The sequence below is a fragment of the Cynocephalus volans genome, chromosome 10 (assembly GCF_027409185.1).
Source record: "Cynocephalus volans isolate mCynVol1 chromosome 10, mCynVol1.pri, whole genome shotgun sequence".
Classification (NCBI taxonomy): Eukaryota; Metazoa; Chordata; class Mammalia; order Dermoptera; family Cynocephalidae; genus Cynocephalus; species Cynocephalus volans.
In genome coordinates this window covers 37366999-37511177 of record NC_084469.1, presented here as the reverse complement: position 1 = coordinate 37511177, position 144179 = coordinate 37366999, and the positions used below count along the sequence as shown (strand labels likewise).

General features: G+C 38.6%; 3 protein-coding genes and 1 pseudogene across 4 annotated transcripts; all 4 read left to right on the top strand.

Annotated features, from left to right (window-relative positions):
• The first annotated feature begins 27874 nt into the window (after positions 1-27874).
• Positions 27875-31292, top strand: LOC134387345 (keratin, type I cytoskeletal 18-like; annotated as a pseudogene).
• An 11635-nt stretch (positions 31293-42927) lies between these two features.
• On the top strand, positions 42928-68885 carry LOC134387275 (myosin-2). Its single transcript, XM_063109760.1, has 40 exons — positions 42928-43001; positions 43130-43172; positions 44594-44817; positions 44912-45055; positions 47083-47239; positions 48457-48484; positions 48568-48676; positions 48770-48862; positions 49383-49446; positions 49570-49668; positions 50458-50561; positions 51122-51260; positions 51617-51735; positions 51825-51974; positions 53167-53337; positions 53475-53784; positions 54415-54488; positions 55326-55413; positions 55499-55616; positions 56747-56870; positions 56958-57094; positions 58443-58698; positions 60288-60530; positions 60623-60799; positions 60882-61027; positions 61111-61201; positions 61288-61677; positions 62169-62295; positions 62987-63105; positions 63248-63444; positions 64181-64364; positions 64442-64607; positions 64710-64834; positions 64991-65299; positions 65388-65591; positions 66132-66257; positions 66350-66520; positions 66603-66707; positions 66827-66922; positions 68602-68885. The coding sequence occupies exons 3-40, from the start codon at positions 44614-44616 to the stop codon at positions 68752-68754; spliced, it is 5817 nt and encodes a 1938-aa protein (XP_062965830.1). The 5' UTR covers positions 42928-43001; positions 43130-43172; positions 44594-44613; the 3' UTR covers positions 68755-68885.
• Positions 68886-71860: 2975 nt separating this feature from the next.
• On the top strand, positions 71861-97841 carry LOC134387274 (myosin-1). The gene is made up of 39 exons (XM_063109759.1): positions 71861-71891; positions 73406-73649; positions 73744-73887; positions 74003-74159; positions 75251-75278; positions 76090-76198; positions 76287-76379; positions 76510-76573; positions 77220-77318; positions 77413-77516; positions 77663-77801; positions 78013-78131; positions 78222-78371; positions 80347-80517; positions 81302-81614; positions 81713-81786; positions 82918-83005; positions 83088-83205; positions 83501-83624; positions 83712-83848; positions 83947-84202; positions 85805-86047; positions 86140-86316; positions 87154-87299; positions 87377-87467; positions 87555-87944; positions 88544-88670; positions 90286-90404; positions 90569-90765; positions 92467-92650; positions 92939-93104; positions 93194-93318; positions 93708-94016; positions 94105-94308; positions 94641-94766; positions 94854-95024; positions 95294-95398; positions 95518-95613; positions 97582-97841. Exons 2-39 carry the CDS (start codon positions 73446-73448, stop codon positions 97732-97734), a joined length of 5820 nt encoding a protein of 1939 aa, XP_062965829.1. The 5' UTR covers positions 71861-71891; positions 73406-73445; the 3' UTR covers positions 97735-97841.
• A 22963-nt stretch (positions 97842-120804) lies between these two features.
• Positions 120805-142917, top strand: LOC134386840 (myosin-4). 2 transcript variants are annotated; one of them, XM_063108965.1, is made up of 38 exons: positions 120805-121008; positions 121116-121259; positions 121629-121785; positions 122507-122534; positions 122633-122747; positions 123173-123265; positions 123415-123478; positions 123623-123721; positions 123849-123952; positions 125712-125850; positions 126746-126864; positions 126955-127104; positions 127656-127826; positions 129379-129684; positions 130552-130620; positions 131190-131277; positions 131359-131476; positions 131803-131926; positions 132021-132157; positions 132281-132536; positions 133249-133491; positions 133789-133965; positions 134185-134330; positions 134608-134698; positions 134783-135172; positions 135654-135780; positions 136206-136324; positions 136452-136648; positions 137901-138084; positions 138164-138329; positions 138417-138541; positions 138805-139113; positions 139704-139907; positions 141189-141314; positions 141402-141572; positions 141659-141763; positions 141864-141959; positions 142765-142917. In XM_063108965.1, exons 1-38 carry the CDS (start codon positions 120805-120807, stop codon positions 142915-142917), a joined length of 5814 nt encoding a protein of 1937 aa, XP_062965035.1. The 2 variants fall into 2 exon arrangements, with proteins under 2 accessions (XP_062965035.1, XP_062965034.1); XM_063108964.1 differs by having other exon boundaries at positions 129379-129688; positions 130550-130620.
• Positions 142918-144179: the final 1262 nt, after the last annotated feature.

Below are 144179 nucleotides of genomic sequence, written 5' to 3'. Positions count from 1 at the left end.
GACTTTAAAACCATTGAACCAGAGAAACCACCTCATCTGTATACCTCTGTATTGTCCTACCTCAGTGGTTCTCAATGCTGGTTGAACATGAGAATCATCTGAAGAGCTTTATAATAGTCCTGGTACCTGAGTCTCACCCCAGACTGATTATGTCAGATGCTCTCCCCAGTCATATATTTTTTAAGCTCCCCAAATGAGTCTGATCTTCAGCCAACATTGAGAACCATTGCTGGCTGATACTAGCTGCTTTGCAGGAAGGCGAAGTCCTTCACTGTATTTCCTCTTACCCTATGGCATATCATAATCATAAAATGCTTCGCTTACAGCCATCTCAAAATATTCTTGCCCTGTGTTTTACCCACAGACATAATCCTGTGAATTTATAGCCAAAAAAAAAAAAAAGTGTATTTGTTCAAAATGTTTATTGTGTGTTCTGTTTACAAGCAACCCTTAATGCTTAGGCTAGTGACTAAATTTCTGATTGTTCACCTATGAAATGGATTTTATTATAGCTACCTGACAGGCTTATGTTAAAAACAAAAACAAAAAAAACCCCAAAACCCCAATATAGATTAGGTGTCACAGACACTTCCCAACCCAGTAGGAACTCAACAAATCTATACTCAGGTCTCTCCCAACTTTGTGACTTGTTTGAGATAAAACTCTGGTTTCTGGATCCCTTCCTCACAGAGGGAACAATTCTCTTTTCACCCATCTTGTAGGGCAATTGCAAGTCTTTCCAAGGTCTCTAACCAAAATCTTCATACTACTCGAAAAATTTAATCACCCAGCCTGCTTCATTTTTACATAACTGGACAGGAATTTACAAGCTGCAATAAAAATATTTTTGGTACCGAATGACAAAGGATAATCAATCAATATTATTGAGTGCCTACTACATGCAATGAACTGAAGGAGTTCAAAGAAAGACCCCAATCCCATCTTTAAGAACTTGCAATGGATCAGAAGAGACTTAAAACTTAAAGACAACCAACAAAATCAAGTGGTTAAACCAGTAAGTGATAAGTGAACTCTAAGGAGCTCCAACAAGCAAAAGAGAAAGTTCTCTTTCAGTGGGGTGCCCAGGAAAGTCTTCAAAGACTTTGAAGGATCAGCAGAATGTTGCTAGGTAGAGGGGAGAGAAATGTTTCTGGTGAGAAATGTGGAGTAAGCAATAGCAAAGTAACTAAAGTGCTGAGTACTTTGTAGGAGCAATGAGTAGACCACATGGATAACCTGAGAGGTTCATAAAGAGGGTGGCGAGAGATAGAGCTGAGCAGGCAGAGCATGAGGAGAGCTTGTACAGGGCCTCGAAGACCAGAGGGAGTTTGGGTGTCATTTGGTAGATTGGATTTTTGATTGGAGTTGGTTTGTTTCCCTGAGATTGAAGAGAAATATGACTAAAATGTATTTTTTCATTTTATTATTTGCATTTGTTTTTAAATTTAAATTTAATTTTTTGATGGTTACAATTGTATGGCACAAAACACAAAAGGCATTGTAGTTAAAAAGTCTCCTCCCACCCCTGTCCTGCAGCCACCCTAGTTTTGCTCTTTGGAGCCATCAGTGTTGCCAGTCTTTTGGTATGTCCTTCATGTGGGCTCTCCCATAAATACACTTAATTCTCATTATTTGCAGTAGTTGTATTCTATAAAGTTGCTGTGGACACTGAATTAGTGTATACTGAACCACTGCTCCTAAGGGAAATATACATTTTCATCAACTGATCAATACATAACCTTGTTTAATGTGTTTCTATTTAGACACCTTATTTAAAGGTACCTATACATTGCTAGTTCATTAACACTGAACTCATGGCCAACAGCACTATAACACATGCCTGAATGAAACTTGTCTAATATATATATTTTCTCCGTAAGACACATCATAGCCTTTTTGTGCTTAGGAACACCAGACAGCACAATTCGGTACCATACTTTGGAGACATTTATAAGTCAACAACAAAAAGCACAAAAATTCAACAAAAGTAGCACTAAATTGACTGCAAAAAGGACACTTGGTTACACTATAGGAGCAGAAATGGGAAGGCTGAGTGTTACCTTCTTTGACCTCAGCTGAGAACATGCAAGTTTGGTGACTCAAATTTTTCTCCACACTGCAATTTTCTTGAATGACCACAAAGTGCATGAGAGTTGTTTTAGGAGATGGAAATAAATTTTGGCAGACAGACAAATTTGCAAATATGGGACCCACAAATAATGAAGATAGGCTATAGATACCAGTCATTAGAAAGATACAATTGTTCTCCACTTGCATGCACATGATGGAGGCCATGATTAAGAAAGGTGGATGATAAGTGCAATGAGGTGAGGAGATGCAGTTAGGAGCAGACCCCACCTGCAAGGCACAGAGTTCTGGAAAGGAGGGCAGTGGTGTCAGTGTTCACAGTTGGGTCACCAGGAGACTTGGCCTTACTTCCAGGATGGGAGGGCAGGGGCAGTGTTGGGGATGGTGTCTCCCTCCGCACAAGCAGCTTGGGAAGGAATGGGATGCAAAGGAAGAGCAGTCAAACAAATTAAAACCAAGATGGGTCTTGCGTGGATGGCAGACAAAGAGCAGAATCAGCAGGCAGGAGAATAAAGTAGCTGTGAAGTATAAATAAAGTAGTTCACATAGCTGTGAACTCAGAAGAATTGGAGGGAGTCCGTGGTGGAGCAAAGGGGTAAGAAGGATGGTACCAGTAATCCACCTAACACCTAGGAAGAAAACTTGAAATTTAGACACTACCTCTCTCTCACAAAGGTCAGAGCCTGGGCCAATGAGAAGGTGATAGAAGAACTCTCTGAACTGGTGCTTACATGAATTCCAGGGGCTACAGCAGCCCTCTTCTAAGGAGGACAAAGTAGCAAAGGCCGTTTTAGGGGCTGTTGCTGTTACCGGTTATTCTCTGTGGAAGAGAGGATATTTGGATTGGAAGTAGAACCACATTAAGATATCATCTCACCCCAGTAAGACTGGCTATTATCAAAAAGACAGAGAATAACAAATGCCGATGAGGATGCAGAGAAAGAGGAAATTAGTACAGCCATTATAGAAAATGGTATGGAGGTTTTTTTCAAACAACTACGGATATAACTGTCATACTACCCAGCAATCCCTCTACTGAGTATATACCCAAAAGGATGGAAATCATCATGTTGAAGGGACACCAGCACTCCCATGTTTATCACAGCTTTATTTACAATAGCCAAGTCATGGAACCAACCTAAAGGTCCATCAATGGATGACAGGATAAGGAAAATATGGCATATATACCCAATGGAATACTACTTAGCCATAAAAAAGAATGAAACTCTGCCATTCACAGCAACATGGATGAACTTGGAGGAAATTATATTAAGTAAAATAAGCCAGGCGCAAAGGGAAAAATACCGCATGTACTCATTCATAAGTGGGAGCTGAGAGAGAGAGAGAGAGAGAGAGAGGAGAGGAAAAGGAAGAACAATTATAAGAATATGTGGAACTTCCAGAAGGAAAGAACAGAACTGTGATTACTAGAGGTGGGAAAGGGGCAGGAAGAGGGGGGTTAGTGAGAAATTGGTTAAAGGACACAAAGAATGATTATGTTTTGTAATGATGAATATGCTAATTATTCTGATTTGATCATCACATACTGAATCCAAGTATTGATAGTCAACTCTGTACCCCACAAATATGTATATTCAGTTATGTTTCAATAAATAAATAAATGGAATCTCAGGGTCAGGAAGGACTTTAGAATAATGACTGGACTCAATTCTAATCTATTACTGTCCTCTTCCTGCAGCACCCCTGACTGGGGTCTTTGCTTAAACTCAGCTGGGAAGGATTCTGCTGTCTGACTCTATCTCCCTATAAGGGTCACCGGGAGTCTGGAGCTGTGGTCAAAGAGGACAAGACCAAGGGTGGCTGTGCTAGAAAACTCACAAGGAGTCACCATTTTGCTCTTGGCTCATGACTGTCTCCTAGGATCTCCCAATTCTAAAGGCAGTAGCAGATCCCACAGCTCTTCTGCAAGTAACTGCTATATGAACTGTAAGTGCATGTTATCAGACATCAAGCCCATTAGCTAAGTGACCTTACTTCAAAATTCAAACTTCTGGATTATTTCCAGCTTCTGTGTAGAAGCCCCATTACCCAATACATTGTGGCCATGATCTCAGCAGAGCTGCTAAGGAACAGATATTGTCTTTTTTGTGATTATTTACTCTGTCATATGGCAGTGGTTCTCAACTTGGGGGCAATTTGCACTCCCCCCACCACCCTCGCCCCAGGGGACATTTGGCAATATCTGGAGATGCTTTTGGTTGTCACAACTCAGGGAAGGAGGGGGTCCCACAGAGGGGAAAGACCAAGGATGCTACTAAACTTCCTACAAAACACAGGTCTGCCCCCACAACAAAGAATTACCATTTAAATAATGCCCAGGTTGAGAAATCCTGGAATAGGAAGATCAAAGTTACTTTGCTTACTCCGCTGTGGTATATTGTCAAAATGTATTTAAAGTATATTGAAATGTCTAGTAAATCTGCTGACAGGTCATTATCTATGAAACTCATGATCTATAGTTCAGGGTTTGACATATGAATGGCAATCAAAAATCTATACGTAGGAATTAGTTTTAGAGATTCATACTTTCTGTTACCCTGTATAGCATTTCATTGTTCAGACTTGTACTGCTCCCAATAGATTTTCATATTTTATCACTGTGTCCTCAAAACTGTCATGAACAATGACACTGAATGAAGTTGACATGAACTCATTTGATGTAATCTGCAACTTCTTAGTTATTGATGCCCCCCCTCTATCCTTGCAGAAGGTAAGAGACAAGACTGGTTTGTACACCCTTAGATTTCCTTCAGGACAACTCCAAGTGTCTAAGCAGAAAGGTGATAAAGATGCAGAGACTGACTACTCACTTTAAGAGATACATTAGTTGTGTGTGTATAAGGAACAGTATGGTAGAAGATAAAACCATTCTAGAAAAAGACATTCTTTTTTTTTTTTTTTCTCTCTCTCTCTCTTAGAAAGTCTGTTTTTACTTTTCACATGAGACTTAAGGGGACCAGTGTCTTTAGGGGATAGAATATAGGAAAATGACATTCTTATTTCCTTATGAGGCTCTAGAATTTTGAAAATTATTTTCTCTGCCCTCAACGTGAGTTAAGTGAACATCTAAGTATGCGTCCTGGACATGAAACTAGGAAGCATGTTTCACTGTACATGTAAGTCACCTGGGGATCTTATTAAATGCAGGTTCTGATTCAGTGGCCTGAAACAGGGCCAAAGATTCTGCATTTCTAACAAGCTCCCGGGTGCTTCTGCTGCTGCTGGTCCATGGACCACCTGTCAGTAGCACCAGGTAGTAGAGGATTCTAAGTAGCACTTTGTTAGAATCTGTCACTATTTAAAAACCACAGGATCATAATATCTAGTACTTAGAAATCATTTCTATTCCCTCACTTCCTTCACTATGCCATGAGATAGAAATCTTTGGGTCTTTGTTCCTTTGAGGATCTAGAAAAAGGAAATGTTTGTATCATTTAAAAAGGTATAGAGAATGGTTGTAGATAGTAATCATTAGGTGTCTATTTTGACTTGAAAGACAGTTCCCATTAAAAATCAATGTCAAAGATTTGCTTCTTAAGACATAATAGCATTTTATAGCTGAACAGTGAAAGCCCACTGGATCAGGAACCAGTAGAACTGGGTACCAATCCTGCCGCTGGGTCACCTCAGAGAGTCAGGTAGCCTCTGTAGGCCCCGGTGTGAAGTGTATGACGTCCTTCTACATTCAGAAAGACCTCATCTCTAAGGTGAGGGAACTTGGAAGGGCTGTCATGGAGGGTCACACAAAGGACTTTGAAGGTAAATACCTTTGCTGACTATTTCTTAAGCTAGTTGGAGGGTGCCAGGTGTTTATTTTATTATTATTATTTAAACATTTCATATATCCTATATATGCTCTTTGTATGTGTACTTCATAATACTGACAATTATTTCAAAAGTCAAATGGTGACATTGTCAGAAAGTTAGAGATTGATATTCTGTTTTTAGGTTAATATCTTGTTTTGTCTGTAAATAGGTACAGTCACAATTTCCTATAGAATGGATGTTGATATCTGCCAACGTGTACCTCATGGCATGATCCTCCAAAGGGGCTTTTAAATACCTTTATATGTATGTATGTAGGTAGGTATGTGTGTGTGTGTGTGTGTGTGTGTTTAAAAATATAGCAGTTTAGTAAGTTATGTGCCTATAAATGTAGAATACAAATCACAATCTGATAGAGATTTGGAGTGAAGGGTTTCATAGTAGAACTACAAGAAACTCCAGCCCTTCCTTGGTACTTGTGGCTTCTGTGAGGTCCCAGAGTAGCCAGAGACTACATAGATGAGTCTGACGTGCAGAATTTTGGAGAACTTTTCTTACAATACAATATCTGCTGACATCCCAGGAACAAGCAATGGATGTTTCAAGTATACATTGAAGGAGTAAACATTGACAGAGGTTCACATAGGTTTTGACTTAGTGCATTTTTACCTAAGCCTCTCTACATTACATCATCTCCCATAACTATAACAAATCACCAGCTATAAAAAATACTAGGAATATTAGAAAATAAAGGGGCAGTGAGTTTGTAAATCTAACCTATACTCTCTGGTTTAGAAGTTTTTGTCTTTGATTGCTATATGGTGACTCTCTCTTTTTAAATTCTTGGCATCTTGTTACATATGGATCCTGCCTTTGGGCATGGGAAAAGTCTCCAGATGGACCTGGTGGCCCTAGGTCTTACCTCTCCAGTACCCAGCATTAAGCAAACACCACAATTCAACAAATATTAAGAATTTCAACTATCTCTCCCCAGACACAACAGAGCCTATTACAATCTGATTGGAGGGAGTCCCGCATGTTGGCATAATGATAGCACTATAGGGAACCAGAGGGAAAAGGAACATTGACACCAGTAAGCTTAAATTTTGGCAGAACTCAGACCTCCACCCCTTGAACTGGGAATCCAGAATAGGTCATTGAATTCTACTAGAGAATTCCTCATTTGATGCTCCTTGCAAGAGGCAGGTTTAAGTCAGGAGTTAGCTAGGAAAGGACCACTTTGTGCATCATTATGTCAATAATGCTCGAGGGATTCATACACAAACAGACATCATTGAAAACTACCCAGTCCTAACCATAGGCTGAATGCCTTAGTACAGCTGCTTACAGTTAAAGTTAAGAGTGGTGGTGGTAGAAGAATAGAATAAATGTTGATGACATGACAATTTTAAGAAGTTGAGTAGAAACTAAAAGAATTGTAAACTATTAGAAAGTGATTTTTCCTCTCCTAGCACCACTAGATTAAACACATTCACATTTCTCTCTGAGTTTCATGTGTTAAAAAATTGATTTAGGGCCAAGCCCGTGGCGCACTTGGGAGAGTGCAGCGCTGGGAGCACGGCAACGCTCCTGCCGCGGGTTCGGATCCTATATAGGAATGACCGGTGCACTCACTGGCTGAGTGCCGGTCACAAAAAAAGACAAAAAAAAAAAAAAAATTGATTTGCCCAATTGATTTGAAAATGTATGTCCAACACAAAAACCTACACATGAATGTTTATAACAGCTTTATGAAATCACCAAAAACTGGAAGCAGCCAAGATGTCCCTCAGTAATTGAATGATAAACAAACTGTGGTGCATCCATATGATGGAATATTATTAAGTGATAAATAAACGAGTTATCATCTCATGAAAAGACATGGAGGAACATTCAATGAATATTGTAAGTGAAAGAAACCAGTCTCAAAAGGCTACATATGTATGATTCCAAGTATACGACATTCTGTAAAAGGCAACACTACAGAGACAGTAAAAAGATCAGTGGTTGCCAAGGGCTCAGGAAAAGGGGGTAGTATGAATAGGTGAAGCACAGGGTATTTTTAGGACAGTGAAACTATTTTGTATAATACTCCAGTGGTAAGTAAATGACATTATGCATTTGTCAAAACCCATAGAACTTATTAGCAGAAAGAATGAACCTTGATGTATGCAAATTAAAAAAATCATTTAGGAGGCCAGGGGATACCAGTAAGGAATGCAGACTATGACAAGAGAATCTAACTACATTACAAATTTATGAAACAACTTTACTGTAGAAGATGTGCAGAAAAGCTTCTAACCTAAGTAACTTTGAAATTAGTGGTGTCTGTAAGACTAAAAAAGCAAAAGGACTTGCTCATAAGCACCATACTCTAGTTGGTTAAGCTGATTTCCATGGGGGCACAGAGTAAATAATTCTGATACAGCTATACATATTTACTGTAATTGAACAATTAAGTAAATGGATGACCAATCATGGGAGCCAAGTTTCTCACTCTTGGAGTGAGAGATTACAGATAAGCAAGGGGAAAAGGCTGGTAACGGATGAAAGTTCATCAGTATGAACTCATGCATAGCTTAATATATGGATTGAAACATATAGATAAGTGTATATACATGTTAGTATACACACATGTACTCCTTTGCTCTGTCAGCTGAAAAAGCCTAAAAGAAATGACACTGTGGTAGCAATGAGCACATCTAGATCCCAGACATTATCAAATAAAGGGAACTAGGGCTCCTTAAAGAAATAGCTGAATCAAGGACTAGGGAAAGAAATATACAAGATGAGCCTGGAGCATCTTGTAGTGCCAGAAAGTAAGGAAGTACTAAAAGAAACAAACAAACAAATAACCCCCATATGCAATAATGGGGGTGTGTCAAAGGAGCACAGGAACCAATTAAAAGAGCTCCCAGTGGCCAAAGTTGGAAGCATTTGATCATCAAAATAAAGTAGTATTGGATTATAACCTAAAGTATAAAATGTGTCCATGAATCTATACTGGATATAAATAAATGCTTGAATAAATTAATAAACAGTGGAGAAGAGGCCAGTTTTCTATGCAAAGGAATTCCAAATAATTTATGTAGATATTCTGCCTAAGGAGGGGGAGCATGAACCCCCATGACTTTCTTCTAAAGAGTACAGTATGGAAAGGGTAAGAGAAGAGTAACTTTAGAGTGGAGAACCTGACAAATACTACCTCAGCCAGGTGTTCAAAGTTAATATTAACCATCATGAATCATGTGGATGGAATGTGATGCGACTGAAAATGGCACTTCACCTCTGTAGCATTTTCGTCTGTCAAACCCATAACAGCAGACCTGAGAAAAACACCAGACAAGAGAGGGCATCCTCTCTTAAGCAGTATTCTCACAGCAGTACTCCTTAAAACTGAGGAATTTAATAATAAGAAAAACACCAGACAAGAGAGGGGCATCCTGTAAAGTACCAGAGCAGAATTCCTCGAAACTGTCAAGGTCATTAAGAGCAAGGAAGTCTGAGAAAGTGCTTCAGCTGAGAGGAGCCTCAGGAGACCCCACAACTACATGCAGTGCAGTATACTGGATGGGATCCTGGAAGAGAAAGTGAATATTAGGCAAAAACTAAGAAAATCTGAATGAACTATGACTTCAGGTAATCATAATGTATCGACATCGACTTAGGAATTGTAATAAATGTGCCATGCTAATAAGAGAGAGAGAGGTTAATAATAGGGGAAGCTGTGTGCAGAAATAAACTGACAAATGCGGCTTTGGGTTCCAATTGTATGAGAAAGTTCAATTTTCTAATACATTTCTTTGCATTCTTCCTTTAGTCTATTATGAGGACATAGAGATGGAGGCAGGATGTAGCTAATGGTAAGCAATGACGTGGCTAATCTCCTTCAATCCTGTTCCCCAAAATAAGAAGGCCGTAGAGCATCCATACCATGGTCCTGACAGCCGAATATCTGTCAATCAGAAGCTATACTCACTCTTCTAAATTTCTACATCGTACTATATCAGAGTCACACAAATTTCAGAGGCTGTGACAGGCTGCCAATACTTGGCTTATCCACTGCAACAAGGGTGCTGAGGGAGTGTTCTTGTAAATCCAGCACCCACCATCTCAGCAAGTTTTATGATGATGTCAACTTTGAAACAAATCCTTAAGTACTTTTACAAACATGCAGAGGAGAATAAGCAGTAGTTTTATTTTCTGTAATGTAGATCTTTCACCAACAGGTGTGGTTATATTTATTAGGCCTTACAATTTATTCTATTAAGGACTTGGGAGTGTGAAGCTATAAATTTCAAAATCCTGTAAGAGTATATCCACACACACACCCCCGGTGCTTCATTTAAATATACAGAATGGAAAATTTAAAAAAATAAATAAACAAGACAGCAAAGAAATAAAACAGCAAAGGGGAATGAAATTGTGCTTTTCGATCTATGGCAATACAGGTAAATTAGGTTAATGTTAGGATTTTTAAATCTTTTATATTATTAATTCAGGAAAGAATATTTTTAAATTACTCTCTTTTCACTAAGCATGTATCTTCACACTCCCTGATATGAGAAAGTATAACTCCATCATGTTCATTGAAAACCTACATTATTTGGAAATCTTTCATCTCATTTAAGGAGTCAACTTTGCTGAGCTAAAGAGTTTGTGCTAAAACTAATGAGGAATCAAGTAAAATGTTTTCAAATGGAACAGCTGGCAATTTCTCTCATATTCACTTTCGAGCATAGTCAAACTGTCTGCAGCCATGAGCATCGTTTGCAGAATGCTCTGAACAGCAAATAGTGTTTGCAGGTGGCCATTTAGTGGCTCTTTCTCAGCCTCCACCTCTACAACCCCAGGGAATGTAATCAAAATTTGGGATTAAGCTTTACCACTACTAACCAAAGCCACCTACTCTTCAACGGCAGGGTGGTATGAAATATTCATATCTCCTGCAATTGCAGCTGGGAAAGACCAAGGATCTCATTATGAAATGCCTTGGGGAATACAGAGTGCTAGTAGGGCATTTATAACAGGCATCTTTAAACTCATTTTTAAAAAATTATTTGTTTTTCCTTTATTCACTTAAAAAAGTTATTAGCATCCATAAGGTACTGTTTTAAATGCTGGAAGGAAAAAAGACAAAAATATATGTTCTCATGAAGGTAAGAATACAATAAATGAACATGTATAGATCTATCTCAAACTTTTTAATATTGATTATTATTTTACTGAATTGGTATTCATAATGTATTCCATCAGTCTCCCGTTGATGGGTATATGGGGGTTTTCCCACCTTTTTTTTTTAAATTACAAACATTGTTACAGTGAATCTTGTGTGTATACTTTGGTTCTGCACTGTGCAACTAAGTGTAGAAGTTAAATTTCTCTTCAGTTAAGTTAAGTAGAACTGCTCGCCCAGAGGATTTATGCATTTTAAGCATTGACAGATACTCCCAAGTTGCCCATTTTAAGATGCTGCCTCAGTTTATACCTCCACCAAGACGATTTGAGAATCCTTTGCCACAGGCATTTTTAAAAGGCAGAGGAATGAGCCATAGAGGACTTGAGCTATACCAGAAAAGAAAGATTATTTAATCCAGCCCCCTCAGCAAATGAAAATCCTATTTCTGGGGGAGCAGCCACTCTGTTTACTTCAAGGTCGCTATGTGACAAATGTGTTCCCAGCTCAAATTTACAAGTTCCAGATGAAGGCGGTTTGTCTTTCAACACAAGTCATGTTTCACGAAGCTGATCTTGATCTTCCCAAGGGCAACTCTACTTAGCACTGTGCTCAGGACATGCCTGTGTAAGAAGAAGGGACACTGCAAAGCCCCAGAAGAAATAAGGATATTTTTCTTTTGTTATTAGCAGATATCTTTCATTTCTTAAACTGACGTATTTGTCATTCAGATGAACTTATTTCATTGTTTCAGGAAGGTAACACTGTGAACATTTCAGCTGGGATATTTTACATCCTTAGCTAAGATTCCTATATTTGGATGAATTTATAAATTTTTAAAAATCTCTGCACCAGACATGTTTATTTATTAAGGTGGTTGTCTAATATAACTATGATCAGTTAATAGCAAAATATACAATACCAATGTCTTATGTACTATTTCTGGGACACTTGACAAATGAAATATCCTTTTAAGCTGATCAAACAAATACATGAACTGTTTTGACACAGGACAATGCCTTCAGTCCTCTGACTTAGACTTAAGTGGATGAGACAGAGTTTTTGAATTTTTCTTAGCAGAGCAAAATGTTTATTCACAAGTCAGAAAACCTAGTTCTTGCCTTTCCTGAGGCTCAGTAAACTGAGAGATGATGTTCTGTATCCAGTATCTAGGCACACTAGTTTTTCATGCCATTTGGCAGCTAAAATTCTATAGGCAGGTAGAATGCTGGTGGGTTTACTGGAAAGTAACTTCCCCCTTTTCTATCTACCCTGCAGCCATTGGCCTCAGCTCTCCTTCCATCCCTGCAAACCACAGTATCACAAGGTCCTCTTCTCTTATATTCCAGGACCCAACTCTCATATTATTTCAGCCTCTCTAATTTCTTCCAGCCTGCCCCTCTTCCTTCCCTTTCTACTCTCCAGGCCTTACAGGCCCACTACCATTATCCTCACTTCCAAACTCTGCACTGGTCCTCTCTTCCCAGTGGCTTCCTCTCTCTAAATTTCTCCAGCCTGCTGCCTTAACTCCTCCCTCTATCATTTACTTGATCTCCAATCACCAGTCGCCCTCACACTTTTCCATTAACAGAGGCACATTTGTAACTTCTCTTGACCTCAACATGTCAGTAGCCTACAATTCTGAGCTTCCAAATCACTGTGTTTTTATTTCACAGACTGCTGATACAATCCCACTTTTACTGTGGCCACAAACTCTCCCCCTTGAAATGCTGCATTTCCAATGGTCCTTTTGTGGCAAAGTGTCAAGGGCCATCCATTACATTTCAATTACCCTGAATGGAAATTTAAATAAATGAAGGCAAAAAGTAATAAATCTGAAGTGTTGGATGTAAGCCATATTTGGAAGGGAAAAATACTAGATTTAAACTATCTTCGATTGAAAAAAAATCAATTTTTTTTTGAGAATCAAAGAGCAAGATCTTCCCAATATTTCTTTATTATCAAAAAGTTTCTTATTATCAAAGGTTAAAAGCTTAGAATGTCACAACCACTGGCATAGGTATTTCTTGGGAAGTAGAAATTGTACTCATGATGACCAAATTGCAATGGAATAGTTACCTAAAAGTTGACATTCACAAATGGTGCAGACACTGTAGAAAACAGTATGGAGGTTCCTCAAAAAGTTAAAAGTAGAACTATCATTGATCTAGCAAACCCACTTCCGAGTATTTTTCTAAAATAATGGAAATCAGGATCTCAATGAGGTATTTGTACTCCCATGTTCATTGTATCATTATTCAAAATAGCCAAGATGTGGAAACAGCACATGATCATTGGTGAATGAGTGGATAAAGAAAACGTAGTATATGCACACAATACAGTATTATTCATCCTGGAAAAAGAAGGGAATTCTGTCATAAGTGACAATTTTGATATGCCTGGAGGACATTATGCTAAGTGAAATAAGCCAGTCGCAAAAGGACTAATATTGCACACTCTGATTTATATGTAGAATCTAAACTAGTTGAACTCATAGAAGCAGAGTAGAATGGTAGTTGCCAGGGACTGGGGGGAGGAGGAAATGGGGAATTACTATTCAACAGGTATAACGTTTCAGTTATGCAAAATGAGTAAGTCCTAGAGAACTGCTGTACAGCACTGTGCCTATAGTTAACAATACTGTATTGCACACTTAAAAATTTATTAAGAGGCTACATATCACATTAAATGTTTTTTTCACAATTAAAAAAAAGTTGACATTCACCAGACTTCTTTGGCTACTGGTGATATTCAGCCAAACATATGTCAGTGTTTGCTATATTTCTGATAAATGTGTGCTGGGTTGAGGGTGTGTACTTACAAATAAATGGATATATGTAAACGCATGGCCTGGCCAACATATGGTTGGAGGAAAGGGAACAGAAAAGCATTGAATCACCTGGGAGCAGGAGAGCCAATGGCAACCATTCTCCCTGTGCTCAGTCCCAGCAGAGGCCAGGCACAGGCAAGGAAACCAGCAGCACTGGAGCTCCACCTCAGCCTGGCCTCTTGGTTTGACAGACAACTTCAGCAGAAGCAATTCCAATGACCTTTCAGCCTCCCATCTTTTCTCTACAACATCCCCCCTCCATCCTATTCCTTCCCATTCCAGTCTTCAACTGCTTCTTCTACCCTACTGCAGGAAAAAAAATAACATAAAACTATAATTAACCACTGATGTTTGAAAGCACGCATACCATCTCCGTATTCATATGTCCCACCCTCAATTCAACATACATTTATATAAGCATACATATGTTTATTGGATTGAATGTATATGTGTGTGTGTCTACATATACAGATTGATAGATAGATAGACAGACAGATGTGCGATCTGTACAGATACATAAATAAAAAGGAAAAAAATTAGAATAATGAAAACATATTAATGTTCTGTAAAAATATAGAAGCACTGTCTAGATACTACTGACATTCTACTAGCATAAAACGAGGTAAAAGACCATTTTCTTCCATAATAATCATCTTTACAAAGTAAAAGACTATTAAAAGATAAACGTTACTCACAGAGTATGTATTTAGTATTCTGAATCAAATTACTAAGAGACCATCCCCACTTTTTTGCTATGTTTTGCTTCTCTGCTCACTCATTGCTGCATAATAAAGATCCGTATCTTCTACGTCTCATGAATTTACAAGTTCATTTGACAGATTCTGCTGATGTACCAAAAATAAAAATCATTGCTGTAGGCAATTCAGATTTTTGCTTAAAGTTTTTTTTTTTTTTTTTTTAGGAGTAAAGTGTTTCTGAGACCAGAGTCTGCCAGGAGTGAAATACTCACATAACCAAGTTAACACTTCACTCTAAAATTGCCATCACCCTATTTCAAAATCAGACCACAGTTTTTGGTAGTCTCGTCCCTCAACTGAATTAAGTTTAAAAATGATTGACATATAGAAGGGGACTGCTGGGTGCTGGTGGTGCTCTGGTTTTTGACCTGAATGCTGATTACCTGGGTGTATTCAATTGGTAAAAATTCATCAAGTTGTCATCGTAAGTGTTTACTTTTTTGTATTTATATCATACTTCAATAAAGAGCTTACAAGATAAATGTATTATCTTCATATAAAGGTACAGGAGACCTGGAAACCTTCATGGATATATTTTACTAACATTCTATCTGGTTAAACCACTGTGATGGTTACTGCTTGAAACCAAGAAAGGGAAGCTCAGGGACCCCATCGTATACCCTGAAAGTGCATTTTTATTTGTGAAGTCATGTCTGAGCACAGTCAACAGCAAAATCCTTTCAGCAATGATTAAACAGATGCATTTAGCTCTCAGGTAGCTTGGGGGGTAGGGCTGTGGCCAGGCCTGGCAGAAAAAACTGCTCTGTGACCACAGCAATCCCAAGAGACTCTGCTCCACAGTAACCAGCTGTGGCTGTCCATCTCTCAAGCAGTTCAGGTTTAGCATGTCAGAGCCAGTTGCCACAACCTAGCTACAAAGCCAAACACCCACTGTCTCTCTCTGTCTCAAGCCCTTCTCTTCCCATCCTCCTCCAGGACAGCTCAACTGGACCTCTAGACTTCAATTCACCCCCAGCCCCTCTCTTCTGCTCTCAAACACATATACTCTCTATTTAAAACAAAACAAAAGCTTACCTCTTTTCAATAGTTTCTCCCCTTATATTTGTTGATTGCTTGCCTCTGCAAAAAGAGAAGTAAATAACCTACGGGTCAGAGCAGACAGACCAAAAGGATCTGAGTCTTTGATAGTATCACTGAACTTCTGGAACGAGCCCTGCCTTACACTAGACCTCTCTCTGATCTTTTCAGGTATATTAGCTGACATATTTATTGTTTCAGCTTCTTTGAGTTGAAATTCCATTGCTTTTAACAAAAACACACTAACTGATACACTTTAAAAAATTGCCCCTTTGTGTGTCCATAGTCCCTTTTACATCACATGTATTCCACTTTGTTGTGTAGCATCTAGGTCCACCATCCCTTATCTGCAATTCTAAAATCCAAAATGCTTTGAAAAGACAAAAGCTTTTACTTTTTTTAAGTGTGCACTTTGGGTAAAAAAAACTTAAAGTGATATTTATCCCCCTGACTGTGAACATTTATGTGCGGACATTATTTCACTGCAGAAATATTAAGACGTTTGATTCTGAGGTGCTGTCGCAGACCCTGCTGGGGGTGTTAAGTAGTACAGGTCCACAACTCCAAACCATAACCTTTGGGGCCAGGTGTGCTTGGAATTCAGTATTTTTATGATTCTAGGGAACTTCTACAGTGAACATAACATATATTACCCTGCTGAGTGCACATAACATATATTACCCTGCTGGGAGTACTATATAATATTCAGTAGTTCTTTAGGGAGAAACAACCTCAAGCAGGAAGAACATTCAAAGCTCCTCAGCAGAACAGTGGGGATCCATTGGTTTCTTACAGGGACAGATGCCTTGGTAGTCAAGGAAAATTCTTTCATCGATGTGCTATTCACCTACACTGTCTCTGAAAAAGAAATTAATGTCTGTGTGATACTGTAATGGTGGATGCATGATATTATTTGTTTGTTGAAACCCATAGAACTGTACAACATGAAGAGTGAACCCTAATGTAAACTATGAAATTCTATTAGTAATAATGTATCAATAGTGGTTCATCAAATGTACCGCACTAATGCAAGATGTTAACAAAAGGGGAGACTGGGGTGGGGCAGGGAAGGGCCATGAGGGGATTTGAAACTTTCTGCTCAATTTTTCTGTAAACATAAAACTGCCCTTAAAAAGTCTATTACTGTGTATCTTTTTAATTTTAAAAAGAAATTAATGTACATTTGGGGGAGATATGCCTACTTTTAATAAGTCATTTATTAAAGGAACTGGCAAGCCACAGTGAAAGGGAACTGTTTTGGGGGGGTGGAGATCTGTTTCTACCTCTATCCACAAAGCTAGATTCCCCCTCCCCAAGCCTGAGCATTGGTGAACATCACTTCTTATTTGCCTGGTGCTCCGAGTGTTATTCAAGCTCATGGGACTCACAATTGGGACAGTGTATGGGGAACAGAAAAGCTACATGGAGCGGGCGCTTTTCTGGAGAGACACGTTGGAGTTTCCTGAGGAAACAGAGTGAAAGTCTTACATGGAGAGAGAAGAAAGTGAAGGAGCTTGGGAACAAAAGCCCAAGCCTCAGGACACGAAAGCCACCTTGTGGGGCGGGGTTGATGGGAGGCCCCCTCGGGAAGGGCTGAATCTCGGGTGCTCTCTTCAGAGAATCTTTAGACAGCACAGTAGTTGGGGATGCAGGTTTTGAAGACACGTTTGCTAGGCTTAAATTTCAGTGCCACCACTGAATGGATGTGTGACATTAGGGATGTTGCTAGATCTCTCTGGGTCTCAGTCTCCTCTTTTGTAAAACTGAGGTTACGATATATACCTACCCTACCAGGTTGTAGTAAAGATTAAACAAATTCATGTGCATAAAGCTCTCAGTACTGTGGTGAGCATGTAGGAAGTACTCAATGAAAGTTAGCTATCAGCTTTTTACCTGCTACCATTATAATTCTCTTTTTTAGAACTTCAATAAAGAAATTTGCATAGATCACGGTCAGTGTGTTGGTTTTGAAAAGACTGGGGAAACAGGACGGCAAAGGGGTAAGTGAAGGAGGAGCTGTTTCCATCCCATCTCCTCCAGGGCTCCAGCAGAGAGGAGCTGTTAGCCTTTTAAGGGGTTTATAGCTCTAAATTTTAGGTGGAGATGGCAGCCCATGGTAAAGCTGGCAGAAAGACTCACAGTGCTATAGGAACATTCCGGAGAGGATAGATGCAAAAAGGGGCAATAAAATAAATCCTATGGTTTAGAGAATGCTGCACTCCTCAAAGGTGACCTAGAGAACACAGTGAACACCTGGATATTCCAGTATAAGAACCTATTTCAAAATGTGCTTGTTACACTTAGACAAGTTATATTAGTAGCGGGTTGGACCAGATAACCTCAAAGATACCATCTGGCCTGTCTATGACTCTTTCCTGGGAGTCTCTCACTCTTTCAGACTATTTCAGATTCATCTCATATCTTAAGCCCCATCCACACAATCAGAAATCTCACTTGCCTCTGATCTCCAGCTTTTACCCTTCCATCCCAGACTACACTGTACTTCCAAATTCACTTCTCCAATATTCTGCCTTCCTTCCTTCCTTCCTTTCTTTCTTACTTTTTTTTTAGCATTGTCTTCTATTTCTTTATTTTCACTATTAGATTTTCCCTAGGTGCTGGATAAATGTTTATGGAGCTAGATTTAATTATCAATAACATAGTCATAGGAAAATATTATTTTGAAAGGTATAGTTCCAGAACTGACGGAAATACAAGTGATTTTTTTTGGGGGGGGGGAGATAATTTATTACTTTATTTTGACCACTTTAAAATACAGAATTGAAAAGCATGAGCTCATCAAACCAGTAAGTTTTAGACTCTGAGATTTAACTGAGAGTGAATTAAAATTTATTTCATTTTGATGAAAACTGTATTACCAAAAAAACCCCACAAGTTTCAAAATAGCCCACACTTATGTTTCAATAAATAAATAAGCAAAATTGGTCAGTTTATTGATTTTAGTGGCAAGGGATTTGAATGTATTTTCTTTCTTTGCTGTTAATTCCTTGCTTTCTGAAACCAATATGTTACTGCCAATATTCTGCCTTTCTTTCCCTCTGTATTCCTTCAAAACCTCCAGCGACTTCTATTATTTACTGAGCCAAGGCCAAAAAGTTCCCTTGGGCACTTAAGGTCTTACCAAATTCAACAGTTTCCCCTTCCCCATGCAAGCTTTTACATCACTCTTCCTCCACAAGGCCCTCTATTAAAAGAAAATATCTAAGTGAATATTTGTCAAAGAGGTCCCAACCTCTTTTCCTCCCATACCCTCCCCAACATTTACCACTGACTTATTTGGGGGGGGGGTTGTTTTGTTTTGTATTTATTTTTTATTAGCATATTCATTGTTACAAATCATACTTACTCTTTATGCCCCTTATCCAATCTCTCCCTTCCCTCTTCCTTCCCCCATCCCCCTCCCCTTCTAATAACCACAGATTCGTTCTCTCCATCTCATAGATTAACTGTTCCTCTGTTGCCTTTTGACCTAAATGATCTGTCCAGTACTGAGACAGGTGTGATCAAGTCCTCTCCTGTTATTGTAAATTAGATGCTTCTTCTATTATTCTGGAGTGGGCTTTGTAGAAAGAGAGGACCGCTTCTTTTTCTTTCCTTTCTTTCTTTCTTTCTTTCTTTTTTTTTTTTTTTTTTTTTTTTTTTGGTCTCTGCTGGTGCCTCTCTTTGTGTCAGTGAGGTTGAGAGTCTGGTGTACCAGCTGCATGGTGGCTGTGACTGCTGCTATAGAGACTGTGACTGCTGCCACTTTTGTGGCAGCCATGGCAATTGCAGTGGCTATGGAGGGCTACCCGTGTGAAAATGGTGTTTTGGGTGTGCTCTTTACCTGGTTGCAGCTGGGTTTGGCTTCACCCAGCTCCATGCCTCATTCTGAGATATTGTTGCAGAGCAGTTGCGGGGGGTTGGGGAGGGGAAATAGGGTGGCAGGAAGGAGAAGAAAGTGGAGCATGATCGCAGCCCATGGCCCCCGCCTCATTTCGGCAGGGAGACCAGGGGGCTTCCAGTGGCAGCTGGGTTGTCACTGGGCTGGATGCAGATGTCGGGGGGTTGTGGCTGAGGCCCTTCGTCTTCCCCACTCCCTGGCTTCTGGTGCTTCTAGGTTTTATAGGTGTTCTTTGGTGGTGTTAAACCTTCACTAGTTAATATCAAACTCTGTTTCTGATCTGTGGGTATTTTGTTTTTTCTTTCAGTTCTGTGTTGGGTTATTCACTGTTCCCACCATTTAAACTCTGCACTGGAACTAATTTGTCCTTTGCTTACTTCTAAGATGGGAGAACTTCCTGTGGGGACCAGCACTTGAGCCCTGTGGTTGAGCTAAATTGCTGCTTTGTTGCTGATTCCCTGGGGAAGGCTTTTTGTGCAGCTCAGAGTTTAATTGTTGCCTTGTATATACTCTCAGGTCCCATGAGGTCCAGTGCACCTGGGTAGTGTAGAAACTCTGGTCTTGGGCCTGAGTCTTTTCAGCAAACTGCACCCCCTGCAGCTCTGTATTCCTGACCAATCTCCACTGAGTGGTCCTGGGCTGATTGGGGGGCAGACCAGCTGTCCTTGCTGTGCCCCAGTGTTCCCCTGGTGAGCCCATCTCCCCAATGCCTATACTCCAAGCATTTACAGTGGAACGGGCCATGTGCCGGTCCCTTGCAAAGACTCACCAGCCTCTGAGTGGCTCCTTTTTGCAGTTGTCCGTGGCCCCTCACTCCTATGTGGGACCATGGGAACCCTGTTAGTGGCCTTGCTGGCCTGGGGGCCAAGGTCCTCTTGTCCCCTGCTGCCTCTAAGCAACTTCATCCGAAGGGCACAGCTGCGGCTTTTGCCAGCTCTTGCTCCATGCACTCACCAGTTCCAGGCTTAAAGGAACCAGGATTTGAGATGGTGGGAACAGGCCTTTCTTTCTCTCATTGCAGCTTCTCCTGCCTTCATGAACTCCATAGGTCTCTTCTCTTCTTCCCCTGAGCTCTAGTGGCCCCAGTTTGGCTGTCATTGCTTTTTAATAGTTGTAAATTTGTTGATTTGTGGGAGACAGTGACGCTGGGGACCGTCTCTTCTGCCATCTTGACCAGAAGCTCCTACCACTGACTGATCTGAAATGCATCCTTTTAAGTTCTGTTTGCCTCTAGCACAGTCATCCAGCTTTCATGCATCCATCTGTCCTTAGCTCCTCTCAACTGTTCTACCCTTTTTAAAACTTTTATCTTCTAATCTAACATTTCTCCCATGATCATTGTACTTACCTAATTAGAGCTGTTTGAGCTTTTAAACATCATCTTCCAAAGGGGAATCCTTGATGAATTATACTTCCTTTGAATATGTGATCTTTATAAGATGTTGTAAATTTGGGTTTCACACATTTCAGACTACCTATTATCAGATTAGGCAGTAGAAAGAATTAACTGTCCCACTGTTTTAATATAACATCAGGGAGAGAAGAGATCATTTTCTTCACATGTAAAAGAATCATTCAGTCATGAACAATTTTGCTGAAAGTAAAGAATTAAAGTGTATTTGAAATATGTCATTTTCTCTCATACCTGGAACACACAGAAGGGAGTCATTCCCTGAGATCAAAACTCAGAATGCCATTTTTGTTGATGTGGGTATATTTTATCTTCCATCTGTGTCATTATGTGTTTTGTTTGTTGTTTTATTTTTTTGAAGCACAGTCTCATGAACTAATACGAAGCTTCGGATTCCTATATTGTATCTAATCTAAACATAAACCTAAGATTTCAAAGAGTGAGTCAATATCTCCCTAGTCATTGCTTTCATTTGTTTGATTGCCAAAGATAAGCCAAAAAAATTATTGTGAAATTTCCTTTAAAGGTGAACCCATTTCTTGAGTGACTTGTGCAAAAGACAAAAACAAAAACAAACAAACAAACAAAAAACCATAGGGATCATTCAAATTCAATAGCCTCAAGAGGAAAATAACTTTTTTAAAAAAATAAAATAGCCTGTAAACTAGTACAGCCATTATGGGAAAACAGTATGGAGGTTTCTCAAACAACTACAGCTAGAGCTACCATACAATCCAGCAATCGCTCTTCTGGGTATATACCCAAAGGAATGGAAATCATCATGTCAAAGGGATGCCTGCATTCCACATTCATCACAGCTCTATTTATAATAGCCAAGATACGGAATCAACCTAAATGTCCATGGACAGACACCTGGATAAGGAAAATGTGGTATATATACATCATGGAATACTACTCAGCCATAAAAAAGAATGAAATTCTTTCATGGATGAGTGTGGAGAAAATTATGTTAAGCGAAATAAGCCTAGAACAGAAAGAGAAATACCAAATGTCCTCACTCATAAGTGGGAGCCAAGAAAGAAAGAAAGGCCACAATAATACATTGAACCTTCAGAAAAAGAGAATAGACTTTTGGTTACTAGAGGTGGGAAGGTGGAGTTAGGGGGAAATTGGGTAAGGGACACAAAGAATAGTTACGATTTGTAATGATGAACATTTTAACAATATAGATTCAATCACCACATATTGCACACAAATACTGATAGTCTGTACCCCATAAATATATATAATAAATTATGTTTCAATTAAAAAATAAATTTAATTAATTAATTAATTAAATTAATAAATAAAATAGCCTGGCTCTTCAGAAACTACCACACAAACTTTTCCAAGTAAGTAAACCCAATTTACCAAGAATTTTGACAATATTGAAGGAAGAGATGCCAATGGTATAAACTGACATAATTAGTCATAAAATAATGTCTTTTGAAAGTTCCTGAAAGGTATGGTTAATTTTATATGTCCATTTGGCTAGGTTATTGTACCAATTTTTGGTCAAACACCAGTCGAGACATTGCCGTGAATTTCTTTTCAAAGAATTCATTAGCATTTAAATCATTATTGAGTAAAGTAGTTTACCCTCCATAATGTCCATGGGCCTCATCTTATCAGCTAAAGGTCTTAAGAGAAAAAACAGAGGTCCCCAAAGAAGAACCTTTGGACTCAAGACTGCAACGTCTTCCCTGGGTCGCCAGACTGCGGCCCAGCTCTGCCAACTTCAGGGTTCCCAGCCTCCACAATAGTGTGAACCAAGTCCTTAAAACAAGTCTCTCTCTCCCTCTACTCTTTATACATATGTATATACATCCTGTTGGTTCTGTTTCTCTGAAGAATTCTGACTAATACGGCAGATAGTCATACTTATGCTTGAGGTACACGAGTAAGAATACAACAGTATGACATAGAGCTGCTACAAATAGTAGTTTTGACAAATAGGAACACTTTTTTTTTTTTTTTGGTGGCTAGCCAGTACAGGGATCAAATCCTGGACGTTGGGGTTATCAGTGCCACGCTCTAACCAGCTCAAGCAATTGGCCTGCCCCTTGAAATGACATTCTTTAACAACTACATCTTTGAGTCATTGAAGGCAAATCAAAATGGCTGTCTGACCCCAGCCCCACATCGCTCCAGCCCCCACGGCTGGGGCTTCAGCCTCCACTAATAGGTTCGGCTGGGTCCCAGCCTTAAGGCCTCACCAAGCCAAAGGCAAGAGGAACATAAGCACTGCCATGGCTCAGCAGCTCAGCTATTCTTGCTGCAAATGCCACTCTGTCCCTGTCCAGTCCTCATGACTAGTTTCACAGAATAGAGAGAAATTCCAAGTGAAGTCGTTCTCTTCCCCAAATTAGTGTGAAAGATACTCCCTGTTGGCTCAGTTAGCCTCTATTCCCAAACTTATCCCTCAGTGACAGAGGTTGCAAAGCCAAGTGCTAGTTTTTCCAACTTCCCTTGTTCCTTGTTGTAACCGTGTGACATAGTCCTGGACAATGAAACATAATTTGGAAGTCTGCTGTTGCCAGTGGGGGGAGGAGAGATCTGGGAAAGCTTTTGATTTCTTGCTGCTCTGCCTCCCAGTGTCTTGCCTTGAATTTAGATGTTATGTCTGAAGCCAGAGATGCTCTCTTAAAAACGTCAAACAAGGAGGAAGAACCACATGCCAAGGAGGGCAGAGTGGAAAAATAAAAACAGCCTTGAAATTATAGTCACATTTTTTATGTGCTAGTAACATTGTGGCTATTTTTCTAGGAGTACTTATTTTTTAGTAATCCACATTGAAATACTTATAAATTAAATGTGATGTCCAGAACTTGCTTCAAAATAGCCCAGTGGGGGCTGGTGGGAAAGTAGGTGGAAGTATAGATCAAACAAGATCAATAATTGTGGAAGCTGCATATAAGTATATAAGGTTAACCGCACTATTCTCTCTACTTTTGGTATATTTCAAATTCTCTGTAGGGCCGGCCCGTGGCTCACTCAGGAGAGTGTGGTGCTGATAACACCAAGACCACGGGTTAGGATCCCATATAGGGATGGCCGGTTGGCTCACCAGCTGAGCGTGGTGCTGACAACACCAAGCTGAGGGTTGAGATCCCCTTACAGGTCATCTTTAAAAAAAAAAAAAAAAAAAAAATTCTCTGTAATAAAAAGACCAGAGGATCTGACAGATACTACCTCAGTGACCAAGTTTAACATTATCAGTCAACTGTCACAAGGTTAACATCACCTGTGATACATCCTGTTGATGTCAGGCACCCCTCAATAAGACGTGGCAAGTGATGAGAAGCAAACTCCACCTCTGTGGTTTCCCCCCAAAGCCACAACCCAGTTTAATTATAAGAAATCATCAGACAAATCCAAACTGAGGGATGTTCTACAAAATACCTGACCAGTATTCCCCCAAAAGTGTCAAGGCCATGAAAAACAAGAGAAGACTGGGAATGTCACAGCCAAGAGAGACCTAAGGAGACCTGAGAACTAAAGGCAATATAGTACCCTGGATTGGATTCTGCAACAAGACAAGCACATTACTGAAAAAACTGATGAAATTCCAATAACGTCTGTAGCTTAGTTCACAGTAATGTACCAACATTCATTTCTTACTTTTGGCAAATGTACCAAAGTTATGTAAGATGTTAACATGAGGGGAAGCTAGGCAAAGTGTGTGTGAGAACTCTCTGTCCTGTCTTTGTGACTGCCCCATTAGTCTAAAATTATCCCCAAATAAAAAGCTTATTTTGAAAAAAGTCTGAAAGGAAAGAAGAGTTTGGATTCCCAGTGGTACTACTGAACCATTGAACCAGCACCAGCCATGGCCAGATTTCTTGCAATGTGAGAAAAATAAAACATTTTTTAAAAGTAAATATCAGTTAACTTGTCTGTTACTTGCAGCTGAATAAATGTGAACTAGTAAAATGTGTTCATTGTTTGTCTGATTCAATTTGCTCTTAAAACCCACAGCTGGGAACCATGGCACTAAGAACCTCATCAGAATTGGGGCCAGTCCCCTAGCCCCAGCGCTGGCCAGTGGTGTCATTTCAGCAGAAATGTGTGACCAGACCCTAACCATATTCCCATCCCCTAGTTTACATAAGTGGAAGACAGGGAGGAAGAAGGAAGAAGTTGTCTCTCTGGGAACCTGCCTAAAGCAAACAAACAGGAGATCCTTTAGTAAGTGGTTGTGACACAAGGTCAACACAAAAACAATAGCTTTCTTTTCAACTTCAATTTGTAAACTGTAATGAATTAGTAAATATAATGAAAAAAGAACCTCATTTAATAGCAACAAATATTACAAAATGCCTAGACTAATAAAAATGTGCAAGATAAATATGAATAAAACTCTAAAACTTTACAGGACATAAAAGAAGACTTGAATAAATGAAAAAAAGCATTATCATGTTCCTGGATATAAAGACGCTATATTGTAAAGATGCTACATTGTAAAGATGTCAGTTCTTCCTAAATCAATCTATATGTCAAATATATTCCCAATCAAAGTTCCAATGTAAAACCTAAATCTCATAAATGATACAAAAATTAGCTCAAAATGGACCATCTATCTTAATGTGAAATAAAACTGTAACACATTTACAAGATAACCGAAGAGAAAATCTTCAGGATCAAAGAGTTCCTGGATATGACACCAAAAATCACAGTCCACCAAAGAAAATTTCATAAATTGGACTTTATCAAAATTTAAAACTTTGCTCTGAGAAAGACACTGTTAAGAGAATAAAACAACAAGCTAGAACTGGGAAAACGTATTTGCAAATCACATATCCAACAAACAGGACCAGCTACGTAACTTAGGGGACCCAGTACAAAATAAAAATATGGGACCCTTGTTGAAACTATTAAGGATTTCAAGATGTGACAGCAGAACATCAAACAAAGCATGAGGTCCTGAGCTTGGGGCCCTATGAGACTGCACAAGTCACACTCCCATGAAGATGTCACTGTCAACAAAGGATTTGTATCCAGAATATATAAAGAGCTCTCAAAACTCAATACTAATAAAACAAATGACCCTTTTAAAAAGGGCAAAGGATTTGAACAAGCACTTTACCAAGAAGGATATAAGGATGGCAAATAAGCACATGAAAAGATGTTCAACATCATTAGCCATTAGAAAAACGCATATTAAAACTACAATAACATACTACTACTTTCTGATCAGAATGACTAAAGTGAAAAAATACTCACAATATCAAGTGCTGATGAGGATACGGAGGAGCTGGAACTCTCATACACTTCTGGCGGGACAGAAAAATGGTATAAGCACTCTGGAAAATACTTTGGCAGTTTCCTACAAAGTTAAACTTACACTTACTATCTTACCATACAACCCAGCAATTCCACTCCTTGGTATTTGCCGAAAATAAATGAAAACTTATGTTCACACAAAAACCTGTACATGAATGTTTAGGACAGCTCTATTCATAATGGCCCAAGATGAAAACAACCTAAATGTCCTTCAGCAGGGCAGAATGGATAAAGTGTGGTACATTCATACAATGGAATACTACTCAACAATAAACAAGGAACAAACTGCTGATACAGTCAAGAACTTGGATGAATCTCAAGAGCATGACACTGACTGAAACAGCAGTCTCAAAAGGTTACATACTGCATGATTCCATTTATATGACATTCTCAAGAAGACAAAACTGCAGTGACATAGAATAGACAGTGTTTCCCAGGGATCAGGATTGGGAGGAAGATATAACAGTATAAGGGTTGTGGCACATGGGAGTTTTTTGAGATGATGAAACTGTCCTGTATCCTGATTGTGCTGATGTTTACACACATCTATACATATGCCAAAACTCATAGAACTGTATATCCCCCCAGAAGTCAATTTTACTACATGCTAAAGTTTTTAAAGTTTCCAATATAATTTTTAAGTAAAACTTGACAAGTTAATACTAAAGTTCAGCCAAAAGAGAAATTGTATAAGCACAATGAAAATATTTTTTTTACAAAGAACAGTGTTTGAAGACCTGTCCTACCAGCTTTGAAAACATTCTATAAGGTTATCATAACTGGAAAGCATGGCATTGGTATAGGTAAATTGATCTGTAGACAGACAAATAAATCAGTGAGAATCAGAAGTGGGTATACATGCAAATTTAGCTTATGACAAAATTAACCTTTTAGACCAATGGGAAAAAGATGGACTATTCAATCCATGGTTGGGGACGAATGGATATACATATTTTGAAGGCAAAGGTAAATTTGTATATCACATTATGTATAAAAACAAATTTTAGCTGCATTAAAGAACTGATTGTATAAAAGATTATAAAAGCATCCTTCAGAAATACGTACGTGTGTGTGTGCACACGTATGTGTATATAAGAATGTTTGCTGGATCATTGTAATAGAAAAGAGAGAGAGAAAGAAGAAGAAAGGGAAAAAAAGGAATGTCTATCAGAAGTTGAATGATATACATTCATGTCATGGAACAGGTATATCAATATATGTTCTGACATGAAAAGAGTTTTTAAATGTAGCTCAAAGTATGGAATGATTTATTAAAAAAATTTTTGTAAGGTGCCAGCCCATGGCTCACTTGGGAGAGCGTGGTGCTGACAACGCCAAGTCAAGGGTTAAGATCCCCTTACTGGTCGTCTTTGCAAAAAAAAAAAAATTTTGTTTTGTATGTGTATATTAAAACTGCACACAAATTGATCTGTAGAGCTGTGCTCCAAAACCCTAACAGTGGGATGGAGGGGAAGGGAACACATTCACTTTATAACTCTCTATACTTATGCACTTAATTTTTAAAAGTTTATCACGATATATAGTAATGTGATATTTATTGTAAAAGAAAAAACCCAATTAACTTTGCCACCATGTAATCGACATGAGGAAAAAGGTCTGAAAAAGAGCCATGGGAGACTGGAGAAAGGCTTAATCAAGTGTGTGAGAGTCTGTCACAAGAGAAGGAACATTTGTGCTAGGTCACTGCCAGATCCCTCCTGGTCAGCAGGGCTTTTTGCTTAGGCCAGACCTGTCTTTTGCCATCCAAGGCCCCAGTTCCCCTGTAAGAAGTAGTTGTGGAGGAATAAGGGGATTCTTCTAGCTAAGATCCAGGGTTAGTAAGTGTTTACCAAAGTGCATTTTCCAATACTTTATATAAGAAAAAGCAAAGCAAAAAAAAGTGAAAAGCAAGGCAGTGTTAAACTGAAAGGAATAGTCTATCTCGTGCTCTTCAGTATGATGGCCAGTCATATTCAATGTTACTGAGCTTAGAGAGTACATAACTAATGACTAGGTCCACTGAAAAGCTTTGAAAACCATTTCCTGTGGGATATTTATTTATTTATTTATTTATTTATTGGCACCTGGCCAGTACAGGGATCTGAACCCTTGACCTTGGTTTTATCAACACTGTGCTCTAACCAACTGAGCTAACCGTCCGGGCCCTCCCATGAGATTTATAAAAGCAAGCCATTAAAGAACATCAGGAGTAATAACCTACATACATATGTATATATATAGTTATACATATATAGTGTTATGCTGCTGTGTTACTATGTATATGCTGTTCTACATACATACATATATGTTTGTGAGTGTGTGCGTATATACACACAGTATATATACTACAGAAAATATGAATAGTGTTTTTTCGTTTACAAAACCCTCTATACCAAGCTTTTTATTTGATCATTAAAGCAGGACAGGTGTTATTATCCTGAACTTACATACAGGGCACTAGAAGCTTAGAGAGTTTCATGATTTGACACCAGTTCTCTCATCAGTCTCATGACTGTCCCAGACGGGTGCCTGGGCATCTCACCACCAGAAGACACATGTCACAGAACACACAAGAGAGAACTTTGCAGCTTCTTTAGAAAAACACATAGAAAGAACCATCTCATCTCAGCAATGGAAAGTTTTTAAAAACATATCTCTACTTTCAAAAGGAGAGAAGAGAATTAAGTCCACCAGAGGTGGGAAAGGGGGAGGGGAGGGAATTAACAAAATTGGTAAAGGGCCACAAGAAGTGATTACCTTGAGTAATGTTGAATATGCTAATTATACTGATTGGAGCATCATGTACGGCACACAAGTATTGATATTCAACACTGTACCCCACAGATGTGGCCAATTATGTTTCAATAAAAATAAATAAATAAAATAAATTTTTAAAAGGAAAACATGATTCTAAAAATATTTGTTTAGTGATTATGTAACCATAACACATATATTTACACACATACATAAAACCTCCTTTTGTTAGAATTATCGATGCCTCAAATAATAAAAATAGAATTTAAAATTATTTTAACAGAAAAAAACACTTTCAAGGTAAATCAAGTCCTGCTGTGTGTTTTAAAGTTATTCTCAACTACTTTCATTCTATTTGTGAAACACATTGCTATGAGAAAATTTCTTCAACTCTGCTCCTAATTTTAGAAGTCCTTTAACATTGCTTGGGTAAATTGAAGCTATATTTGGAAATCAGAGTAAGCTACTTATCACGAGGCTGTTGCGTAGAATTATCTTCTTACTACAAACATGGTTTATCACCGAAAGTGAGCTAATATAGCTTTTTATAAACAATAAGGAAAAATTTTTTTATGTAACATATGTAGTTTCTTTTATAAAAATGTTTGTTGCTTCAAGGTTGTAAGTCAACACTACTTGGAATACATTTTTCAGTATTACAGGAGATGTTTTTGCTCATCTTAACAGAGACTTAGAAATTAAAACTTCAGGTGAGACAATACAGAGTCATTGTTCATTTGTCTTAAATCTTGTGTAACTATGTGCTAATCTCTTACTTTTCTTGCAACCTGATGTGATAGTCAGCTGAAGATTCATTCCCTCGATGTGCCTGAGTCAGCAGCCCCTCAGCTCTTCAAGTTTCTTTTTAAATTGCCAACCAGACCTTCTCGCAGTTTGAACTTATTCCTCCTATGTAATTGTAATTTTGTACCTGTTGGCCAGCCTCTCCCTGTTTTACTCCCCACCACCCTCTGCCCTTCCCTCCCCAGTCTCTGGCAACCCCTCTTCTATTATCTGACTCTGTAATGTCAACTATTTTTTTCTTCTTAGATTCCACATATGAGTGAGGTCATGTGGTATTTATTTTTCTGTGCCTGGCTTACTTCCCTTAACATAATGACCTCCAAGTCCATTCATGTTGCTGCAAATGACAGGATTCCTTCTTTTTCATGGCTGAATGGTATTCCATTGTGTATGTATACCAAACATCAAGGGTGAGAAGGAGACCATGCAAGACCTGAATGACTGCTGAGCCTCCTACTTGGACAGAATGAGGAGCCTGGAGAGTGAAAATCGGAAGCTGGATAGCAAAATCCAGGAACACCTGAAGAAGGGGCCCAGGTCAGAGACTGGGGGAATTATCTCAAGACCATCAAGGACCTGAGGGCTCAGATCTTTGCAAATTACGTGGGCAATGCCTGCATCGTTCTGTAGATTGACAATGCCCATCTTGCTGCTGATGACTTTAAAGTCAAGTATGAGACAGAGCTGGCCATGCGCCAGTCTGTGGAGAGCGATATCCATGGGCTCCTCAAGGTCACTGATGACACCAATGTCACCTGGCTGCAGCTAGAGACAGAGATTGAGGCTCTCAAAGAGGAGCTGCTCTTCATGAAGAAGAGCCATGAGGAGGAAGTAAAAGGCCTACAAGCCCAGATTGCCAACTCTGGGTTGACCGTGGAAGTAGATGCCCCCAATCTCAAGACCTCGGCAAGATCATGGCAGACATCCAGGCCCAGTATGACCAACTGGCTCAGAAGAACCAGGAGGAACTGGACAAGTACTGGATGAAGCTGACTGAGGGGAGCACCACAGTGATCACCTCGCAGTCTGCCGAGATTAGAGCTGCTGAGATGAGGCTTACAGAGCTGAGGGGTAAAGTCCAATCCTTGGAGATCAAGCTGGACTTGATGAGAAATCTGAAGGCCAGTTTGGAGAACAGTCTGACGGAGGTGGGGACCCGCCATGCCATGCAGATAGAGGAGCTCAACGGGGTCCTGCTGCACTTGGAGTGAGAGCTGGCACAGACCTGGGCAGAGGGACAGCGCCAGGCCCGGGAGTACAAAGCCCTGCTGAACATCAAGGTCAAGCTGGAGACTGAGATCACCACCTACCACCGCCTGTTGGAAGACGGGGAGGACTTCAGTCTCACTGACGCCCTGGACAGCAGCAACTTGATGCAAACCATTCAAAAGACCACCGCCCGCAGGATGGTGGATGGCAAAGTGGCATCTGAGACCAGTGACACCAAAGTTCTGAGGCATTGAGGCAACAGAAGCAGGGTACCCTTCGGGGAGCAGAAAGTCAATAAAAGCTCAGAGGTCACTGGACATCAAATAAATTAATTAATTAAATAAAAAAATAAACTGCCAACCAATATCTGCAGTTCCCATCTTCAAGTTCTCATTTCTAGCTAGGGATGAATTAAAGACAGCAAGGCTTCAAATGCAGTTTCCATAACAGCTAACACTCCCTGTGCATATGCACTGTGTCCTTCAGTCATCACACTAAAGGAGGCGGCAACATAAATTGTCAAAAGTTAAGCAACATGGTCAAGGCCACATAGCAGTAAATTTCAGAACCAAGACCTGAATGCTGCAGATCCATGTGAAGACACAGCTTTGTTCTTCATCAGAGAACATGAAAATGAAGACCTGTGTGTGGTATCTAATATTTGAAAAGTAGTCATTTGCCTGTTTAACTTTGTATTTTCTTCATCAGCGTTTTATTCAAGAAATATCAATTGTGTCCTCTGTGCGCTGGGAAGTACCCTCAATGCTGGTCAGATATGGTGGTCAAAGATCTCTTGGACTTAACGTTATAGAGAGGTGAAAGACGACAAAATCACCATCAAGCAAATAAGGAAAGAAAGAGAAATATTGGGTAAGGGCTTTGTAGCGTGCAAAGGAAGGTGAGGAGGAATTCTAATTATTTGTTTTTCTTGCTCTCGCTTCTCTGCTGGGTTGTGAGCTCCATGTGAGCAGGAGCACCTTTCAGTATTCCCTGTTCTGTCTTAACTATTTGCACGTTGTTTTGCCTTAAATCAATGCATCAGTAACATACTATTTAAAGAGCCAAGTACACTCTCTGCCAATCTGTTATCTGTAAATAAATCATGTTATCTGAATGTAAATCATGTGTTTTTTTTGGAAAGTATAGTCCTTTGTAGCTTTAGTTTAGTCTACCTATATTTGAAAATAGAATGCAGAAGGATTTTCCTCCTTTATTCCATAAGGTACAAGAATTAATATCATCCTCATTATAGTCAGGAAAATCAGAAAACCCTGGAGAGCTCAATGTGGCAAGTTCACCTTCTGACAGAAAAAAAAAAAAAAACGCAAATTTTAATTTAGTCTGGTGAAGATACTTAGGTTTTTAAAGTCTGACCTTTGGGCTTATTTTTCAAAATTCTCTCACAAGCCAAATCACTAGCTGGAGCTGTGAGATGAGCCACAAGTGCATCGTTTGTTAAACAATTAATGCCTCGAAATAAATGGCACCTTCAAAGGAAATATTCAGCTTTTGAAGGGCTTGTTGCATCTAATTCCTATAAAAGTCAGCAGACACTGAGAAATATCGTTGCACAAATATGTGGGCCTCAAAAATTGCATTTCTTTCTTTTATTTGACAAATATTTCTTTGCACAGATCACGTGTCAAGCACTGAACAGGCACTGGAGATACAATGGTGAACAAAATTTGACCATATCCTTGACTTAGTGGAATTTACCAAATAATTACTTTTTCCATACAGTTTTCTGAATTCTACCCCATATCTTCTGAGTTAGAATCCCTAGGGCAGTGATTCTCAAACTTCAGTGCATACCAAAATCACAGACTGCTGGGTCCAAACCCCGGGGGTTTCTGATTCAGTAGGTCAGGGTTGGGGTTCAATAATTCACATTTCTAACAAATATCCTGGTGCTGCTGATGCTGCTGGTCTGTGACCACACACCAAGAACTGCTTGCCTACAGCATAAAAGCCGAGCATCTGCAGGTGATTTTGGTGTGTGTCCACAGCTGAGAACCACTGACGTATCTGGTCCCATCACTGTACTGGTTGCAGTTAATGCAGGGAATCTCAAAATAATCACAAGTCCAGCTCCTGCTTCCAAGAAATCTACCTTGATGTAGAAGAGATGAAACACAAAGTTGAAATTTTATGAACAATTGAAGTACACTGTTGCGTGTCGTTATGTGGACACGATGGCTTCAGAAATGTGGAATCTCAGGGGGATCGGAATGAGTGAAGAAGTCTGCTCGGTCTTGAAAAGTGAAAAATCTTTGAACACATAGTAGTGGGATAAATGGAAGTTATTCAGGGAAAATTAACCTGGGGTCCCTTTCCTGCAAATATGGTGTGGGCAACAAACCCAAGTACTAGTAGCAGTAACTGTGTCTTTGCTACTGTATCAGTCAGGTTCTCCACAGAAACAGAACCAATAGAATATAGACACAGATATTGATATTAATATCGATAATATAATAAGATACTTATTATGAAGGATTGTCTCATGGGATAATGCAGGCTGAGAAGTCCCACAATCTGCTCTCTGCAAACCAAAGAACCAGGAAAGCTGGTAGTGTGGTTCCAGTCCAAGCCTGAAGGCTTGAAAACAGGAGCACTGATGTCTGACAGCAAGAGAAGATAGATGTCTCATACAAATGGCCAGTGGGCACATGAGAAAATGCTCAACATTATCAATCATCAGGGAAATGCAAATCAGAACAACAACAAGATATCATCTCTCTCTAGTTAGAATGGCTGTTATCAAAAAGACAAAAGGAAACAAGGGTTGGTGAGGATGTGGAGAAAAGGGAATACTTGCATACTGTCAATGGGCGTACAAATTACTACAGCCATTATAAAAAGCAGTATGGAGTTTCCTCAAAAAAATTAGAAATAGGACTACCATTTGATTTGGCAATCCCACAACTGGGTATATACCCAAAGGAAATGAAGTCAGTATGTTGAAGAGATATCTACTCTCCCATGTTTATTGCAGCACAATTTACAATAGCCATGATATGGAATCAACCTAAGTGTACAAGAACAGATGAAGGGATAAAAAAAAAATAGTGGTATACGTACACAATGGAATACCATTCGGCCACGAAAAAGAATGAATCCTGTCATTTGCAGCAACATGAATGGACTTGGAGGTCATTATGTTAAGTGAAGTAAGCCAGGCACAGAAAAATAAATACCACATGACCTCACTCATATGTGGAATCTAAGAAGAAAAAAATAGTTGACATTACAGAGTCAGATAATAGAAGAGGGGTTGCCAGAGATTGGGAGGGAAGGGCAGAGGGTGGTGGGGAGTAAAACAGGGAGACGCTGGCCAACAGGTACAAAATTACAATTACACAGGAGGAATAAGTTCTGATGTTTTATTTCACAGTAGGGTGACTATGGTCAACAGTTAAGTTTTGTATATTACATAATAGCTGGAGGAGAAGCTTTTGAATGTTCCCACCATAAAGAAATGACAAATGCATGAAGTGACCTATGTATTAACTACTCTGACCTGATTATTGTACAACATATATGTGTCAAAATGTCAGATTATACCCCATAAGTATGTATAATACAGTGAGTAAATTAAAATAAAAAAAGAGAAGAAGATGGATGTCTCAGCTCAGAAAGCAAATTCGCTCTTCCTCCCCCTTTTTGTTCTATTGGGGCCCTCGAGGAATCAGATGGTGCCCACCTGCACTGATGAGGGTGGGTCTTCTTTACTCAATCTGCCAACCCAAATGCTGGTCTCTTCCTGAAACGCCCTCATAGACACACCCAGAAATAATGTTTTACCAGCTATCTGGGCATTCCTTAGCCCAGTCAAGTTGACAAATAAAATTAATTAACCATCACAGTCACCAGGAGAAATTATAGGTATTTTCATATCATGTTTTAATAGTTGTAGATATTTCAAAATATTGTTCATAGGCATCAACACTTTGAAATTATAATAGTTACAGATCTGCCCCCGGATCTTATATGAAATGGGAATATATTTGATGCTTTATTAATATAGTTTTTAAAAATATTTTGATAACTATTTCAGTATAACTTGATTTCTTTTACACTCCTACTTGCTTCACTGTATGCATTTAAAAGTATTATTCTGAGAAGTCCATGGCAGAAACAGAGAAGTGGAAATAGCATTAGCAAGACACAGTGGCTGTGTGAAGTAGAGCCTCACAGAAGACAGTGAGTAGGGTGTGGGGCTGGGAATTGAAGTAAATTAAGTTTGGATTGGTTGGGTGGAGTCTTAAAAACCAAGCAGAGGTTTGGTGGATCTGTTATCATCTAAGAAATGTAATTATCAGCCTCATTTCTGACCGAACAGCTACATCAGAGCTTCTCAAACTGTAGTATGAATTACATGGAGCAATTGTTAAAACACAGACTCCTGGGCTCCACCTGCAGAGATTCTGATTCTGTAGGTCTTGGGTGGAGTCCCGAAGTCTGCATTTCTATAAGCTCCCAGGTGATGCCTGTGCTGCCTTTTTGCACAGATTCCACTTTGATTACCAATGATGTACATAATGGCACACACACCAGAAGAATAAAATTCAAAGATGCTTTCCAGCATTTAACAGTATGGTGCAAGTACTAAATGGAAAAAATAAAACAAAACCATCCCATGGCTAAATAAGTTTGTGAAAAACATAATACAGTAAAGAGGCTCCATCATGCCAGTGTGCACTGTTACTCTTCGAAGTGTGTCCCAAGTTTATGTGAACACAAAATGCCTTTGTCATCAGTCATGCTGGCCTAATTGTCTAAAGGACACATTTTGAGTAAAGGTGGTCTACAGTACCTTTGTAAAAACTCCCCAGGAGGGATTCAGTTGAAGACAGTTTCCAGAAGTTCAATTTCTTTATTTCACTTAAATTACTGATTCTCCTGAAGGCAAATTCAGAATGACTTGCATTAGTAAGAGCTTAAGGAGAGAGCCTATCTAAACACCCCACTACTCCATGATAAGTCTGAATCATCCACAAAAGACAGGGAGCTCTGCCATTTCTGTCCTTCTCCTAACTACTCAAGACACTTTTTGTTAAGCACGTGCATGCACGCTGGGCACACGTAAACACACATCCCATCCACACGTGCACACACAGGCATCTGATATTCCATCCATCAGTTCTTCTCACAATTTTTACCTGGAGGACTGTTCAACATTGGCCAGCTAACATTTTCCCACAAGGATATGATATATCTTGGGGGTTTCAATGGTTATTTTTGTTACTAATGCTCAAAGGAGAAAGAATACTGAATATGAGGCTAGAGTCTCCCACAGGGCAATCGAAACGAAGCAAATGCGTAATGAATTATAAAAACGACAAAGACTGAGAAAATCCATGAAAACTTCTGTCGTCAAGTTCTTCAGATAGACCAGCAGAACGACAGGATCTCCAGCGTTCGGTCTCTGGAAGCCTGGCCTTTGGCTGCATTCCTTTTGAAGCGCACTTCTCAAGTCATGCCAAGTCCCAGCTTCTGCACAGGACTAGTGCTTTGGATGACATTGCCATCCTTTCCTTCAAAAAAAACCTTCTTCCTCAAGACCTAAAAATACTCCTCGGCCCTGGAGAGCAGCCCGGTTTTCATCAACTTCTATCCCCTGGACCAGTTGCTTGACCTGGGACGAGGCAAAACCACACAAGAGAAGAAGCCGTTTTGAGGAAGCTGATCCACATTTGGGTCTCCTTGAAATGTCCGGCTCACGGAAATAGCAAAAATCTTTTGTCCTCCAACCATGAGAATTCCATGCCCACCCCCAAATCACACTCCTTTTTTTTTTTCTTTTTTGGGATCATCTAGATTTGGTTTGGTTTTGTTGTTTTTGAGCAGGGGGTGATCTTGGCAGGACAAGATAAAAATTATTTTGATTCAGTTTTTATTCTTGCAACTGGGATAAAGAAGACAGAATTGAGTTAACTGAATACTTTCTCCATTCCTAAAAAGTGACTTTAAAAATCTCGTTACACTCAAATAAAATTAAAATTTCTCAAAGCAATGTTGGGTATATTTTATTTTAAGCCATGTGTGAGATAACTTCAGTGTTCCATGGTTCAATTTACCATTCTAAATTCATGTCAGTGTTGTTTTGGCTGATAGCCCCATATGTGGGGGCTAAATATTTTATTCAAGCTGAACTCTTGTGTCCAGCATTCAAGGCCCTTTGTTATCACATGCTATGAGTAGACCTGGCAGGGCAGCAAAGGAGTTGGGTGGAAGTCATAGTTGTTTCCAGCTTCAAGAGGTATCAGTGGGAGGAAGGACCTTGAGAAAGGAAGAGGGTGAGCAGTAAGGTGCCCAGACAGCATGATCAAGCATGGTCAAGGGAAGAAGAGATAAAGTGCAGAAGAGGAGTCCGAAGGGGGGAGGCCATTGTGGCCGGTGTGGATGTGGAAGATGGAAAACCAACCTGAGAGCAAAGAACTGAGTGAAAAATAAGGAAACTTGGGGTGAATGGTATGAGGACAAAGGCAAAAAGCAGGTGCTCTGGTCAGTCTCATTTAGGGTTCTGGGACAGGACATTCGTTCTTAATGAAGTAGTCATAGCAACAGCTTCTGACCCATCTAATGGTCCCAACCAGTCTCCTTAGACCACTCCCTTACACACACGTTAGACTCTAAACAGACAAGACCATTCCCTCTTCTTCAGACATCAAATTTTTCCTCCTCCCATCTCTGTTCTTACTGTTTCCATTTTTGCACCTAGATCTTCTACCTTCCTGGATCTCCTATCTGTCAAATCCTACCCATTTCTTCATGGACCATCTCAGATATCACTTCTATGAAGCCTTCCATGATCCTTCAACCAGATGTTACCTCTTCATTAAAGAAATCTGTTAGTGTTAAAGTTAGTCAGTGTGCTAACTTTGAAGAGAATGAGCAGAATCTCACCTTCCCCATCATATTGTGAGGTGCCTGGGTAAGACTAGTAGTTTACTAACTTACACCCTAATTGTCAATCTAAAGGAGTTAGAGCAATTCTGAGATAAATGGCACTCAAGAGTTACATATGCTAGTCCTTGAAAGCAACGGAGAGTGGAGCAGCAAATCTTTACTTGAGTTCCACTCTGTTTAGGCAAGCAATTTAACACCCTTCTGAATCACTGTTTCTTCAAGGATAAAAAGAGGATAGCTTAGCTGTCCTATCCATACCCCAAAGCTGTTGGAAGAAAAAAGTGAGATAATTCCCATAAGATATTTACAGGCTATAAAATGCTGTATAAATAGTGGCTTCTATATGCTATATAAATGATATATAAATAGTCATTCAACCAACATGTACTGATGCCTACTATTTGATAGGCATGAGGACAATAAAGGAATATACATACTGATTGTACCTCTTAATTACATAATCAAATTAACCTGATACAAGTTGGTAAGCAAATGTTGAGATGCGTAGAAATGAATGCATTTTTCCCCACATTCACCATTAAGAAATAAATTTTCTTGACTTTTATTCTTTTGTGTTTTTCCCCCCAAATGTCTAAAACATCCATATACCTATATTACTTTTGTAATTAGCAAAACAAATAAACAAGTCTTAAGTTTTCCTTCTCCCAAAAGTGCTGGTGGGACTGCTGGGTGATAGGCATCAAGTATGGCTTATCTTCCTCTCTCCTAAGCCCTTAACAGGATGTTTTACACACAATAAGTTCTTTAGATTAAACTCAGTATACTTCCTGTACAGTTCTACCTGTAAGTAGAAACTTACCCAACAACTTCCTGTACAATTCTACCTACAAGTACTCAGACACACAAACTTTCCCTTTTATAGTGTATTCTTTGAAAGCTAGAGCTACTAAAAAGAATCATGGAATATATGAGAAAAACTAATTATAAGTGGCTTTTGAATGAACCTCACCATCTCTTTCAAAAACTGTAAATTAAGAGCACTCCCATAGGCTTCTTGCTAGCCATTTTCTTTTTTTCTTTATGAAGCAAATTCTCAAGAAATTCTTTAACTAGACATTTGAAATCATATATTTCTGTTCATGGGATTTTACATGTGGGTTGCTGCTGCAAAGTTACCAAGTTTGAGCCAGAAAACCAGCACATTCCTAGAAAACAGTATCGACATTCATCGTTTTCAGAATCCAGGTTGATGGACCTGGATTCCAGCCTGTGGAAGAGAGAGAAGTGGCCACTGGAAAACTCACATCTTGATCCTGACTCTTCTAGGAGATAATATCCCATCTCTCTAATTCTGTGGTCATGCTTCTTTCAAAGCCATCCGTTCTTTTCTTTCAATTTTTATAGGAGATCTTCTTTTGACAAATCATCACGTTTTATTTTTAAAGCAGTAATACATGCACCCAGCACACAGTTCAGAAGGTACAGAAGGGTACAGTATGAAACATCATTCTCCACTCTGTTAACAAACACTCAGTCCCCCTCCCTAGACGTAACCAGTTAACCAATTTTTCGATCACCCTTTCTTTTCCGTTTCCACCACCAACTCCCTAGAACAGGCTCTCATTTCGTCACATCTGTCTTAATATAACAGCTTCCATGAATTCGTCTCTCTCTTTAGACCAAACTACCCTTTCTCTATCAGGTGGAATAACAGAAAAATGTCTTGGTAAGATCTGAGCTGGATTTTGATATATGAGGGTATTTCAAAAAGTTCATGAAAAGATTAATATTATCTTTTAACTCTTAATTTTCAACAAAATTTTTGAGTTACCCTTGTACATAAGACGATGATATGAAAGAGAGAAGGAGATTCCATGGTGGCAGTGGGAAGCTTACCCAGGAGCCTGGCATATAGTAATGCTATGTAAATGTTTATTGGGTAATTGAAATGATCCATGGGACAAGCATGTCTTGGTATAGGGATCAGAAAGGGAACTAGCTTCACTGCAACAGAGAGTTCAGAATAAGAACTAACAAAAGATGGGGGCCATAGTACATAACTGTTAATATCCATTGAATGAGTAATGGGTACCAGGCACTGTTCTAAGCTTCTAGGCTCCTTATCACCTTATCTGCTCCTCAAACGCCCCTATGAGGTGGCACTTTATTATTCTTTTCATTAGGAAACTGAGTCTTGGGAAGGTTTAGTAAATTTCCAAGGATATCCAGGTAGTATATGGTTCAAAAGTTAAATCCAGGCCCTAATTTCAGCTGTTGGGGACAAGAACAATTAGGGAAAAGAAACCTGGAGCAATATGGAATTTGTAAACTAGAATTTGGGGGGAACTTCTATGTGTTAGCACCATCCTAGGTGTTGATGAGGATCAAAGAGATGCATAAAATATGGCTCCTTCCCTGCAAAGAACTCATATACTATATTTTTGTAAACCTCCATCTACGTTGTTTTGACAGTGACTTGAGTCACTTTGTCAGTGCTCTCTTGATTTCTTAGATTACAACCTTCTTGAAGACAAGGCCAGTGGCTGCTATTCCTTCCAACCCTCCTTGCATGACATAGACCAGGATTCACTCTTGAATTCCCTCTATTTCTGAGTTGTCACCAGACCTAAATGTGACAGATATCCCAAGCAATGAAAAGTAGAAAGCCCCTGACTCATTACAGCAGTAGTAAAAATATTGGTGAAATCAAGAAAAAGGCACAAGTGAATGTGCCTTGATCTGTGTGCAGAGTGGAAAATTAGATTATCTTGACTGACATATTCCTTAAGCCCTAGTTCTCAAAGAACATTTACCAGTCACAAGTTATGAGCTAAGTGGCACAGGGAACTATGCATTTCTCAACCACTGGGAACGAGGCTTCGCATTTCCTTATTACATCCAAAAACAATGTATTAGACAACATCTACAGCATCTAGTAATATATTAGACAGTACACGCTGTCTAATACATTATTTTTGAATGTAATAAGGAATAGAATAGAATACAGTAATCACTGAAGTAGTCTACACACTGAGGAAACAGAATATATAACCATGAGATGACTTAAAAGTGAAGATCATTTCATAAAAAAACATGAAACAAGAAACGTAATAAAGCATATAAAAAATGCCCATGGGCAGCAAGAATGTAACAAGAGACTATCAAAATATTGGTTTGGGTACTAAAAATGGCTGTTTAGTGTGCAGAAATAGCACCACAGCTCACCTTGAAGCAGAGCTGCCCAACCAGTGGGTCTTGCCATCAAAAAGGTTACACATGTGCCATAACATGTTGATCCCTTCCATCTCAGAAGGGCTGGATGGGCAGGGGGTGCCAGAGCCCTGGAGCCAGTCTCTAGCTGTGAGAAGGCTGACCAGTGGTTCCTCGGAGGGAATAGTGTACCCTTGATCCCCAAAGGAGGCAAGCACAATAGTGGCATTTGACGTGCTGAGTGGAGCCGAGAACAACTTCAGCAGCCAGCTGAGAGTGTGATGCCATCTGCTGCCATCAAGAGACCCCTGAAATCGTTGGAAGGGTTAGCATTCCAGGATGCCTGGAACAGGGCATGCAGCCCAAAGCGCAGCCAGCCAGAGTAAAGGTGCTGGAAGGCTGAGAGGTAGCCCAGAGTGATAGCTCTAAATCTTGGACTTTGAATATATCAGGCACTTCTGTGTATTTGTGACTAATGTGCCCTTTGACCAATCTGGCAGCTGGGTGACTCCTTTAACACATGAACTTTTTTAAGATTAGGGATTCATCATCTTTTGAAACATTTGATATGAAAAAAAGAATTCAAATGGATTAAAAAATTATTCTAATTATCCTAGAAAAATAGACATTATATTTTGTCAATGAAGGGAAGAGAAGAGCAGGTAAATTTTTAAATTATAATCTCAACCGTTTTTACCTTTTTATCCTTTTCTTGTGTAAAGATCCCCACAGTAGTAATTATCAAGAATGCAGATACTGTCTGCATCATTTCAAAAATTTTGATCAGGAAATATGTGTCACATTTCAAGTATAAATCTAGATATAAACAAGTTTTGTTTGAGGAATCTAGCTCAAATTTCTCCTTTTCAAAAGTTTCAAAAAGATATTATTTAGAAATTTCAGACATATTCAGTATTTAATATTTTCCTTAATGCTGTGTATATTACATTTATTATATTTACATTACATAGAGAAGTGTAAAACAATATTCTTACCATGCCCTTTACAAATACAGCCAAGTCCCTTCACATTACTTTCGTGTGCTAGTAAATAATATTGTCATTTTTCTCAGTGTGTTATGACATGAAAAAGGTTGGGAAGTCCTCTCTAAAAGCATCCCTTACTACTGGAAAATAATCAGTCTTTCTTACTGCAGGTCAAATGAGTAAGGGGACAGGAAATAGTGTGATGTGTAGGGGGAACAGCTTGGGCAAAAGCAAAAAGGTGAGAGAGCAAGGAAATTCCTGAAACTACAATATTGGAACAAGAAAGAGAGGACTTTATCTCTTTTTAAATTGTTGAAGGTATATAGCTTGATTTTGCAAGGCTGGAAAGAAAAGATCCACAGGTGAAAATTAACCCTCACATAATTAAAATAAATCTTTGTATTTTATTTACATCATTTAATATGCAAAATATGCAAAAGGGATGCGAGGCAAGCCCGAATGGTATGCCCAGCAAGGCCAAAAAGAAGTTATGCAAGAAGCCAGGTATCCTGGCTGCTCAGCCACTGCCTTTCTCCACCAGCTTGAATCTTCCCTCCAGATCATCTTCTCAAATTATCCATAGGAGATTTATCCACATACTCAATAAGAAAAATATTTCTAATTATATCCAACCATTCTTAATATGAATGAGAATTATGCGGGGACGCTAGACTGCCAAGAGGTTTTTTGCCAAACAATTCCTTTTGACTTAAGAAAGAAGAGGCAGCTGCATTGTTTCCATAGCTATCCATATAAAAGAGCCCTTGGAATGAAGCTGACTCGTCCTGCTTTAAAAAGCTCCAAGGTAAGTGGGAACAAGACGGGTCTTTCAAGAGGGACACTGGCCACACAGCCCAGTGTCAGCTGCAGCTGCTTATTCTGCTACTGTTCCTTCTGGTACCGCACATTTTACATCTATGAATTTTGTTGTCTTCCGCTTACAATAACAAGTAATGCAGCAAATGGGATTTTCTTCCCCTCTTTTTGGTTGACTAATCAAGTTCTTTTCCCCTTTCTTTTAACAGAACTGTCTCACTTCCAGGGTACATCTTCTCCCTTGCTAACAAGGTAAGATTTGGACTAACCAGTCCCTGGAGGAGAATACGAGAGCCTCTGGGATGGATTTGTGTAACTTAGCAACCTTTAAGAAAGTGCTTGTCTCAGTAAATATCCTCTAACAACTGTTCTTCAGGAAAGGGGCTGGAGAGGGAGAGAGGAAGGACTTTCCCTTTGGAACAATGCACACATCACTCCAGCATCGGTGGGGTGATATATGAATAAGAGAACAGTTTTTAATAGAATACTATTTTGTCTCTGCAGGAAAAAAAAAATCTGCACTCAGATTCCTTTGTTAAAAATCTCAAATTTGACAAAAATGTATCCTGCTACTAGAATTCATTTAATTAACATAATATCCAACAAGTAAGAAAGAAAGTACCTAGGACAAACTTCATTTAAACTACGTAATGCCTTTGTAAAATGTCACCTTCCACAAGGCTGAGTGCTGTATAAAACAAAAACAGGTGGAATTTTTGTTGTATATAATAAAAGTATTAATCTGCCCTACTACTACACACCGCGTTTCTAAAGAGAGAGAGACTGGGAGAGCTGATGAAAATGAGTTTCATCATGTAGTGACTGCAGTAGCATTCTTTGCCAAACTTTTCATTCTACTGATACCACTGGCAATCACAGATAACATAGAATGGAGGAACTGGGCCCTGCATTCTTCAAAAAGAAATTTGGAATAGTGACAGGAACCCTTCAATGTAGAAGAATGAGGATAGGTTTGCTATGGGTTTATTATCCTCAATTAGTTTAACTGGATTAAGCTGGTTAACTGGATTTGATATGCAAAGAAATAATGTTAGAGAAACTCTACTAAGCACCCAAATTAAAGAAAAAAAAAGGTAAACATAATTGTAATCTTCCCAAAACGACTGAACTTGAGCAAATCTAGCAGAACATCTAAATGAGGAAATAAACTTCTTTTGCATTACATGGCAAGACATGGAATTTTGTGACATTATAATAAGTGACATTATATATATATATGGCAGCCTGAACTATTTCCAATTACTTTCTCAGTCATCATTTTTTTTTCAAACTGTCTTCACGATATCTCATGTGTTGTGAATTAAGTAAGGCAGATATTATAATCCCATTTGAGAGATGGAGACACTGAGGCTCAAAAATACACGTGTCTTACCGAGGCCACAAGCTACTTGGCAGCAGTGCTGAGACTGTAACCCAGTTTCCTGATTAGAATATGAGTCTTGGAGGATGAAAGAAGGTAATGAATGTAAAGCCCTGAATACAGTATTGTGATCACCTGAGCATTTAAGTTCTTGAGACTCTGTTTCAATAACCATAGTATGGTGTACAGCAGACTTACTTAACTGGGCCCGTGAAATATAATCAATATAAAGATTTATTGGTATACCTGGCAGTTCAGACTCTCCTAGTCTGAAATGTTTTATCTCCTCTAGGACCTCTGAGTTCAGCAGCCATGAGTTCTGATGCCGACATGGCTGTTTTTGGGGAGGCTGCTCCTTACCTCCGAAAGTCTGAAAAGGAGCGCATTGAGGCCCAGAATAGGCCCTTTGATGCCAAGACTTCTGTCTTTGTGGTGGAGCCCAAGGAATCCTTTGTCAAAGGGACTGTCCAGAGCAAAGAAGCAGGGAAAGTGACAGTGAAGACTGAAGCGGGAGCAGTGAGTAGAGTCCCAGGAGCCTGCCACGTTTTACTGATTCTTTTTTTGTTTGGTAACAAAATTGACATAAACCATTATCTTTCCTGTTTACCAGACTCTGACAGTTAAGGATGATCAGATCTTCCCCATGAACCCTCCCAAATTTGACAAGATCGAGGACATGGCCATGATGACTCACCTGCACGAGCCTGCTGTGCTGTATAACCTCAAAGAGCGCTATGCAGCCTGGATGATCTACGTGAGTGCCCCCGCCCCCACCAGTGATCTTTATTGTCATCTCTATGTACCCTACCAGCCCACTGCTTCCACTGTAGCATACATGGGTCACAAGGAGTGGCCCATTCTACTTTCACTAGCAGCATAAGTTTCATTATTGCTATTGTAAAGCATAGCCCAGAAGCCAGCATTTCATCCTCATCTTCTCCTCCAAAGCCAGAGAAGGCAATCATCCTGTTGGCTGGGTTTGCCACAGATCCCTCGAACAGACATTTGAGCAGCTCCTGCTTGTATCTCAACCACAGGCCTACATCTTCCTCCTCTCCCTCCCCATTTCTAGCTACAGAATCATCCAGAGAGAAAAAAGAAACTTATGTTTTAACACTTAAGTTTTTTTTTTTTTTTTTTTTTTTGTCATTTTCGTGACCGGTACTCAGCCAGTGAGTGCACCGGCCATTCCTATATAGGATCCGAACCCGCGGCGGGAGCGTCACTGTGCTCCCAGCGCCGCACTCTCCCGAGTGCGCCACCGGCTCGGCCCATGTTTTAGCACTTAAAAAGGATTATTTTAAAGACCAAATTTCAGTCATTTTTGCTCCTCCAAAATAATAATTTGTATCTGAGTGCTCTGGTTCCTTCTATCTGGAATGCCACCTCCTCAGTGAAACCTTTCCAACTTTCCCAAGAAGAGTTCGATGTTCTGTCCTATTGTTTCTGTCCCTACAATAACACTAACCATGTTTTTCCTTGATCATTCATTTACATGACTGTATTCTATATAGACTGTGACAACATCTCATTTATGTTTTATTCCTACTGCCGTGCAAAGACCTGACACATAATACACATTCACTAAATAATTCTGAATTGCATTTATTATGTTATATTCATATTTTTGCATAGTTTAGCAAGGGCTGATATTCAGCGGGGTAACAACTATGTAGGTGTATCTGGTGTTTATGGTCATCATCTCTTCTAAGTGACTGGCACCTGTCCTAGACCAGCTGTCAAAGATTTTTAAAATCCCTCTTTTGTAATCATGATGCATTTACATCATTTTGTGCTCTGTTTCTTTATAACTTAAAAATATTTTGCAAATATTTTCCCAATGCTGCTACACACTTTCATGTTTACTTTTGTAAATACCTGCATCATAAATTCCATAGTTTACCTAAACATTCCCTTATTGTTGGGCACTTAGATGATATCCAAATGTATGTTCTCATAAATTTTAATCTTAATGATGCAAAAGAAATATATGCCTGTTTCCTTAAAACAATAAAATGTCTCACAATACACATTAAAACAAACAAACAAACAAAAAATGCCTTTGGAGCTCCTGCTATGTAAAAATCACTGTTACAAGAAGCTCCAAGGGAAGTAATAAGAAATATGAATTGTGGTTCCTTCCCTCAAGGATTTTGCTATCATATTGTTGAAACTGTCAACTAGTTTTCATGCTGATTCCTTGAAGAAATGTAGAATACTGATGCTCCTTGACTTACGATGGGGTTACATCCTGATAAACCCACTGAAAGCTGGAAATATCTTTAAAATGCATTTAATACACCTAACTGACCGAACATCATAGTTTAGCCTAGCCTACCTTAAATGTGCTCAGAACACCTACATTAGCCTACGGTTGGGAAAAACCATCTAAAACAAAGCCTATTTGATAATAAAGCACTGAATATCTCATGTAATTTAATGATTACAGTACATTATAGAGTTCAGTATCAGTTGCTTGCTCTCATGATTGTGTGGCTGACAGACAGCTGCGGCTCACTCCTGCCCAGAATTTCAAATGAGGTAATATCACATATCGCTAGCCTGGGGAAAGGTCAAAATTCAAAATTTGAAGTACAGTTTCTACTCAATGCATATCACTTTTGTACCATCATACAATTGAAAAATAAGTCGAACCAGCTAAGTCAGGGCTGTCTGTATTCACTTAAAGTGCTCCTTTTTGTTAAAATTCAATGAATAAGTGAATTGCACAAATAACGGGAAAGGACTTTGGGTACTAATTCTTCTTTTCCTCTTGCACAGACTTACTCAGGCCTCTTCTGTGTCACTGTCAACCCCTACAAGTGGCTGCCAGTGTACAATCCCGAGGTGGTGACGGCCTACCGAGGCAAAAAGCGCCAGGAGGCCCCGCCTCACATCTTCTCCATCTCTGACAACGCCTATCAGTTCATGCTGACTGGTGAGCAAGTTGAATGCTTTATTTGTTCATAACCTTTTTAGAGCAGAGCCATAGAAAAAAGGGACTCTAACCAAACTCGACACACTCTTTGAGATGATCGCCTTTAGTTGAGGCTGGTGAATTTGTGAGGGAGAAGGTCTAGGAAGGACAGAATGTAAAAAATGATTTGCAATCCCTAATATTACATAATTGTTAATGATCTCTTAAACTTTTAAAAGTCAACAGAGGTTGACCGTAGTTAGACAATTTTCTTTTGTGTGACTCAGAAACTCAAATAATGTTGAGCAAAAATACAAATATATCTGTATGTATGAACACACATACATGCACACTCATACACACACAATCACACATACAAACTGGGTCTCCATTACTACAAGCCAAAACACAGAAGAGTAAAATTTGTCTCTGTGGTTTTATCTTCAACATCAAAAATTGTGACCAATGAATGGTCTCTCTGTATTAAGGATGGCACAAATGCTGTGCCCTTTGCCCAGAACTGACCTAAAAAGTCTCCAGATTTTATGGTATTGCTGGTATTGAGTGTTATACCATGACTCTGCTTACTACGGTGTTCTCTCAGCTAGACCAATATAAGGTCTTTGTGACACCTTGGGAAAGGGCTTAGAGAATTCCTCTTCAGAGACAGTAAAATATCAAAATGAACTAAGATATAACTGAAGCTATGAGTACTTCCAAAGCTACCACCTTTACTATACTTACTCCTTCACACACATTAAAATGCCCATGTTTTATTACTTCATATACCTGCAATAAAAACATCACTCACCTAAATTGTCATCTAAACCCAACTGAAGAGCCAAGTCCACTTTTGATATTTATTTAGTGGTAGAGAATTAAAAAGAAAAGTCTGATGCTTCAGGGAAGTACAGCTTATGTGATCATCACATACTGTGGCTTTCAAATATTTTCTCTCACCATTGAATTTTTTCCTCAAAAGAAATATTTCTTGGAAGGCTTGAATATACAACAGATAAAAGTGGCAGTGATCTGTTTAAATGGGTGCACGTGTGCTAAAGTTGGGGGGGCAGTGGGGAATAAGAGAAGGGGTACTGGAAAGGTGGTGGGCCTTAGGCAATCCCTAAGGATTGCAAAGCCCAGACTGAAAAACACTAAGTTTATTCCATTTTGCTTTACTGACCATTTACAAATATATAAGAAAACAATAATCAATGTCTATAATTTCTTTTTTGTAGACCGGGAGAATCAGTCAATCCTGATCACGTAAGTAGATTTCATGCTTACTTTTCATGGCTGTGATAGCTTCTAGCTTTGGGATTTCATCTGATTTAATTTTGGTCTGACAGTGGAGAATCCGGTGCAGGGAAGACTGTGAACACCAAGCGTGTCATCCAGTACTTTGCAACAATTGCAGTTACTGGGGAAAAGAAGAAGGAAGAACCTGGCAAAACGCAGGTAGGTCTTGTGGCCAGAGTCAGAATCAAGACTCTTGTCAGGGCTCTCAGAAGTCTGGAGCCCCAGATGTGAGAGCTGCTCTTTCCTTTGCAGGGGACTCTGGAAGATCAAATCATCAGCGCCAACCCCCTACTGGAGGCCTTTGGCAATGCCAAGACTGTGAGGAATGACAACTCCTCTCGCTTTGTAAGTCTCTTGGTCACTATGATGGACTCTATTCACTGGTCAAAATCCACGGGATGTTTGTAAATACATTCTCTGAATCTTTTTGCATCCACATTATATTACACTGTGGTTCCTCCCTTTTTGTCTGAGCAAAGAATAACATGGATCAAAGCCCCATTTTAAATGACATGTGACCCTTTTCTTGAGTTCTTTCTTATCTTTCATTACCTACAATTATTCACAACTTTTTAGATTTTATTTTTCATTGACAAATAATAATTGTATATATTTATGGAATATAATGTGATGTTTTGATAAATTCATACACTATGAAATGATCAATTGACATGTCCATTACTTCACATACTTATCATACAATTTTTAAATCAAAGATAAAATACTTTTTTACCTGCAAAATAGTAGATACACCTTTTTCTACATGATACAAATAGCCTCTGAATTGACTTAATACTAAAGCATCAAAACACTTGTATTTGACGTTATCTAAAAACAAGTTAGCAATATTAGTTTTTCTTTCAAGGGCAAATTCATCAGAATCCACTTTGGCACTACAGGAAAACTGGCCTCTGCTGATATTGAAACATGTAAGTGCTCAGATATCCTTTAAAATCATATCTTTCTTATGACCTATATGATTGTCCAAAAATCAAATTTACATGTCACATGAATTTTTACACTTTCCCTGTTTGTTGTTTGTTTCCTTCCAGATCTGTTAGAGAAGTCTAGAGTCACTTTCCAGCTTAAGGCTGAAAGAAGCTATCATATTTTTTATCAGATCACATCAAACAAGAAACCAGAACTAATTGGTAAGAAACGTCACAATTCCTTTTCAGAATTACTGCACCGGCACCTATCAGTGCACGGTCCAACCTAGTATTCTATAACTGAATTTTGTCAGCTTATATCATTTTATTTTTAAAAATAGCTTTGTTAGTTTGGTAACAATATGTCCATTAGAACAATTCAAAAGAAAGCAAAAGGAAAACTGAAAATAACACTTCCAATTTTTGCTGCTCTGAAATAACCATCATGAACATTTGGATGAATATCATTCTAGGCATTTTCTATACATGTATTTTTAAATATAGATACTTCATACAACTTACATGACTGAAATCATATTTACATGCTTTTCTGCAATCCACTTTTTCACTGAGCAATAATATATTACAGCTTTTTCCATGTCAATAAATATAGCTTTACATCATTATTTCTAATGGTTGCATAGCAGTCCATTCTAGAGATAAGCATAATTTACTTCACCATACTCCCTTTAAGGATATTTAGATTGTTTCCAATTCTGTATTTTATATATGCAACACTTTAATGATTATCCTTATAGATACAACTTTTCCCATTATATGATTATCTCCTTTAGATTATAGTGGTTTTCTGAAAATAGGAAATGATAAAAGACACCATGACACCAACTTGAAGGTGTTTGAGGTTGTACTAAATATCCTTTAAATGTCCCCTCAGTGCCCATCAATCATCTTTCAACCAAGCATCATATAGTGCCTGAGAATTTGTCTAGACATCTCTTGTTTTAATGAAGAAGATAATGATGCTATCTTTGCTCTGCTCCATGTGCTTAGAAATGCTCCTGATTACCACGAACCCATATGATTACCCATTTGTCAGTCAAGGCGAGATCAGTGTGGCCAGCATTGATGATCAGGAAGAACTGATGGCCACAGATGTAAGTAAAACACAAGAAAATTGGAATTATTAAGGTGGGTCAGAGCAATGGTCCATCAAGATAAATATTCAGTCTCTAGTAAAAGTAGCAAGGGAAGATAAATATATATATATATATATATATATATTCAAGGACGAGCATGGATGTTCCCCCTGGAGTCAAATGAAAAGATTAGGATGTGCCCCTACATTTTACTTTACCTTAATAGTCTTTAAAGATCTATCATTTCTGAATTCATTTATACCATTTTTTTTTTTAGATCTACTTGCATTAGATCCATGTCACCTCTCAAAATAACAAGTTCCTTAAGATTACTATCCTTGTTCTCTACTTTAAGTTTACTTTATGAATCTTCAGAGGGTTTGTGCCTATAATTCTAATGCTCTGTGCTAGCCTTTGGTTGACCAAGTCTCTATGCACCTAATCTAAGGGGTTCCTCGGCCCCCATTAGTAGTGGAAGCTTCCTCAGTTTGACCAAGTCAGGAATGAGATCGTGATGTATTGACAGCAAGAGTGTGGATATCGTAGCCTAACAGTTATCCTATTGGTTATATTGACAGAGTGCTATTGATATTTTGGGCTTTACTAATGAAGAAAAGGTCTCCATTTACAAGCTCACGGGGGCTGTGATGCATTACGGGAACATGAAATTCAAACAAAAGCAGCGTGAGGAGCAAGCGGAGCCAGATGGCACCGAAGGTATCAACTGAGTCATCCACTTGATTTCACGTTTGTTTGAAAAATCACATTCTTAACTTCTTATCCATGATATTTCCTAAGGAAGACAAATTCACTTTTAAAAACTAAGTTATAAAGTATACTTAAATAACATACTTCGGGAAGCATGGGCATTAGATATTTCCTATAATTTCTGAAGTTCTTTTGGGCAAGCTACCCATGATCAAGGTCTTGAACTTAGTGAAAAAAATGGGCAAGAGTACTCAGAAAGATATATTGAAACACTGCACAAAATACATGTCGCTTAAAAAATATTTTTTAAGAAAGTGGGTTTCTTTGGGCCATAATAACATTGTTCTATTTTTTCTTCCTTTTAGTTGCTGACAAGGCAGCCTATCTCCAGAATCTGAACTCTGCAGACCTGCTCAAAGCCCTCTGTTTCCCCAGGGTCAAAGTCGGCAATGAGTTTGTCACTAAGGGCCAGACTGTGGAGCAGGTAGGTAAATAATTCAAATTCACCACCAGGGACAGAAACATTTTTACAGTCTTCTAATAATTTTAAGGGTTACATCTTCATCTTTCAAGGTGACCAACGCAGTAGGTGCTCTGGCCAAAGCCATCTACGAGAAGATGTTCCTGTGGATGGTCACCCGCATCAACCAGCAGCTGGACACCAAGCAGCCCAGGCAGTACTTCATCGGGGTCTTGGACATTGCTGGCTTTGAGATTTTTGATGTGAGTTGGTAGCTGCTTGGTGAGAGGATTTTACAGTAAGGCATAGAAATATCAATAAGCAGGAATTTGACGGTATTATAACCTTTTCTTATCACTATTGAAATTATGTTAAGATTTAAAAGAGAGAAACTGGGCAGCTACTAATCACTTATTGTGGTGGCAATTCCACTTCTATGAGAAACAATGCACTTAATGAGGACTTTTCAACTTGCTATGTGATCCAATAGGAGTTATGAATTTAGCTTGGTGCAGTTTGGGTCGGGGGAGGCTAAAAAATTCCACAAACGAAGTTGACATAAAAATATCAAAGTAAACCTGTGCAACATATAATATGCTTTGAATATATGGTGTATAAATTATTCAGAAATATTTAGGCAGATAATGAGAGCTGAGAAAATGTTAATAATTTAGAGTCAGCATTAATAAACTCAATTAACTTTTAAGGCTCATTAGTGTGATACCATGGAATCAAATTTCATAGTTGATTAAGAAATACATTTTTCCTGCTTACAGTGCTTACGAAGTTTATCTTTTTCTTTCTAATTATAAAATCAAAACTTGGGCATTGCAGAAGATAGAAAACGGCAAGGAAAAAGATTCCATTTAATTCCACTACATATATGTAGTTAGTTAACATTTTCGTGATTTTTAAAAAAAATACAAGTGTGTGTTATCATACGGTATGTAATATTTGGTATCTTATTTGTTTGTTTTTAAAATTTTTACATTAAAGAATAGCACAGGTGGCAATTGTTTCTCACTTGAAATGCTGACCATGGTGACTTCCTTGCAGTACAGACTCCTTACCAGCCAGAGTCTCATGGGTCACAAGTTGGCCCTTACATGCGTCAACAGACAACTTTCAACTCTCTGGAAAATGAAGAAGATAGTGGGAATACACATGGGACGATTAAGTAGAACTCAGGAAAATACCTGAGTAAACCTATGCAAATGCAGGAAAAGAGAATTAATAGTGACTTAGGATTTTCTATAAAATGACAGCATGGAAAACAGTGGATTTCACATACCTTCAAACTTCCCACACTTTTCACTTTTGATTTTAAAGGAGTCTCTTCAGTGCAATGATTTTGACATCTATAATCTAAAAGTTATTGAACATATATTTTTTAAAAGTCCTATATAAAAAATGCTCAATTTGCTTAACAGTGAAGTAACACATCTCTTTATTTAGTTCAACAGCTTCGAGCAGCTGTGCATCAACTTCACCAACGAGAAACTGCAACAGTTTTTCAACCACCACATGTTCGTGCTGGAGCAGGAGGAGTACAAGAAGGAAGGCATCGAGTGGACGTTCATCGACTTCGGGATGGACCTGGCTGCCTGCATTGAGCTCATCGAGAAGGTCTGTTTTCCATTTAAGAAACCATGTTTTGTGACAACTGCTATATATTATTCATTGCATCTTATTTTAGTTCTAAAATAGACAGAGAAAAAAATTTTAAATAGAAGTACCATTTTGTGTTGTGGTCTGCTTTTTAGCCTATGGGCATCTTCTCCATCCTGGAAGAAGAGTGTATGTTCCCCAAGGCAACAGACACCTCCTTCAAGAATAAGCTGTATGAACAGCATCTTGGAAAGTCCGCCAACTTCCAGAAGCCTAAGGTGGTCAAAGGCAAAGCTGAGGCCCACTTCTCCCTGATTCACTACGCCGGCACCGTGGACTACAACATCACTGGCTGGCTTGACAAGAACAAGGACCCCCTGAATGAGACCGTGGTTGGGCTGTACCAGAAGTCTTCAATGAAAACTCTAGCTTACCTCTTCTCTGGGGCTCAAACTGCTGAAGCAGGTAATGCTAAAAAGTTTAACATTTTCTCTAGGTATTACGAAAAGTGATATTAGATTGAGGCTGGTGACCTCATAGCCCTGGCAGAAGGGTTGCAAGCCAAACCCCTTGTTCCTCCAAGTATTGAGTAGGTAGGCTGTATGGTAATTATATATTTGTGGCTCACCCCACTACTGACAGGGACTCTACTGCAAAGGATTGGAGAGGAACTATCAAGCTCTTAACCAAAGAAAAGCCTTGGCTTCTATAATTTTACTCCTGCTTCTTCCTCCACTGGAATTTGCATATCTGGATATTGCATATCTAAGGATATCTAAGACAATGTAGTGACAAATGTCTAGCTTCTGTTGATGATTTGTGAAGTTAGTGTGGGCCTCAGTGTCCTAACATTGGAAAGTCCATCTTTATATGGCAAGGTGAAGGCCTGTCACTTCATTTCCCAATGGAAAAAGAATCACAGAAAAGTGGATGCAAGCTTAGTTGAAAATAAGATTCATTCAAGCTCAAACAGAGAGGTCAGGAGGGTGGGAAAATGCTCTATTTGATAGGCACAGAAATCAGCAAATAGGCAAGAAGTAGCCCTGATGATTCAAAACTATATTTGAATGACACCTTTTCTTCTTTTTCCTCCAGAGGCAAGTGGGACTGCCAAGAAAGGTGGTAAGAAGAAAGGCTCTTCTTTCCAGACCGTATCGGCCCTTTTCAGAGTAAGGAAGACCTGTTTTTGACATTCTCCAGTTACTTTGAGAATTTGTTTTTAAAAGCACAAGACCGTCTTTCCACAAGTCATTTAGGAAAGGACTAACATTAAGCAATGACTTCTGTCTATTTAATTTTGGAGAAAAGGAATTTTAAATTACTCAGAAATTATTAGCTCATCTTTCATCTAAGTCACATAATAAAGAATATTTTATGAGAAACTTTATAAAATACTCTGCCATTCATAATCTAGCTGACTCATGAAAAGGAGCAATGACATGTACTCGTAGAGACTAAAAGACATCAGTAAGACTAATGAAATCTAGCAGCTAATCTGCAACAAAGCCAATATGGTATCCTTGCTCTTTATCAGTCAATCTTCAATTATAACTGGTAGAATTATTCTCTTGTAAATAATCCTTCTGCCCTAAAAACTAATAGAGCTAGGAAAAGGGGATCTATACTTATAAGAAAAAGTCTAACTGTGGTGCAGCTTGCACTTCATTATTGGAGAATTATGGAGTTTAGTAGAAGAAAGAATAACATCCAGTATGGGAAGGCAACATCCTTGTAAATGTATGTTGGTGGCCAGCATGGGGACCACTGTAGGAAGAAGGAAGGTGCTTGTGTAAACTGAAAAGAAGCACGTGTCATGCTGCCTTCTATGCGTAACTCCTAACAACTCAAGTGCAGAAAGATGTACTGAGAAAGAAACTGCATCTCAGGAGAAGGATCAATGTGTTACCTTAAATGAAAACTAACCATACTGGCCATTCAACTCTATCACCAAATGCTCATAACCATATCTAAAGTCTGAGATGACAGGATTTTTCCTGATTTTATAGGAGAACTTGAACAAGCTGATGACCAACCTCAGGAGTACCCATCCTCATTTTGTGAGGTGCATCATCCCCAATGAAACTAAAACTCCTGGTAAGAAGTTCTAGAGTGAAAGTGCAAAGCATGACTGCCCCAACTCCTTTTTAATAACTGCAGTGAAATAAACATGTATTTTTAGGGGCCATGGAGCACGAACTTGTCCTGCACCAGCTGAGGTGTAACGGTGTGCTGGAAGGCATCCGCATCTGCAGGAAAGGATTCCCGAGCAGAATCCTTTATGCAGACTTCAAACAGAGGTCAGACACTCCTAATTATGGTACATCTTAAAGTTTAGTATGAACAAACTTAATACAAGCAAAAAAATTTAGCAAAAATTATGCCTCTATTTGTTATTTTTAACTTGGCACAAAAAAGGAGTAAAACACTTCTAAAATATGAGTATGCTACATTGTAAGCACTGTGCAGAATTTTCATTGGCTTTACCAAGCTCCTGGCTTAACTCATAGATGTACACATTAACATTGATAATTATGAGACTTACCATATTTGAGTGCTTAATATATTTGAATTGTTTTATTTAATCCTCACAAAAACCTACTAGAGGTAAATACTATCATTACCTCATTTTACAGATGAATAAGCCGAGGCTCAGGGAGATTAAGTTACTTGTCCAAAGTCACACAGTTAATAAGCGGCTGAGTTATGAACTCTCCTATTATGTATAGCTACAAATAAGTCATTTTCTGCCACTTCCTTCTATCTTCATCTTCTTCTTTCACACATTAGTTTCCCAGTGTCTCCCAGTTTATATGTCCCATGTAGGGGATATGTCACAATAACAGCTTCTGAGATCCTTTTTCGCTTCCCTGGACAAGCCCATCTGGAGAATCAAAGAAGAAGCTGAGGGGACAAGGATCTGGGTGGCAGCCACAGGGAGCTAGTCTCTCCTAAGTCTGGATCAAGTGGAGTTGACAGAGAACTTCAGTGCTCAAGACAAAAGCACCCTTTAGTTTGATTTTAGGTGATTAGGACAGTTCCCCATACCTAAAGTGTACCTTCTAGACAATTCCTTAATAAAAAGTAGCTTTCTCAAACTCAGGACCTTAAAAAGCAAATGCATCTAGCAAGGATAACACATTACATTTTATTGGTTATCTACACCTAGATGTGAACAAGATTATAGAATCCTATCCGAGAACAGTGTTTGATGAGGCAGAAAGGAAAGCTGCAACTGTGAGGGAAGGTAAACTGGAGCAAAATTTGGTAGCCAATACATTAACCATCCATGTAAATAATGTCCTCCCTGTGAACAAAGAATAATAATTTACCTTGAAAGCTCTGATTTTTTAAATGAATTATTTAATATTTAGCTACTATTTGTGTCATCAGTAAACCAAGTTTTAAAAAGCTATGTTTACTTTAACAGATACAAGGTATTAAATGCAAGTGCTATCCCTGAAGGACAATTCATCGATAGCAAGAAGGCATCTGAGAAGCTCCTTGCGTCCATCGACATTGACCACACCCAGTATAAATTTGGTCACACCAAGGTAATATGCTCTAAATCTGACCTGATGCCATTCCTGTCCCCTGAACTTTATGTACAGTTTCTGATCTGCAACTCTTCCCATGTATAGGTCTTTTTCAAAGCTGGTCTTCTGGGGCTTCTAGAGGAGATGAGAGATGACAAGCTGGCCCAGCTGATGACCCGAACCCAGGCCAGGTGCAGAGGGTTCTTGGCAAGAGTGGAGTACAGGAAGATGGTGGAGAGAAGGTATAAAAACATATCGTTTATTCACATCTTGTTTTTCAAAAACACATTTAAGGTGGCTTACAATTAAAACTCAGCTGTGATAAGGACACCAAAGTAAGAAGAAATGAATAAGAGTCCTATAATAAAGTGGAGATACACAGGTACCAGAAAACTTAAGATTGGGATCATCGCCATGGAATATATTCTCAATATTTGGGTAAACAATTGAGAAGCATAAAATGTATTACCAGTGAGTAAGCAGAAACAAACTTTTGCCTTACGCTTGGTTCTAATATGAATTTATTGGATAGATCATTAAATAAGGGACATTGAACTGAATAGCAGACAGTATTTTCAACAGAGGTTTTACACAGGATGCAGAAACAACTTCTATATGGTTATTTCTATTATTAAACTATCATGATTTAAAATATCAAGGGTATTTATCTGTGAAAGATTTTTTGAAGTAAGTTAATACAATGTCACCAAGGTATGTAGCTTTTGGGTGATCTAATTTGATACAGTGACAGAGTTCAAAGACCTTAGAGCCAGGTGTCTCAAACTGCAGGATACATATGACCAGGACTATTTCTCCATAGTGAGAAATGCATTTTACATTACCACCTGTTCATCCACACATACATGTATGTGTAAATATATAAATGATTTATGTGAATCAAATTTTTATTATGCCAATATTTTCTATTGTATTCTATTCCACTAAAAATAATAAAGTATGGTCATGACCCACTATGTATATATTTGAGTAAATAATTACCTATATGTGAGGGTAATTAATTTTTAAAAATAATTTAGACTAAAACAAATGTGGTATTACAGAGTAGAATACAAAACACATTACAATACAAAACCTGAGATTTTCAAGGAAATCCTGAGTTTTTTTTCAGTCTCATGCCCCACATCCCTCAAGGGTCATGTTCACCCTTCACTGCCCTTAGTGTTATTTTGCTAGGAACATTTGAGAAGCGCTGGTGTAGAGCAGAATTTCTCAAAGGATGGTCCTTGGACTTGCATCAACAGCATCTCTTGTGAACTTGTTAAAAACGCAAATTCGGGGACCCCATTCCAGATCTTCTGAATCTGAATCTCTGGAGGTGGGGTCCAGGAATCAGTGTTTTAACAAGCCCTTCTGGTGATTCTTACACATGCCAAAGTTGGAGAAGCAATGATGTAGAGGAAAGAGCGATTAGCAAGTCCTTGACCATCATCCCAAAATATAATTTCTTTCATCTTAGCATTTGAAGGCAGGTGAGGAACAGGGTGGGGCAGAACCTCCAACTCTCACTGCCAAGATTTCACATCATTTCATTATCACCACAATACCTAATTTGCATCAATTCCATTTCAGAGAGGCCGTCTTCTGCATCCAGTACAACATTCGAGCCTTCATGAATGTCAAGCACTGGCCCTGGATGAAACTATTCTTCAAGATCAAGCCTCTGCTGAAGAGTGCAGAAACTGAGAAGGAGATGGCCACCATGAAGGAAGAATTTCAGAAAACTAAAGACGAACTTGCCAAGTCAGAGGCCAAAAGAAAGGAACTGGAAGAAAAGATGGTGATGCTGTTGAAAGAAAAAAATGACTTGCAGCTTCAAGTCCAGGCTGTAAGTTGGGATATCATCCTGGTTATTGCAAATCAGGATACAAGTGCTAGAACTCTGGCCACTCCGGACAGTGAGTTGGATAGTCAGCATGGGAGATGCTCATTGGAGGGAGGAGGTTAAAGCACCCTGATGGTACCAATAAAGGTCCCTATACTCCTTCATTGCCCAATAAAGCCCCCCAAACTGACACCAGGCCAATGATGCAGAACTGTCTGTCATCTGCCACTCTACACAATTTCATCACTATGGGATTCATGACTTCTTTTCTCTTTGAATACAGTCCTTAAAAATAATTTTAACATGATACAACTCCAAATAAAATATGAAGGGGAAGATAGATTAGAGAGAGTGATTTTTTTTCTGAAACCTCCTTGAACTTCTTCTAGATGTCCATGGGTCTTAAATTATAATATGGACAGCTCACAAATGGTAATATTTCACATCAAAGTTTATTAAATTATTGTTTGCTATTGATCTCAAAAACTGATTCGCTCTTTCCAGTCCATCTCTAGTCAGTGCCCCACCGTGCCACTCCTGGACTGCTGCAGCAGTGCCTAGGTTGTTCTGCCTAGCCCAGTTCTCTCTTCTTCCACCCAGCCTGCTCACTGCTCACTTCTCGACCAATCATTCTAAAACTGCTTTCATCAACTCTGAAATGTAATTTATAAGACTGTCTTTCATTCGGGGTGAATTGAATTGCTCTGGTATAATCTACTCATCACAAATTTCACATTTTTTTTTCTGTTAAGATTGGTCTCTGCTGCCAAGTTTAGGCAGTAAAATAACTCCTGCTAGTAGATTACAGAAGGAAAAATAGCTCTTTTCTGCCCCCACCTCCTTCAAATCTATCTGAAGTTTCTTCTGTTGTCCCCATTGATATACCTAGAATCTGTCCTACACCATTATATTCACTACATGGCACATTTTATTCTTTTATGTATTCAAAGGCTGATATAGAGGATTACTGATGAATACATATTCGAATGTCTCTCTCGTTTCCTGTCTGCCCCAACCCCCATAATTGGAAACAGCAGGTTGCCAGGGATTTCTTGATTTATGCCTCAACTTGAGTTTAGAGCATCATAACCAGGATCATTTTCCAGTATTTCAGAGAGAAACATTTCAGTAGCAGCTGTATCTTGAATTCATCCTGCTGGAATGCTTCCCCACCTCTCTCCTGCTCCTCTCCCAAATAAGTTGATTTCTGAAAACCCAAATCCTACCCATCCCTCAAAGCCCAACTCAAATACCACTTCTTTCATGAAACCAACCCAGATCCAACATCTCTGATCTCTTATATCATTAATTACTTTCTACATTAATGACAGCTTTGGGGAGACTGATTTTCTAATCTACTGTAAGAATACTCTCTTCTAAATGAACAGGACAACAACTGACATATTTTGGTTTTCCCATATGTGGAAAATGTATTGCACACAGTAGGTGGTGCATAAAACAGGAGTTTGTGAAGACATAAATAAATGAATGAATATAGGAAATCCAAAGGACCAATTGCAGAAATTTATACTCTTATCATTGTAAAATATTTCATTCTTTCTTCCCAATTTTGATTTTGTTTTTAACTCAAGGAAGCTGAAGGCTTGGCTGATGCAGAGGAAAGATGTGACCAGTTGATCAAAACCAAAATCCAGCTTGAGGCCAAGATCAAAGAGGTGACGGAGAGAGCTGAGGATGAGGAAGAGATCAATGCTGAGCTGACAGCCAAGAAAAGGAAACTGGAGGATGAATGCTCAGAACTCAAGAAAGACATTGATGACCTTGAGCTGACACTGGCCAAGGTTGAGAAGGAGAAACATGCCACGGAAAACAAGGTATGAATCCTCTGCTGCTGTACTATATGGAGGTTCTGCCAACCCACTGAGCTTCTTTATAGCAGAGATCTTCTCTTTCTTAACTTTTGTAGGTAAAAAACCTCACAGAAGAGATGGCGGGCCTGGATGAGACCATCGCTAAGCTGACCAAAGAGAAGAAAGCCCTCCAGGAGGCCCACCAGCAGACCCTGGATGACCTGCAGGCAGAAGAGGACAAAGTCAACACCCTGACCAAAGCTAAAATCAAGCTTGAACAGCAAGTGGATGATGTAAGTCTAGCATTATCAAGGAAATTATTCTCTTCTAAAGAAAACTAAGCATTCCTTCTGACTCAACATTATTTATATTTAGCTTGAAGGATCCTTGGAGCAAGAAAAGAAACTTCGCATGGACCTAGAAAGGGCTAAGAGGAAACTTGAGGGTGACTTGAAGTTGGCCCAAGAGTCCATAATGGACATTGAAAATGAGAAACAGCAACTTGATGAGAAGCTCAAAAAGTAAGTTTGGAAGGATTGCTTATGGATTTGCTTCCAATGTTGAATATGGACTAAATTGTTGTCTTTTGCTGCTTTCCTAAAAGGAAAGAGTTTGAAATGAGCAATCTGCAAAGCAAGATTGAAGATGAACAGGCACTTGGCATTCAACTGCAGAAGAAGATCAAAGAACTGCAAGTAGGTACATGATTTTCATCAGTCTGGCTCAAAGAGGCACAGTTATAATACAAAGAAGCTGAGTTTGTGCTTGTTGCCCTTCCCAGGCCCGCATTGAGGAGCTGGAGGAGGAAATCGAGGCAGAGCGGGCCTCCAGGGCCAAAGCAGAGAAGCAGCGCTCTGACCTCTCCCGGGAACTGGAGGAGATCAGCGAGCGGCTGGAAGAAGCCGGTGGGGCCACTTCAGCCCAGATTGAGATGAACAAGAAGCGGGAGGCTGAGTTCCAGAAAATGCGCAGGGACCTGGAGGAGGCCACCCTGCAGCACGAAGCCACGGCTGCCACCCTGAGGAAGAAGCACGCGGACAGTGTGGCCGAGCTCGGGGAGCAGATCGACAACCTGCAGAGGGTCAAGCAGAAGCTGGAGAAGGAGAAGAGTGAGATGAAGATGGAGATCGATGACCTTGCTAGTAATGTAGAAACGATCTCCAAAGCCAAGGTACTACAGATTCTGGGAAATTGTTATTAATGACAATAATCCATTGTGGACACATCATAGTTTGCACAGGGCACTTTATACACATTAAATCATTTAGGTCATCTGTGTTTTCTGGGTCTCCAGTTGGAGAAAACAGATCTCCAATATTTTCACCTACTCAATAAGGAAAGTTTCATTATAAATAAAGACCATGAAGTATTTTTGAACATGCTTTTAGAAAACATACCATGTAATTATTACAAAATCTTCAAATTAGAACATAATTTTAATTTTTGTATATTAATATTGAACCGATCTTCACAAGTAGCTTTCATAAAATCTAAAGAAAAAATTTCTTATGTATCACATTATGTACAAGTATAAGAGAATTTGATTTATTTTATATAGCAAAACAAATATTGGGGGTTTTTTGCTTTGGGAGAAATTATAGCTACCGCAAAGATGACTAGCTTAAAAGGTTTTCATTTCCTTCTTTACTTTTTCTCACATAGGGAAACCTAGAGAAAATGTGCCGCACTCTAGAGGACCAACTGAGTGAACTTAAATCAAAGGAAGAAGAGCAGCAGCGGCTGATCAATGACCTGACAACCCAGAGGGGACGCCTGCAGACTGAATCTGGTAATTCTCCCCACTTTCACGGTGCCACAGAGTAGAGACAATGTGGTTAAGAACAAATGATGTGGTGGTGTGAGAGCCTGATAAAAGCAACTGAGAACATGTGTGATTCATTGAATGGCTCAGACTTTCAACCTACATGCAAAGTCATTTGGGGACAATGCTGGAAATAAAGATTTCAATAGGACTGGATCAAGCTCTCTTCCAGAAAGGCCTTGAGCATTTGTTCACAGAAGGGATGTTGGCATTAGGGGTCACTCCTGCATGGGTTCAAGGTTTCTGTCTCAGGCCAAATTTCTTTTTATTTATATCAGCATGACCTCAAATTCTGAGTGAGGCAATGGACAGTCCAGTCTCTCAAAAGTCCTATGGAAGTGAGACTACATAGAACTGGACATTTTAGCCACCTTCTTTGACAGTCATCGCTTGGTTTTCACAATATCATATAACCCTGAAAGAATTAACTATGCAGAGGACAAAAATAATTTAAGCTGTATTCATTCATTCATATTGACACATAAATTTCACCATAAAATCCAGAAATTTGGCATTGAGCACATGAGATGTCAACAGAGAATTCAATCATCTGAGCACTCAATTTGGGGGAATACGAGTTAAAATTTATTTCTAACATGGGCTTGCAGAATTTTTTCTTCACTTAAAAAGAAATGGTGTCATTTTTCTTGCCTGTCAGGTGAATTTTCACGCCAGCTTGATGAAAAAGAAGCTCTGGTGTCTCAGTTATCAAGGGGTAAACAAGCATTTACTCAACAGATTGAAGAATTAAAGAGGCAACTTGAAGAGGAGATAAAAGTAATTATTATTCTTAGACTGATTTTTTTCCCCATAGGCTGACCCTAAATGGAGCCCATTATACTAACTTTTAAAGGATTTTGAACCTTAAGAATTAAGTATTTAAATAGCCAGCAAAATGAAGGCCTAACTCTCTCCATAGGCCAAGAACGCCCTGGCGCACGGCCTGCAGTCAGCCCGCCACGACTGTGACCTGCTGCGGGAACAGTATGAAGAGGAGCAGGAATCCAAGGCTGAGCTGCAGAGGGCGCTGTCCAAGGCCAACACCGAGGTTGCCCAGTGGAGGACCAAATACGAGACAGATGCCATCCAGCGCACAGAGGAGCTGGAGGAGGCCAAGTATGTGCAAAGATAGAGAGAATGTGCAGAAAACTTTGTACATTGAATCGGAAAGATACAACCATTGAAGATTCTGTGAATTAGTTCACAAATGCTCATTAATTAACTTCTATTTGCCAGTCACTGTCAGGCACTGAGAATAAGACATGAATAAAACAAACATGTTCCCTGCCCCACTAGCCTAAAATCTAGTTTAAAAAACAAAGAATAGCAAATAATAATAATACAGACAATTAGAGGCCTTATTGCTGCTTGTCTAGTACACCAAGCTCATTGCTGCTTCAGGGTTTTGAATGTGTTGTTCCCTCTGTCTGGAATACTCACTCTAGGTCTTCCTCTAGCTCACTCTGATTTCTTTTAGATCTTGACTCACATGCTACCTCCTCAGGAAGGCCTTCTCTGAATATCTAGAATAGCTGCCCACCATTTACCCTATTTTATTTTTCTTCATTGCACTTACATCTGCAATATGTTATTGTGCATTTTCTGACTTCCTAATTGTTTATCTCTCTCACTTGTTTGTAAGCTTCATGATGGAGAGAACTTTCTTGTCTTGTTCACTGATGCGTACCCAGTGTCTGGTTCATAAAAGGAGTTCATCAGTGCCTGTTGAATGAACACACGAATGAATGGATAGTATTAATATGAACTTTCCAATACATTTCAGTGTGGCAATTCTTATTACCTAATTCTTATTACCACTCACTTCTCTCTAAAAACATATAAAATCTTTAAGGAAGAAGCTGGCCCAGCGGCTACAGGCTGCTGAGGAACACGTAGAAGCCGTGAATGCCAAATGCGCTTCCCTTGAGAAGACAAAGCAGCGGCTGCAGAACGAGGTTGAGGACCTCATGCTCGATGTGGAGAGAACAAACGCTGCCTGTGCAGCCCTGGACAAAAAACAAAGGAACTTCGATAAGGTAATTCCTGCAGTGTCCTTTGCTCTGTACTATTTTCCTCTGTCCTTTACAGCATGTAACTGCTCTTGGTTTTTCAGATCCTGGCAGAATGGAAACAGAAATATGAGGAAACACATGCTGAGCTTGAAGCCTCCCAGAAGGAGGCCCGCTCCCTTGGTACTGAGCTGTTCAAGATGAAAAATGCCTATGAGGAATCCTTGGATCAGCTGGAAACCCTAAAGCGAGAGAACAAAAACTTGCAGCGTGAGTCCCTTCCGCTTCCCATAATATTCATAACTTGGAGGAATCTTTCTCTTACGTCATCTGTTTGACCAAATCCCTACCTATCTTTTACTCAAACAACAGAGGAGATTTCTGACCTCACGGAGCAGATTGCAGAAGGAGGGAAACGAATTCATGAGCTGGAGAAAATAAAGAAGCAAGTGGAACAAGAAAAGTGTGAACTTCAGGCTGCTTTAGAAGAAGCAGAGGTACGGATCAAATTGTGCATTATACACAAATTCAGAAAAGAATTGAGCCTATCTGCATAGATTGAATAAGAATACACAGCACAAAATTATCAGCGTGCAGAAAAACTTCAGAATGCCTTCATTTCCCTGCTAATGTCACCTCTTGCTGTCATTAAGGCATCTCTTGAACATGAAGAGGGAAAGATCCTGCGCATCCAGCTTGAGTTGAACCAAGTCAAGTCTGAAGTTGATAGGAAAATCGCTGAAAAGGATGAGGAAATCGACCAGCTGAAGAGAAACCACATTAGAGTCGTGGAGTCGATGCAGAGCACGCTGGATGCTGAGATCAGGAGCAGGAATGATGCCATCAGACTCAAGAAGAAGATGGAGGGAGACCTCAATGAAATGGAAATTCAGCTGAACCATGCCAACCGCATGGCTGCTGAGGCCCTGAAGAACTACAGGAACACCCAAAGCATCCTCAAGGTAAATGGGCCCAAGAGAAAAGTCCCATGATGATCAGGGTGACTGCCACCCTGAGAACGTGGTGTCTCAATGACTGTTCATTCCACAGGATACCCAGATCCACCTGGATGATGCTCTCCGGGGCCAGGAGGACCTGAAGGAGCAGCTGGCCATGGTTGAGCGCAGAGCCAACCTGCTGCAGGCCGAGATCGAAGAGCTGCGGGCCACTCTGGAGCAGACGGAGAGGAGCAGGAAAATCGCAGAACAGGAGCTCCTGGATGCCAGTGAGCGTGTCCAGCTCCTGCACACCCAGGTGGGATCCAGCACAAAGAACTCCCCTGTAGTAAACATTTGTATCTCAGAAAATATAAGCCTGAATTTTTTTTACATAACAGTCAGGTTTTATACCTCTATCGGATTTTCACTATATTGAAAAATTTTCACTTTTATTTTGAGAAATTATTATGGATTCACTTCCCAAAATATTCTGAAGCTGTCCCATATTCTATTCCATTAATATCTTTATTGACCCTCATGATCAATGTTGACAATTTCTTTGTGGAGAAACAGAAATGTTATGAACATCTATTATAATTTTATCCTTGTGACTGGTCTTGATGATAAATGGCAGTTACAAAATTATAGAACTATTCGGTCTACTTATAAAGTATGCACTTGAAGATGCTTACTATTCTCTAATTTATTTTATTTTATGGCACTACATAACAAAATTCTTCACTATTGAAAGGTAATTTCACCTGCAAACTATTATGTGAATTTTGTTTTTTAAAAAATGGCTACTATTAAATACTTTGGTAACACGTTAAAAAATTTATAACTTATCTTTAAACAGAACACCAGCCTGATCAACACCAAGAAGAAGCTGGAGACAGACATTTCCCAAATGCAAGGAGAGATGGAGGACATTGTCCAGGAAGCCCGCAATGCAGAAGAGAAGGCCAAGAAGGCCATCACTGACGTGAGTGGCAGGCATATTTCTCCACTGATTTAGCAGTGAGATTTCCTGACATCTATAACTTTCTTAATTTTCTTGATTTATCTGCTCATTAGGCTGCCATGATGGCTGAGGAGCTGAAGAAGGAACAGGACACCAGCGCCCACCTGGAGCGCATGAAGAAGAACATGGAGCAGACGGTGAAGGACCTGCAGCTGCGTCTGGACGAGGCCGAGCAGCTGGCGCTGAAGGGCGGGAAGAAGCAGATCCAGAAACTGGAGGCCAGGGTGGGTCTCCCGATATCTATCTATTTCCATCTATTTCTGGTGCCTTAGTGGATCAAAGTTTTAAGAGCCTACTTATTTGTAGGTACGCGAGCTGGAAGGAGAGGTTGAGAGTGAGCAAAAGCGTAACGTTGAAGCTGTCAAAGGTCTGCGCAAACATGAAAGGCGAGTGAAGGAACTCACCTACCAGGTATGGCAATAGTTTTTATCAGCTAAGCACTCTTCCAAATATACGTGAAATATCATATGCAATGATGCAGCCGTCATGTGCTTTGGAAGTAAGGCCCTGTGGTTTTTATAATCTTTCAGACAGAAGAAGACCGGAAAAATATTCTCAGGCTTCAGGACTTGGTAGATAAACTTCAGGCAAAAGTGAAATCTTATAAGAGACAAGCCGAGGAGGCTGTAAGTATCCTTACGATAGAATGGAAGAGAGAAGTCCTAGGGTTAAGAAAAGCTAATAAATAATTGTATTTACTACCCCTCAATGTAAATAAGCTGTTCATTTTTCACAAGACTGCATACTTTAAAACTTTTGCACATTTTTGTACTTATTGCTTGTCATTTGTAATATTGATAGCTTGATTTTAAAAGTAAACTTTCAACCCATGAAGAAACCTTAAAAAATTAAAAAGCAGAAATAATACACACCATATTTTCTTGACATGGTGTGAGAAAATTGTAAAGTGATGAGAAAATACAAATAAAAATTGCCATGTATTTAAATTTTTTAAAAACTTTCTTAAATAAGTCTTGGGTTAAACTGGAAATAAAATGAATAATTACTGAATGATTACTAATTATAAATAAAATTTCAGGGAAGAGGCTACCTTTCCACACTTACAGAATGTAGTCAAAGCTGTGCTTGGAGGCTAAGTCATTGCTTTTAAATGCTTTCATTATGAATCAAAAATAAAAATAAGTGAATATACTTACAGTCCAATCAAGAAATTATTATAAATAATAATGATAATAATAAAATAATGGAAGTAAAAAGTACTGTTAAAAACAAAGGCAGACATTGGTGAGTTATAGTATACTATTTTCTAATTAGATAATTTCAGTAATATTTGTTAACTTCTGGGGAATTAATAAAATAAATATAATTAATTAAATCAAGGAAAAAGAAAGAAAATGCAAACAACATTAGTAATGACAAAGGGGATAAGCCACACACGTAGTGAATTTTTTAAATGTAGAATATAAATCTCTCAATAAAATAAAATCCAAAAGAAACTGGCTATTTTGCTAATATAAATTGCCACATTGGCTGAATAAGTTATTTCACAATTACTTTTGAAAATGGACCCAGGTCTAGATAGGTCTTTTAGAATTTCAAAGAACAGATAATCCCCCAATGATGTAAGCTGTTCAAGAGCATGGGAAAAGATAGAAAGCTTTCCAATTCATTTTTAAAAGCTTATATAACTTTCATACCAAAATCTGTCCAAGAACAGGAAGGGGAAAAACTAAAGACAGTCTTACTCATGACTGTAGTTGCTGCAAAGATAAACTATTAAGTAGTAAAACCCTTACTTTATTAAAGGAATTATCTATCAGTTATTAAATTCTCACAATGTAGTGATTACTTAATATCAGGGAATCTGTCAATAGAAACATTGACAGATTCAAAGCAGGAGAAAAAAGATGACAGCTTTGAAATGTGTCAAAATGATATATGATAAAATTCAAAATTTATTTCAATTTTTAAAACTATTAATAAATTCATCCTTAATATGATGAAGAATATCTAACTCAAGTCATCACTGTTCAGTCATCACTTACAGTAAGCATTCACAACCATGAGTTTAGTATTCTTTGCTTCTTCTCTGATATTGTATTTTTTTCTTGCTGTACTTGTGGTACATATCTTTTAACATGTTTGGTTGCAAAAATAGAGATGCAATTATTTAATAGACACCAAGTCCGAAATAAATCATAAAATTAATTTCAATGATAAGCAAAATCTAGGAGGTGGAAAGATTATACTTATCTGTAGATGCCAAGCCCTTTCTTCCCCTAGGTCTACAGAGTCTAGAAAGATACATGGTATGAGCTCCTTATGATTCCATTTTTATTCTTAGGAGGAACAATCCAACACAAATCTGTCTAAATTCCGCAAGCTCCAGCACGAGCTGGAGGAAGCCGAGGAACGGGCTGACATTGCAGAGTCCCAGGTCAACAAACTGCGGGTGAAGAGCCGGGAGGTTCACACAAAAGTCATAAGTGAAGAGTGATCAAGTCCAGTGCTGTGGAATGACCGAAGAAAGGCACAAAATGTGACATCTTTGGTCATTTATCTCTGTAATTATTGTCTATTCTATCCCATTGCAAAGAAAATAAAGAGCATTGGGTAGTTTTCAAACAATATCCTTAGATTGGTCTTGTCTTTTCTCTCTCTCCTAAAGCCATGACAAAATTTAAATAATCACAGGGCTGTCAAACAATCACATTCATCCTGCCAATAGTAAGTATTTATATATCCACTTTTATTTCAGATCTATAAGCAATACTTGATGACTATAAAGATGTCACTCATCAGGGAACTTATTCAGATTAACAGAAATCTGGAAGTCATTTTTGTTATCTGGGTATAGTAAAGTCCTAGAAAGGTCCTGCTTCCCCTGCCATGAACTTACTTTTTCAGGTTTATACAAAGGATGGCACTAGCTATATTCTCACGTAGGAGAGTCAGAATAAATTATGTCATTAATTTTCCTTGCTTAATAACTGTTATCATGAATACAAATCCAGGGGACTGGCCAGCTGGCTCAGTTGGTTAGAGTGTGGTGTTGTAACATCAATGTCAAGGGTTCAGATCCCCGTATCAGCCAGCCGCAAAACAACAACAACAACAAAAAACCAAATCCAAAGTATTTTTAATTAGCCCATGAAGATTTTCATCATTAATACTAATAAACCATATCCCCATAGTATGTGCAGTGGGTAATGGGTTTGACATGAGTGAAATGCAACCCTTCTCCCTGTGAAAGCTACAGGGTGGCTATAAAGTCAGAAGACAAAGAATATTTTTTATATATTATAATGTAGTATGAATAAGCTATTAGCTTATGTTTCCAGGCTCTATGGCCTCCTGTTGAATCATATAAAGAGCCAGAATAAATTACTGAGTATCGATAAAATACGAATCTAAAAGTAGATTATTCAAATGTATGTTTAATGTATGTAATAAAAGGTATGAGTTTGGTACAAAAAGTAGATACAGTAGCAATCTGGATTACTCAGAGAAGTTTTTCTAGAGGGTCAAGATTTTTCAACTGGATACAGCTGAGATGCACAACCAAAAATATAACAATGTTTAATTCTTGGACAGCATTTAAAAAAAGCTAAATGGTAATTTCCAATTTGAATAGAAAGCAAGAGTGTCTTGGTTTAATGGCACCAAATGAGAATGATTTAAATTAGACATGTGGAAGCAGTTTAACAAGGTGAGCTGGATTCACACTGTCACGCTGGCCTTAGGAAGGGTATGGAATCACTCTTCCTGCATTGGTCCCTCTTTCACATTGTTCCCAAATCACCTGTTAATGCTTAAGTGCCTCATAACTTGTTAGTAATGATGAAAAGCAAGGTCTTACTTTCTACTGATTGAAGAGTAGGACAGAAAGGTTGTCTAAAAGTTCCATCAAATGCTATTGAGAGCATTATTAAAATGTCCTCTCTTCCTGAAAATCATTACCCACATTTTGCAGATGCCTAATAAAAAAACAGACTTACAAGAAAATAAAATGTTGTACCTGTGGTAACAAAGCAGACCAACAGTTGGCTAGGAAAGCCCCTCTCAATGCACATCCCCTGCAAGACCCTTCCTGATGGCTTTAATCTACTACAGGTAGAAGAGTGTCACCAGCAAGCACACTGGACTGCAAGTCAGGTGACAAGGGTCTAGACTGCTGTGTGATTTGTGGAGAGTCTCTTCTATTCTTTGGATCTCAGTTGCTTTATTTGTGAAATGAAGGATATGAATTAGATGATCCTTTACAGTAACAAAGTCATACAACCATTACAAGAAGTATCACCAGATATCTGCTTTCATAAGGCAACCTATTTCCATTAAATCAACTGAAATGTAAGTACAATATACAGAGACGGGTGCAAAACAGAGTATATTAAGCAAATTTGGTCCAGGTCCCAATCAGACGATGCTGACAGAGAGAGATGAAGGCCACAGAAATAATAAAATAAACACTTTTTTAAAGTTAAAACTTTGAATAGAAAACAATGTCCAGGTACTGTTTGCAAGCAAAATGTTAAATATATACCATGGGTAGCTAGTAAGAGAAGTCATAGCTGCATATCTAGACAGAGAAATACCCTGTTTCTAATATCTTCCTATGTTGAGTTTCATAGAAGAAACAGGATTTCACAGCAACCTGCATTTAAAACAAACAACAACAACAACAACAAAAAGAGAGAAGTCGGACATCTCTGTTCAGCAAGGCAACACAATTTTGGAGCAAGTTTGAAAGGATTTGACAATGAACCAGAGACAGCTGAAGGAAACAAACAAACAAAAAAACTTTGTGAAGCACGTTTCAAAATTAAATTTCCCAGCATCCTTGAAAAGGCAAAATAAATTGCAAAAAAAAAAAAAAAAAAATCATTCAGGCCTCTTGGAAGGAACCAACAATCTTTTAATAGCATTTTGCTAAAGAGCAGAAACTTTCCTCCAGTATAATATCCGCAATTGTGCAGGCAGTTGAAAAGACCTCACACAGGCGACTCGATGAAACAGAAGAGCAGTAGGCAACAAACTCCAGGGATTCCAGAACTTAGCTGTCTTTGAAACAACACCTTACATTATTCCAAAGGCAGATCACTTTCAGACTGCCAACAACCCAAATTATTTATAGGAGATGGATTCATATACTTAACCCAATGTGAGAGGAAATATTTCTAATTATATCCAAACATCTTTAATATGAGGGGAATTAGGCTTGGAGACCTTCAATGCCAAAAACATGTTTTGCCAAATATGTTTTAAGAAAGAGGAGGAGGGTACGTGTTTTCCATATTTGATCCTATAAAAGGACCCTTGGAATGAGTATGACTTGTCTTTCCTCATAAAGCTTCAAGGTGAGTGTGTATGAGGACAGGCTCTGTCTGCAGGTCAGTGCGGGATGTCTGGCTGCCCAAGTGCATGCCACATATCCTGGCTCTCGCTGCCCTGGCAGCACTGCCAGTGAAGCACCAACTTACTCCATAGCAATTTTAATTACATGTCATAGGCTTCCCAGTCATTTCCTAGTTCCCAGTTAAATATTATGCTATTATTAGGAATTACTAGACTTTAATCAGAAAAAAATGCTCTTTTTCTTACAGTTCTGACCCACTTCAAAGTTGCATCTCTAAGGTAAGACCCTGACTTTTTTTTTTTCTCATTCCTCATAGAGTACAAGGAATCTTCTGTGGCAGTCTGGAGAGTGACTGGGCAGGTTAAAAATAAAAGCATTTCAATTTCATGGCTGATCATGCTTCTCTTGAAAAACTCTAAGGGGGAACTTTAGAAACTGGTTCTTTTTAACTCATATTCTTTGGAATATGCAAAAATGCTTTCTCTGAGTCTTTGGGAATTTTATACACATTTTTTTTTTTTTTTTGATTTCCAGCATCATAGTTTTTCTTTTAAGTGATTGCTTCACAACATTCAATGCAACATTCCAGGATGTTATTCATTTATAGACAAAATGTAAATTTTCTATACTATGGTTTTTACTCAGCTCTATATAATACAAAAAAATTGCAATGATGTCTAAATGGTTAAATAGAATAGTCTGGATCCTTGCCTTGGAAAAGTTGCTTAAATTTTCATGTTGCTTCATAATCTGTAAAATGGAAATTAAAAAATATGTATATGATATGAAAAAATGATTGTGAGCGTTTTCAGTAAGACAAAGAATTTTAATAGTGTTATCTGAGTCACTGTAGTTTGAATGGAAAAATATGAGAAGTTGACCCAAGTGAGCTTTCCTGGAAAAAGCATCTGTATTATTATAAAATAGATTATATGTGATGATTATTGACAGGATTAACAAATGCTAGTTAAAGTGGCAAGAGATGGATCTTGAAAGATTTTTGTGAAATTTTATGAGAATATTAGTAATAGAGCAAGAAAATATAGGTAATAATGTTTTATAATAAATCTTGGAGAAATGCTAAAGATTGGTGAAGAAGCCAAGTTTGTAAAAATTATAATACAGGGACAAGAGAAATTGATGTGTCATAGAATATTTTTTAACAAAACAATGCAAAACAAATCTCTTCACCTTTTCACTTTCCTTTATATTAAGTCTTCTTTATAACTCCCAAGTCTATAATGAAAAGATTTTCACTATATACAAAATAGTTTCTAAAATTTTAGCAACATATTCCTATTGTTTTTTTAATTCACAAAGTCAGCTTTGAGCCCTTCTCTGTATCCAGCACATGTCCTAAGAGGTGTGAAGGATGCCATAGAAAGAAGAGTGCTCCCTGCCTGCAAGGTTCTTATAGTCTGGTTGGGAAGATAAGAGCTATAAGTGAAAGGACGAAAGACCATCCAGCCATCATCTAGCTTTGCATTCTACATAAGCCAATGATAGGCAGTTTATAAAGATTAAGACCCATAACAAATGCAACGCAGAAAGCAGCTAAGATATCACAGGAGGTGAGCTAGACAGATCAGTCTCTTTCCAAATGCACAATAAAGTATCTATCAGCACTGGCACAGAACAAGCAGGCTGGCATTTCACTCTCAACCAAGCCAGGGAACTGATCATACCCAACACAATGCTAAGCACTCAAATGTCCAGCGAATTTTTTAAAAAATGTTTAATGTTAATCTAATGGTCCAGTTTTTGAATTTGCATAATTTTCTTCCTTTGCCAGGCAGGGTCCTTAACTGGGCTGCCATCAATAACCCGCAGCCATGAGTTCTGATGCTGACATGGCTGTTTTTGGGGAGGCTGCTCCTTACCTCCGAAAGTCTGAAAAGGAGCGCATTGAGGCCCAGAATAGGCCCTTTGATGCCAAGACTTCTGTCTTTGTGGTGGAGCCCAAGGAATCCTTTGTCAAAGGGACTGTCCAGAGCAAAGAATCAGGGAAAGTGACAGTGAAGACCGAAGCAGGAGCAGTGAGTAGAGTCCCAGGAGCCTGCCACATTTTACTGATTCTTTTTTTGTTTGGTAACAAAATTGACATAAACCATTATCCTTCCTGTTTACCAGACTCTGACAGTTAAGGATGATCAGGTCTTCCCCATGAACCCTCCCAAATTTGACAAGATCGAGGACATGGCCATGATGACTCACCTGCACGAGCCTGCTGTGCTGTATAACCTCAAAGAGCGCTATGCAGCCTGGATGATCTACGTGAGTTCTTTCTCATGGCCTCTACTCATGTGAGTAGCTCATATGTTCAGTGAAAAATGGTAGGTTAATGTTCCCATTAAATAATTATATTTCTCTTTTACTTTTTCTGGTGCAGACCTACTCAGGCCTATTCTGTGTCACTGTCAATCCCTACAAGTGGCTGCCAGTGTATAATGCAGAAGTGGTGACAGCCTACCGAGGCAAAAAGCGCCAGGAGGCCCCACCCCACATCTTCTCCATCTCTGACAATGCCTATCAGTTCATGCTGACTGGTGAGTGGCTCATCTGGTTTTTTCATATGGATTATTTTACCATCCATAATCACAAAATATTAGAGTTAAAAAGATCTTTAGAAATAATCTAATCCAACACCGTGGATATTTAGAAGAGGTGACTAAAGAACAGAGAGGTAAATACTATCAAAACTGGGCCTCAAACTCAGCTCTCCTGTTTCTGCCTCCATGATTTTACCAGACCATGCTACTGCTCCATCCCAATTAAGTTAATTTGTTTATAGTCTCCTTGCTTGAGAAGGCATGATTTCTTTTATATATTTAAGTAATAAGAGTAAGATTAAGTAACAAATGAGTCATGAATCGTCTGAATAGAAATGCAAAATATATGTTCAATCTTTTTAGTGCCTTAGTTTCTTACTGATTATAAATTCAATACATTCAGAAGTATTATCTCTTTAAAGTCATCAGAGTACATCTCAGAGATGATATCCTCTCCTTGAATGAAGATGATGTTTTGGGAATATGTGCATATAAACACAAGTCATTCTTTTCCCCCCTTTAAAAGGATTTTATTTTGATTGAGGCACCTTGTTTTACCTGATCCTCCTTTAACATGATGGAAAATATTTGGGAAGGCTGATCATAGTTAGGGTTGCAGTTTGTGGCTATAGACAAAGAATTTTTTTTTATATTGTGAGACCAATTGACCCATTTAGAAACTAAATCTCAACCTTGGCTTAATTAACATTATTTAAGCCTATTAAATCACAGTCCAAACACTTAGCATATTATGCATTTTTCTGTTATATGCATTAATGAGCAGACAGCATGCTACTGAAATCTACAAATGACAGCTAGGGAAGGCTTTGGAGTATACTGTTCTTTATATTAAACCAACAGGACACACCTCCTGTGGTGACTTAAGGCATTTAAGCTATGACAACATTTTTTTATGTTTCTCTTAATTAAAGAGACTTAAGAATAATACCATGTATAACTTTACAATAACATATTTTAAAACTCCATTGAAAATATGACACAAACTCAAATGCCTTAAGTGTTTCCCTATGACAAGTTTTGTTTATATAGCAGATGTATATGCTGATCGTCCATTGTTTTTCTTCTAGATCGGGAAAATCAGTCTATCCTAATCACGTATGTATTCTTGTTCTGAAACTTACTGCTATTTTATTTTCACTGGGAAAATGACAAGCCAAAAGAAGAATCTACCTGATGCCCCCATATTAAAGCAATGACATGGTCAGCCTGGAACTAGATACTGTTTTAGCTTTACTGTAGGGTTTAGATTGAATCAGAATGTAAAACGACAATGCTGCTAAATACCTCATTTGGTTGTCCATTCTTGACAGTTCTACGGAACTTTCCTGGGGGTAGGGGATGTAAAACGCCTTCTCTGAGCATGGCCAGAGCCCGCTGTAGGGCAGTCAGCAGCATACAGCCTTCTGAAAGTACAGCAGTTCGGGAATATTACCAGTGGTTCATTTTTAAGGCCTACATAGGGAATGTCTTCAAAGACCTAACTTGGGCCACATCTCTAGTCTAAGGGAGCTGAAGAACACATGCACATTTCATGGAGTTTTCCTACCAATTGTCTGTCTACTACACAGTTGTTGAGTGGCTGCTTTTGAGTGGCTACAAAGCCCAAGCCTCAGTACCTAGAAAAGAGCCTGGCACATTTTAAGTACTCAAGGAATATGTGTTAAATAAATAATGAATGCATTTTTCTACTTTTTGTCAGTGCAAAGCAACAGAAATAATATGAGCAATAATAATATGAGAAATAATAAATAAAATAACATATAGTGGGCTGAAAAGAAAAATCTACAGGACTCTCTGACAGAGAGATATAAAGACAGATGCATGAAGTAGTAAATACTGAGGGCAGAAGTATTTTCATTTTTCACAGTGCTTAATTTCTCACATGAGTTTGGTCTTTGTTTGACAGCGGAGAATCCGGTGCAGGGAAGACTGTGAACACCAAGCGTGTCATCCAGTACTTTGCAACAATTGCGGTTACTGGGGAGAAGAAAAAAGAGGAACCTGGCAAAACACAGGTAGGTCTGGTGGCCAGAGTCAGAATCGAGACTGTCAGGGCTCAGCAGTCTGCAGCCCCGGATGTGAGAGCTGCTCTTTCCTTTGCAGGGGACTCTGGAAGATCAAATCATCAGCGCCAACCCCCTACTGGAGGCCTTTGGCAACGCCAAGACTGTGAGGAATGACAACTCCTCTCGCTTTGTAAGTCTCTTGGTCACAGAAGGGTCTTCTCTGCCCTTAGATGCCAAAGAAAGCATGTCTGAATTATTTCAATAGCCTCTCTCTTGTGTACTTCAAGTTTTGAATATAACATCATCTTTTTACTTGCAAGGGTAAATTCATCAGGATTCACTTTGGTACTACAGGGAAACTGGCTTCTGCTGATATTGAAACATGTGAGTAACAGGACCTCCTAAATGGAATCCGAGAATGACAAATGATGGTTTGGAGGAACACTTTGCAGCTCCTGCTGAGCTTGGAGCCTGTAAAACACCAGTCTGCTGCCAAACATGCCTGTGGTTAATGCCAGTCTTATCCATAGCCCACAGTATGCTTCACCAATTCCAGTCATGATTCTTTAGGAACTGCCAGAAACTGTTGGGCTTGTCTGAAGTATTCCAGCCTCAGAATGATTTCAAACCTTTCTAAGAAAAAAACTAACACTAGGGGTAAATGAGTTGCTTATCGGTTGAGAATATGTGATTTCTTCCTAGTCTAAGCCTCAATAACCTGTCTATTATAGAGTGACAGGAAACCTTAGGGAGAGAGAAATTTTAAGCCTCAATTATATTCCAAATATCAAGGATCTTCTGCATGAAAAGTGAATATGTCTTGGGCCAATTATGTTTCACTTTCTTGCTAGAGGTGGTAAGAGAAACTGCAGTGGTGTTAGTAGAGGCATAATGGGTGATACCTCATGGGAACATTCAGCTGAAATCTCAAGGGGTCAACAAGATTTAGCTAACGACCCCAAGTTCCAAAATCATTCCAGGCAACTTTGTAATTTTTTTCCCTTAATCCAATGTTTACTATCCATTACAGATCTTTTAGAGAAGTCTAGAGTTACTTTCCAGCTAAAGGCAGAAAGAAGCTATCACATTTTTTATCAGATCATGTCTAACAAGAAGCCAGATCTAATTGGTAAGAAAGAACTTAAATTCACAGGCTAGAAGTTAACATCTTTGTACCAACATCTTCTAATGGAAAATGTATACCCTGAATTCTATGTACCCAGAAATGCTCCTGATCACCACCAACCCATATGACTATGCCTTCGTCAGTCAGGGAGAGATCACAGTTGCCAGCATTGATGACCAAGAAGAGTTGATGGCCACAGATGTAAGTTACACATGGAGTTTTCTTAAAAATATGTATGGGAATGAAAATAATAGACCACTGTGTGTATGGTCAATGATATAGTATACATCTCCTAAATAAATTAGTGTCTTCTGCCCTAAGATTTATCCTCTCATTTCTCCTGGCAGAGTGCCATTGAAATTCTGGGCTTCACTTCTGATGAAAGAGTGTCCATCTATAAGCTCACGGGGGCTGTGATGCATTACGGGAACATGAAATTCAAGCAAAAGCAGCGTGAGGAGCAAGCGGAGCCAGACGGCACCGAAGGTACCAATTGAACCTACATCTGGGTTTAATGAGACAATATAGGCAAAAATGTCCATTCCAAACTCATGTCTCCTTTACAGCTGAGCTTCTGATGAACACATGCAAATTTACCCTCACATAGACTTTCTATAAAGCAATTTACTCAGTTCACCCCCATGAGTTGTGGGGCCCAGAGTAGGTCATGTTGGGTACCTGAATTGTGTCTCTACAGTTGCTGACAAGGCAGCCTATCTCCAGAATCTGAACGCTGCTGACCTGCTCAAAGCCCTGTGCTTCCCCAGGGTCAAGGTTGGCAATGAGTATGTCACCAAAGGCCAGACTGTGCAGCAGGTAAGTGCATGACTTCAATGAATCACAAACATCCCAGGCCTTCACAACATGTATTTAGTAACACCAACAAACATTACTTTATCTGTGAAGGTGTACAATTCAGTAGGTGCTCTGGCCAAAGCCGTCTACGAGAAGATGTTCCTGTGGATGGTCACCCGCATCAACCAGCAGCTGGACACCAAGCAGCCCAGGCAGTACTTCATCGGGGTCTTGGACATTGCTGGATTTGAGATCTTTGATGTGAGTTAGCAGAAATTTTGTAGCAGAGAAGTTTATAAATTTTAATGCAGTCATGCATGAAAAGGGTCTATGAAAAATAGCTGTGGTATAAACTTAACTGACACATGAAAGAGGACCAAAAGACCATGAAAGGGCATGAACTTTTAAATAAGACAGACCTGGATTCACACTCCTGTTCTCTCAACCCTTACCTGTGTGATAATGAAAATTATATCTGACTGATCATTTGGCAAATTCAATTCGGACCTGTAGGTAAAGCACCTAGCACTCCAGATAATACACTCACTTCCGAGATCTTTATGCCAGTTACGAGATTTCTGAATTTAAAGCCCTTCACACCATCACCAAGCACCCAGTCAGTACTCAGGAAATGATAAAGGAGATAATGCGGGTGACAATGGCATAAAAAATGGTGGTGGAGAAGACAATGACAAATTCAAAGAAAGACTTTAAGATTCCTGTCTGTCTAATTAAGGAAAATAAAAATGTGTTTAAATATTAGCATCACCTCTGCAATACCCAGGTAGAGGATGAAAATGACATAAATAAATTCAAATTTGTCTGCCGAAGAATGCCTGCTGCATAGTATAGGAAATAAGGCTACCAAAGTCCTCTCCCTGACAACTCAGATGTGTCTCATTCAGAGATGGGCATTTCTAAACCTCTTTCTATTCATGGACTGATAAAAACTGGATGAAGTTTTCTGAGTTTTAGGCACAACAGCACTTCCAGAAATTCCCAAGCCAACATGGAAAGAGAGGAATATTCTGTCACCAAGCAGGAACAGGAAGAGAAATCTACACTTTCTTAAACAAGAAAACTAATGACAGTGTAAACTTGTAACCTGAGTTCTTTTTAAATAAAAACTTTATTGAGAAATAATTAACCTACAATACATTCACCTATTGAAGCCAATTCAATGGTTTTAGTATATTCACAGATATATGCTACTATCACGACAATTGATTTTAGAACATTTTCATCACCTCAACAAGACACCCCACACCAATTAAGCAGTTATTCCCATTTCCCCCTTCCTCCTTGTGCTGGAAACCACTAATGTACGTTCTATCTCTGGATTTGACTACTCTGGACATTTTACATATGTAATCATACAATATGTGGTCCTTTGTGACTTGCTTCCTTCACTTAGCATGTTTTCCAGGTTCCTCTCTGTTGTAAAATCTTTTTGACTTCTATGTATGGTGATTTCACTCCTAGACAAGGGCGTCCTCAGTTGTGTTTATAGGTACATGTCCTAAATAATAAAGCAGAGCAAGGCTACTCAAGATCTGGGAGTAGTTACAAACACTGGCTCCAGTGTCAAAGTGTTGGGGTCCCTGCCACGCCATTTACTACCATGTTTTACACAGGTTGTACTCAGCCTCTCTAATAGTGTTTCCTTACCTGTGAAATGGGCAAACAATACCACCTCAGAAAGGTGCCTGTGAAGATTAAATGCAATAATTTATACAAAGCTCTCAGCACAGTGTGTTTCATATAGTAAATGTTCAACAAACGTTAGCTGTTGAATTTTTATTCCTTTTATAATAACGACATACAGACCACAGTGACTCAGATCTGGCAAACTTAGCTAGTTATACAGGATAATCATAAAAAGATACATCACTAAGAAACCTCTGATTAACAAAACAGATATCATAAAAACCAAACTTTTTTATTGCACAGAAAAGCATCACTGAGAGCCTGTTTCCTAGTTATTTAAGAAATAATTCTAAGTGTGACAGTTGCAGAAATTTTGCAGCCATCTGCAGGAAAAACAAACAAACAAACAAACAAACAAACAAACAAATAAATAAATGAATGAATAAGAGGAAGTAAGGGGCTTGGTAGAGGCAGGACAAAACCATACCATCCTAAGAGGGCAGTTAGGCTAACCAACAGATCACAGCTCCTTCCAAAGAGAAGCTTTCGTTATAAATTGAATGTTAATTTGCATTTTCCACTTATTTAGTTCAACAGCTTCGAGCAGCTGTGCATCAACTTCACCAACGAGAAACTGCAACAGTTTTTCAACCACCACATGTTCGTGCTGGAGCAGGAGGAGTACAAAAAGGAAGGCATCGAGTGGGAGTTCATTGACTTCGGGATGGACCTGGCTGCCTGCATTGAGCTCATCGAGAAGGTTGGCTTGCTTTATTCAGACCACAGATTTCACTGTTGTACAGTATTTAAAAGAAAATAATAAAACTTTGTATATGCTATGATAAAAGATTTCTACTTGTAAGCAAAATCAGGAAAATTCCTTCTTTTGCCAACTCTGAGTTAGGCATTCTGGTAAAAGGAGACTGAATATTTTCTGCAGAGTCCAGAACTCTGCACTTACCCACAGTTTGCAATGCAAAGCCTTACACCTAAAGCCACCTTTTCTTATAAAAAGTATCGACTGGAATATTTTTTACTTATTATTTCTTTGTCATCTTACATTCATTATTACTGGCATTTGAAGTATGAATTTCTAGTACTTTAAAGCAGAGGCTTTAAAACTCCAGTTGTGCCAAAGACTCACCAACAGTACTCAATACAAGTGCAGGTTTTCCTAATCTTATCCCTAAAAATACTTCTTGGTAAATGTGGGACAAAACCTTGGAATCTGCATTATCAAGTGATTCTCATGCAGATAATTTCCAAGTCATGCTTGGAGAAATATTGTTCTACCCATCTGGGGTAAAGACACAAACCCATTAGAGCATGACCCTCATCTATCTTACTCTGTCATATCCTACAGTCTGGCACAGCACTTGGCTCTTGATAGGCACCCAATAAATATTTGTTAAATTAATGACTTCTGACCGAAAGGATGGATTTTCATGAACTCTACAAACTTAGGATCAATTTATTCAAATGGGATCATTAATGTCACATTAATGGCAGAATTCAAATGGTTTTGTTTATTTTCATTCTTCCAGCCTATGGGCATCTTCTCCATCCTGGAAGAGGAATGCATGTTCCCCAAGGCAACAGACACCTCCTTCAAGAACAAGCTGTATGAACAGCATCTTGGAAAGTCTGCCAACTTCCAGAAGCCCAAGCCTGCCAAAGGCAAAACTGAGGCCCACTTCTCGCTGGTGCACTACGCCGGCACCGTGGACTACAACATCACTGGCTGGCTTGACAAGAACAAGGACCCCCTGAATGAGACTGTGGTTGGGCTGTACCAGAAGTCTTCACTGAAAACTCTTGCTTACCTCTTCTCTGGGGCAGCAGCAGCAGCTGAAGCAGGTAATTTTCAACAGAATTAATCATTTACTTGATTTCTAAAACATAAACAGAGAATGCCTGTCCTATGATTGCTTGTGCTTTTTTTTTGCTCTCCTCAGAGGCTGGCGGTGGTGGAAAGAAAGGTGGTAAGAAGAAGGGTTCTTCCTTCCAGACGGTATCTGCTCTCTTCAGGGTACACACTTTATTTTCTCTCTCTAATTAGATTTAGAGTTTTAAATTTTACTCTATTGTGTGGGGAAGGGAAAGTAATCTTGCAAGGATTCTAGAACTGGATGTGGCTCAAGAGCTAGGTCAGCTGCTAGTAGTAGAACTGAGTTGTAGGGAGCTTTGGGATAGTTTAGGAAGAGATACTTCAGTATTTTGAAGATACAGGAGTCAGGAGGGATGAGACTGAGATGCAGAGTCAGTATCAAATGACAAAATTCAATTTGGGGGCCTGGGAATGAGGTCATTTGACACTTAAAAGACGCCACTGGGATAGGATTAAGTATAGCAGGAGATTTGCTTGAGGCTTTGGGAGCCTCTAAGCAATTTAGATACTTAAGTATATTTTGATATAGAATGGAAATGAGTAGATTTTGAAACTTGAAGACAGAAGAATAGTGGGACTTAGAGGCTGAGTCAAAAGAAGGAAATAAAAAAGCAGATGTGATGAGAAATAGATCATTGAGGAAAATTTACTTTTATTTTGGCAGTCCCATTTCTAGTCCCACCTCTAATAGCAGAAGCTCTAGTTAGTCTGCAAAGCCAGGATTTCCATAGGATGAAAAACTTTTCACACTTCGTAACAAGGCTGTCAGTCTTCTGCCAATTCCTAGAATGAGGCATTAAAAGGACACTTTCTATGGAATCAGCAGGAGGACATAGTTCTGTATCTATGACAAGGAATTAGCATTTGATAGAGAGGCAGATACAATTGAAAGTCAGATAAAGAAAGAAATGGGAGACATGGAAGAAGATGTTGAATTACTAGTAAAACCAAACCACATATCTAAAGAGTGGGTGGAGTATTTCTATGCATTTAGAGTGTCATAGTAAATTTACAACATATGCTAGGAAATTCAACAGCAGGAACAATCACTTCTACAGCCAGTTTTTAAAAAAAGTTTATAATGTACAAAAATAGAAAATAGAAGGGCATGTTGAGAATGTGGAAATTCTAGAGAAAACTCCTTGAAAATTCAAATTTAGATACTATTCATTAGAATCAAGCCAGTGTCATGGATCATGATAATTAGGTCCATAAACATGAATGTATGAAAACAATGCATTTATTAAACCAAATTTTCATATGATTCCACAGGAGAATTTGAATAAGCTGATGACCAACTTGAGGAGCACCCACCCCCACTTTGTACGATGTATCATCCCCAATGAAACTAAAACACCTGGTAAGACATTTCTGATATCCAAACAAGCTCCAGTGTGTCTGCTTTAGACCATGTAATCCAGCACGTGTATTCTCTCTTTTAGGTGCCATGGAGCACGAACTTGTCCTGCACCAGCTGAGGTGTAATGGTGTGCTGGAAGGCATCCGCATCTGCAGGAAAGGGTTCCCAAGCAGAATCCTTTATGCAGACTTCAAACAGAGGTCAGACATTCTCACTGTGAATTGTTTTAAGAGGTTTTTGTTACTTTATTGAATTTTTTAAAGAATCCTCTATACCATCTATTAAAATTAAAGGGAAGAGAAACAAACTTAACATTCTGTATTGACAAATAAAAAGTCTTAAGTCCTTTGAATATACAGAGAATAGATAAAGGGGCAGAGACATAATTTCTTGTTTACTTTAGACTACCCAATGGCTATGTTGTTTCTATAGTTGGGCAGGAAGATTTCTTATCAATAACAGCAGCTATATCATTTATTTGTTTGGTTTAAATAGATACAAGGTATTAAATGCAAGTGCCATCCCTGAAGGACAATTCATCGACAGCAAGAAGGCTTCTGAGAAGCTTCTTGGGTCCATTGATGTTGACCATACCCAGTATAAATTTGGTCACACCAAGGTAATATGCTCTAAATCTGACCTGATGCCATTCCTGCCCTTTGAATTTTATGTACAGTTTCTGATCTGCAACTCTGCCCATGTATAGGTTTTTTTCAAAGCTGGTCTTCTGGGGCTTCTAGAGGAGATGAGAGATGACAAGCTGGCCCAGCTGATGACCCGAACCCAGGCCAGGTGCAGAGGGTTCTTGGCAAGAGTGGAGTACAGGAAGATGGTGGAGAGAAGGTATTAATAAGGTTACTTTACTTAGCCCCATCAGTCTAGGCCTCTTAATTCTGCTTTCTGTTATAATCTGACTTTGAACATTTCTGTTCCTATGACAGAGAGTCCATCTTCTGCATCCAGTACAATGTCCGTGCCTTCATGAATGTGAAGCACTGGCCCTGGATGAAGCTATATTTCAAGATCAAGCCCCTCCTTAAGAGTGCAGAAACAGAGAAGGAGATGGCCAACATGAAGGAAGAATTTGAAAAAACCAAAGAAAGCCTCGCAAAGTCTGAGGCCAAAAGAAAAGAGCTAGAAGAAAAAATGGTTGCACTGATGCAAGAGAAAAATGACCTGCAACTTCAGGTTCAAGCTGTGAGTGTCAGAATCCATTTCCTGCACTCTGATGCTTAAATTTCAGTTGAGTGATCACTATGGAAAGATTTAGATTCCAAATAACTATAGGACTGATTATTAATCTTTCCTAATCCACAACTCATTAGAATATTCTATAAAACTTCGCATACAATATTACTAAAAATCACTGTGATAGGATTCCTTGTTGTCAAGAAGGAAAAATTAAAAACATCTTTCCTTTCCTCCTGTTGCTTTTTCTAGTAGAATGTAGATAAGATATAAGGTGAGATTTGCTCCCTATGGTTATTCCTACAAGAAATGCAAATATGAGCAAGGAAAAGAGAACAATATGAGCAAGGAAAAGAGAAGCATGAGAAGACTTTGTAATGAAACCATGTCAACTTGAAACCAATATTCTGAATTTTTATATGTAGAGTCCCCCAGCAACTTTCTGCTCTTCTTTGTATTTAGAAACTTTCTAGTACTTGAAATAATAGGATCATGGCAAGGATGATGGCAATGCTTTCTATACATAATGTCAATTTTTATGCAAAGCATGAGAGATGGGGGTGATTTTCTCATTCTGATGTCCCAATAAATATCCAGAGTCTTGGGGAGAAATATTTGATCTAGGGCCACTATCTAACCTATTTTTGTGACCCAAATGACAAGAGAGTTCAGTTGTTGCCACCAAAATCAACAAGAGAAACATTAACAGTTACCCTCTCGTGGTCTGAATTTTGAAGGAGAATCAATTAGTCCCATTGGGCCTATAGGTTTTGGACACAAAATTAGAAAACTTAAAGAAAGATGAATTGCAAATACCTACTACGTTGGCACTGTGACTTTCCTGTACTTTGTGGAGATCAAAGTTGTCCAAATTGAGGAGAAGTTCATTAAGCCTTCAAGAATTGAAAAATAATTGAAGGGGGTATCTAAGCTTGATCCAAGCATACTCCTATCCTTTGAGTACAGTATGACCTCTTTTCAACAGTATCCCATAGAACATCCATTTAATAAATATTTGATAAGTTCCAGACACTAGGAATACAACTTCGAGTAAGATACATGTCCCTAATGTCACAGAATTTATATTCCAATTCCCACTTCTTCTCATGAGAAATGTGCTTGCTCATTCTCAAGGCACCACCTTTTACCATGTGCCATTCACTTTAGTGCTTCCCAGTGCTCCCTTTAGTCCCAGACTGTTACAGGAGGACCTCTCTTCCCTTTAAGTCACTTTTCTGATATGACCCCTCCCTCCCAGAAACTTGCAAGATACACAATCCTTTAGTTTCTTGGATTTTCACATACTAAACTTTTCTGAAAATAAATATTAAATAAAGAATATTGACTGATCTGAAATTATATATCAACACACATATAGTTTATAGTACATATAATTGTAACATAATTTCACCAGGAATTGTGACTTAAATTCCTTTTTTTATCTCCAGTGTCATAACAAATGCCCAATAAATATTTTCTGAATGGTGTAAAGCTAACAAAAACTAACCTGAGGCCTTAAAACATAATTTACTTGCTCAGTTTCAAAACGTTAAGAAAACCTGAAAATGTCCAGGGAACTAAAATCTGAAAGTATCTATTTTCTCTTCTCAGGAAGCAGACAGCTTGGCTGATGCAGAGGAAAGATGTGACCAGCTGATCAAAACCAAAATCCAGCTTGAGGCCAAGATCAAAGAGGTGACGGAGAGAGCTGAGGATGAGGAAGAGATCAATGCTGAGCTGACAGCCAAGAAGAGGAAACTGGAGGATGAATGCTCAGAACTGAAGAAAGACATTGATGACCTTGAGCTGACCCTGGCCAAGGTTGAGAAGGAGAAACATGCCACAGAGAACAAGGTAAGAATCCTATTCTGCTGTACTATATGGAGGTTCTGCCAACCCACTGAGCTTCTTTATAGCAGAGATCATCTCTTTCTTGATTTTCGTAGGTAAAAAACCTCACAGAAGAGATGGCAGGCCTGGATGAAACCATCGCCAAGCTGACCAAGGAGAAGAAAGCCCTCCAAGAGGCCCACCAGCAGACCCTGGATGACCTGCAGGCAGAAGAGGACAAAGTCAACACCCTGACCAAAGCTAAAATCAAGCTAGAACAGCAAGTGGATGATGTAAGCCTAATATCATACAAAAATAACTTCTTATTTTGTAACTAAGTAAGACGTGAGTTTGTGTTCTTATGATGTAAAGCATACTTATCAAGTGCCTCCTTTGTGTAAGTAATATAGACCATCATGCTTGCTACAAGAACTAAGATGTATACACAAGAAATAAAAATAAAATTTCTAAAGAAAGTTAGCTGTGAGTAACAGACAATATGGGTAAAAAGAATTAAGGGAGAGGAAGTTTAGCACGTTCACCAAGAAAAGCTATACAACCCAAAAAGGTCTGTAGCTGGGCTTGAAATTGAGTGTCTATGGGAAGATATTAGAAAGGGGAGGGTGTTCTAAGCAGGGAGCACAGTAACAGCAAAGAGTAATAATTACCAGTAAGGTTTTCTCTCACGGGGACTAAGGGGACTCTGAATAAGAAATACAGGAGATAAATTTTTAATTTTAAACATGATCTGATATTAAATAGAGAACCCAGTATAGATGTCTGAGTAAGAGAGCCATTAACAAAGGTCATGTTTGAAAATATTACCACGGTGTCCATCCTTGTGGTAAAGCATTGATCACGATGGATTCCAGTGGGAAGATTAAAAACGCACGATGCCTCACTAGTAGTTCATTGCAATAATGTGGTAATTAGGCACATTTCCCCTTTTAAATGATGAATCCTTGGACTAGGTAAATAGCAACAAGAATGGAATTAATGAAACAAATCTACCTAATTCATAAAAAAATAAAAATAGCTTGCTGATCAGATATGAATTAATGTTTAAAAGCTCAACCTGGGACAAAAGGTGGTTACCACTCCAGGAACTGTATTCAATTATTCACTTTTAGCTTGAAGGCTCTTTGGAACAAGAAAAGAAAATCCGGATGGATCTAGAAAGAGCAAAGAGGAAACTGGAGGGAGACCTTAAATTGGCCCAAGAATCCATCATGGATGTAGAAAATGACAAACAACAACTTGATGAAAAGCTTAAAAAGTAAGCACTGAGGACAAAATTTTCATGGAGAAATTACTATTAATATTTCTGTGACTGACAAAGTGATTTTCTAATAGGAAAGAGTTTGAAATGAGCAATCTGCAAAGCAAGATTGAAGATGAACAAGCACTTGGGATGCAGCTGCAGAAGAAGATCAAAGAGTTACAAGTAAGTACCTGATTTCCATCTGTCTAATTTAACATCAAAAAATTATTGACACAAAGAAGCCGAATTTGTATTTTTCACCTTTTCCAGGCCCGCATTGAGGAGCTGGAGGAGGAAATCGAGGCAGAGCGGGCCTCCAGGGCCAAAGCAGAGAAGCAGCGCTCTGACCTCTCCCGGGAACTGGAGGAGATCAGCGAGCGGCTGGAAGAAGCCGGTGGGGCCACTTCGGCCCAGATTGAGATGAACAAGAAGCGGGAGGCTGAGTTCCAGAAAATGCGCAGGGACCTGGAGGAGGCCACCCTGCAGCACGAAGCCACAGCTGCCACCCTGAGGAAGAAGCACGCGGACAGTGTGGCCGAGCTCGGGGAGCAGATCGACAACCTGCAAAGGGTCAAGCAGAAGCTGGAGAAGGAGAAGAGTGAGATGAAGATGGAGATCGATGACCTTGCTAGTAACATGGAGACTGTCTCCAAAGCCAAGGTATAAGCATGATTTAAGTCTTGAAGAGACTTGTGTAGGACAGGAGGGAGAGAACCTTTCAAGAATCATTAGTAAGTGGCAAGAGGAGACTCATGCAATACAAGGCAGGAGCCTGGGGAGATGGAGAACAACCCCAGTGTCCCCACTGTTTGACAATAGCCATACCCTAATAATATGGAGAGTGAAGACTCAAGTTCTTTCAACTAAAAAATACAATTCAACTATACATTTTGAAATTTTTTTTAAATACCTCATTGATTATTGAATTTTTTGTTTTTCCCTTAAGCACAAATATAATTGTTTAGTACATTTAAATATAATTGTACAGTATATCTCATGAGTTGAATCAGTTAGCAAAATTCTCAAATCACAGATAAGACAATGTAGTAAAGACATTAAATTCACAAAGCAATTTGGTGGCAGTATATTTAGACCACGTATCTTTTACTCTTCCTATCACAATCTAAAGCCTCTGTTGTTTCTGTTTGTAAAGAACGTTTATTATCAAAATGGAAGAGTACTGCAGCTCTTATAGAGTGTGTGGGTTATCATGGTCCAAATACTTGCTTGAGATGCCTTCTACCACTTTTTGAATGCAGGGAAACCTCGAAAAGATGTGCCGTACGCTAGAAGATCAACTGAGTGAACTTAAGACCAAGGAAGAAGAGCAGCAGCGGCTGATCAATGACCTCACAGCTCAGAGAGCTCGCCTGCAGACAGAAGCAGGTAGGCCCTTAGTGATATGTGCATGTATATGTATATGCATACAGTATATACATGTATTGAAACAACACACTGTAGCCCATAAACATGTACAAATCAATGTTAAAGTTAAAAAAAAAAAAAAGAATTAGGTAAGTCGTTTGACAGGGTTTACCTTGAATGACAACTTTATCTTGGATGTTCAATTTGCTGAAAAACTCTGTACCGAGTTACTTGAGGTCACTATACGCAAACAGATCCAGGCCCTTTTGTTTTTAAACATTTTAAAGTAGATTTGGCTCTAATCAAAATACAAAGTATAACCTCACAGTATGTCTTTTCACCTTTCAAAATACTTTCACAAGCTATTTGTTACTTTATTTTCCTTATTAGTCTATACAATGTTATCTCCGTTTTAAATATGACAGATTATGGTAGTGATGGAACGACTTGTCCAAGAATGGTTACTCCAGTCTTTCTCCTGAAGATCTGCCAATTGCTGGTAACTAACAGTTAAGTAGGGACATATTCAGGACCACAGCCTAGCTGAGAAGCATTCAAGTGAGGTTGGCAGATTTTTGATTAGCCAAATTGGAGAGTCTCTGCATTTACTTTTCCTCCCACTGACTCACCTGACTTTCTACCAAAGTTCTACCTCCCCAGTTAAGAGGTAACAAGGTGGAAATTTTTTTATGGGCCACTTGGGCTATTAAAGTAATAGGCAAGTCAAAGTGTCGGAGAACCACTCTACTCTTTTCTATTCATCCAAATGTTGTTCTTTCTATAACTAGCCTCAAAATAAGGCTTTCATTATTGTTATACAGGTGGTCAGTACCCTTCATGATAAAGAAAAACTATATTCTCAAGGAATCAAAATGCTCTTTGTAGTTTCTTTTCCTTAATACATGTTTATTCCTAGTAACCCAGTGGTATGAAAAAAATGAAACTTGTGATTCTTATTAAATATCAAAGAGATAAGAGTTCCAGGTAACTAGTTACAAAAATGATGCTGAAAGGTTTTCCTCCTTTTCTAACATAATCTAATATATTTTCTAAATTATGGTGCTTAAAGAATTGAAGACAAATTTAAATGCCATTTAATTTGGGAACTATTAGTTATCCAGAAACCAACCAATTGAGGGATGGAAAGATAACTGATCATTTCTTAATATAAAAATGCTTCCAGGATTTTCTTCTGAATATCACTTCTACTTACAGAGGCAATTGTTCAAAGTCTTCTATTTTCCACAGAATAAATTCTTTGTTTCAATCAACTTTCAATGGAAGGTAAACTAGAACAAAGCTACTGTCTTAGATAAAAAGCACTAGAATATTTTGTTGGTTTGATTTACATTTCTTTCCATATGTTTCTTTATAAATTTCTATTGTGATCAAATAATCTTAAATACTGCCCAAAATCTTTGTGTTGTTTATAAGTGTGGAATCTGCCTCAAAGTTCTCTAAACTTCTCATTTTAACATAGATTTGCTCATCACAGATTTGAAGTGGATGTTAGTGGTTTGTTGTAATCCATGCTCTTCTTTATGTTTCAGACTCAGCTCCCTTTCCCTTGTCTAGTTTTATTTTCAAGCTTTAATTTCCAAAGTAAGTTGACTTTTCTGGATCTTTGTCTTTATAGGTGAATATTCCCGCCACCTAGATGAAAAGGACACATTGGTTTCTCAGCTCTCAAGGGGCAAACAAGCATTCACACAACAGATTGAGGAATTGAAAAGGCAGCTTGAAGAGGAGATAAAGGTGAGCCTACTTGTTCTTGTTTTGTTGTGGTGGTTATCATTGTTTTTGTGGTTATTTGTTTTTTGCTTACTTTTACAGATTTTCTTCTGGTGGCCAATAGAAGCTTAGGGACTAAACATCACTTTAAAGATTTAAAATTAAGTCACCAATCTTTATGTTCTCAGGCCAAGAGTGCTCTGGCTCATGCTCTACAGTCTTCTCGCCATGACTGTGACCTGCTTCGGGAACAGTATGAAGAGGAGCAGGAAGCCAAGGCCGAGCTGCAGAGGGCAATGTCCAAGGCCAACAGTGAGGTTGCCCAGTGGAGGACCAAATACGAGACGGATGCCATCCAGCGCACAGAGGAGCTGGAAGAGGCTAAGTATGTTCTAGACTTAGTTAAAATGGAAACATCTCTGTTAACAGTCAAAGTGCATCAGTTATAAGTACTATATGGGTAAACAGGTCCTCGCTCCTAAAACACATGAAAAACGAGGGGAAAAATGCATGAACATAAACCTAAGCAAGAAAAATAAATACTCTAGGTTGTCTAGGGAAAAAAAAGTTATGCTAGAAGGTAGAAAAAGAAAGGATGTAAGGTAAGAGGAAGCTGAATAATAATTTTTTTAAAAGGGGGAAATTTTGACTTCATTCTATCTCTGCAGGTACAGACAGAATAAATTAATTGTACTCTCCTGTGCCTCTTCTTCCTCTTAGCCACTAACGGAATAATTGGTCCAGGATGACAGTGATGTAAGAGACAAATAATCAGGCTTTAAAGCACAGCTCTTCCTTTTGAGATGTAAACTTATGACTATTTATAGGGGAAAATAGAAATATATTGTTAAAGACTAAAAAGTATGCAGAAAATTCTATAATAAAAAGGAAAACATTGTTTCATATAGGACTAAATATTCAATGCAATTCAAAAGTTGAAGACTGAACTGTAGTAAGAGGGGCAATCTGGACAGGATAGGACCTACTTATTCAACAGAAAGTTTAAGACAAGATCTAGTAATTTATTCTGAGAATAATATACAACCATGTGCTGGAATTAATGTTTTGGTGGATGCCTTAGAAGAGATTCTGAGAGGAACTGTCAAAGCAATATTTATACTGATCCGGGAAAGCTGCTTTTTATTAATGGATTAATGAAAAGTTCACAAAAAATAAGGAATACAATTAAACAGACAAAATCAAGTATATTTTATTTTAATTCAATTCATCCAAAATTTGAGTTCTTAATATGTGTGACAGCCTACAAGAACACAAAGATTAGCAAGGTGCAGACTCTACCTGGTGGGGATTAAAATTAAGTGGAGACACATACATAAATAATAGCAACTCAAGGTATTATTAATATTTTATAAAGGAGGAGCAAACCAGCTACCATGAAGGGTAAAATGTTGGCTCAGTCTTGTCATGGATGCCCTCAAAGCCAGACTATGAAGTACGACAATATCAAAATTTGGGTTGTCTTCAGTATTTGGTGGTTGGAGAATGGGTTTATTAGTCTGTTTTGTGTTGCTTATAACAAAAAACTTGGAACAGGGTAATTTGTAAAGAAAATGAAATTTATTTGCTTACAGTTTCTGAGGCTAGGAAGACCAAAGTCCACCTGGTGGTGGCGACAGTGACCCAGGGGTCTCACATTGCAAGATGGTAGAAGCAGAGAGAGAACAAGAGAGACATACTCTCTTCTTTTAAAGTCCTCAGAATCATGCCCATGACCACTATTTTTAATCCATTCACTACTGCACAGTCCTACAATCCAATCACCTCTTCAGGGCTCCACCTTTCGATTACCATAATAGGATTTCCCACCCTCTTAACAGTCATAGTGGGAGCTAAGTTTATAATACATAAAACTTGGGAGACAGTTCAAGCTTCAATGAGTTTTGGGGGGACATAACTCAATCCACTACAGTGGGGATGAGGTAATACAGAACTGGACCTGAAAAACCAGTTGAGATGCAAAGTATTAAAGAAGTCTGACTGTGGAAAGCACTCACTCATACCCACTTGGAAACATCCAGTTCTGCTCATAGTCATTCACTTCTGTTGTCCATATTTTACTTTTTAGAAAGAAGCTGGCTCAGAGGCTGCAGGATGCTGAGGAACATGTAGAAGCTGTGAACGCCAAATGTGCTTCCCTAGAGAAGACAAAGCAGAGGCTCCAGAATGAAGTGGAGGACCTCATGATTGATGTTGAGAGAACAAATGCTGCCTGTGCAGCCCTGGACAAAAAGCAAAGAAATTTCGATAAGGTATTCCATCCAGTTTCTACTTCCACATTCAACACATGATTAATGATAGCCTGCGACCTTCAGTGTGCCTTCTTCAAGCCAGCTGAAGGCTGTGCTCAGTAGCTCTTGCTCCATTGGTAGGTGTGTGTGCAGCCAGATTGGGGGGGGGGCTTCCTGTGGTTTCTATTTTTCTCATCTATAATTATTTTTCAGTCCCAGATCACCTCAACTCTGAGAGCTGCCAGAATAGATGGCTTTCATCCCATCAAAATTCTCCAATAAATTTCTTGACCATTCCTTGCCTTTCAGATTCTGGCAGAATGGAAACAGAAATATGAAGAAACTCATGCTGAACTTGAAGCTTCTCAAAAGGAGTCCCGCTCCCTCAGCACAGAACTATTCAAGATTAAGAATGCTTATGAGGAATCCTTAGAACAACTTGAAACCTTGAAACGGGAAAATAAGAATTTGCAACGTGAGTATATTTTACCTTTTTTAAAAACAAAATATTTAAAATAATGTTTTCCCTTCTGAATAAATTTCTATATTTTTGTCCATCAACAGAGGAGATTTCTGATCTCACTGAACAGATTGCTGAAGGAGGGAAACGTATCCATGAACTGGAAAAAGTAAAGAAGCAAATTGAGCAAGAAAAGTCTGAAATTCAGTCTGCCTTAGAGGAGGCAGAGGTAAATATTTTATTGTACACTCAAAAATAATTATGAGAGGAACTAGGCTCTACTGAATGCAAGGATCAGTGAATCAAGAGAAATAAAAAATAATTTTTATTCTGTGTACTAAGGATGAGGATGGAAACTTGACCATGCATAACTTTATGTCAGAAACTGTGCTAGAGACTGAGAAAACAGAGATGAATAAGTTAAAGGCCCTGCCCTCAAGGGCACAATCCAGCTAGGGAGATAGAAGCATATAAAACCAATAATAACCCATTGTAGAACTTTCTACAACAATGGCATAAAAATGTATTATGGTAGCACAAAGGTAGGAACTAATTCCTATTTCTAGAATACTGCACACTTCCATTCCCCTACTAATGTCACCTCTCGCTGTCATTAAGGCATCTCTTGAACATGAAGAGGGAAAGATCCTGCGCATCCAGCTTGAGTTGAACCAAGTCAAGTCTGAAGTTGATAGGAAAATCGCTGAAAAGGATGAGGAAATCGACCAGCTGAAGAGAAACCACATTAGAGTCGTAGAGACGATGCAGAGCACGCTGGATGCTGAGATCAGGAGCAGGAATGATGCCATCAGGCTCAAGAAGAAGATGGAGGGAGACCTCAATGAAATGGAAATTCAGCTGAACCATGCCAACCGCATGGCTGCTGAGGCCCTGAAGAACTACAGGAACACCCAAAGTATCCTCAAGGTAAATGGGCCCAAGAGAAAAGTCCCATGATGATCGGGGTGACTGCCACCCTGAGAACATGGTGTCTCAATGACTGTTCATTCCACAGGATACCCAGATCCACCTGGATGATGCTCTCCGGGGCCAGGAGGACCTGAAGGAGCAGCTGGCCATGGTTGAGCGCAGAGCCAACCTGCTGCAGGCCGAGATCGAAGAGCTGCGGGCCACTCTGGAGCAGACGGAGAGGAGCAGGAAAATCGCAGAACAGGAGCTCCTGGATGCCAGTGAGCGTGTCCAGCTCCTACACACCCAGGTGGGGAGAGTAATACAATAGCACAAAATACAAAGAAATGAAAATGAAATTCTTGTTCAAATCTTAGTGCTACTTAGAAATGTTTTATAATGTTTCATGGAGAATAAAGTTTAAAACATTCAATTTCTTTTGGATTAACAATATTTTTGTTTATCTGAACTGTGACATGCAGATTTGATTATCTTTTAAAAATATATTGTTAACTCAGATCATTTATGAAACAAAGAGGAATACTGAGTAGTTGTTTCAATTAGTTTATGAATTCATTAGAATATCAAACATCCTAATTTTGCTGTCATGTACTTAATATTTCAATTTGATATTTTAACCAGAACACCAGCCTGATCAACACTAAGAAGAAGCTGGAGACAGACATTTCCCAAATCCAGGGTGAGATGGAGGACATTGTCCAGGAAGCCCGCAACGCAGAAGAGAAGGCCAAGAAGGCCATCACTGACGTGAGCGGAGGGCAACACCGTGGTGGGCAAACATGAATCGTGCTGTGCTCTCTCCACCGTCTTCACTGATTTGGTTTTACTAATCAGGCCGCCATGATGGCTGAGGAGCTGAAGAAGGAGCAGGACACCAGCGCCCACCTGGAGCGCATGAAGAAGAACCTGGAGCAGACGGTGAAGGACCTGCAGCACCGTCTGGACGAGGCCGAGCAGCTGGCGCTGAAGGGCGGGAAGAAGCAGATCCAGAAACTGGAGGCCAGGGTGGGTCTTGTAATCAGCATGTGTTCCCATCTCATTCCAATGCAATGCACGACTTTGAATACCTGGCACTGCTGGATGATGTGGGGCATGAGATGAAAGACACATACTCCCTGCTGCCTGAGAGCTTATAATGGGGGCAATTAGACTAGGGCATCAAAAACTACATATAAAGCAGAGTAAAAAAAGAATGCAGGTCATTTGAAGAAGCAGAAATTCATTGACCAATTGGATTATACTACCTGTTCTTAAAATGTCCCTCTTCCTTGCAGGTACGGGAACTTGAAGGAGAAGTTGAAAGTGAACAGAAACGCAATGTTGAAGCTGTCAAGGGTCTACGCAAACATGAGAGAAGAGTGAAGGAACTCACCTACCAGGTAAGGAAAATGGCCTGTCTAGGTTTTCAACCCAGTCTGCAAGGGATTGAAAACCATAAGTACAACAAAATGTGATATTTGTACATCCAAGAAACTCAACCTTTAAAATATTATTTCAGACTGAAGAAGACCGCAAGAATGTTCTCAGGCTCCAGGACCTGGTGGACAAACTGCAAGGGAAGGTGAAAGCTTACAAGAGACAAGCTGAGGAAGCGGTGAGTTCAGAACCCCTTGGGGTGATTGGGCAGCCTCCAGTTCTCGGACATCACCAGTCCAGTCTAGGAAAAGGGATGAAAGAAAAGATGAGTAAAATGAGGAAAAATCAAAGAAAAATGACTGAATGAAGGTCTGAGAATGAGAAGAAACTTATCACTTGATGCAGGGAAAATGCTCTAGGGAGGGGAAGAGCAAATATAAAGCTTCTGAGTGCAGAACAGTCTGGTTCAGGAAGCAGAAAGAATAGGAAGAGAGCAGCAGACATGTGCTAGAGTGCTAGGGAGGAGGCAGATCACAGGGTCTTACAGGTAAGAAATCTGTATTTTATTCTTAGCACAACAGGGCAACTGGGAAGCCACAGGAGGGTTTTAAGTTGGGTCAGTCATGATCTGATTTGTATTTTTTTACAAGAATATTATGGCTACTCTGGGGAGAACAGATTACTGGGTAACACAGGTAGGTGCAGAGAAACATATTAGGAATATTTTAAGGAGATTCTGTGGCTTGGGTTAGGGAAGCAGTGGAACAGAAAGAGAGAAGTGGAGAGATTCAAGATATATTTGGGAGGTGAAAATGACAAGATATGCTAGTAGATTGCACTGGGGGGTGAAAGAGAGGAAATCAAAGGGAATTTATCAAGTTTATGGTTTGAGTAATCAGGTGGATTGTATAACACTTACTAACATGGGGAACTAATGAAAGGCCAGATTTGCAGGGCAACAAGGAAATAGGAATTCTGTCTGGGATATATTAAGTGTGAAATGCCATTATATACAAATGAAGTTGTCCAGTAAGTAGTTGAATGTAAGAGTCTAGAGCTCAGAACATCTTGGTTATGTTCAAACTAGTAGATTCTTGGTACTGCACCATATCTCATTTTTCTATCCTGTGATTTGTCTGAAATAATAATTGAATAATATCAATTTTCTAAGTACAGGTACACATACCTACGTATCATAAACGAGATCCTCTGTTCATTAATGGTTTTTATTTTTCCCAAGGCCTCTAAAGTCAAAGAGAAAGAGAAAGAGAGAGAGAGTAGGGGGCAGGAGAAGGAGATGAGGGAAGGAGAGAGAATAAACACCCATATGGGCATACAAACACACACACACACACATCACACACCACACACACACACACACACACACAAGGATACTTCAAAAAGTTCATGGAAAAATAGAATTGAAAGATAATATGAATCCTTCCATGAATTTTGTGAAGTACTGTCATACACTCATACCCACACCTTGGACAAATCACATAACATTTCTCTAGCTCCTAGTTTCCTCAACTATACGAGGAAGATTGGAGGTTCTTTTCAAGCTATTCTATTTAGTGATTCTAAGCTTTATGAATGTTGTAAATTTGAATACCACACTTTGGAGGATTCTTACTGAGACTTTCAAAAAAGAATGATTACTGGAGACTAAACTAGAATTGGGCTTCTCAAATTCATTGCATAATCTCAAATTCAAACATAATCAGACCATTTTAGAAAACAATAAACTTCTTGTTTGGTTTCTAAACTTTATTAAGTGGCAATAATTTATGCTCAAGTGGCAATAATTTATACTCATGTGGCAATAATTTATATTCAAGGCTAATAGTTTGGTGTAATATATATTGTATACCTGCATTTTTATAAAGTCTGACTTCATTATCAGGATTCTGAAAAAAAAGAAAAAGCTGGAAACCTGGCTTATTTCATAGTAGCTCTAAGATATTTAGCTGTTCCAAAAGTTCAGAGACAAATGGCACCTGTCATCCCTTGTCATCCATGAGTTCAAGAAGCATAAGAGGAGCTAATGCAAAAAAAGAACCCCAAAAATTCAAAAACATTTTTCTAGGTTTCTTAAAAGATTTACTAGAATGAATCACTTTTTAATAAAAAGAAATTCAAGACCCATTGACCCAAGAATATAGAAATTCTGCACTTTTGTCTCTCACAAGTGCATTTCAATTCACAGGAGGAACAATCCAACGTCAACCTCTCCAGATTCCGCAAGCTCCAGCACGAGCTGGAGGAGGCTGAGGAACGGGCTGACATTGCAGAGTCCCAGGTCAACAAACTGCGGGTGAAGAGCCGGGAGGTTCACACAAAAATCATAAGTGAAGAGTAATGCATCCAAATCTTAAAAAGTGACCAAAGAAATGCACAAAATGTGAAAATCTTTGTCACTCCATTTTGTACTTTTGACTTTTTGGAGGTAAAAAATTTATCTGCCAAGATCTTGTGAGTATCTTTTTTTCCCTCTGTGTCAATTTATTGTTTATGCATCAAGAAAAGGATTTTAAAAAACCCCACAATATTTTGCTTATATCTTATGGAAAAAGGCATAGTCACCAAGATTAAAACATGAGCTAGGCCAATTCCAGTAAGTGCCACCGTATACATCCCTATGGGAAGCAGGTGAAGCCTGGTGGTGAACCGCCGGCATAAAGAATTAGAATATTTGGTAAACCTCACTTGGCAAAACATCAGCTAGTTTCTGTTAATGAAGTTATTAATATTCTTCATAAAATGATATGAAACACTTTATCCTAAGACTTAGTAAAAATAAAACATTAATTACCTACATAAAATTAAAAGAAAAAGTTAAAAAAACAGGACTAAATACTTTAAAAAAAATATTTAAAATGCAAACCACTTGGGAAGAAAATATGCTCTGTAGGTTTTCTTGTCCTTTTTAAATATAAGAGATTTTTAGCTTTTTGTTATCTACAGATGCTTAGTTCTTTGTTTTATCGAGCCTCCTCCCTGGTTATCATATTAGAATGGTAAAGAAGAGTTAAGAATGAATATGTTTCTAATATTTGTTCTTCTATCTCCTTAGAAACTTCTGTGTCCTACAGGGCTTTCTCCCAGTACTTTTGATAGCAATAAGTCAATTAATAATTTTTTAAAGTCAGTTCCATACCCTCATTATTTTATATTTAGATTTCTACCTTATGACTTTCTGAGTGCTATGGCAATTATTACCATTACTATTGTAACTGCCATTACTAGCACATGTTCACATGTGTACTGAGGATAGCATGTGCCTTCTATTTATGTCAATTTTTAATCGACAGTGAGCAAGTAAAACAGCAAGTATCTTGTAAATTAGGGATATAATAAAGGTCTTCGGAGAATAGTACACAACCTATTTAAAAGGAATGATATATGATTTTTTTAATCTCCTCATCCAGTAGGTTAAATTATCTAGTCACAAACTGCTGGACCTCAGCTCCTGAGGAAGATTCTGGGTTGTTATGCACTTTCACTTGTTTTCTATTGATCACTGAAGACAACTGACTACTGTAATGCTACATTTTGAGTTGGAATTTAAAATAATTTACAAAGATCTCTTATGCCCCTTGGAACAGTCCCCCCACCTCTTGTCTGAAATTGAAATCTGGTAACAATCTTCCCTGGAATCCCTTTTAAGAGTTAACCATTATTCTCTCACACTTCAAGAACTCCTTAGTCCTCAGATAGAACTGATATCCTTCTCAATCCCCATTGCTGTCTATCCCCCTTTGTAGAAAGCTCTTCCTTCTTCAAGGTTTGTGCGATTTTGCTATTCCACATACATACTGCTGTCATCTGCTGACTCTTTATTCATTAAGATTTTGGCAACCGCCTTCTCTCTCCACCCAATTCTTACCACATTACCAGGAGACTTGAATGTACACATGGTTGATGCATCCTATACCTTGTCTCCCACATCCACCACCTTCTCTTCCACTTCATCTCTTCCACAGTCTCACTCTAGAAAATATTATCAAAACTGCCCAACTTCCAAAGTCACTAAATCAAGTATCTCCTAATATTGTAGCTTGTTTGCTGGTGTACTCCCAACATAACAGTTCTCCATCTCCATTGGCACCTCCAGTATTTGGACTCTTTTACTTCTTCCATATCCATTAGCCTCTGTTTTATCTTTACATCTCTTCCCAATTAAGCAAAAATTTATAACCTATCTTTATAATCACTCTACTGACAACTCAAACTTCTTTGCCATTCTCTACCCGCTCATCTCACCAGAGAGGAAAGACACCAAACCTGAATTAATCTAGCAATCTACTTTTCCATATTTCAGAGAAGATGGTACCACTACAGATTCAAATTTACTACTCTCATTGGGCCCTCAGTGCTGGTTATGTAATCAACTTGCTCAATCACCCTTTCTCCACTCTCCTTAAATCTGTTTCCCCTTTTGGCCTCAGCAAATTATCTCACATCCTACTCAAAAGAGAAAAAAATAGGTCAGTAAGTCAGCATAATGAGAGGTCCCCCACTCTTATGTCCCAACAGCAGCAATAATTTGCAGCTATGCAGGAACAAAAGTGCCTCTGTTGGGGTTTTGGAATTCAGGTAGGTGGTTATAAAACCCCAGTAGAATTCAGCACCCAGAAGGGCACATATCCAGGTGGCAGGCTCACTGACTATGGTCCCAGCTCCAGACCCAGAAATATTTTTGTCTCCCTGTGGACTGGGCTACAGCCCTATTTGGCTTGGTCCTGCTATCAGAACCATCTGCCAATGGGTATAGGAGAAGTCATATCGATTCATGCCTTGAGGGACCGGCCCAGCAACCTCAATCCTGGCTATAAACCCTGTGAAACAGCCCTGTAACTCAGTTTCAGCCCCTCTCTGCTGTGGTCTCAAAACAGTCCTACCCAGTTGGGATGCAGAGGGACACATGCCTATCTGTGCCCCCTCAGCCAGGCCTGCACACTCTGTCTCTGCTGCCGATCCCAAAGCATCCCTGTGACTTACTTCCATCCCCTCTCAGCCACTATCCAGTGCAAGTACTGCCTGCCCAGCAACCCACCCACTGATCTAGCAGGAGCCCTACTAGGGATCCAGAGGAAGCCATACCTATTCATGTACCTGGTAACAAGCCCTTCATCTGCAGACCCTGAAGCAGACTGTAACCCAGCACTAGTCCCATTGACCAAGGATCCAACAGGCAATCCAGTTCACTCAGGGACCAAACAGGGTCCATGCATGCTTGAGCCCCTGATAACAGGCCTGCCAACCACATATCCCACTGTAGGCCCAGCAGCAGCCATGTAACACAGCTCTACCTCCACTCAACCTTGAACCCAGAGGCAATCCCACAAGCCCAGGGCCCAAGAGGAGAAGGTCTTTACCTGCTGAAATCAATCTGTAAAAACTAGAAGATGGGTTTGTTACTTTAAATGCACAGACACCAATGCAATTTGTTGGAGTTTGCTGAAAAGACTCAGAAACGGACCAGAGTTTCCACACAACCTGGGTGTACCATACCTCATGAGACCTGGAAGTACATGCAAGGTCAACCATTAAAACCTGAGCTGTACAAAAAGCCTTCCCTAGGGAATCAGCAACAATGAATCAGTTTAGTTTAGCTCAAACTCAGAGCTCAAGTACTGGTCCCCACAGGAAGTTCCTCCATTTTAGAAGTAAGCAAAGGACAACAAATTAGTTCCAGTGCAGAGTTTAAGTGGCGAGAACAGCAAATAATCCAACACGGAACTGAAAGAAAAAACAAAATACCCACAGATCAGAGACAAAGTTTGATATTAACTAGTAAAAATCTAACACAACCAAAGAACACTTATAAAATCTAGAAAGACCTGAAGCCCCCTGGGCTCCAAGCCAGGGGGCAGGGAGAGCTCAGGGCCTCAGCCATGCCCCCCAGAACCCACAACCAGCCTAGTGATGACAACTGAGCCACTGCAGGAAGTGCCCTGGGCTCCCAAGCTGGGGCGGTGGGGGCTGATGACCTCAGCAATGCCCCCCCAGCATCCACAAACAGCCCAGTGACAACCATCAAACCTCTGCAGGAAGGGCCCCAGGTTCCAAGGCAGGGCAGTGGGGGCCAATGGCTTCAGCCACACACCCCTGACATCTGTATCCAGCCCAGTGATGACCCAGCCACCACTGAAAGCCCTGTTGTCTCCCCTGCTGGAATGAGGTGAGGGCCACGGACCTCAGTCACACTGCCCCTCCTTTCCCCTCTTCCCACCCCATTGCCCCTCCCCCTTCCCTTCTCCTTCTCCCCTCCAACTACTCTGCAACAACATCTTAGAATAAGGCATGGAGCCAGGGGAAGCCAAACCCAGCTGCAACTAGGCAAGATGCCACCATTGCCCAGGGGCCCCACTGGGGCCCTGAGGTATGAGGCTGGGGGAAGCCAAACCCAGCCACAACCTGGTAAAGAAAACACCAAAAACACCATTTTCACACAGGTAGCCCTCCACAGCCACTGCAATTGCCATGGCTGCCACAAAAGCGGCTAGTCTCTATAGAGCAGTCACAGCTACTGTGCAGATGGCACATCAGATTCTCAACTTCATTGACACAAGGAGAGGCACCAGCAAAGAGCAAAAAAGAAAAAAAAAAGAAAGAAAGAAAGAAAAGAAAAGTTCCTCTCTCTCCACAAAGCCCACTCCAGAGTAATAGAAGAAGCATCTGATTTATGATAACAGTGGAGGACTTGATCACACCTGTCTCAATGCTGGACAGATCATCTAGGCAACAAATCAACAGAGGAACAATTAATCTATCAGATGGAGAGAACGAATCTATGGTTATTAGAGGTGGGAGGGGGAGGGGAAGGAGGAGAGAGAAGGGGAAGGGGGTGAAGGGGAAAAGGGGAAAGTGGAGGGAGAGGGGGAATGGGAGAGACCAGATAAGGGGCATAAATAATAAGTATGATTTGTAACAATGAATATGATAATAAAATTTTTTTTTTTTTAAAGATGACCGGTAAGGGGATCTTAACCTTGACTTGGTGTTGTCAGCACCACGCTCAGCCAGTGAGCTAACCAGCCATCCCTATATAGGACCCGAACCCATGGCCTTGGTGTTATCAGCACCACACTCTCCCGAGTGAGCCACGGGCCGGCCCTAAGAAAAAATTTTTTAAAAGAAATAATCAAATTGCCAAAAGTCAAAGACAAAGAGAGAATTTTGAAAGCAGCCAAAGGAAAGCAACTATCACATACAAGGAAACCCACACAAGGCTAACAGCAGACTTCTCAAAAAAAACCTTACAAACCAAGAGGGAATGGGATGACATATTCAAAGTGCTGAAAGAAAAGAACTGCCAAGCAAGAATATTATCCCAGCAAAGCTGTCTTTTAGAAACAAAGGAAACATAAGACATTTCCAGACAAACAAAACTAAGAGTTCATTACTATGAGACCTGCCTTACCAGAAATGCTAAAGACAATTCTTTGAAACAAAAGGAGACTAAGTAACAACATGAAAACATAATCACTTTTAATTCCAGTATAAAAGTTAACTCAAAATTATTAAAAAGTAACTATAGGTAAAATAATTTGTTAAGGAATGCACAATATATCAAATGTAAAGTGTGGCATCAATAGCATAAAATATGGAGGGGGAGAAGTAAAAGTGCAGACTCTTTGTATGTGATTGAAGTTAAGCTGTTATTAGCTATAAGATGTTTTACATAAGCACTATGGTAACCACAAAGAAAAAAATCTCTAGCAGATACATAAAAGTTAAACAGAAAGGAATCAAAGTATACCACTACAAAACACCAACAAATCACAAAGGAAAACAGCAAAAGAGATAGAAAGGAACAAAGTTATCTACAAAACAACCAGAAAACAATTAATAAAGTGGCAATAATAAGTCCTTATCTTTCAATAATTACTTTATATGTAAATGAAATTCTCCAATCAAAAGAAACAGAATGGGTGGATGGATGAAAAAAAAAATCCAACAATCTGTTGCCTAGAAGAGATTCACTTTAGCCTAAGGACACATACGGGCTGAAAGCGAAGGGACAGAAAAAGATATTCCATGCAAATGGCAACCAAAAAACAAAATAGGCTTTTGTCAGACAAAACAGACTTTTAGTCAAAACCTGTCACGAGAGACAGGTTTTGGGGTCAAATGTAAGAAATCACTGCCATGACCACAATATATTAAATCATGATATATTAAGATTAATATATCTTAATATATTAAGATAAAGGTGTCATTTCACCAGGGGGTATAACAATTGTAAATATATATACACCCAATATTGGAGAAGCTAAATGTATAAAGCAAATATTAAGAGAACTGAAGGGAGAAATAGACAGCAATACAACAATATACAATATTACACAATAATATAAGATACTTCAATACCCCACTTTCAACAATGAACAGGTCATCCAGACAGAAAATCAAAAAGGAAACAGCAGACTTGGATAACAATATAGAAAAACATAGAAAGATATCTAATGTTCATGGATTGGAAGAATTAAGATTGTTAAAATGTCCAAACTACCTAAAGTTATCTACAGATTCAGTGCAATCCCTATCAAAATTCCATTGGCATTCTTCACAGAAATAGAAAAAAAATTGTAAAATATGGATGAAACCACAAAAGACCCTGAATAGCCAAAGCAATCTCAATCAAAAAGAACAAAGCTGGAGGCATCATACTACCATATTTCAAAATATATTACAAAGTTATAGTAATCAAAACATCATAATACTGTATAATCAAAACAGCATAATACAGTAACTGACACAATGACAAACACATCAACCAATGGAAAAGGATAGAGAACCCAGAAATAAATCCACATATCTACAGTCAACTGATTTTCAACAAAGGTGCCAAGAACACAAAAATGAAAAAGGACACTCTCTTCAATAAATGGTGGTGGGAAAACTGGATATTGATATATAGAAGAATGTAAAGGGACCCTTATTTCATCCTTTATACAAGAATCAACTCAAAGTGGGTTAAAGACTTAAGAATAAGACCTGAAACTGTAAAACTATAAGAAGAAGACAGGGGAAAATCTCTATGACATCAGTTGGGCAGTGATTTCTTGGATATGACCCTGAAAGCACAAAGAAAGCAAAAATAGATAAACGGGATTGCATCAAACTAAATAGCTTCTGCACAGCAAAGAAAACAATTAACAGAGTGAAGAGACAACAGATTGGGAGAAAATATTTGCAATTTATACATTGAATAATACAAGGAACTTAAACTACTCCATAACAAGAAAACGATTCTATTAAAAAATGGGCAAAGGATCTGAATAGACATTTCTCAAAAGAAGATGTACCAAGGCCAACAGATACATATTTTTTTAAATGCTCAACATCTCTAATTACTAGAGAAATGCAAATTAAAACCACAATGAGATATCATCTCACACCTGTTAGATTGGCTATTATAAAAAAGATGAAAGATAACAAGTGTTGGAAAGGAATGTGGAGAAAAGGGAACCCTTCCTTGTACACTGTCGGTGGTATTGTAAATTAGTACAGCCACTTTGAAAAATAGAACGGATTCCTCAAAACACTAATGATAGAATCACCATGTGATCCAGCATTCTCACTTCTCATTATACACCCAAAGGAACCGAAATCAGTTATGTCAAAAAGATGTCTGCACTCCCATGTTCATTGCAGCATTATTCACAATAGCCAAGATATGGAAACAACCAAATTGCCCATCAACAGATGAATAAATTTTCAAAATGTAGTATATATGCACAATGGAATACTTACTCAACCTAAAAAACAAAAACAAAAACAAACCCAGGAAATTCTGTCATTTGCAGCAACATGGATGAACCTCAAGGACACTATGCTAAGTGAAATAAGCCAGGCACAGAGACACCCATACTGTATGTGGAATCTAAAAAAGTCAAACTCATAGAATTAGAGAGTAAAATAGTATTTACCAGAGTCTGGTGGGGGGAGGCAGGAAAAGGGGGGACGTGGGTCAAATGATACAAAGTTTCAGTTAGATAGGAGGAATAAGTTCTGGTGATTTATTGCAGAGCATGATGATTTAGTTAATAATTATGTGTTATATATTTCAAAATAGCTAAAAGAGAGGATTTTAAATGTTCTCATCATAAAGAAATGATAAATATTTGAGGTAATAGATATGCTAGTTAGCCTGATTTGATCATTCTACAATGTGTACATGTATCAAAACACTACATTGTACCCCATAAATATATGATTATTATTTGACAATTAAAAATAAAACAAAATTTTAAAAATAACCTGATATAAAAATGGGCAGCAGCCCTGAACAGACATTTCTCAAAAGACATGCAAATGGCCAACAGGTATATGAAAAGGTGTTCAACATCACTAATCATCAGGGAAATGCAAATCAAAACCACAATGAGATATCGCCTCATACTTGTTAAGATGGCTGTTATCAAAAAGACAAGAGATAAGTTCTGGGAAGAATGTGGTGAAAGGAGAACGCTTTTCCATTGCTGGTGGGAATGTAAATTGGTATGGCCATTTTGAAAAACGTTACTGAAGTTCCTCAAAAAATTAACAATAGAACTACCATATGATCCAGCAATCCCACTACTAGGTATATACCCGAAGGAAATAAAATCAGTATCCTGAAGAGATATTTGTACTCCCATGGTCATTGCAGCATTGTTCACAATAGTCAAGATATGGAAACAATCTAAGTGTCCATAATGGATGAATGATAAAGAAAATGTGAGCTATATATATGTATATATAAAAAGAATGGAATACTGTTCATCCACAAAAAAAAAAGAAGGAAATCCTGCTATTTGCAATAGTATGGATGAACTTGGAGGACATTAGGCTAAGAAAGTAAGCCAGGCACAGAAAGACAAATACCATATGATCTCACTTTTATGTGGAATCTGAAAAAGTCAAATTCACAGAAGCAGAGAGTAGAACAGTAGTTGCCAGGGGCTGAGAATTGAGGCAAATGAGGAGATGTTGGCCAAAGAGGGCAAAATTTCACTTATAAGATGAATAAGTTCTGGGGATCTAGTGTACAGCATGTGTGGTGATAGCTGTGTTAATTTGATTGTGGTAATCATTACACAATGTAAATGTATAGCAAATCATCCTGCTACACACCTTGAATATTTTTATTTATCAATTAAATATTTTAAAATTTTTAAAAAAGAAAAAAAGAGATGCCATCAAATAGAAATGGCCTCACATTTCTACTGCCAAGACATCTTCCTTCCAATGAGGTCTCTCCTCCAATTTGGGGCCACCTCTGCTTGGCAGTAAATCTCATCCCTTCCCTCCTTGGAAAATTTATACAATGGACTATATTGCTCTTTCAATTTTATTCCTAGTTTTTCCCACTCTACTGGATCCTTTCTTAAATTTTTCCTTGATTCTATTTCTTTTTATGGCTATTTTCTCATTTATTAACTTTTCAACCAATTTTCTCAAAAGAGTTGTACATGCACACTGCCACCATTTCCTTACCTCCCACCTACACTTCGACTCACTCCACTCTGGTTTTTTTCTCTCCACTGCACTTAAGTGAATCTCACTATACTCCTCAGTGATTTCTTTGTTGCGAAGTCAAATTGACACTTCTCAATTCTTAATTTACTTGACCTTCCAACTGCGTGTCATGCATCTGACTATTCTTTTCTTTTTGGAAATGTTCTTTTTCCTTGATTTCCAAGACTCTGCCCTGCCCTAGTTTTTGCATAGCTCTGGCTCTCCAATTTCCCCTTCTCTCTCCTTTGTCAGTTCACCTTCCTCTGCCTGACTTGCAAATGTTTACGTGAGTTCTGTGTGATGTGGCCCAAAGTTCCATCTTAGGCTCCTTCTCTTCTCACTATACGTTTTCACCCTAATGATTTCATCTACTCCCTTACTACCCATAACCTATGAATTCTAAATTTATATCACAAACCTAATTCTCTCTCCTAAGATCGAGACTCCATCTCCCTACCAATAGGCACTTCAAACCCAAAACAGCCAAAATTAATTCATCACCTTCCTCTCCTCTCCTTAAAACTCACATGTATTCTTATGCCCTATCACAGTGGAGGGCAACACTATCCACTCAGTTGCTCAAGCTAAATATCTAGAAATCAGCCTTGAAATCGGCATGTCCTTCATTTCCATATCCAATCAACCATCAAGTTCTTTCTTTATTACACTTAAACATCTTTCAAGACCATCGACCTCTCTTTATTTTGCTGCCATCTTCCTCATGCAAACTACCGTCATCTAGTGCTTGGTCTCCCACACACCTATTCTTCTTTCCCAAGTCTAAACCATTCCAACTTCAGCCAAAGCAATCTTTTAAAACACAAGAATCTGATCACATCCCTCTCTAGCTGAAAACCATCCCTTTGCTTTTAGCATAAAGGCCAAAATCCTAAAGATGGTCCTTGCCCACCCTGCAAACTTCACCTTGTGATACTCTCCTCTTCCCTCTTTATTTTTTTATTTTTTTTATTGAAAGATAATTGGTTATATATATTTGTGGGATACATAATTGAATATCAATACAAGTGTACAATATTTGGTGTTCAAATCAGTATAATTAGTATGCTCATGGTTACCAAACATAATCAGTCTTTGTGACCCTTAGCTAATTTCTTGCTAACCCCTCTCTCCCTCCCCCTTTCCCACCTCTAATAACCACAATTCTGTTCTCTCTCTCTTTTTTTAATTCAGTATATTATTGTAGTTCTTCCTTCCCTCCTTTCTTCCTTATTTTCTTTCTTTATTTTAGCTCCCACTTACAAGTGAGGACATGCAGTATTTATTAAAGGGGACACAAAAAGATAGAAAGATATTCCATGTTCTTGGATTGGAAGAATTAACATTGTGAAAATGTCCATACTACCCAAAGTGATCTACAGGTTCAATACAATCCCCATCAAAATACCAATGACATTCTTCACAGAAAGATAAAAAACAATCCTAACATTCATACAGAATGACAAAAGATCCCAAATAGCCAAAGCAATCCTGAGTAAAAAAAATAAAGCTAGAGGCATAACACTCCTTGATTTCAAACTATACTTCAAAACTATAGTAACCAAAACAGCATGGTACTGGCATAAAAAAGACACATGGATCAATGGACCAGAATTGAGAACCCAGAAATCAACCCACTTACTTACAGCCAACTGATCTTTGACAAAGGCAGCAAGAACACACATTGGGGAAAAGACTGCCTTTTCAGTAAGGTGCTGAGAAAACTAGAAATCCAAATTTAGAAAAATGAAACTAGACCTGTACCTCTTGCCATATACCAAAATCAACTCAAAATGGATTAAAGACTTAAACTTAAAACCTGAAACTATAAAACTTCTAAAAGAAAACAGGGGAAACACTTCAGGATACAGGACTGGGCAAAGACTTTATGAATAAGACCTCAAAAGAACAGACAACAAAAGAAAACATAAACAAATGGGATTATATCAAATTTAAAAACTTCTGTACAGCAAAGGCAACAATCAACAGAGTGAAAAGACAACCTACAGAATGGGAGAAAATATTTGCAAACTATGCATCTGACAAGGGATTAATAGTCAGAATATACAAAGAACTCAAACAACTCAACAGTAAGAAAGCAAGTAACCTAATTAAAAAATGGGCAAAGAAGCTGAATGGGCATTTTTCATACAAAAATATACAAATGGCCAACACGTGCATGAAAAAATGCTCAACATCACTTAGCATCAGGGAAATGCAAATCAAATCCACACTGAGATATCATCTCACCCCAGTTAGACTGGCAATTATCAAAAAGACAGGGAATAACAAATGCTGGTGAGGATGTGGAGAAAAAGGAACCTTCCTACTCTCTTGGTGGGACTGTAAATTAGTGCAACCTTTATGGAAAACAGTATGGAGGTTCCTCAAATAACTACATATAGAACTGGCATACAATCCAGCAATCCCATTGCTGGGTATATACCCAAAGGAATGGAATTCATCATGTCGAAGGGATACCTGCAATCCCATGTTTATTGCAGCTCTATTTATAATAACCAAGAGTTGGAGTCAACCTAAATGTCTATCGACAGATGACTGAATAAGGAAAATGTGGTATGTATATTCAATGGAATACTACTCTGCCATAAAAAAGAATTAAAATTCTTTCTTCATCCCTCTTTATGTTTGAGTTGCACTGACCTCCTTTCAGTTCCATGAATATACTATGAGCCTTCTCACATCAGAGACTTAGCAAGTGTTGTTCTCTCACCTTCAAGAACTCTTTCTCACTTCTCACCTCCACACTTTGACTAGCAAAGTCCTATTCATCCTTCAAGGTGCACCTTAAATTTCCCTTCTTTAGGAAAACCTTCCTAGACTCTTTTCTCTTATTACTTACTATAACTGTAAATAAATAATGTCTTTCTCCCTCATTAAAATGTAAGCTACATGAGTGTAGGTTTGAGGTCTTACTTGTTCATCCCTATATCCATCCCTCAGCTTGGCATTGTGCCTTGAACAGACTACATGCTCAATAATTATATTTTGAAACTATGAGTGAATGAATGTTTCCAAACCTTGTACTGTATGCTGTCTGCATGCCCGCCAACTCTTGTCCATTTGGCACATTCTTTAGGTCTCAGCTCAAATGTTACCTCTTTTCATGCCTTCTTTAGGAGTCAAAGCACCCACTCTTACAAGTTCTATGACACCCAGGACGACTTAAATGTTTCTTTCCCCATATTTTAATATCACAGTCATATTTTCCTTGTTCTTGTTGCCTCTGACTGTAACACTTCTTCCTCCTCTTTGCAAGTTCACCCTATCTATCCTTCAAGGTTACCAGCTTTAAGAAGCCTTCCCTAGTAAGAAAGAGAACCTTTCTAGAGCAATCACTTAATACGTCCTCCTGTTCAGTTATTGTTTCTTGTCTTACCTCTCCTGTTGAGTTATTCCATCCTGATTATCGCTCCAGTTATTGCATCCTGTCTTATGTCTCCAGCTGTTATTGCATCCTGTCTTAACTTTCTAGTCCAAATATTGCATCCATTTTTATCCCTCCTGTTCTTTTATTTCATTCTACTTTATCCCTCTCAATTTCATTTGTTGCATCCTGTCTTATGTCACCTGTCCAGTTGTTCCATCCTGTCTTACCTTTCCTCTTCAGTTATTTCGTCATCTCTTATCTCTCCTGCTCATTTAGTGCATCCTGTCTTATCATTCCATTTCAGTTATCCTGTCTTATCTCTCTTTCCCATTTACTGCATCCCGTCTTATCTTTCCCATCCAGCTATTCCATCCTCTCTTATCTCTCCCATTCAGTTATTGTATCCTGCCTAATCTTTTATCTTCCATTATTGCACCCTATCGTCTCTCTCCTATTGCTCAAGATTTTGGATTGATAAGTTTGTTTTACTCATTTAAAGAAAAATAGTTATATTTATTCATATTTTACTTCTGAACTTTCCTCAACTACAATATATATGTAAGGAAAAATTAATTTTTAAGTCTTTTCTCATAGTTTCAGCACTTTCAAAACCAACAGGCAACTGTTTACACAGTAAAATTTATAGATATCCAAAGTACTCACAAACAACTAGTACATGAAAATGAAAACATTCACTCCATTTTCCATACACAACTGCCTCTTACCTCTTTACAGTTATCTCTCATTGATATCCCACCATTTGGGAATATATTCTCTTTCTACCTCAAGTAAGTTCCAATTCTGTAGACGATGCCAGCTATCAACAGGGACAGCAACACCTCCTGGTACTTATTTTTTAGTCTAAAGGTATCTTAGTGCCATACCCAAAACTCAAACAGAAAAAAAAACCCTAAAAGTAAACATGATTTTAACATAAAAGTCCTCCTCCCAGAGAAAGTTGCCTAAGCATGTCTTGTTGTTTAACTGGAACTGAGAAGCAAGCAAAAATTTATGGAGATCTAAGTTATAATTAAGTTTGGCCACTGATTTATATTTATTACAGTTCATCAGTACACGGGAAATTAGATTCCCAAGTATTAATTATTAATGTTGCCTGAGTAGTGGGAACAGTACATAATTTTTCTCACCTCAGAGTAGAAATAAATGTTAAATAACAACTTGAAAGGAAAGTAAGAGAAAGCCATACAAATAAATGCAAACCTTTAGGAATTAGTGATGCCCTAAAGAATGAAATAGAATGACTAGAAAGACTTGGAAGATTCTCTCTACATTCTTTTCCCATGTAGACTTGCTTTCCTAAGAATCTGTGTACCTCTGAGTTAAGAAAAACTCCTGGCAGATGCTTCTCTATTCCAAGAAGTAAGAGGAAACATGTCGACAGCTAAGAGGGCACAGTAGTGAGTAAGCAAAACCGTGACGTGTTGAGGGCCAACTGATGGATACATCACCAACATAGAGTTTCTGAAAAACATGTTCAAGGCTCTTGAGACTTATATCCTTATAGACTGTAGCACAGAAAATATGTCTCTACATATTTCCATATTTTCAGCACCATGTATTTTCCATAGTTCTGTGTGTCATGGTTTTAGTTTATTTATGGCATCCTGGTTTTAAATATGCTGGCTTATGATATGCTCAACAACAGGACACCCTAACACCACATGAAGTTCCATAAATGCAGGTTTTCATAAAGTGTAAGTCATTTGATGGGAGGTCCCTCACTTATTATTCTGTTGGCCTTTTACTTGCGATATTGCCTTTACTGTGCCAGTGAAATACCACATTAGATAAATACATAATTTTTGATTTGGAAGGGACCTCAGAGGTTAAAAGCTAGTGGCTAGACAATTGTCTCTGGGGGAACACTGCCTGACCCGAACACTGATTCTACCACACACCAGCTATGTGGGCCTGAGCAATTTACTTAACCAGACTGTAGCTTGATTCCTTTCCAGCAAACGGCAATAATAGTACTTTCTACTCTAGGTTTGCATGAGGATAAAATGAAGCAATGTACATCAAATGCTTAGATATACACATAGCTTGTAGTAGACATTCAATATATATTGAATAGACATTCAATATATGTATTTTTTTTCTTACTTCCTCACAATTTTCCCTACCTGAAACACTCTTCATTCAGATTTTTGCCTGGCTAATTCTTTCATGTTATTCAGGTCACAGCTCAAAGAAGACTACCCCAGTTCACCATACCAAACATGGTCCCCTGCCCATGTCAATCTCTACCTCATTTGCTCTAATTTATACTTTCCACAGTTTAGTGCTTGGAACACAAAATTCTTCTTTAAGTACTTTTATGAGTTTATTGTCTCCACTACCCGCTTCCATCAAAATGTAAATTCCATCAGAGCAAGGACTTTGGTTTTTAAACTCTTGTATGTCTGCTCAATAAATGCCAATTAAATGAGTGAATACTAATATGGAAAGAAGCTCAAAATACATTATAATGAGGCAAAGGGAAAAAAATCAAGTTGAACACCATCAGTCTCCCATTTGTATAAACGTATATACTATATGAGTGTGCACAGAAAAATGTTTGTATGTATAAAAAATTACCTCTGGGAGTAGTTTGAATTTGGCACATAGTCATCCTTGACCTAATCATCATCAATATCTGGGCCTTCTCAAAAACTTCGATTTCCAGCATCCCATTCATTCCCATTCATTTTGTAATTTTGTATAAATTACAAAAACTTACACAAAGATAAATAGATAATCTGAATAGGCCTATGCCTATTAAGGAAATTGAATCAGTAATTAATCACCTCCCCACCCCTCCCCCTGAAAAAGCACCAGGTTTACATGGTTTCACTGGTGAATTCTACCCAATATTTAAGGAAGAAATAATACCAATTCTCCACAATATCTTCAAGCACAGGGAATATTTTTAACTTATTCTAATGAGTCCAGCATGACTCCATACCAAAATCAAATTAAGACATTAAAAGAAAGGAAAACTACAGATCAGTATCTCTCACAGATAGATGCAAAAATCATCAACAAAGTATTAGTAAATCAAATTTAACAGTGTATAAAAATAATTACAAAACACAACCAAGTGGAATTTATTCCAATCGATCTCTATCCAATACTTCGTCTTCTTCCAGCTCACCTACTCCAGATTTCCCCTCCCTGCAATTCTCTGACATCATTAAGGCCTCCTATCCACTAACCCCCACCACTTTCTCATTGTTCTGATATTTCCCCTTATATTGTCACTTCCTTCCTTACCTAAGCTTAAATTTCGTGATCCGATATTATAATTACTCACTTGAAAAGATTCTTAGCTCCCTTGCCTCTCTTTCCCTATATTGCATTTGCCTGACAAAGTCTCACCTTGGTTAAACTCAATTACTTACCTTTTCTTTGGTCACATCCAAGCAACTGAAGTTGCTGGAAAAGAAACAGACAGTTTCACTAAACTGGTCTCACTTTAACTTCATGATCACAACTCAATACTCTGGGCAAGTGTAGGACACCTATCACTTTCCAAAATAAACACTTTACATCTCCTCTGTGCCTGCTACATCTCCTCCACTGCCCTCACTCTCAACCAATGACCTTGCCTCACACTTCATTGAGAAAACAAAAGCAAGCAAATAAGAGTTCCTCATCTTCTTACCAACTAATCTATCAACTAACCTGGATCTTGCCTTCACTCTTTCCTAATACACAAAGTGTCCGTGCTCCCATCAGAGTCCACCCCCTCGATTGCACCTCTGGATTCTAGCCCCTCTTGCCTTCTCTCCCATCATCAGTTCTCTCCCTTCATCTTCTCTCTTGCATCTTCAATTTGTCTAAATCTATAGGATCCATCTCACCAACACAAATATGCTAATCCCTCCCATCTTTTAACACTATGCTTAGTCTCTCCTGTTTTGAATCTACATCTGCCTCCAGATACTACTGCATTTATTAGCTACCTTTCTCGATAATCCTTTTTTTTTCTAACCTTTATTGTGAGACAAAATATTTGCCCCTAGCTGTTGAATCACCCCAAGATTTGTGTTCTCAAGAGCCTCAGATGTTGTAAAACAAAGACTGCTGTGTCCTTTCCAAATTCCAAATTCCTGACTCACAGAATCCATGTGCATAATAAAATAGTTGTTTTAAGCCACTACATTTGGGGTAATTAGTTAGGCAGCTATAGTAACTGGACAATGGTCCCAGCCATCATTATATTCCATCTGCATTGTGGCAATGCCTACGTACTCTCGGTCCTGTTATCTACCTTTGGCCAACTCTTTCTGTCTATAGTCTACACTCAACACAGAAACCAGAGTGGTTCTTTTAAATCTTCAGTCAGATTACATTGCTCCTTTGTAAAAAATTCTTACCAGCTCCCCATCTAACTCAAATGAAAAACCAAAATCCCTACATTGTCCCACAAGGTCCTACATTATCTGGCCTTCCCTACCTCATCTCCTGCCACTCTCACCTTTGCCCATTTTGCTCCTGTTATAGGTTTCCTTGCTGCTTTTTTTTTTAAACTGACAAATAAAAATTGTACATATTTACATATATTTAATGTATATCATGGTGCTCAACACAATGTTTTAAAATATACATACATTGTAGAATGGCTAAATCAAGCAAATTAACATATGCATTATCTCATATGCTTATCATTTTATTGTGGTGGGAACACAAAATCTACTCTCTTAGCAATTTTCAACTGTACAATACATTTTATTAACTATAGCCACTGTGCTGTACAAAAGATCTCTTGAACTTATTTCTACTGTCTGACTGAAAGTTTATATCCTTTGACTAAAATCTCCCCAATTCCCTCCCCAAAGCCTCAGCCCCTGGTAACCAGATTTCTACTCTCTGCTTCTGTGAGTTCAACATTCTTAGATTCCATTTATAAGTGAGATCATGTGGTATTTGTTTTTCTGTACCTAGCTTATTTTACTTAACATAATGTCCTCCAGGTTCACTCGCATTGTCATAAATTGAACACTTCAGTTGTACTCCTGCCTCAGGACCTTTGCACTTTCTGTTCCCTCTACCTGAAATACTCTTCTTCCAAATATCCATACGGCTTGCTCTTTCAATTCTCTGACTTCTACTCAAATGTCACCTTAAAATAGAAGTCCACCCAGATCACCCACCTTGGTTCAATATTCCCCTTCCCCCTTACTCTGCTTCATTGTTCCTTTCAGTACTTAATACCATCTAACATACTATATATTTACTTGTTTATTTAGCTGTGTATATCCACCCCTGTTGACTGACAATACCATGAGGGCATGAGCTTTGCCAGTTTTTGCAGTATTCCCTGTGTTAGAACAGTAGCTGACATATAACAGACATTCAATAAATATGTACTGAACAAACGAGTGAATGAATGACTGTACCCACATGATGGAATGACAACTATATAGAGTGCAATAAATAGCTGACTTAAAAATAAATATACAACCTTTTTTCAGTAATAATAACTCTTTGGAGTTTCAGAGAATTGTATAAGAAAACAAACACCAATCTGACGTGCTAAATCTCAAGGGGTTTTATTGATGTCATGCTGCCATGCCGGACACCACAGAAGTTAGGACACGGACATTTCCAGCCTAGGTCCTAATGGTATTTTTTAAACAAAATTTACATAAGAAAAAATAACAACAACAAAAATAATCTTGTTCATTGGACATTTCATAAGCAAAATCTATCCTTTAGCCCTTTACTACTACTTTAACTTCCTAGATATACTAGAAGTGTCAGTATGCCATTGTGACTTTCATCATTAAGAAATGTTTCCCTCAGCAGCCCCTGGTGACACAGTCCTAAACATTTTACATATATGTATGTGTATAAATTAAATGAGATTAAGTATATAGAATCTCACATATATAATTATATATAAAATCTAATTTAATTTGTATAACCTTGTAAGGTGAAAGTAGTATTAGATTTCCACCATAAGTATGTGGCTTGTTTGTGTGTGTGTTTTGATTCTTGTTTTTTGATTTTGGGTTTTTTGGCACCTGGCTGGTATGGGGATCCAAACCCTTTACCTTGTTGTTATTAACACCATGCTCTACCGAGTGAGCTAACTGGCCAGCCCAAGAGTTATGTTTTTAATAGATAAAGAAGTACAAGATCATAGAAGCCTATATTTCCTAATCTGTGAGGATAATGACAGAAAATGCCAGAGAGGATCTTTTATCTAGACTGCTTAAATATAGCATACAAAATAGCTCTTTTAATTTAGATTGAAGCTGTCCTTCCCACCCATATCTAATCATAAAGAACCACACAAATACAAGAATGAATAGTATTAATTTCTGATACTTCTATTTATACAACCCTTAGAGAAGCAAGTTTAAGGGAAATATCTCCTCTGTCATGCAGCATTGCTTCTCCTTTCTCCTTGTCCAAGCTCTACAAGGTTCTCTGATCTACTCCTGGTGGTCCATGATAGTTGCTACCTTGTTCCTTAAGTTCCAAAAGAAGTAAAAATAAATGAGTTGCGAAAATCTTGGAGAAAAACCAGACTTTGATGGCCTAACACTTCGGATAAGTCACTAGACTTCTGTCATTTTCATAGAAATTAAAAAAAAAAAAAGCCTGACCACCTATTTCTTAAACAAATTTTAAAAGTATAAAAGATTCAATCTATCAATATGTTAAAGAGAAATTCCAAGTCAATAGGATAATAAAAACAACGATCTCATTAATCAGTAATTTAAACCAGCAGTTAGATGAAAATACCACACCAGATCTTAGGGACACACTTATAGTAGGTAGATTTCCTGTCATATCAGCAACAGCTGTGCATGTGAAAAAAACCACCAAAATCCAATTTATGAGAATTATGGCATATGTGATGGTCCACCCATTTTCTCAATCTACAGGGAGAGTGTTGTAGATACCACATTTTCCCTCCCACCCTAAATAAAAATATGCAGTACGCACCTTATTAGAACTACAGCTAGCCACGAGGGTTTGCCCATGAACTAGGAATGCCTGTTTGTGTCTCCTTCCATTTTGCAGTGGAAACATGTATGCAACGTCATACAGCACGCTGTTGCCCCCTCAGTGAAAACATATGAGATGGAGATATCCATGGCAAGTCTTCCAGAAAAGGAACAGAAGTGCTTTTATCTATTCTAAACCCCTATACCTCTGCCACTGGTCCATCACCACTGCTAATATGAGAATTCTCTTTCTTCTTCATGTTTAGACGTTAAGACTTTAAAAGAATCTATCATCAGTCTTTCTAAACTCCATAACCCAGCTAGGAATTTTCCATGCTAATATGCATCACTTGCTGCTTCCAATCACAGTGTCAGATCTAAAATTCATTCCAGACTCCTTAACACTTCTAAGCACTAACAAATCATTTAGTCCTAAACTCCTCCCAACAGACTCATTCTGCTGGACCAATTTTATATGCAGGAAAGTAACTGGGAACCTGGCCTTGAATTAATTCTGTGATGAATGATACAACAGCCAAGCTGGAGAAACAGCCTTGGAAGCCCTGAATCCCCGTCCCCTATCAAATGCCTCTGAAGAACCCTAGATCGTCCTCTGTCAAATTATTTATAGGTGACAAAAAATATTTCTAATTATATCTATTCACAGCCAGAGTCAGTGAATATTATGCAAAGAGATTGCCAAAAAAGGATTTGCCAAATAGGTCCCCAGCTAGGACAGCTGAGGTGGCTGCTGTGTTTGCAGAATAGTCTCTATAAAAGTGGAGCTGAAATGCCTCTGTCCCATCCTTCCTCAAAATTCTTAAAGGTATGTATACATGGAAGAACATTTGGCTAGTTTTACATTCCTGCTGATATGATTTTTTATTTAAGGGCTATGGCTACTATTTCCCAAATTTCAATTTTTCTTTCCAACATTCCTAAGGATGATATTGTACGCAATGTAGTTACTAGCATTTTGTGATTAGATTTTTTAAAAAGACTTGCATGTCCTCTTTGTTTTTTCTTTCAACAGCAGTGTCTGCTTTCAGCCTGCCACCTTCTTCATCTGGTAACATAAGAGGTAAGAGTAATTTATTATTACACTCTAAAGAACAAAGACATCTCTATATTGCTACATCTTAATAAGCTACCATTTTATATCCTAGTTTAGAACTGGGAATAAGATACAAGGAGCAGCTGTGCTTTAAAAATGGCTTCTCATAATATTTTGACTTTTTAGGTCATTGAACTGAACAAAATTTAATGAAACTCCTCTTTCACATGTTGTTAGAACTTCAGAGAGATGCAACCATCACATGTAATATTTAATGTGAACTACTACTCCAACTTAACTGACAAGGACATATGAGAGAGACCACATGGTAAAATCAACAATGTGTTGACCTGGAAGTCAAAATTTCTAGGTGTCAATCCAGGATTTTCACTGATTCTAGTTGCCTGAATCAAGCCAGTTAGCTTTTGCATACTTAGAAATACAGTGTGTTGCAGTGGAATTAGCCCTGCATCTGGATTTAGGAGAACAGGGCTCATGGCCCAGCACCGCCACTTAGCACCTCTGTGACACTGAATGACCCTTTACTTTTCAGGCCTTAGTTTCCTCATCAGTAAAATGAGGAGGCTGGGTTCTAGATAACTGCTTAATGTCCTTCCAGCTTTGCTGTCTAGGATCTATGTAAGGGATTTCCAAGGACCACTCCACAGAATCAAAACATTTAATGGACCTCCCCCAACTATATGTATTGAGAGATGTACTTTTAGTATTATGTAAAGAATATGCATAATGATGAAAACCTACTATACCTTCAACGGTTATTTTGAACAAGTTTCTATTTAATGCAGCAGCTATATTCATTTAGAAAAGAACAGAAAACATACTGCTTATGAGGAAATGCTGCTTGTTTGAACTTAAGGCAATTATCACTATGTGGGTGGATTCACGGACCCCCTCCAACAAACCTGAGGTTGCTTGGGGGCTTGTGACCCACAACTTGGGAAACTACTGATCTGAGACATGAGATGGAGAGGGTAATACCCTTTCTGTGTTTTGTGAATATACTGCATTATAGCAATCTCTGTATGATAGTGTGTTGTTAATTCAAAATTGCCTAGTATAAAAACAATCACAGAAACAAAAATTATGTAATAGGTAAACATTTTTTCTTCAAGGAAAAAAACCTAACATTAAATGTTCCAGTACCTGTTCCCTGAAAATACGTCTAAATTTCACTGTGTTATCAGGAGACTTTTACAGATAAGATTGGTTTTAGAGATAATGTGGCAAATTCTATTTCTAACTTTCTAAGTCAAGAGGAAGTTTAATGACAAAAGACCTAGACTCATTCTGGAAAGCCCACAAATGGTTGAGGCCATTGTGGTTGTCCTTGTGTTGCTGGTGCTGGCAAACAAGACACTGCTTCTCACAAACCATCTCCCTTCCCACTCCACAGAGTCACTTTCTTTTATTCTGGTCACTAATTCTGACTTTGTCATCACGGCAACAGGACTTATTTTATATTCTCATAATTAATTTATCAATGGGAAAAAAATGTTAAGCTCATTTGGGCTTGAAACTTTATATTGACTATAATTTCAGAAGAAATATTTAGAAGACTGGTATTTTTAAAAAGAAAGTGGGAGGGAAAGAGACAGATACATAAACTTAAAACAATACGAATCAGATTTTTTAAAAAAACTGTTATGCTGAAATCCAGCGAAAAACAAAGAGAAACATACACTAAAAATATACAATCACTATGGAATTTTATCAAAAATTTAGATGTTTTTCTTTAAGAACATTTTAAAGTTATTTTTTGTTTAGATAGCACTACTGACTTTCACACAATTTTAAAACTGATAAAAGAGACTTAATTTCGACTTAGGACAAAATCATTTGTTAGATTTTCAGCTTTCATTGTACTTATTTTTCCCTTTACTTATCTAATACCTGTCAGTCAATTATGAGTTTACTTGTGTTTTTTAGGTATTTTCAACCTGGATTTATGTCCTGAAAGAACAGATGTACCTTTTCACATCCAATTTTAATAATTTTTACATCCAATTTTAAGGAAAATTTGCCCAAACATTTGAATTTGTAAAATAGGTTCATTTAGATTATAAAGCCATTGGAAACAGTTACTTTTATTTCTTTGTTTCATCACAATGTAAAAAAAAAGGGGGGGGGTTGGAAAAAGGAAAGGAAAGAAAAGCAAGCAGAAAAAGAAAAGATTCTGAACACACTTGGAGCATCACAAATGTTGCTGATTGAATTAATTCTTCCCAATTTCTCAGTTAAGGTTTAAAACAGAGAGGATGGAATGAAGGCTTGAAATGTCACCAGAATTAAGCTACCAACATAGGGCTTTCAAATCAATGAGCTGATCTCTCAGCACCTTCACATAGCACACAGGAAGGTTCCCTAAAGGCAGGGGTGACAAAACAAGCACAGAAAATACAGCACATCAGAGTGAAATCAACAGGACAGTTCTCCACCCCAACCCCAAGTTACCGTCTGGCTCGTTTCTTCCTCTAGGTACATCAATAACCCGCAGCCATGAGTTCCGATGCCGACATGGCCGTTTTTGGGGAGGCTGCTCCTTACCTCCGAAAGTCTGAAAAGGAGCGAATTGAAGCTCAGAACAAGCCTTTTGATGCTAAGAATTCTGTCTTTGTGGTGGATGCTAAGGAGTCCTATGTGAAAGCAACAGTGCAAAGCAGGGAAGCAGGGAAGGTGACAGTCAAGACTGAAGCCGGAGCTGTAAGCAAAAAAAAAAAAAAAAAAAAAAAGGGGAGGGGGATATCATTGATTCTTTCTATCTACAACTTAGTTGATATCCACCGGCTCCTTCTTTTGTTACTTAACAGACTGTCACAGTCAAGGATGATCAAGTCTTCTCCATGAACCCTCCCAAATATGACAAGATCGAGGACATGGCCATGATGACTCACCTGCATGAACCTGCTGTGCTGTATAACCTCAAAGAGCGCTATGCAGCCTGGATGATCTACGTGAGTGCTCCTTTCACATTATTTTTCACTAGCTACACGTACTTACTGTGTTAGCTAAACAAATTAAGGACTTTATCTCAAGATTTTGCTATTGCAATATTCTCTTAAGACCAATCATTTGATTAGTGTTGTAAATTCTGATGTATTTGAAAATGTACATGTGGAAAGCTATCTGATCAACTGAATTGGTTGGAAAACTGAAGCATTTCGTGCAGCAGATGACAGAGGGAGGCAACAAATAAATAAAATAATTAAGCCTTAGGAGAACTAACACAGAATGCACGTTCCTCTCCCTTGCCCTTAGAGTTGTATGTCCATGGTAGATTAATGAGGTGATTGCTGATTGAGCAGCCCTATCCTTTCCCACAGACCTACTCAGGCCTCTTCTGTGTCACTGTCAATCCCTACAAGTGGCTGCCAGTGTACAACCCCGAGGTCGTGGCTGCCTACCGAGGCAAAAAGCGCCAGGAGGCCCCACCCCACATCTTCTCCATCTCTGACAACGCCTATCAGTTCATGCTGACTGGTGAGTCCATAATTATAATTTCTGTAGCAATTTGTAAAATATTTGTATACTAATAACACAGAAAACATAGGACCAGTACTTTGAGAATAAAAGGTCAAGCATAACATTTCATGTTCATGCTAATAGCCATAATAAGAGTGGGGAAATATATTTAGAATAAAATGTACCAATCCCCAAAATACAGGGAATTTTACTTTGATTTCTGTGCAAAACCCAAATTAAATAATTTTAATTCCAGCTCAAAATTAACCGAATTTAGACATCAACTCTGCATTTTAATTATAGCTAATACGTCATCTCTCCTAAAAAGTAAGGTTTGAAATCTCATAGTGACAAGTTATCACAAGCACTATACAAAACTTTGGATTGGACACTAATCACATGACAGAATTTTGAACTGTAAAACCAGGTGTCTGAATGGGACACAAAACTGTTATTCACATGATATTGACATAATATTCTCATAGATGAAATGGTGAAATAACACATTACATATTCCATCACATTAAAGGTAAAAGGAGTGTAACACACCGATTAATTAGCACATCTTTTGCTACTTATTTTTTTTTTAAATATTGTGAAAAGCAAAGCACAAATTTCTATAGTTATTTTTTTGTGAGTGCAGAGTTTTAAAAGACAATTTCGAGTTTAAAAGCACTGTGTTAATCTATGTGCTAAGTGTGCTTTTTCTAAAACATTATCTTCGGTTTCTCTTTCACAGATCGGGAGAACCAGTCAATCCTGATTACGTATGTAGATTTCATGCCTTCTTTCTGTTGAATTTTGATCATTTCAGTGGTTACTACTGCTTTAGATTCTGACTTTTTCTTCTGTTTGAACTTGATAGTGGAGAATCTGGTGCAGGGAAGACTGTGAACACGAAGCGTGTCATCCAGTACTTTGCAACAATTGCAATTACTGGAGAGAAGAAAAAAGAGGAAGCTTCTCCTGGCAAAATGCAGGTGGGTATGATATTCATCTAAGAAGGAAAGAAATAATAGACTTTTTTAAATTTGATGATGGTACTTCAAAACCACAGCAACCAATTGCATGTGATACGAGGATCTGGAAAATAACTCTTGGAAGGGCTTATGAGAATGAGATGGATAGGCAATGTAATGGCAAGTTTAACAGGCAAAAGTTCTCACAACCATTTATTAGGAGTGAAAAGTGGGCCTGAGAGATACAGAAATGAAGGCCACATCACTGCAGTGTCCCACTCCCCCTTGGTACGCCTTTTCACTCACTTTAGAAAGCCTTATGCAGAGTTACAGAATACTGCGAAGGGGCAAAGCAGAAGGGAAGGAGGTCATTGGGAAGTGATTTTAGTAGACTACAACTCATCTTTTCTAGAGTTTCTTTATCTATCTTACTCATTTCTCTTAAGGGGACCCTTGAAGATCAAATCATCAGTGCCAATCCCCTACTGGAGGCCTTTGGCAACGCCAAGACCGTGAGGAATGACAACTCCTCTCGCTTTGTAAGTCTCTTGGTCTTCCTTTTCGTTTGGGAATCGGCACTGACAGTCGGTCTGTACAGAGTCAATATCTTTTCCATTTATTTGGTCCATAGCTAAAGAAATGGTTTCTGCCCTTTTATGTACAATAAGCCCTCTTTTGCCTTTTTCAGGGTAAATTTATCAGGATACATTTTGGTGCCACAGGCAAACTGGCTTCTGCAGATATTGAAACATGTAAGTTAATAAATATTAGTGACTGATAATTTTTTCTTTGGGGGTGCATATTGGAAAATATTGTTCTTATCTATGGCATGTGAAATTTTCAAATGTTTAATTTTTCACTGGGCCTTTTCTTAAGTGCTTAATCTGACTTTCCAGATCTGCTAGAGAAGTCCCGAGTTACTTTCCAGCTAAAGGCTGAAAGAAGTTACCACATATTTTATCAAATTATGTCCAATAAGAAGCCAGAGCTTATTGGTAAGAAGCATCTTTGATTTATTTCTACCAAGGAAGAATAACAGCCCTTAGTCTAAGAAGTCCCTCTAAAATGTTTTTGATGACCGATGTAACTCCGTCTACATATTGTTCCCTTCTGTGTGTCCAGAAATGCTTCTGATCACCACCAACCCATACGACTTTGCCTTTGTCAGTCAAGGTGAAATTACTGTGCCTAGCATTGATGACCAGGAAGAGTTGATGGCCACAGATGTAAGTAATAGCTACAAAGTAGGAAAAAGCAAATTCATTTTCCAGTATACAACACTATTCTATCAGAGGGGAACGCATTAGCGGAAAGACTATAAATAGGTAATACTATCTTTTAGGTTTTCTTACTGCTGGGAGAAAGTCACAGGACATTTCAATGTCTTCCGCCTACACGTGTTAGAAAGTTTTAAATGCCTGTAATAAATGTGAGGTCTTTGACATTCCTTGGCTAATTTTTGGCCAATGTTTGTACTCCAATATTGATGTTTCTCCTCTATTTTATGTCAGACCTTACACCCATGAATCTGAGAGAGAGCCACAATATATTTACATTTTAAAATAACAGAACATGCAATTCCCACAGTTCCTCTATAGTCAGATGTAAACACAAACTGTTTAGAATGAACCTCTGTGGGCAAATGGTATAGCCCTCTCCTCCCTATGCAGCATTAGAAGAAATGGGTTGACTACCTCAAAAACACTCTTTTTATGACTCCATGAGCCTTTACTTTTGAAACTACAGATTCTTCCCCTCATGCACCCCCCCACCACCTCTTTTTTTAAGGATTATTAATTTTTGGCTTATTTCCTTTATATATAAACTTTATACATATTTCATGTTTTCTTTTTAATTTCTGAATAAACTTCTTTGATTATTTTTAACTTTAATATCAGTAGGAATATTCCAACATTCCCAAGATAGGGTTGAAAGCTGCTTACAAAAGTATTTTTTCTTTTAAAATATTATTTTCAAGAAGTTGATAATCTATTTGTGTGCCTTTACATATAAGCATTTATTCTCTATAACTTTTTATGTTCATATGTCCAAAATTGATAAAGATCCCTAGTCTAAAAAGTTAAAAAAATGTAGCAGTCTTTCTCTAGGATTTCTGTAATAGTCTAAATTCTGTAAATAGGTAGAGTCAGTGAACTGGAACTAGAAGGCAATAATCTGGGGAAAGAGTCTTAGGAGATAAGAGTGGTAAACAAGCGTATTTTTTTCTACCTTCTGTGATGCCTGCCCCCATTTATAAGTCTTTTCAAAGCCTAGCATGGGCAATTAAGAAGGCAATCAAAATCCAATAGAGAAAAAAGACACAAAAATATTTCATGAAGAGGAAAAAGTTCTTCTTTTCACAAATGTCTCTTCCAGCATGAGTAATGAATGAGCAGGTAAAGTTCAGTCTCAGGCATCTCATGGTCAGCTGAGCTGTGGCTTGATATCAGAGAGGAATGTGGAGAAATACTTGGAGCTATTGCTGCTCTCCTCATGTCCTCTTTCCACCTGAATCCTTGACGCCCATTAGAGTGCGAAGGTAGACTGTGATTATGTATTAGGCTAGGACAACATAGGAGAAGGAGCCAAGGAGAGATTTGTGAGACTGGAGAAAAGCAGCAAGGATAGCCAAGACAAGGAGCATGGGCCTGAGGACCGAGGATAGGCTGAGATGGAGAAATGATAAAAGCACCAGTCTTTGGCACCAAAAGTCATGACTCTGAGTCCTGGTTGAGTGAATGTGGGCAAGTCACATAACACCATTATTATCCATATGACTCAAATGGAAAGACTGATACATATCTCTTGATGTTTCTATGTGGATCAGGGAAGTGAAGGATATGTGTGCTTTTTGAAAATGGCAAAGTGCTAGTCAAATATAAGGCAAGGCAAGATGAGGAAAAAGTGGGGAGTCAGGCCCCTGTGTCCTGAGGGAGTCTGCCTGGATGACAATTGGGAGGTAAGTAAATTCAACTCTCTTGACAGAGTGCTGTGGACATCCTGGGTTTCAGCTCTGATGAAAAGGTGGCGATTTACAAGCTCACTGGGGCCGTGATGCATTATGGAAACATGAAATTCAAGCAAAAGCAAAGGGAAGAGCAGGCTGAGCCAGATGGCACTGAAGGTACCACCACACCCTATTGATATCTTCCATTTGACAGAACCAACACCATGAGCTTTTCAGAGTCAGGGACTGTGTTTTTACCTTCTTTGAACTATCTCATGAGGAGAAAAGTATTAGGGGAAGAAAATGACAAACCGTCTGATGTTTTACATGACTGAGCAGATTTGCAGAGATTTGCGATTTCTGCCCATTCCATTTTTCATTGACTTTCTATAAGCTAATATTTTCTATGTGATTAAAACATTTCTTATTCCAGTGAATAATTTGTGTACCCACTGAAAAAAACAGATATCTGAATTTTCCTGTCACTACTCCTCTACATTAGGGTTTCTCAAATTATTTTTATCTTTTGTCTACTTTTGCCATATTTTAAATATCATACAGATATTACATAACAGCTAGAGGAGAGGCTTTTGAATGTTTTCACCACAAAGAAATGATTAATGCATGGTGATTGACACATTAACTACCCTAACTCAATTATTATGCAACATATGTATGTATCAAAATATCACATTGTACCGCATAAGCATGTACAATATGTAAGTTAAAATAAAAAAGAAAAAGAAAAAAAACACTATACATACTGGATAATAATAAAAATTATAATACCTCCAAATATATGTCTGTGTGTGAGTGTGTGTGTGTGTGTGTGTGTGTGTGTGTGTGTATCACACAGAGCACCCATTCCCCAAGCTCCAATTTATCATCACAACAAATGGCTAAACTTAGTGTGAACAATGGCAATGATTTTGAAGCAATATGAACTAAAGAACAGGTTTCACAACATTTGCACATATTAGTCTTTGAGCAAAACCATTTTTTCCCATCATCACTCACCTCTTAAACTGTGTAAGCCATGATCAGTTTAAATATTATCACCTTGTTCATGCAGTTGCTGACAAAGCTGCCTATCTGACAAGTCTGAACTCTGCTGACCTGCTCAAAGCCCTGTGCTACCCCAGGGTCAAGGTCGGCAATGAGTATGTCACCAAAGGCCAGACTGTGCAGCAGGTAAGTGCACAACCTCAGTGAATCACACACATCTCAGGCCTTCATGACATGTCTTTAACAACACCAACAAACATGACTTTATCTGTGAAGGTGTACAATTCGGTGGGTGCTCTGGCCAAAGCCATCTACGAGAAGATGTTCCTGTGGATGGTCACCCGCATCAACCAGCAGCTGGACACCAAGCAGCCCAGGCAGTACTTTATCGGAGTCTTGGACATTGCTGGCTTTGAGATCTTTGATGTAAGTAGTGAATTGACAGAAAATGCACAAGTGCAAATCATCAGTCATTTGATTGATCTTCTAACACCATTCAAAATTATCTTTACAAAATGTACTTTTCAGAAAGAACAACCTATAATTCCTGCTGAAAAGGGTCTTCAAATAAATATAAAAGCAAGTAAATAGGTATAAATAGAAAAAGAGAGAGAATTCTACGCTCTCAAGTCTAGAAGTCTCGAAAAATGATCCATGAGAGGTTAAAATATTCAAAATCTATCCTGGATCCAAGCAGATGAAACATTTTCTTAAAATTCTTTAAGAAAATATTTGAGTCCTCATTTAACAGTATTTTGACTAATATGCATGATTTCACGCAGTTACTTGGAAAGCAAAGTATTTCAGGAGTCAATTCTCTTCTGTTTAGAATTATATCAGAAGTTGAGAAAACTATCTGAAGTTTTATAATTTAATAAACCAAAACGCCTTAAATTCATAAGAAAATATTAGTAGCTGCTCTGTAGATACAAATATTTAAGTTATGAGTAATTTCCTATATTTATCCTTTCCTATAGTTCAACAGCCTGGAGCAGCTGTGCATCAACTTCACCAACGAGAAACTGCAACAGTTTTTCAACCACCACATGTTCGTGCTGGAGCAGGAGGAGTACAAGAAGGAAGGCATCGAGTGGGAGTTCATTGACTTTGGGATGGACCTGGCTGCCTGCATTGAGCTCATAGAGAAGGTTCACATGTGACTTTTCAGGCCTTTAACACAGGAAAATCAAACTTCCCATCTCCCTATGCTTAACTACAATCCTGATTCTCAAAGAACAATCAGTGGTGTTTCATGACACACTTGTGTACACTGACCAGTTGCCAGGTGTGTCACAAGTCATCTGTTATTCATGAATACAGTACAGTACTTTGTAAAAAAAAAATTATAAAACACATTCAGATTCACATTTATCCTTCTAATAACTTCATTCTCCTTCACTTTTATTCCGACATGACTCCATGCATATGGGAGAAAGGGATAAAATTACAGCTAGTCCTCTGAGTACTGTAATTAACTTTGGTGTACCCATGATGGTGTACTGTGCGTGCATCCTCCGTCATGTGTAACAAGGCAGGATATGTTAAGATGTCTTAAAGGTTGGAAAGTTAGCCCTTCAACTGTTGCAGTCATTAAGTCTTTCTCTATTCATGATGACTACTGAAAAAAACACCAAACCTCTATATGACCTTACCTAGAAAATGAGCCCTGAATTGCCCAATACCAAGGGAGGTGGGGCAATAGTTATATCATATCTGGTTATGTTAAAACTCATCATATGATCATTAAACACTTTCAAAGTGTATTGGGAATTACTCGTGTATCTATTGATACCAACAAAGTATACGTGTGGACCCCATCCTAAGCAGTGGGAAGGAGGAAATAAATGCAACTGCCATCTAGGAAAACTTCCAATATGCAGGTCAAAAGTCACAAAAATGTGAAAGAGTGTAAAAGCAGACTAGGTTTGCACAATTTGGGAAAAAGATATGTTAATTTGGTGACATAATATCTCTACTATTCATGAAAATTGTACGATCCTCAGGAAAAGCATTTATTTTCTTCTCTAGTATTTCAGTTTCTGGATCATCAAAGTAGTTTTGGGGAGACAATTTGTGAATTTGTGAAATCATCAATGTTGAATTTTTTTTCAGTCTTTCATATCAAATTTGCCACTGAAAAGAGTCAAACTGCTTAGAAAGCAAAACCAAATTGCCATCACTTAACTCCACAGTAGTGGGGATTATAGCTTACAGTACAAAGAAGTTTAATGATACAACATAAGATGCACTTTTCTCCTGGAAATAGATCATTTTTAGTCATTATACATAATCTTTCTTCTTTTCATACTTTTGTCGTGCCTGGATTTGAGGTGAAGGAAGTTAACTGACAGTAAGGAAGTATTCAGATATATACATTTATGGAATATATAATTGTTTTAAAATAGTACTTCCAGAATTTAATATTATACACTGAACATAAAGTTTGCCAAATGGCACAGATGAACTTTTTTTTATATGAGTCTTTCTAGCAAACATATTTCCCATATGCTCTTGATACATGACTATTCCACATTTCATTAGCAGAGGAGAGTCAACGAAGTAGGATTATATCTATTTAACTTACCATTCAAAGTATTATCTTGAAACATTGTATTTTCAGGTTTCTACCAACTACATAAACCATTGAAGCCTAATTTTCTGAGGGACTCATTACTGTCACCCCTTTTTTCCTATTCTCAGCCTATGGGCATCTTCTCCATCCTGGAAGAGGAATGCATGTTCCCCAAGGCAACAGACACCTCCTTCAAGAACAAGCTGTATGAACAGCATCTTGGAAAGTCCAACAACTTCCAGAAGCCCAAGCCTGCCAAAGGCAAGGCTGAGGCCCACTTCTCGCTGGTGCACTACGCCGGCACCGTGGACTACAATATCACTGGCTGGCTTGACAAGAACAAGGACCCCCTGAATGAGACCGTGGTTGGGCTGTACCAGAAGTCTGGAATGAAGACGCTGGCTTTCCTCTTCTCTGGGGCACAAACTGCTGAAGCAGGTAATTTTTAATATCATCAATATATTCCAACAGTCACAAAATAGAAATATACTGTTTATTAGAGACGGATATAGCTCTAGCAAAACCTAAACTGAGAATACTAGCCAATATGAGTCTAATGAAAGGAACTATATTTATTAACTGTGACACGGCCTTACAATTATAGTCTTTCAGAGTTAAAATTGACATATATAGATCATTCAGTCCACAGCCTCATTTCATCAATGAGAAAACAGAGACTCAGAGAGGTTAAACTACTAGCTCAGGATCGTACAACTCATTTCTACTATTCTGTAATGGTTCCCTCAAGGATCCAGCTAACTTGCAGATAAGGGAATCCTTTGTCAGAGCCCTAGTGCTTGGGAAATTGAAGTTCTGCTCTCTTCAGTGCTCTAAGACCAGATGTGCAAGTAACAACATGGACATACAGGCAAACAGGAAATAGGACTTCCCTCAGGTGAGCAGAGGCTCACCTACTGAGGACTGACAATGCAACTTTGCCTATTCCCTGGGGTACTAAAAGGGCATTGCTACTGTCTCCTGGGCACTTCCTTCAAGGAACAGACATTGCTGATTGGAGCAGAGAAGTCCCACTGCCTATCTACATCTACCCGTTTCACTCACAATCCTTTTGTTGTTGTTGTTGTTTGTTGTTGTTTTCTGAATGCCTATAATGTGAACCAAAGTTTATATTTTCTTGACCTACAATTCAGGAAGGAGAGATGGAAATAAGTATAGGAATGATGTGACTGAATGAGTGCAAATTTAAATTCCAAAGGGAATTTTGGCAGTCCTAATATCTATGGATAGTACTTAAAAGGCTTTTACAAATAATTTTAATTTTTCTATTTTATTTCTCAGAGGGTGGTGGTGGAAAGAAAGGTGGTAAGAAGAAGGGTTCTTCTTTCCAGACAGTGTCAGCTCTTTTCAGGGTACAGTATATTCTTGAATTCCACAGAAATACTTTCATATAAAAATTAAATTATTGTAACAGAAAAAAATTTTTTTAAGATATCTATGGTAAAACTGAAGAAAGTAGTAATATACTAAAAAGTCTGAAAAATACCTCAGGAAAAATTTTAAAAGAAGAAGACACACAGTGCATCTCTTCGCATCAAATCTTGTGATAAATGAACCATTTCCCCCAAGCCCCAAATTTAATATATCTGGTATTAAATAAATTTTGCATGAAACAAAACCCTCTCTTAAATGCAACCACTGTACTCAATTACATCCATTCCATATGACCAAAGTTTCAGTACAAATTTTCCCTGACTGGCAGTGCTTGAATAATAGACTGAAATTGATTGATTCTATATAATTTGTAATTTCCTACCTATACTGCATATGTATAATTCTTCTTGGTCATCATGATTTATTTTTCATTGAGACAGCTCATTGAAATGTGAAATGGAGGAACCATTAACAATAAATCATTGCTAGGGACTCTAATGTAGATGCAACTAGAAATTATTTTGAAACTTTTTATATGGTTCCACAGGAGAATTTGAATAAGCTGATGACCAACTTGAGGAGCACCCACCCCCACTTTGTACGATGTATCATCCCCAATGAATCTAAAACTCCTGGTAAGACACTTCTGATATCCAAATAAAACTCCCCTGTGACTACTCTTTAGATTATTATATAGAAAACACATCTTTTTTTAGGTGCCATGGAGCACGAACTTGTCCTGCACCAGCTGAGGTGTAACGGTGTGCTGGAAGGCATCCGCATCTGCAGGAAAGGATTCCCGAGCAGAATCCTTTATGCAGACTTCAAACAGAGGTTTGTGTCTCATTATTTTTCCCTTTCACTATGTTAGTCTATATCAAAATTGCTACATAATTCAAACATTTTTAACTATTCTTTGAAAAATGAAATGCAGTTATTTGAAATGTTATCCCAAAAGAAAGGTTAAGTTTATAGTATCATGAGTTTTTCATCATATCTTCCCAATTTTTACTTAAAACACTTTTTTGATTTTCTTAATGGCATTTTGTTTCCCAAAACTTAATCTGTCATCTTTTCAATGACAGCTACCAAGTGTTCTACTACCTTTTCCTTTTTCAATAAAGAAAAACCACGTTTTTATGTTCTTTTTCTTCTGACAGGTACAAGATTCTAAATGCAAGTGCTATCCCAGAGGGTCAGTTCATTGACAGCAAGAAAGCTTCTGAGAAACTGCTAGGGTCCATTGACATTGACCACACCCAGTACAAATTCGGTCATACCAAGGTACCACCAGCCCAAATTTCTATCTATCACAATTTCATCACTTTTGGACTTTCTCCTGAGAAGAAATAACACATTTAACTTGTTCTTTGGCGAGGTTTTCTTTAAAGCTGGCCTGTTGGGAACTCTAGAGGAGATGAGAGATGAAAAGCTGGCTCAACTCATCACACGTACTCAAGCCGTATGCAGAGGGTACCTGATGAGGGTGGAGTTCAAGAAGATGATGGAGAGGAGGTGAGGTTCCAAGCACAGGTCTTCCTTCTCCACGCTTTCACAATCTGGTACAGTCATTATTTCTGTTGAGTAATGGTCACTTTCCACATTCTTCTTCGTTTGCATTTTTTTCTTCTCCTCCAGGGAGTCCATCTTCTGCATCCAGTACAATGTTCGTGCTTTCATGAATGTGAAGCACTGGCCCTGGATGAAGCTGTATTTCAAGATCAAGCCACTTCTCAAGAGTGCAGAAACAGAAAAGGAGATGGCTACCATGAAGGAAGATTTTGAGAAGACCAAAGAAGAACTGGCTAAATCAGAGGCAAAAAGGAAAGAACTGGAAGAGAAGATGGTAGCTCTGATGCAAGAGAAAAATGACTTACAACTCCAAGTTCAAGCTGTGAGTATCACCCATTGCACAGTTAAGCCACATCTTATTTTCCAATGACTGCCCTACTGGACATGAGAATGTTTTTTAATTTAAGGTATTAAAATAAATGGTTTTCACTCACACATTTCTTGTGATTGTTTGCCTTTCAAAAATACTAAGACTCAGACTTGAAGAAGCAGTAGATGCGAAGTCACATATTATGCTACATATGTAAATATGTGCATACATACATAATTCAGTCATCAGTGAGCAAAGTCATAAAATATCCCCATTTTCCTGTCTTTATGAAACTTTCTCTTAGATTAGACTCTTCTTTCTTTAGTGAATATTTTTGTGCATAAAATAGAAGTAATGTTGTTTCTACCAGGGCAGGAAAAAGGTTAAATTAATCCCCCCCTTAAATATGAGAAAACTGAGTCCTAGAATGAATGTGACTTTTTCAAAGTAGCAAAAGTTAATAAGTTGCGGATTTTTACCAAAAGGCTAGTTTTTCTGATGTGACACTTCACACAAGTTTATCTGGAGGAAATCTGTTAGTAGACTTAATCAGTAAATAGAAATTATTAACATTTTGTCTATTTGATTTTTAAAAGGTGGCAAGTTAATTGGCATATGTGTTGACCCAACTGGTAGAGTCACTGAAGTTTCCATCTTTTAATAAATTATTGTGTATTTGCAGATATAACTTAGACAAATGAAAATGTTTAATTTCCCCCTTTAGGAAGCAGATGGCTTAGCTGATGCAGAGGAAAGATGTGATCAGTTGATTAAAACCAAAATCCAACTTGAGGCAAAAATCAAAGAGGTGACGGAGAGAGCTGAGGATGAGGAAGAGATCAATGCTGAGCTGACAGCCAAGAAGAGGAAACTGGAGGATGAATGTTCAGAACTGAAGAAAGACATTGATGACCTTGAGCTGACACTGGCCAAAGTCGAAAAGGAGAAGCATGCCACGGAGAACAAGGTACAAATCAGTATCCATTTTAGAGTATTTATAAGCACAAACTTGCTACTGAAGTATTTTAACTGATAATTTAATCTTAAACATATTAAGTATGAAAGAAAAACACTGTGATAATTGTCATCTCTTCAGTCTTCACCATCTCTATCAGTTTACCTTGACCTTTAGCTCAGATTTTTTTCAGGCATGTAGGCCCAGGTTAGCTTCTGGTTTCTATTTTCCATCTCTGGCTGACATTGTGTTCTTTCATCAAGACAACAGGTTGTCATTCACATTCCTGTCATCTGCTCAAATCTAAAGGTGAAAAACCTCACAGAAGAGATGGCAGGCCTTGACGAAACCATCGCTAAGCTGACCAAGGAGAAGAAAGCCCTCCAAGAGGCCCACCAACAGACCCTGGATGACCTGCAGGCAGAAGAGGACAAAGCCAACACCCTGACCAAAGCTAAAATCAAGCTAGAACAGCAACTGGATGATGTAAGAGTGAAAAACAAAATATTTCCCCTTGAGATGAAATAAACAATTGTGACATAAAACCCTCACTGATACCCATAAGCTTTTAACTGCTGGTTTGTAAATGATAAAGTTCTCATTCTATTTGCTGTATCTTTTAAAAATTTTTGTGTACCTTTGAAGCCTAGTGGCATAAGGTTCAGTGCTTAAGAACTGAAAAAATAAAACCCATTATAAATTTAGCTTGAAGGATCTCTGGAACAAGAAAAGAAACTTCGCATGGACTTAGAAAGAGCAAAGAGAAAACTGGAGGGTGATCTAAAATTGGCCCAAGAATCCACAATGGATATAGAAAATGACAAACAGCAACTTGATGAGAAACTCAAAAAGTAAGTATGATATAATTCAGCTATAACCTGCTTGTTGTATGTCATTGTAGATGATATGTATGTTAAAAAGTTCTCCAAAATATTACTTCATGGCACATGGAAAAAAAGTGGATAATGATCTTTGACTTTCTGATTTAATGCAAATGGTACATTACTGACTTGTTAACATCTACTACTCACTTTCTTAACACCAGTAGAATAAAGAAGTTCAATTATACATAGAAAAGAAGAATGGTAAGAGAATTGACTATTAGCTAACATGCTGCTCTTCTAATAGGAAAGAGTTTGAAATGAGCAATCTGCAAAGCAAGATTGATGACGAACAGGCCCTGGGGATGCAGCTGCAGAAGAAGATCAAAGAGTTACAAGTAAGTCATAACCTCCACCTTTTGGGCATTCCAGGAAACAAAACCTGCCATAAATTCACATTAATGTTGACATATCACTCCCAGGCCCGCATTGAGGAGCTGGAGGAGGAAATCGAGGCAGAGCGGGCCTCCAGGGCCAAAGCAGAGAAGCAGCGCTCTGACCTCTCCCGGGAACTGGAGGAGATCAGCGAGCGGCTGGAAGAAGCCGGTGGGGCCACTTCAGCCCAGATTGAGATGAACAAGAAGCGGGAGGCTGAGTTCCAGAAAATGCGCGGGGACCTGGAGGAGGCCACCCTGCAGCACGAAGCCACGGCTGCCACCCTGAGGAAGAAGCACGCGGACAGTGTGGCCGAGCTCGGGGAGCAGATCGACAACCTGCAGAGGGTCAAGCAGAAGCTGGAGAAGGAGAAGAGTGAGATGAAGATGGAGATCGATGACCTTGCTAGTAACATGGAGACTGTCTCCAAAGCCAAGGTTTTTTTTCATCTTTATTTGCAGCAATTCAAAATGACCAAGTTTATATATAACTACATATAGCTGAATTGCACAAACATTAGATGTTATCTGAGGTTTAAAATTGATTCCTAGTAGACATTATTGAATTTAATCACTTCAGTTCTCGTACCTCATTTATGGATATCACTGTATACTTTGTCAGTATTACCATGAAAGAATGCAGTTACAAGAAAGACTCATCTAAAATCCATATTCTATGTGATGCAGAATTTAAATGATGCTTGTGTTTCCTAAAAAAAAATAATCTAATTTTGAAAATCTTGTGCTCTTTTACTCAGCCAAAATTATGTGCCTCTACTACTTTCTAGGCAACATGCAGGGCTTTAATAAAAAAGTAAATAAAACTCAACCACTTTCCACAATTAGTTACAGATCTCCAAATACCAGCCTTCCAAACAGAAATGTATTGTCCTTTTCTGTTTTCTATTTCCCATCACAGGGAAATTTCGAGAAATTGTGCCGCACCCTAGAAGACCAGCTTAGTGAAGTGAAAACAAAGGAAGAGGAGCAACAACGTTTAATAAATGAATTGTCAGCCCAGAAGGCACGTTTACACACAGAAGCAGGTCAGTACATGAACATCAGCCTTTGGAGAGGTAAAGAACGAAAGACAAGTCTCTACCCCTCAAACACAGATCATTTATCAGGCTATGTACACTCATTTATCATTTCTTAGTTACTCCTTCATGTTTTTATAACAAGATGGTAAGAAGCAATGATTTTAAGCTACTCTTAGAGTTGGAAGAAACAGTTAAGCTCCTGGGGCTCAGGAGATTTTTGCTGCCTCAGCATTACTCAAAAAATCTCAGATCCTAAAATATCAAAGAAAGCTCATACACTTTTTAAGTAAGACAGTCTTCTCAACAGCATGGAAGCTCTTGAGTTATTCTTTTCATCATATGAAATAAGGGGGTTCTAATATTATTCCATTCTTTAAATTCTTCTTCCCCTGGAGAACAGAACTAAATCACTCATGCTTTGTCTTCCCCAGGTGAGTTTTCACGACAGCTAGATGAGAAAGATGCTTTGGTTTCTCAGCTATCCCGAGGCAAACAAGCATTTACGCAACAGATTGAGGAATTCAAGAGGCAGCTAGAAGAAGAGTCTAAGGTGAGAATTACCCAGTTGATACTTTCAATCACTTGAACTGTGCAACATGACACACTAGTGAACTGCACACAGAGGATATCAATCTTTAGAATATAATTTTACATCACACACTTTTTGGTTGGTCTAGGCCAAGAATGCCCTGGCCCATGCCCTGCAGTCAGCCCGCCATGACTGTGACCTGCTGCGAGAACAGTATGAAGAGGAGCAGGAAGCCAAAGCTGAGCTGCAGAGGGCACTGTCCAAGGCCAACAGTGAGGTTGCCCAGTGGAGGACCAAATATGAGACGGACGCCATCCAGCGCACAGAGGAGCTGGAGGAGGCCAAGTATGAGCTTTCAGTGAAGGGGGGCAGAAAGTAAAAACAGTGAAGGAAAAATATAAGAAAGAGAATATTCCAGGAATGGGGATAGGTGAAAGATTTCAGCCTATTTGATTGTAGGGTGGTGAATTCTACCATATTCCCCTTCCTAGAGCACAGCGTATGTCCACTGGAGAATAAGAGAGGACCAGAGCCTTCCCCATATTCTGGTATAAAAACATCTTAAATTTCTTTCCACCAAAAGAGGTTATTAATTATCAGCGTACCCTTTATTAATTAAGTAGAATTAATTTCCTTTAATAGAAGTAAAATGGAGACATTGAGACTATAAATATTATATCATTAAGAAAAATCAGTTTTTCCTTAGCTGGAGTATTGAATATTCAGAATAAGACTATCATACCCTGTCATCAATTAAACTAACCATTAGTATTGATTGACTTATTCACTAATTACACATCCTGTTTGTGGAATAAAACTCAAGGGAGTTACACATAGAAGGAAAAAAAAATTCATTCCTATTGAAAGAAGGCTTTCTAAATTTTTTTTATCTCAGTAGTTGTTATAAATAGACAGAATGAGAAGGTTGAGCAAGCATTTGCAGAGAGAGCATTCTAGATAAGAGTATGGGCTAGGAGAGGTCAGAAACTGGGTTGGCAAAGGGAGCAATAAATTAGACTTTGGAGAATATTTGGGAAATGGAATTATGGAATAATATTTGTCTGAGGTCACCAAATCTGGAAAGTTTTGATTAATTGTATGACGTTGAACAGGTCACTCTGGGCCACAGTTTTCTCATCCATAAAGAGGACAAAACTAGAAAAAGCTTAAAGATCCCATTCAATGCTAACATTGTTTGATAAGATCTGTTGATGGCTGCCATTTCTTCCTCACCCTCACACTCTCACACTGCTCACTCATCTCAAGCACTTACTCCTCTTCTCTCTCTCTCATTCTCTCTCTCTCTCTCTTTCTCTCTCTCTCTCTCTCTCTCACACACACACACACACACACACACACAAAATGGCTTCATAAATATGTTTGACAACATCTAAGATAGATCAAGAACTCACTAGGGAAAACAGAATTGTAGAAGACATAAAATGGATACTGAGAAGCTGTTTTAGAAAAACTTAACATGTGAACATAGATGCAAAAAACCTTGGGGAAAATCTGCTTTCCTGGTCAGCAGTTTTATAAAGTTCACAGTGGTGACTTTGATTCTGCTCTTGGTCACTCACATTGACCCACCTTTCAGGAAGAAGCTGGCCCAGCGTCTGCAGGATGCTGAGGAACACGTAGAAGCTGTGAATTCCAAATGTGCTTCTCTGGAAAAAACAAAGCAGAGGCTACAGAATGAAGTGGAGGACCTCATGATTGACGTGGAAAGATCTAACGCTGCCTGTGCAGCTCTCGATAAGAAGCAAAGGAACTTTGACAAGGTAGCCCACATTTTCGGCTCCCTAGGGAGCAATTGGCATCATTGTTGGTGTCAGCAGCATACTATCAATGTACTTCCAGGTTCTGGCAGAATGGAAACAGAAATATGAGGAAATTCAGGCTGAACTTGAGGCTTCCCAGAAGGAGTCCCGTTCTCTCAGCACTGAGCTTTTCAAGGTGAAGAATGCCTATGAGGAATCCCTGGATCAACTTGAAACTCTAAAGAGAGAGAATAAGAACTTACAGCGTGAGTTATTATAATCATTGTTTCAAAAATCTTTTCAATTTTACATACTCCTCAACAAAATTTTGATATTGTTTTATTAAACTACAGAGGAGATTTCTGACCTGACCGAACAAATTGCAGAGGGTGGAAAGCATGTCCATGAATTGGAGAAAGTAAAGAAACAAATTGATCAAGAGAAGAGTGACCTACAGGCTGCCCTAGAGGAAGCAGAGGTACGTTTCATTTGTTCACCTATACGTGATAAATAAATTGAAAAATTAATAGAAACTGAGATCTATCATGTTGCAAACCTTTACGGGATAACACATGTAATTCAGTGAGAAATACTGAATTGTACCTTGGGAATGCACAACTAATAAGCTAAAATAAGATGTACGAAAGTTTATGGGTTTTCTTAATGCCTTCATAAGAAATAATCATAATGTGAAAGGGGGAAAAACGCTGTTTAGGTAATCTAAATATTGCTTTTATTAAGGCATCTCTTGAGCATGAAGAAGGCAAAATTCTTCGCGTCCAACTTGAGTTAAATCAGGTGAAATCTGAGATTGACCGAAAAATTGCTGAAAAAGATGAAGAAATTGATCAGCTAAAGAGGAATCATCTCAGAGTTGTGGAGTCGATGCAGAGCACCCTAGATGCTGAGATCAGGAGCAGGAATGATGCCCTGAGGATCAAGAAGAAGATGGAGGGAGACCTCAATGAAATGGAAATACAGCTAAACCATGCCAACCGCCAGGCTGCTGAAGCAATAAGGAATCTTAGAAACACACAAGGAGCACTGAAGGTACATTCAAGTAAACACACATGGTGTCATACAGTCTGGGTGCCATTACGTAAGTATTTTAGGAGGACTGCAATTCATAAATTATCTAAATAATATAGTGATCAGTTGAAAATTTTATGCACACAGCTGAAAAAGAGCTTAGTTCTATAAAGCCCAGGACAGTTTGCTTTGTCATCTGCACAGAAGACAAAGTGGTAAGAGGTAGGGAAACAGAGGAAATGATGAGAGAGTATAGCTGCATGCCCCTGCTTAAATCAGTTCACTTATCTGGACTTCATTTATTTGATATATAAATGCCACCACTGGACTAGCTGATCTCTAAGGATCAGCTTATTAGCTTTCCTAATCCCAATTTTATAGATTCAAACATGGCTTTTTTAGTGATTCAGGATCTAAAATAATATAACATTATGTTCTTTTTAAGTAGAACTGCTACCCTAAGCTACAAAGAATTTGTCAGTAAAGGTACTTGCAGCTTGTTCCTATCTAATCATACTCTAAGTTATTAAGATCAAAGTATACACATGACCCTAAATTTTTATTTGCTTTAATTGGAGCATGAGTAAGAGTCTTTTTCTCTTTCTGTGTAGGACGCTCAGCTACATTTAGATGATGCCATCAGAGGCCAAGATGACCTTAAAGAACAACTGGCAATGGTTGAGCGCAGAGCTAACCTGATGCAGGCTGAGATTGAAGAGCTTGGGGTATCCCTGGAACAGACTGAGAGGAGCAGGAAAGTGGCAGAACAAGAACTTCTGGACGCCAGTGAGCGTGTGCAACTCCTGCACACTCAGGTGAGGTTCAGGACTATGGTTTAGCAAATATACTCCCTGAACCTAAAGACAACTTGAGAGGATGATAAGCTTGTTTATAAAGCAAAAAGTGATCATGGCAGGGGTCCCGTCCTAGAAGTCTGTAAAATGTACAGTGATCAAAATACATACTGGGGCCTAACTTGTTCACAAGTATATTTATAGGCCAGCATAATAATGTTGATTAGAAATAATTTGGAGTTCTAGAAACTTTTATAAACCAGCACAGAACACCACTTACTAATAACTATACATACATCATAGCTGGCCATCTTACCTTTTGCAAATCTAGGCTAGAAATAGATAGGCAAATAGAATAGAGTAGAAAGAATAAGCCACCAAATAATATTTATGTATCATGTGTGCACATAAAGCTAACCTTATCTATAAAAAGAATCTCTTAAGTTCAAATTCATGCAACCAATATTAGGGCTAGTTAGCATTTGTTGTTTACAGTGTATTTTAACTTAAAAATAATATGATGAATGATCTTTTTTGTAAAAAATATACAGAAAACATCCAGAAAGATAAACAAAAGTGTTGTGAATGGTTATCTCTGGTTAGTGAGAGTACACTAATTATTTTTGTCTTTTTTTTTTTTTTTTTGCCAATTTGTATGTTCTACTATTTCTTACATATATTAAAATATATATTATTGTATAATTTTGACAGTTGCAATATATACAAATAGGCATTATGGGAAGGTTAAAATCTCATACTACAAATAATTTTAAAGTCAAATTAATATACAACATTTTTCTTACTCATGAGTATACATAATTGATTGAATAGTTCAAATAAGGTCAACTTCCCAATAACATGAGATTCTTGGTTCATTTTTTTACCAATATTATGCTATTTATCCACTTACAATATGGAGCCAACCAATATGAATGATCAGCTGAAAATTAATGGTCCATTTTATCATGTGCTGTGTGGTGCTACAAGGTACAGCACATTAAATTTGGGAGGTTGTGCTTTTTGCTTATAAGTAGCCACCAATCGTAGTTGAATATGGTTGGTATCAGAAATTAAATTTTACCTTAAATAATTTAGGGGAAGTTTTATTAACAGAGATATGGCTAGAAAGAAAAGGCATAAACTTAGAATTCACTTCTAAGGTTTTTGGTTTTGATTCTGAACATTTCTTATTTCTTATGACCAACAATGTATGCCTGTATACACTAGTTAAAATAACAATGTGAATGTTCATAATATAAATGTGTTTTTCTTCTTTTTTTTTTTTTAATTAATTTCAAACAGAACACCAGCCTGATCAACACTAAGAAGAAGCTGGAGACAGACATTTCCCAAATCCAGGGTGAGATGGAGGACATTGTCCAGGAAGCCCGCAACGCAGAAGAGAAGGCCAAGAAGGCCATCACTGACGTGAGTGGAGGGCAACACCGTGGTGGGCAAACATGAATCGTGCTGTGCTCTCTCCACCGACTTCACTGATTCAGTTTTACTAATCAGGCCGCCATGATGGCTGAGGAGCTGAAGAAGGAGCAGGACACCAGCGCCCACCTGGAGCGCATGAAGAAGAACCTGGAGCAGACGGTGAAGGACCTGCAGCTGCGTCTGGACGAGGCCGAGCAGCTGGCGCTGAAGGGCGGGAAGAAGCAGATCCAGAAACTGGAGGCCAGGGTGGGTGTCCACAACTTCATTCGATTCCCAGCCTGTTCACGCAGCTAGTTATGGCCAAACTGTTAGACACCTTTGTTCTCTTCCAGGTGAGGGAGCTTGAAAATGAGGTGGAAAGTGAACAGAAGCGCAATGTTGAAGCGGTCAAGGGTCTTCGTAAACATGAGAGGAGAGTGAAGGAACTCACCTACCAGGTGACAGCTTTTTCATAGTTTCCAGGCCTACAGCTTTCAAGAAAATAAAAAATAATGACTTGTTTTCACAAAATAACTGTTTATTTGCCACTTCTTTCAGACTGAAGAGGACCGCAAGAATGTCCTCAGGCTGCAGGACTTGGTGGACAAATTACAAACCAAAGTTAAGGCTTACAAAAGACAAGCTGAGGAGGCTGTGAGTATCTCCACAGTGAGAGAGAGAGGTCTAGGGGCAGATTCAGGTTTTGTGGGGCCTGGAGTTGATAGAATTTAAGAAGCTTTCTTTAAGGAAAAGAATACAAAATCGGGAATACAAAATTAGGTATGAAAGTGAATATTTATTTAGAATGAGAAAAATTAACCACAAGTTACTGGAGCCTTTAGAGATTTGAGTTCATTTCTTCTGAGACCTCTTTAAGCAATTTTCCACACTGTTCACGTAGAAATACTTCTTGGTTACAACCTACTTCCCTCCCTATCTAGAATTCTGTACAACTCCAAGCATTCATAGAGGCCTGTGCAAATGAGTGTCTGGATTCTAAGCCTAATTTAACTTCATTACAAATACATCTCAGGACTTTTTTTTTTTTTATCAGTTTGACTGCAGTCACCTTTCTCATCCTGTTAATCCTGAAAACTTTCTTAAGGTTCTCTGCCCCCAATACCACCACTGCACCAACTTTTTAAAGTTTGTTTTATAGAAAACAACATTGAATCAGATCCCTACTAGTCTGATCTCCCTGTTGTCATTGTAGTATCTTCAGTTTTCCAGGAAGAGTCAAGTGAAAGAGAGATTGAATGGGGGGCAAGGTGTAAGCACACTCATTCATATAGGCAAGTTTGTGGGATGCCCTGCCCCCAAATAAGTATGTCACAAAATAACAGAACATTTTGCTTTCTCATTCATAAAGCAAATCCTGTAGCTGCTTTTAGTAACAAAGGCAATAACGATCAGAAAATTTCATATTTTCTTGGTCTCTCAAGTGCATTTCTGTTTTCAGGAGGAACAATCCAACGTCAACCTTGCCAAGTTCCGCAAGATCCAGCATGAGCTGGAGGAGGCCGAGGAACGGGCTGACATTGCAGAGTCCCAGGTCAACAAACTGCGGGTGAAGAGCCGGGAAGTCAACGCAAAAGTCATAAGTGAAGAGTAATTCATTCTAATGTTGAAAGGTGACCAAAGAAATGCACAAAATGTGAAGTTCTTTGTCATTGTCCTGTGTATCAAGGAAATAAAATCTGCAGAGAATTTCATAACATGTTTGTCTCTAATTATAAGCTCTATGGTTCTATTAGAATTAATTTATTTAACAATTGTTGAGCTTCTAATGCATGCAACCCAATGATGATGAAAATGAATATGGGCAGTGAGCCAACTTTAGAACAAGGTGAATGAAACAGGGTGCTCTGAGACGATGCAAAGGTGATAAATGCATGCTCAATTCCATTCAACCAATTTAACTGAGTACCAAGTATGTGTCTGGTACAGAAATGGACACCAAGGACATGACATCCCTCTCATCCTGTCTTCCTTCAGCGATATGTCATCCCTGAATTTGAAGAGGACATAGCAATTCAAACAGATACAGTACAATGTATGTACAGCCATCTCTTGGTATCCCTAGGAGAGTGGTTCCAGGACCTCCTGTGGATACCAAAATCTGAGGATGCTCAAGACCCTGATATAAAATGGTGTAGTATTTGTATATAGCCTATGTACATTCTCCCATATACTTTAAATCATCTCTAGATTACTTAAAATACTCGATACAATGTAAATGCTATGAAAATAGCTCTTATACTGAATTGCTTAGAGAGCAATGATAAGAAAAAAATGTCTCTACTACATATTCAGTACAGACATAACCATCCATTTTTTTAATTTTAATATTTTTGATCTGCAGTTGGTTGAATCTGCAGATGTGGAACTGCGGATTCAGAGGACCAAATGTACTCTGACAGAAGTATGAAAACAAAGTGTAGCAATAACATAGAGGAAGTTATTAACCTGGGGAGTCCAGAAAGGCTTCTCAAAAGAGGCTGTGAGCTAGTTTCTGAAAGATGAGCACACAGTTCTCACGTGAAAGAGAAAAGGAGATGATTATTCTAAGAAGAGAAAGCAAGCATGAGATTTCAGGATAGTTTATGCACCAGCTTCATGATAGCTGATGAAGCCAGCTATGGAAGTTTAGGCCTGACTCTGAACGATATGGTCTCATATGCAGTGCTAAGGAATTATGACATGCATCAAACTGGTCAAATTTCATGAGGAGGAAAGTTGACACAATTGTGGCAGCAGTATGGAGAAACAAGTAGGATGAGAAAGACCAGAACCTGGGGAGACTGTCTAGAAGGCTATTAAAATGGTCCAAATTAGAGATGATGGTGATGGAAATTAACAAGAATGCAAAATGAA

Bases quoted from the DNA above. Each gene is read 5' to 3' on its own strand.
- LOC134387275 (XM_063109760.1), top strand. From the start codon at position 44,614: ATGAGTTCTGATGCCGACATGGCTGTTTTTGGGGAGGCTGCTCCTTAC. The intron at 61,028-61,110 runs GTAAGTTTGGAA...CTTTCCTAAAAG, and splicing joins CTTGATGAGAAGCTCAAAAA to GAAAGAGTTTGAAATGAGCA. The intron at 62,296-62,986 runs GTAATTCTCCCC...CTTGCCTGTCAG, and splicing joins ACGCCTGCAGACTGAATCTG to GTGAATTTTCACGCCAGCTT.
- LOC134387274 (XM_063109759.1), top strand. From the start codon at position 73,446: ATGAGTTCTGATGCTGACATGGCTGTTTTTGGGGAGGCTGCTCCTTAC. The intron at 92,651-92,938 runs GTATTCCATCCA...CTTGCCTTTCAG, and splicing joins AGCAAAGAAATTTCGATAAG to ATTCTGGCAGAATGGAAACA. The intron at 93,105-93,193 runs GTGAGTATATTT...GTCCATCAACAG, and splicing joins GGAAAATAAGAATTTGCAAC to AGGAGATTTCTGATCTCACT.
- LOC134386840 (XM_063108964.1), top strand. From the start codon at position 120,805: ATGAGTTCCGATGCCGACATGGCCGTTTTTGGGGAGGCTGCTCCTTAC. The intron at 121,009-121,115 runs GTAAGCAAAAAA...GTTACTTAACAG, and splicing joins TCAAGACTGAAGCCGGAGCT to ACTGTCACAGTCAAGGATGA. The intron at 122,535-122,632 runs GTATGTAGATTT...TGAACTTGATAG, and splicing joins AACCAGTCAATCCTGATTAC to TGGAGAATCTGGTGCAGGGA.